We start from the raw sequence: 144,179 nt of genomic DNA, 5'->3' as shown, positions 1-144,179 counted from the left end.
TGGTTTGGTGAGGAAAATTCATAATAGTGGCATGCAAACGCTGTTGTGCCAAGCTTTCCAGGTTTGGCTGGGCAGGGCTGAGCAATACAGGAACATACAGATACAGGAACATACAGATACTTTCAATTCCAGGGTGGTCCTGTGAGTGTTGTCACAACTGGAGCGCCCCCTCCCAGTGGCCTCAGCAAAATGTCCAGGTCATTGCAAGTCCCTTCAAACCAGCAGGATCAATTGCATGCTTAAAATCTCATTTGATTGTAAAGTTTGTTTTACTCATTACTTCTTCCATTTCGATATTGCACTTTAGTGCACGATAAACTGGTATTGTGTCAACTTTTGTATGGAAATTTCTTTCTTAATCTATGATGGTATAATATAGTATTTATAATAATAAATTGTCCCCAAACGGAGTATTCTGTGTGTCAGTGATGCATCAAGGTTGTTTGAACAGTATTAAATAGATACTGGTTTCCCATATGAAATGTATTATATTCAAAGAAGAAAATAAAAAAACCCTAAGACATATATATAGCAAAAAGGTAATACACTTGAAGTACCAAATGACTAAGAAAAAGTTAATTTGAGCTAAGGTAATCTTGAAAAGAGCAATTCAAATGATATTTTACATTAATGTTAATGAATTTTGATGTCTAAGTGCATGGGAAGAGAAAATATGCTTCTATTACTGTAAATAATGATTAACATTTTATGCAAACCTCTATGTTAAATATTCAAAGACATCATTCTAAATATAAAATAATTGTTTGAGATATAGAATGCTATTTATATTTTAAACTTGCAAGTCGATATAAACATTATATAAAAGAGTTTTCCATAATTCCAATGCTTTGATTCTTTGTTTTCACTGCTTTAAATCATTGTGACAAAAGAGAAATCCAAGAACACTCCTGAGATAGTAACTATCTTTTACTTAGAAACACTACCCCTAACCCTTTCTCTAGGAGTAATAAAAATAACTTCAAATCAGGTAAGTCAATGCTCTGTTGGATTGTGGATTTCACAGAAGAAAATCGTTCACTATAGTTGAGTTTCAGTGGGAAATGAAATGTAAGCAGCTTCAGGGATTTAAAGCTTTTATTTGTGAATATTTACCTTAAACTATGATGAAATATTTCGTTTGGTTCCTTCTTCCCACTTTACATAAATTACTTAATCTTAGCATTAACAAAGAGACTTCTATAGTATAAACTTTTATTTAAAGAAACAAGTAGACCTGGAAGGAATGAATATAAAGGAACATGTGAATTTTAAATTAAGTGTCTTTGCCTCAAGAAAACACTCTGAGCTGCCATAAAGAATCTGCTAAGCTGATTTTAACCACTTGGATCAATCTATCCCTGAACAATATGCATAAAACTAACTTTTTTTTCCTCCTTATCCTTCATGTGTACATGAGCAAAATGAAGTTCAACTTTTTGTCCATTTCCTGGACTTCAAATTGACAATATTTTAGGAACCACAACTACAAGTTCAGTATCTACTCATTAGTGTGTCCCATTTTATGTTGGAATATGTCAAACAGTGTTTTCTAAGTATTTGTTTTTCCTTTTAGGAAATAAATTTCCATAATGCTCATGCCTCAGAAAGGCAGATTTATTATCTACACTTCTGGGCTAAATTTCACCAATGGGGAGAAAAAAAAAAGTGGCAATTTTACTTTTATTTTCTATTGTCAATTTTCCCTTGAAGCATCAAATAGGATATTGATATTTTTTGGCACTTAAGCTATTTACTTACTGTGACTTAACGAGCCGTTATAAGGTAAGCCATATCCCCCCTGTGCATTTCATACAACTATTACTAAAACTTCTCTTCAGAAGGATTTATCTACTAATCAATATCTTTCTTATTGTGCCATTTCCAGAAGTACTAAAGAGACTTCTCTTCTGAAACAAGGGTTGACTGCTATGGTTTAGCCCTTGCTGATAGTTGTACATCACACAGCAGTGAATCTAACAGGTGGAGGTTTCCTTCTTGTGTTGTGGCTGGGGTTGCTATGATCTGGGGGCATTTCCAGGAAAGGTAAAATCCCCGAATTTCATTATCAGGTAAAAAATAAAGTGTAAAATTTGAAATTATACTTGAAATCATTCTCTTCAATGGAAAAGAACATGTTAGGATGTCAGATATTGGATGTTTTTAATGACTGTTTTTCCCCCAAAGATTATTTATTTTATAAACTCACAGAGAAACAGGTAAATCATTATTGTCAATAATAAACACATCTGGTTTCTTTCTGTTCCGTATTTTTAAACTTGGGATTTTGATGTGGAATTGAAACAGTAGTCGTGAATTCTGCAGGGACCATACACAAAATGCGTTTTGAGCAACAGCACTCTCCACGTGATACAGACTTTCTCCATACGATTTACAGGTTACAAACGTGCTGTGACCTTTCTCTCTCAATTGCAAACAGATTAAGAAGAGCTCATTAACCGAGACTAAAAACACTGGGCTATTTTCCCTAAGGGGGGTTTTGACAAAGCTCTCCTCTCTGAACCCTCCCACTTTATTCGATTGCAAATCACTATGCCTAAAAAGGTCCTTGCTCCCCCAACCCCAAACCTGGAGCCCCGCAGCGCCATCAGCGGCGCTATCTTCCTATGTGAGGGACGTGTCTTATTAATCAGAAACGCTGAATGGAAACCAATCAGATAGAGTTCCTTTGCCTTCAGCTTCCTGCCTGTCTGAGTTAAAAGTGATGCTCGCAGAGGGAGGCACACTGAGATGCATGAAGATTCAGCAGTGAAGCTACTATAAAAAGAGAAGAGAAGGAACGAGTCGGAGCCACATCTTCAGTGCTGGGCAGGACTAAACTCCGTTCCTTGCTGAACAAGGTAAGTGTCATTTACTTTGCTTGACAATATGAACAATTTAATTTTGATCTCTTATAATGAAGCAATGCAAATACTGATTTTCTCCTAGTTGCAAAAATTTGCTTGCTCTCTCTCATTTCAAAGCAGGTAAGAATACATTTTGTAGTTTTTGCATGAGATATTAAAATGCTCAGTGGAAAAAAAAATTGCAATGTTGGCTTCTTATTTTACTTTTTATAAACAGACACTTATCCGGCCTCTGTAGAGTGCTCAAATTTACATAAAGAGCATTATTATTAAAAACAACAGCACTGTATTAGTTGATTTGGGTGTCTTTGAATTACTCATATATTAATGGGTTTATAGGATTCCTAGTTCTCTTATAACTTTCGTGTACAAAATTTGAATCAAAACTGTCAAAAGCAATGGCATTTTTTTATAATTTAGTAAGTGATTTCATTAATTGAATATTATATTAAATATTCTATAAATAAAGACATATCACACATATAGTGGACATAGGATGCAACAATTAGGGTGATTGCTTTACCTGGTGAAGGAGATTTCTTCACATTTTTTGTGGCTCTCATGCAAGTCAGTATTCTGAATGTGTAGATCTGTGGGCTATAATTACTCCATTATCATAAGCAAATGTATCTTAATGAAATAGAGTGGATAAAAACCAGAGGGAGGAGAGTTTCAAAGGCAAATGGGTGTTTTATTTGAAGTGATATGAAAAATTCAATTAATTTGATGTAAATTGTTTTTTCTTTGCATACTCAGTATAAACATTCACATCCATTAAATTTTTGGAAAGAATCTCTAAAAAGGCAATATGAATTTTAACTATAAGGTTACCAATATTCTAATAGTTACATTTTGATACGTTAACAGAGTGTGTGTTCAGAATCTGTTTTGAATAATAAAGATACGCTAAAAGAAAAGTGATAAGCTGTAGTAGATAGTTCACATTTGTATCATCAACTTTTGATAAGACTGCAAAGGATTAAATATTTGAGGAGAAATTGAAGGTACTTCTGGAGATTTATTGTCATTTAATATTTTATAATATAGATATATGAGATTTCTAATAAATACTTTTTCACAAGGTTTTTGAAATGTATATAACATGGAAAATGATTGTTTAGTATAGTACACAGTGATAACTTTTGCGTGGCAGGAAATCTTCCCTTGGCTCTCTATTTTATATTTAGAATTAGAAAATTATATATTTTCAGTCACAGCTAACTAATAATGAATATGATCATGATCATTCAGTGTTCTTAACTTGGAAAAAACTGTAACTTATTAACCAATACTTTCAATAAAGAATAAATCCTATTTTCAGATTCAGTCACAGTTTCATTGCCTAGACACTACTATGTCAAGTATAGAATACTATGTCCAGCTATAAAACTGGTTAATCCAGATTTGAACAAAAGATATTTTGGAAAGAAAAAGAAATAACACTCTATTCTAACATATAGCAGTAAAGAACTTGGACTTAACATGAATAGCATGCATTTGTGGTAATGTCACCAAACATTACAGATGTAACTAAAGTTTTCTTAAAGGGAGACTGAAATATTCAGTGAACTTAATAAATGTGTTGAGATATTGAAATACTGTCATCTAGATATTTGCTTTTAAAAATGAGAAAAATATCAGATAAATGTATAGCATAAGTAAGTACCAATCATGAATAGAAACTGCTTTATAGCGACCAGATAATATCAATTTAAAAGTAATTTACCAACTGTAAGTCAGATAGATTTGGTAGTACTAATAAAGCAAGTCATATAATAGCTTACTTTCTAGTTGGAAAATGTTTTATTTCCCCCCTTGGTTATACAGTTTGACAGTTTTAAATAATTTTGACATGGTTTGAATAGTTATGACACCATTATTGTATTCACTGTATAACTGAAATAAAAATGTCTTGTTTTACTGCATATGTGAAATAAGATAACAATATCAAAATTGAGTTTAAATTACCTTTTTAAATGTTGTGTTGTTCAACTTGATAAATTGTATGTTGTATCAAAAACTCTTCTGAATGTCACCTTGCATGGAAAGATTTCATCTGATATTTTCCTTTAAACCCTATATATGCAGCTGAGTTAATGCAGTGTCCCTTCTATTGTACAGTCACCAAAACAGGATTAAAATTTAATTGGATATTTTTCTACCAATTTACCCATAAGCATCAGTAGTGACTTAAGCCACATATACATTTTCCCAGAATATTTTCAAAATGCATTTGTGCATTACATTTGCACAATGTTTATATGCAAATCACGGTGCTTTGGAAGACACTTATAATTATGTAACATAAAATATGTGAGTAAATAACAATGTGTTTCATGTAAGATGTATAAATGAAGGTAAAAGTTAATTTAAGGTGAATTTATGTATGCCTTGAATAAATATAGTTGTAAGTTCTTTGTAACGGTGAGCAGCCTAGATGACTAATTGCTTAGTGTTTATACAGATGCTTAAAGACAGTGGCTTGGCATTTTTTTATATTTTTAAAACTAATTTTGTTCACCCAAGTGGAAATTTTAAAATTAAGTATAAATTAGTCTAGCATGTGAAAAAATACAGACTTATACTTTAAGAAAAGACCAATGTGATGTTTTAAATATTTATACTTCTGACTTCAAGGATACATGTATGTGTAGATATGCACATATACACATACATGTATACATATACACATCTGTAAGCATATACATACATATTCTATGTATTATTATATATAACGCCAAATTAATAATGATACTAGCTGTAGAATAAGTTTGATTTATGGTAAGGTGTTATACTGTAAAAACTCTAGTTAGGGTCTGAATATTTTACTTCTTAAAAAAATCTACATAAGTCAAGTTTTCTTAAGAAAGAAAAAGCATACAAAATAGAAACAGAAGGATGCAGGTTTTTATTAGCTTTGTTTATTTTCATTTGATACTAATATATAAATACGGAGCTTTTCATTATGGAATATAAAACATGTTTACTAACATAAATCCTTTATTTTCCTGGCATGCATATGCATGTGTGTGAATATCTATCATCTATCTATCTATCTATCTATCTATCTATCTATCTATCTATATATGACATATTTTCTTTTTGTAACTTACATAAAATTCTAGAACTTTAGAAAATGGATTTTAACCATCTCCAACTCTGATATATAAGCTATCTGATGATTAGAACAATCAGGTACATATGCAATACTGTTAAATCATATATGAAAAAACTGGTACCATTTTGTGAAAATATATGGTGCTGAATCATGAGAAATCATATGAGGAATACACACACACAGTCATTCATTGAGTCTTTTGAAAATTCCTGGAAAAGTTTTTTTTCTCTTATGAGTTACTTCTTATTCCTCTGCCTGGAACCACCATTATCATCATCATTAAAATATGATAAGGAGTGCACAGTGAAGAGTGTCTTTATAGCACTTTTATACACTTTCATAGCAGTTCTAATATGTTAATGCACTTATCCCTAAGTTTAGCACTAGTGAGAGATTGTCTTATAGCCACATTAAGAATGCAAAGTGCCTGAATAAAAGCTTGATCTCTGGAGCCTAACCAAGATATTTTATATTATTAGCACTACCAAGAAACACCTCCCGAAACATAAAAGTCATGATAATGGATCTTCTGCCTATGAAGGGAAAATGGAAACTTATGAAGTATTGTTGCTATTGCTGTGGTATGTGTGGGGGGGTCTGGGATGTGAGCGTGTATGTGTGTGTGAGAGATTATCTGTCATCTCATCTATCTATTATCTATCTATCTATCTATCTATCTATCTATCTATCTATCTATCTACATATATATCATCTATCTTCCAAGAGAAAAGGTGGAGAAAATGAGAAGGCTTATTTTCTTAAAGGATTTTCTTTTCTTTCGTTTATCAATTGCAGAAGGAATGAGTGCTCCTTATTCTTTATTTATCCTTATGAACAAGATAATTCTTAGACTTTCTAATTAATCGATGAAACACAAAAGTGCATGATAGTTTCATAAGTATGAATTTAAAAACCTTCATTTCCTGGCACTTTTAAGATTTGCTCTACAGTTCTGAAAAGTATGGATGATTTCATTGCATTTTTTTTTTAACTCCAAACACTGATTAAACATTTGTTATTTGATTTTTGAGCTTAAAGATGAATATTTTCTTAAATGTATTATAAGATATAGATATACCTGACAGAATTTCTATTGGAATATGCTAAGCTTGCTACACTTATGTATTATTAATAGAGTGTCCAAATGCATAATGGGCTTTTTCCTCACATTTATGAAACAGGATCTTAAGCAAATCATTAAAACAAGAAACAATATTTACAGGAAACCAATATAGTTGAGGAGACAACAATACCTTTATAAAGTACAGTTTAAGTAAATAAATGCCAATAATAAGTCATTGCCTAGGACAAAAATACATCATGTAAAATATGCTGCAATTAAAAAACTGGGACTTTAGTCTTAAATGTTTTCAAAGTGATTTTTCCTCTAGAAAAATAATTTCTCTATCATTCATATTTTTCTACACAGCAGGTTACTGTAATAATTTAATGTGATTGCCAGAAATGTTTATTATAAACATACATATATTTGTGTTATAAAAGCTTTCCAATGCAAAGAATATATCTGAATTTCAGGAGATTTGAAGATATTGTTCACTGTAATGGTGATTAAATTACAGATAAGAAAACTAAGAAAACTTACAGGTCAAATTAGAAATTAATATATATATATATATGTCTATCTCTTCATATCTTTGCCTAGATATTTGCATCTATACCTCTGTCTCCACTTACATTTCCGTGTACACTTTTGTGTATTTACGTTTCTGTGTACATTTCTGTGTATTTGTAGTAAAATTGTGTGTGCACCTGTGTCTGTATACTCGAGATATATATGGCAAATTGAAAGGAATAACACAGTTACTATGTCAATGACTAAATTAGTTATAACATATTAATTGTTACAATGGTGTAACATTAAAGTCTAAAAAGCTCTTTTGTCAGGAAATTGTAGATATTATATCATGAACAACTGATAAAATAACAATTGGAACTTCTTTTGATTTTGGAAAAAGTTAAACTCAATTTCAGTCCATGTGTTATGGTTAATTTAGATAATTTTTGAATAGAATGTATTACACTTCCACTATATAGAGAGGGTATATTATATAATATATATATATAGTATATAGATTTTGAAACTATACTTGGAAATAATTATTCTCCACTGTATGTTTTATGGTAGATGGAGAAATATTATATAAGGTAGAAATAATAATACTATCTTATAGAAAACTGGCTAAAAGTATAGTATTATTGTTTGAAAATTAAATAATCATCTTTCATTTGTAATATATAATACAAAGCAAGCCAATTTCATGGTAGAATTTTAAATTATTTGGTCATTTTTCATAGATGAAGGTTAGATCATTAGGCATATAATATTTGTTGTATTCCTGGGAAAATTTACTATATATATTTGCTGAACTGCAAGTTTGCTTTATATTAAAATATGAAACTAAGATTAAATCACATTACCTTCTACCTAATAAAATATACTGTATAATTAATAAAATGACCAAGAGTACTTTTATTACTGATACTTCTCTCAGATTATTATTATAATCTACTAGTACATTACAAATCAACTATGCATTTACAGGGCAGGGATTGCGATAGGTTTAACTACTGGAGGAATATATTATCTTTTCGAAATCTTGTCCAGTTTAGATAGGTGATGTGACATATGGTTTCAATTCAGTTTTATTTTTTTATACAAGAGCACTGAATAAGATTCAAATTTATAGTTATTCTAATACATATTATTTCAAGGACAAGACAATTAATACAGAATCCTAATAATGTATGATGATGTATGCAAATGTTTTTGTCTGTCTTTTATATTTGACTTAGACTTGAAATCCCTGATATAATAATTAGTAATGAAGAATGTTACTATCATACCTTTAAAAAAATTATTTTTATTCATAATTAAAATTAACTTTGATCAGTTTAAAATGGAGCATTCTATTAAAATACATTTATTGAATGTCAATAATATTACAGGGTTATTAAAATGAAGTTTTTATTAGTACTGTCTATCTCTTATCTATATAGATAGATATATAGATATGTGTGTCTCAAGCTATTTTGAAATTATATTAAATCAAATTTCATTTCCAATAAATAATATGAAAGGTTATTTTATTTAAATAGATGTAGGGCCTGCCTGGTGGCTTAGGCAGTTGAGTGCCGCACTGTGAAACTGTCCACAGCCTATGCAGCGCGGGTCCCATCCCCCCCGGCCTGTGAGAATCCCACATGGTGCAGCAGACCTCTCCTGTCTCCACTGCTGCTCCCTTCAGCAGTGTATTTTGTCAGTCTGCCTGTTCTGTTCCCCACTCTGTCTCTGGTGGATCCTCTCACCCTCCCGCACATCTGGCCTGTACCCTGGTTCTTGTATTAAAAAAAAACTAAATCTTTAAAAACAAACAAATAAATAGATGTAAATCTCCAAATTTGAATTTTTTTGTCATTTTAGAAAATTAAGAAAATTGATCTGATAGAATTATTAAAAATAAGTATATATCATGAAACTACTTGAGTTTCAAACCATTGTACCCAAAGATGAATATCCAAACTTGTAGAAACCAAATAATAGAATGGAGACCAGAAAGTGATGGGATTCCATCCCAGACAGAGTAACAGAGTCATCCAACAATTTGAATTTCATTATGATGTCATCATTGATGATATCATAGATCTAACCAGATCTATGAGGCATGTAGGTTTGCTGCTCGACAAATGAAGCATTACCTTTGGGATCACTACAGCCCTTTATTTAAATATGGTATGGGTATTCTTCTCCATATCACACCCAAAATTAAACTCTTTACTAAGCCATTCATTATCATGGATCTTTAAACATATGTAGAGAGTAACAAAATGTCATTTTTGAATAAAAAATCACTATATTTATATCTTATATTGTATTAATAAATGCAGTATTCTAAAGTTAAAGGGAAAATGTAGGTAAAGCATCTATCTGGAAAGAGACTGAAGAGATCCTACCTTAGAATGTAAATTGTATCTAAACGTGTATTTGAAAAAAATTAATCCCTAACTATAAAAATATTTTATTCCATAATATATGGTTTTAAAAGCATATTTTGTCAAATGGGTAACAATTTGATCATTATAAGATTCTGTACATATTCATATAATATAGTGATTTTCTAAAAATAAGAGGTATTTATAATATATCATTGATATGTATATATATATTTACATTTAAGGATTTATTTATTTATGCATACAAGAACTGTGGTGTAGGCAGAGGTGCAGGGGTAAGAGGATTCACCAGAGACAGAGTGGGGAGTAGAACAGTTGGATCCACCGAAATACACTGCTGAGGGGAGCAGTGGGTGGGCTAGACAGGAGAAGTCTGCTATGCCAGGTGGGTTAGCTCTCTGGTCAGGGATTGAACTCATGCTGCAGTGGCTGGCAATAGTTTGATAGCACTTAACCCCTGCACCACCAGGGAGGCCTGGGAAACTGTTTTGATATTTGCTGGTGAACCATCAATCCAAAATTGATGGATCCAAACTTTTCACTGTAAAGCTAACCTTGTTACTGTCTTCCATGTGGTGAAAATGCTTCTCCCTCTTGCAGTGTGTAGGTATAGTTGAAGCAATGCTTCTCCTAATATCACTGACATAATCAATATCCTACATGTATACAACTTAAGAATTCTATTCAGAATCCTCATGCTTCCTTTCATATTATTTTCTTTTAAATTAATAATCCAGAAAGAGACCTTCAGATTATTTGTGATGATTCATTAATCCATCCAGTGGCTCTTTATTTCAATATCTTACTTTTGAAGTTGCAATTGAAGTTTACCCAGGGACCCCAAACTGTTATGGAGAATGCATGCTCTAAAATGGGCCTGCCCATCCACCTCACATGATCAAAGAAAGCAGAATCAGTATGATTTTTAGTAGAATTAATGAGCATAGAGAGGATAAGAGAAGATCTAGGATATCAGTTCCCAAATAAAACCTCCCAAAATGGCAAATCCCTTGTGGTAAATGCAAGCTAAACAGGCTTGGCCTGAAGTGGGGCTGCTGATCTCTGAAAATGTGCCACAATTCTGAGTTACCTTCTGGAGGAGAACCACAAGAAAATAGTAAGGAAAGCCCCAGAGTGCTGGGATAGAGGAGAGAGGGAAAATACAACAAGATAACAGCAGACATTTTCTCGGCCAGGTTTAGGAGTGGGCTCCCCATGTTTTTCACCCACATGTCCATTACCATATTGCTCTCCTTCACGGATTTCCTTCAAGTCCCCCCTCAGTAGTAACAGGATGCAAGTTGGGCCACAGATGCAAGAGTCAGTCCTATCTGCTCTTTATATAGGGCACATTCAGCTTTATCCTTAGTTTCCAAAAGCACCCTGATCAGGAAGTCCAGTTCATGACATATTGGGGTGTGTAATTCAAGGGGTTGCATGGATGTGGGGGTAGGGAAAATGGCGCCCACCCATTCAATTCTCTGCAATGTTCCTCCCCATTGCATGGAGATTCCTCTGTAACTCAGATACCCTCAGTGTTAGAAATTGACTTCTTTCCTTGTGACAAAATATATCTGTTTTTAAGTTCTTTTTCATTTTGTGTTAGTTTTGTTCATACAACTTGAAACTAATCTTTAGCCTGTTTTTACTTAGTAACACTGAACTCAAAGCAAACTTTATTCAACCTGTTTCTCTTCACTTTAAATATCTTCATTAATTCAATTAAAAAATGAGTAACATTGTTTACACCACCTTATTACAATTCCTCTTTTTTCTTTTTTCTTTTTTTTGAAAATAATATTCTGGGAAATGTCCATAAGACCTAGAATAAACAAGTTTATTTATATGAAGTATTGAATTTAAAATTGATTGTGTCATATAGCTTCTGGCAATTTTTCAGTTAGAATTATTTAATATGAGATGTAGTTTTAAAGCAATGTTGGAATTTAGACATTAGCATGAGCTGCAAATCTAAGTTGTGGAGTACCTCTCCTTTGATACACACACAGAGCCCACTCATTATCACATCACCCTATTGTTTTTAGCTTGTATCATTTAAAATAAATATTGACTGAATAAATGGGTAGATGTATTGATTTTTTCTTTTTAACTCTGTTAGTGTGTTTTTAAAAAAATATTTCCTGAAAGAATTTATCCAAGGTATTTTTATTCTCAAAGAAAGACAGATGCCAGATTTCTAGGATTTGTTACTGGTGTGGCTTTATCTGACCCTGTACTTTGTTCCTCTATATTCTATGTATAAGTTACATCATCCAATATTTGTATTTCTCCTGAATTGTACAACTGAGGATATGAGAAGGGGAAGAAGAAGAGAGAGAATGAAGTGTGGAATGAGCACAATGGACGATGGTAGAGGATTTTGGGTGTCTTGAATGTGGTAACAACACCTGAAAGGTGTGTTCCCATACTTCTAAATCTTATACAATGTTGCAAATGGATGTTACCTTGATGAAATACATATGTTTATATAATAAGGTCTATATAATAAATATAAAAAGTAAAAATGAATTCATTATTTCACTATAAATTACATCACTCCTTTCCTTATGCCTGGATAGTATTCCATCATGTGGATATAAAACATCTTGATCCAGTCCTCTATTAATTATCCCTGAGCTTGTCTCTATGTCTAAACTATTATAAATAATGCAACAATATAAAAAATAATAAAGCAAATGATATTTCGAGTAGCTGGTTTCATGTTCTTCAATAGATTCATAAGAGTGGGGTCATTGGGTCCTACAATATTTTCATTTTCAGATTTTTTTTTTAAGATTTTTTTTTTTTTAGAAGAACTGGAGTGTAGGCTTGAGGTGCAGGGGTTGAGAAGACTCATCAGAGACAGAACTGGGAGAAGAAAAGGCAGTTTTACTGAAATACACTTCTAAAGGGAGCAGCAGGAAAGACAGGAGAGGTCTGCTGAGCCATATGTGGGTTAGCTCCTTATCCAGGGATTGAACCCAGGCTGTACTGGTGATAGCGATGAGACATAACCACTAGGCCACCAGGGAAGCCCCCATTTTTAGATTTTTAAGGTCAATCCATATTGCTTTACAAAATGGCTACAGCAGTTTACTTTCCCACCAACAGTGTAATAGGGATTCTCTTTCTCCACATCCTCTCCAGCACTTGTGGGGTATTACTAAATTGTAAATCCCTTTTAAAAACTATTTTTCAAATACTCCAAGATGGTGTTTTTTATTTTTCCTCACTGCTTCCAAAAGACATACATAGAAGAAAATGCCTTTATAATTTGTAGTTGTCTCTTGTAAGATGTCACAATATCTGAAAGATTTGAACTTCCTAACATCTTGGTTCGATTTCTCTCTGTCTAGTCCTTGGACCACTCAACTTATAAGACCCTTAATATTTCTTTGCTGTATTTTTATAATAAAATTTTAATTATTCAGTGCCTCCCTGGTGGTGCAGCGGGTTGAGCACAGTGCTGTGAAGCTGTCCAAAGCCTCTGCGGTGCCGGTTCGATTCCTGGCCGGCCAAGGAGATACCCACATGGCGCGGCAGACCTCTCCTGTCTTGCCTGCTGCTCCCCTCAGCAGTGTTTTCAGTCCATCTGCCTGTTCTGCTCCCCGCTCTGTCTCTGGTGAATCCTCTCACCCTCCCACACCTCTGGCCTGTACCCCAGTTATTGTATAAATAAAAAATAATTCTTTAAAAAATTTAATTATTCAACTAACAAGTAATTTTAATGATACATACTACAAATTTTAATTTGTATATTAAGTATAAGTCCCAGTAATCCTCTCTTCCTTTACCTCTAGCAAATTTCTAAGAAATAGCAATACTCTTCAGCCAGAACTCAAGTCTTCAACAGTTGGTTTTACCTTGTAATTTATTTTCTTCTGCTAATCTCTGAGGTTAATAATAGGCTTTTTATGCATGTCTGTATCCAATTACCAGAAATATATTTGAACCATGGAATTTTGTGAAGTATTTGTGGAATCATACTTTCAAAAATCACTTTATACATTTGTCAAATCAAACATCATACTTTATGGAAAACACTTAACTTTTCTTTTCTCCAATTCCCTTCCCCCTCCTTTTTTTGGTATTAGTTCCTATTATACAAAGTCATTATCCACTGCCGCTAATGAAAACAGTAACTAATATTAAGGAGTGTGTAAGACTTTATAAAATTTAAGCTAAATTCCAGAATCAGGGGCTGGGAATCTTTATTTTTAGTAAGGAAGACTAAATATTTCGGCAGAAAATTTCTGAAGATCACTGCCTTAAAGAGTACAAAGTGTACATTTCAAATCATCAAAAATTATCTTGAAATATTTACAAAACTATTGATTTATGATTTAATGTGTTTCCTGGAAGAAAATTCAAAGCTTTTATGATATTTAAGGAGCTTTCATATCACCCCCAAAAAGGTATAGATGAATTTATAGTCAATAAATTAAAATATTTATCCTTAACAATTTGATTTAACTAAAATAGCAGTAAGAATGCAATAGGCTCTTGGTATCTATAGACCCATTTTTTCTTCCCACTCCATATACTTATTTGATTTTTCTTTTTTTTTTTTTTGGTGGTGGTTATCTTCATTTCTAAGTGTAAATGTCTCATATATAAAATGCAATAAGCAAGAAGTTTATATAGGTAATATTTAATGTGGTAAAGGCAAGCAAAGGCCTTGGGTCAGACATCTCTAGTAAGAAAACTAGTTTTACCATAAATATCATTTATAAGTTTGAGAAGATCTTTTAGTGCCTTGAATTAATGCTCCCTGTGTAAAACATCAATATTATCTATGTTATAGTGTACAATGCAGAGACACAATTGACTGTTTTCATAATAACTACTGATTTTTTTCATTACTACTGCATTTAAAATTGTTATTGCTGGGCCTCCCCAGTGGTACAGCAGTTGAGCGCTGGGTTGTGAAGCTGCCCGCAGCCTCTGCAGTGCCGGTTCGATCCCCGGCCACTGGGGAGGGTCCCACATGGCACGCAGACCTCTCCTGCCATGCCCACTGCTCCCCTCAGCAGTGTATTTCATCAGTCTGCCTGCTCTGCTCTCCCCTCTGGCTCTAGTGAATTCTCTCACCCTCCCACACTTCTGACTGTACCCAGTGCTTGTATAAAATAAATAAATCTTAAAAAAAAAAATTGCTCAGTTTCATTATATCTCAGTAAAGGGTATTGGGGCTCTGCAGTGGACAAGTTTGAGAGAGAACTAGCTTAATTTGATGACTAATTTCATTGTACAATTAGCTAAAATAAGTCTGGAAGTGAGTTACAACATAGGAATATAAATATTTATATATGTTATGTAGCTCATTAAGTTGGCATAACATACAATGAAATATTTTCTGTGTTGAATAATATCATGTTGTGAATTTACTCCATTTTGAAATTAATATATAGTATTTACTATCATTGACAGATACTATAAAGTTTATTGCTTTAAATTAGAATAAGTATATTGCACTTGGATCTTGGATGTATGAGTGAGTTATGAAATTCTTTTAAATCAATGAATAAAATTTCATAGCATCTCTTATCATTATTTTAATGACAGATATTTAACTCTCCTTTTCTATCATTTTTATGATTTTCTCCCTTTTAGTCTTTCAATTTTATTAATGACTATAAATTGAATGACATTCTTGATCCTAACATGAATATAGTTCCTAAAAAAGTTTGCTCATATAAGAATTTTACTGTAGTTTGGACAATATATTTCAAAAAATGGCAATAATGATTGCATGCCTGACTAAAATTAATTTGGAAGTTTTTACATGATGACTGTCAACAATTAAACAGTTTATCCCTAAAGCTTTATATGACAATTACTATATGAGTGTGTGAAACTTTGTCAAGGTGATGAGGGAGGTTTTCTCAGAAGATGATATTTCAATTGAGTCTAAATGAGAGGAATATATTATTAGATAAATCATTTTAGGTAGATGATAGAGGCAGACTCAAAGGCCATGGTACGTTAACAAAATTTGCCTTTTTATAATACAGGGTTAATGATTATAAACTATACATGTTTATATTATGCTTGTATAGATACTTAAACTTAATAACAAGAATATGAACTGGGCATTTTCATTTTTTTAGAAATATGTTGATAACAACTTTCATTCTTGCATTTGCTTCTTTAAAGAAGTGGTTCCAATTATTATAATATCCATCATTTTATATATACAAAGTTAGACTTTTATTAAATATTACCATTTATACTGTGGTGGGGATTTTAAACTGCTGCTATAGAATATTTAAATATTAAATATGATTGTCCTATCATTTTAGTTCTTCAATATCTCCTGGTTATAAGTGGAAGACTCATCAAGTCAAAGCAGGAAACAGGACCTTAATGTAGGTAGCACATATATATCTGCACATATCTCTGTGTATTTCTATAGTGATAAAATATAGTTATAAGATTATAATACTCAAGAAAAAGTTTTCCATCATAGGATTACTCTTCCTTTATCCTGAATATTGAGAGAAGTTCTATTCTTAAGGGAACTTGGAACAGCAAGTATTTTAGAATTTTCTCCAATGTCTCCAAATGTTGAATCCTTCCTTGCTACATGATTTTGCCTTGGACATGATTTTCATACATCTAATATAATTTTCCAAAGATGGAATGTAATTGTATGATTGCAATTCTTGACTTCCCTGCTGATCTACGAAATTCCATTGTCTTAATTTTGTGCATGATATCATGCCTACCTTTATCTTCAGGCACTTTTATGGCTCTCTTTCTATTTTCCCTTATCCTTTCAATGATCTCAGATCAAATTTTCTTAGATAACTGTATTAGTCTAACTATATTATTATTTTTTTCTTTTTGTACCATACCCTAGACAGTCTTTTAGTTGGTATCCAATATTCTCTTAACTGTATCAGAATAAATAACCTGAGTAATTTTTTTCTATTGGATTCCCAACATACAATGTGTTTGTTGAAAACCCGACCTTTGAGGTCTTCACAAGGACTAGTTGAACACCCTCCCTAAGGGGACCTGTTAGCACACTACTCAGTGTATGTCTTTATACCATGTGTGTGAAGTAAATCATTACAATGATAAAAATCTCACTCAAATTATACTAAGATAAAATGCTAAAATAAAACAACATGCTTATCACCTATGCAATGGTGGTCATTTTGCCTGAAATGTATTTGTTATAAAATGCATTTGTTATAAAACAAAAATAAAAATACAGGGCATCCTTGGTAGCACAAGTGTTTAAGTGTCAGCAGCATGAAGCTATTGGCAGCCAGACACTGTAGCAGGAGTTCAATCCCAGGCCAGGGAGCTAACTCACATGGCACAGCGATCATTGTCTGTTTTGCTTGCTGCTCCTCTCAGCCTGCTGCTCCTCTCAGCAGTGTATTTCAGTCAACCTGCCTGTTCTGTTCCCTACACTCTCTCTGGTGAATCCTCTCATTTCCCCCTCCCCTGCAACTCTGGCCTACACCTCAATTCTTGTACGCATAAATAAATAAAATAAATCCCTAAAAATAATTTAAATAAAAATCTCTAAAAAATAAATAAAAATAAAACCCAGTTGGAGTCTAAAGATTATATCATAAGGATGCAGTCAGTGTTTTCAGTAAGAAAACACAATAGTATAATGTTTTGGGTGAATCATGTCTCCCTAAATTATTCTTTTTGTCAGTTCTATACTGCTTAGTTATTGAACTGATTCATACACATTGGAAGCTATGTTATTTATAACTTTGGATCTGATGCTAGCCTTTATCTCATAATTCTCTGTTCCTTCCCTTCCCCATCTAAATATGCGTACCCACTTTTTGAGCTACAATGTGGGGAAAATCATGTTTACATCAATCTTAACAATCATGGTCAAAACCTGAGATTGTTGATTCTGAAACATCAACTCCAATTGATTGTGGCCTCAAGAAATTTAATTCATTTTCTTAAATTTTAGCTTTTTCATGTGAAAATGTGGAGAATTATAATTTTTAGATTTTTTTGCCAAGAATGATTATGGGAATGCATATATTAAAGTTCTTATCAGAGTACATAATATATTATTTTTCTTACTATTATTATATTCACAATGTATTCAGAATTCACATTTTATATACTGATTGTAGAGAGTGTTACCGTAGTATTTGAAGGAGATATTTATAATATTCTATACATTTCAGGATTTTTTCTTGTCTACACTTTTAAAAGATGGTAGGAAATGGAAAACAGTTATACACCTAAGTAATGGATTGAATAAATTCATTTAACATTTGCTAGGTTGATTTGGCAATTTTCTCTAAAGAAACACACACTGGTTTTTAAAAGTATTATAATCAATATGAATGAAAAGAATGGAAATAACAAAAACATATTAGAAAAATTGAAAAATATCTTCTAAAAAAAGTGTTAAGTCGTTAAATTTTTAAAAGGCAAACAGCACTCAAATATTAGAATTTGAAAAATACCTCAAAATGTGTGGTGATATATCTTAGAAAAACATTTGTTCAGTTTTATTTATTAGTGAAAATATGGCCATGTCATAAATGATTCTATCACATGCTACTTTTAAAGGAAAAACACTTATCCTATATTTTGAGATCTCTCTTTTGTGAGATTTTAAGCTAAGTAAACAATGATTTTATACAATCAGAAATTTTTTCAGCAAGATGTAACTATGTGGCATTTCTTTTAATTGATTGATTTTATAGATAGGAACAAATAACCCAGGAAATTTGCTGAAAGTGATACTAGGGAAGAAAAAAATCAAGAGAAGACTCTAGCTCTCTAGGAATAGATTATATATGTAATTATGAATATATTTTCATATAAATAATTGCATATTTATAAATATGTTTGACTCATAACCCTTTCTATGTAAAATATGGCTTCATAGTAAGCATGTATAGCAAAAGGTCAAAACTTATTGCCATTTTATTCTTCTGTAGTTGAGCCTGGCTTTCTCCACAAACCTTATTGAATGAATAGGATAAACCTGGGTTTAGAGAAGAAAATCATAGACTTACATCAAGTGTCTGGGTAGTCTGCAAGTGAAGTTGACATTTTTTTCTGAAGTTTACATGGTGGAATTACACTCTGCTATATTTACAGAACAATGAATATGAGTTATAAGGCCAAACATAGGCATTTTATATGCATTTACTACTGTGGGATTTAATTTTACTTTAAAAAAGATGGAAAGCAGTGCCTATGACATACATCTGAAGAGGTGAGAACCTGGGCTCTTGAATCACAACACAGTGTTTTAAACCAATGTTACCTCAATAAAATACTAAATAAATAAAAGTGATGAAGAGTTGTTCAAATAGATCTAAAGCCTCTTTCAGTTCCAATGTTAACTGGGTTATCTTGCTTGAAAGTAGTAATGCTAAGCTTTTTTAATTGTTTTTCAAACAAGCTTCCATTTTGTTGGGAAAAAGTAAAACAATTGAAATATTATACTTGGAAGTATTCAAAGTTTTGCTTATCATGTCCTCACACTTGCTCCTCTTAAAGCAAGTGCGAGATGTCGCTTCTCACACTTGAGATGTGGATTCCAGCATGTTGGTGCCCATTTTGTCACCATATCTAATGCATCTGCTCAATGACCTCAGTATTGCCTAAAATTGATGCCAGAATTTACATGTATATAAAGAATATCAGTTAGAATTTTATTAGTCACTACAAATCAATTTTTTATCATGTCTATACCATCACTCTATTTCAAATTTTCTGACAAATACTCACAATTATTATTATATACAATTCAAATATCAAACACCTAAAAGCAAGGCAAATTTCAGTCATTTATTTTAAATGCTTTTGTTTTCAGATAATTTGAGTAATCTCATTTAATATATATGCACATATGCATGTATATTTGTAACTATAAAATTATGTCATCCTTACATTTTATATATGTATTTTTTTCTTTGTTGTGACAAATATTGCATAATATAGAACAATTAATTAATGTAACTGTTTAATTCCTGGAAAAAATAAAGTATGTGAGTTTGATGATTTTACTTATATTTTTTAGTTTTTAAATATTTATTTATGCATACAAGAGGTGGGCTATGGGCAAGAGATGGGGGGGGTGAAAGGATTCACCAGAGACCAAGTGGGGGACAGAACAGGCAGACTGACTGAAATACACTGCTGAGGGGAGCAGCAGGCGAGACAGGAGAGGTCTCTGCGCCATGTGGATTGCTCCCTGGCTGGCTGGGGATCGAACTCTTGCTGCAGAGGCTGGGGATTGCTTTAAAGTGCAGTGCTTAACCCCTTGATCCAGCAGGGTGGCCCCCTGAGTTTGATGATTTTAACAGTAAAGATTGGATATTTGAAAAATAAAAGATCTAATGTCAAGTGAATATATATAATACACTCAATTTGTAAAAGTCTAGATTTTTTTAATAAAGTGAGCTATTTATTTAAAAGGTTATGTATACACTCTTTCCACAATTTTGTCCTTGGATATGATTTTATAGATTAATGTGGAAAAATAATATTCATTAGGCATATCAGTTGTCCGACGCCCATTTAAATTCAGAATAAATTACTATCCTTAACCATGTTTTATCTATAGTGTTATGAGAAAAACAAGAGAAACATGACTTTGTAAGATAAGTTCTCCCAAATCACAAAAGAGAAACATCCTCTGTTTCAATGTAATGTCTTGAGGAAACAATAATACAAGTATCTGATAGTCAATTAAACATTTGCTTTCACAATCTATTTACATGAAAATTAATTATTTATAGGTAAGTTATCTCCTCTTTTGATTTCCGACTGGAGTTACAGATTATTTTTTTCTCTGATGTTTTGAAGGAAATTAATATATTCACTAATTAAATTAATCCCATTGTAAAATACAATTTTGTAATAAAGAACTATAGATTTTATTTTTCTTTGGCAATTAACTTTTATTTATACAGGTACTTTCTCCTATCCAATGAGGGAAATAAATGGATAGCAGTTGAGTTGGATAAACCAGATAATTAGCATGTAGAATTTCTTTGCCAATGATATTGCAAGTTATATAAAATATTATATATTAATTGTGTTTCATAGGTGCATTATATATTGCATTAATTTTAAGAGTGTTTCTTTACATGGAAATACCTTCAATATTATTAGTTTTATTTATGTAAGTATAGCAAAAAATCATGTGATTCAAGTTCCCTGAGGCTTATTTATTCCTTGACTTCCTTAAGGCTAAATATTAAGTAATTTCATTTTATGTTTTTTCCATCTTTTGTAATTTATTTTACAACTTTAAGACGACTGAAATATTTCTTCTGACGGGTTAAGGCCATAAGTTAAGCATAACCCATTAATGTGTCAATATTAATAAGTCAATATCAGTCATGATAAAATTTACATCTAAACAGAGTGCAATTCACGTGTGAAACTGATCAAAAAGTTCATATTCATAAAACAAAGTTACTTAGCACAATACTTTAGCTCCCTCTTTTGGATGGCACAGATTACAATACAAAACATGAAAAAATGCCCTGATATGTTCTAATTTCTACTAGTATTTTAAAAGATTCAAGAAGATATATATTTGATTACTTAAATGTATAAATTAATAACTTTAAGGTTTCCAAGAAATAAGGTAAACCTACTTCTGGAAATTTTTGTACTAATTATTGAACAATTAATTTTGAAATGAAAGATGTATTTTTGCACCAGGTTTTAATACTTTCATTTAAAACAATTTAAAAAATCAATCATCCCATAAACTATATACTAGTTATTCTTAGTACAATAAAAAATAAATTAGAATTTTTAAAATAATGAATACCAGTTATTATAAATTTGGTGAATTCTTATTTTAGAGGTTCTTAACTATTTTCCTTAGTTAGTAGTGACATGAAAATAATACATTCAGCTGTATCAAACAATTTGTTCAATCTTTTGGGTATATATTTAAATATGTGTTTATATATTTACTTATATATAATTTTAAGTCTGTAATAATATTTAGAATAGTTAAGTTATCACTGTATCTGTATTTCTATATCTGTCTGTATCTTATCCTGTAATATTATCAGTTAAAGTAGTTTAATGCCTATAGTAAATTTATCCACATTACTAACTGTCTTACTTGTGAATAATCTTTCATATATTCCTTGCAGTCATTATATTATACGCATTAAAATATTTAATATTTAGTAACTGTAAACATTATGTGATTATACTGTAATTTAAAGAACTATTCTTATCCAGAAAAACAAGAGGCTAAGCTATATTCTTTAGAGTATCTGAAAGTATAAATGAAAGTATAAATGAAAGTTCATTTTTATTTTTTGTAATTAAGTCATTTTGAAAGAATATTCTTAAACAAATTGTTTTATACACACTAATTGATACCATACACAAAATAACAATTAGCACAAATTCCATATTAAAATAATTAAACCTATATTTTATACACTATCGCTATTATCTCATTCTAGAAAGTAAAATATTTTGGATACATCATTTCAGGGCAGTCAAAAAGAATATAATATTTTATCACTTATTCCAGTTACATTCACTTCCTAATTTCACTTGCCAACAAATATATACGGCCCAAAACTATACCTGATGTTATCTCAGTGTTCTGGAAAATCCAGGATAAAGTTTATTAATAGGGAGAACTCACATATCGGTACTGTCTGTTACAGGTATATTAAGATGCTCTAGTATCCATTTTAAGGATGGTTGAGATTAAGGAAAAATAGACTTCAAAATTAGTAAATGTGTAAAAATATGAAATGGTAGATTGTGTCACCAATAAGAATTATGTAAAATGTCAGTACATATTGCCTCTGTATCTGTCTCTATACTGTTTTTATTCTGATGATGAGGAGGAGGAAATGGAGGAGAACTCATTAGGATGATAAATTCATGAACTAAAAATGATTTTGTACTAAGTTATTATCAAGAGAAAATTACATACAGAATGTTCTGAATTGTACTGTTGACACCAGTAATCCTCATGTGCTTGATAAACAATCCTATTTGAAAAGACAGCTGTGCCAAGTGTTTCGTAGTATATATAATTATTATACTAAGCAACAGAACATATATGACTCTGGGAGTCAGTTTTAATGTTCAAGTCACCAAAGCATATATTTTAAAATGTATTTTTAATAATAGGCACCTTTGTAAGAGGCAAACATTGGAGAAATTTTTTTACATTAATGAATTATTTTATTTAATATTTCATATCCTTGATGTTATGTAAATAGTAAATACTGGTGTCTTTGGTAAATATATAGAAAAATAAAAAATAAAGTAGTCTTATCAAAGGACACACTTGAGTTTCTTTTACAAAAGGATTCTTGGCAAGAGGTGTCACCTCATATATGTTAGCATGGTTATTACAGAAATGTACTCGTGATGACAAATGCTGGTGAGGATATGGAGAGCAGGGGACTCTGGTGCAATGTTGGTAGGAATGTAAATTGGTGCAGCCAGTAGAGAAAACGATATGGAGTGTTCTAAATAAATATATATAAGACACAAAACAAGCTCATGGGTATAAGGAACAGATTGGTGGTTGCCAGAGGTAAGGGTGTGGAAGTGTAGAAGATGAATGAAATAGGTTGAAAGGGACTTGGGGTGGTCAAAAGTTAACATTTATAGACATAAAAGAGTTAAGACACGGGATGGTAATGTATAAGGTGACAGGAGTTAATAATGATTTTAATACATATTTGCAAGGTGCTAAGAGAGAAAGTCTTAAAAGTTCTAGTCACAAGAAAAAAATTGTAGCTATTTATGGTGATGGATGTTAACTAGACTTGTGATTATTTCACAATCTATAGAAATATTGAATCATTATGCTGCAGACCTGAAGTTAATATAATTTTCTTCATTTATTAGAACTCAATAAAAAGGAAAATTATAAAGAGTTTCAACAAGACCTAATTTTAGGGTATTAACTCTGGTTCATTTTTACTTTGCAGTATTACTCTTATTAAAAAGAAAAGATGCCCTAATGAATATCAATAGTGAGAGTATGATTATTTAAATGAAAATAATAAATACTTTTTCTTTAGAATTTAGTGGGTCAATAGAGATATTTTAGACCTTTATTAACCTATTTGGTTGTGCAGTGTTTCTAATTAAATTTTAAAGAGTTTTAATGTTGTGGAGCTTTAAAAATTAGATCCAATTATGTGCAATATGTGTAACATGAAAGATAACATGTTCAAATTGTTGAAATGTCCACTGTATTTATGTGGTCCATTATGTCCTATCTTATGAAGCACAGGCTGACTCATTAGAAACACCTAGAATCACTTGAACTTTTGGATTCTTAGCCCCCCAAATCACACCATAATTCAATGCCAACCTCTGGGGATATGATAAGGGTAATTAATTTTATTGTAAAAACACTTTTGATTCAGAGTTTCTTATTTATTGAAAAATTCTTAAGAAAACGAAAGGAACAGAGAGTGGTAGGTGAGTATAAAAATAAATCACTGAAACAAAAGAAGGTCCTTGTATGAGCCAACAATAATTATGGCCCATGAGCTGTGATTATAAGTGATTCAACCCTTTGCACATGAGGTTGGAGGAGTAGGATGGGAACTATTCTTTAATAGTTTTTCTTTATAAATTCACATATATGTGAGTAGCAATAAATTAGCACCATTGTTCTTTGATATATTGTTTTAATCATTGTTCCTTGGTACATTGTTTTAATCAAATTTTAATCAAATTCCTTGATTGGTTCTATAGTAAAATCAGTCTGTCCTAGTACCACTTTGAGAGAGAAATCACCTTAGTCCATGGAGGAAATACTAAAAGAAAGATGATAGATAGATAGATAGATAGATAGATAGATAGATAGATAGATAGATGGATAATAGCTGCTGATATAGATATAGATGATATAGATGCATGAGAAAGCAAGCACATATGCTCATCTACCTTATAAATTCTCAAAATTCATACTATTTTATTTGGATGACAGCATAGTGGTTCAATCGTTCACATTTCCTAAATATAAATCTCTATTACCACTAGGAAATCCCGATGCCCAAAATATACCCAGGAACACAATAATAATAGTCACAGGGAATGAGGTGTGCTAACTTCCAGCAACAAGACATACTGGCCATCCTGGAGAAAGCTGAGGTCAATTTTGGGTCAGGGGAAAGGATAGGCTTATTATAAAATGCGGGGATTTATGGGACCAGTGGGAAGTACTTGTAAAAGCTGAGACAAGCACTTGGTTGATACTAGGGAATCTGAGCAATTCTGTGCATGTATATTTTCTATACAGAGAGACATCTGGGAAAAGTCTGAAGTTTTCTTTGTAAAAGAAGCAGTAATCAACAGAGGAAGATACTTTTTGGTCATGGACAGGGGAAGATACATGCTTTTTCACTGGCAGCTATTGAACTCATTTGATGATGACATTCTGTTAAATTGTTTATGCTCTGCAGGACAGTAGCCTCCCCATTTGTTACCAGACCAGGGTCCAGTTTTCAGTTCTCAAAGCTGCTTCAATTGTATTTTCTTTCTTACCACTTTAGGAATTTACGTTGGGGAATATATAGCAGGTCCTCCAAGATCACTGTTTCATTCAGTATAGTTTAAAAAGAACCTGAAAAAATCCAGGCCAATATTAACAAAATGATGTTATTTCAGGACTTTCTGTTATTGATTTGGTTTCTCTTAGGACCTGTTTCTGAGGACCTGTCTATGTCTATGATGCTCTGCAAGGATTTAACTGTTTTAAACACTGAAACTTTATTTATTTATTTATTTATTTTTTAGTCGTGTATAAAATGAGGGAAATAACACCGTCATCAAGTGGATTTTGACACTGTTACGTGATTTAAGATATATGCATCGGGCCTCCCTGGTGGCGCAAGGCGTTAAGACTCAACCTAGGAGGCTGTCTGCAGCCACTGCAGCATGAGTTCGATCCCTGGCCAGGGAGCTACCCATATGCGCAGCAGACCTCTTCTGTCTTGCCCACTGCTCCCCTTAGCAGTGTATTTCAGTCAATCTGCCTGTTCTGTTCCCCTCTCTGTCTCTGGTGACTCCTCTCACCACCCACATCTCTGGCCTGTACTCCAGGCCCAAGTTCTTGTATGCATAAATACATACATCTTTAAAAGGAAGAAAAAAAAAAACATATATATGCATCAGTCATAAAGAACTAGGGTGTGCGAGGAATTTAAATAAAAAAAGTTTCTTGGTGGAAGACAGACAAAGACAGGCAGGCAGATAGATGATAGATGATAGACATGCAGAGATACAGAGATATCTCTATCTATAGATACATAAACATTATAAGTCAGTAAACTGAATGTGAGGGAGCTTGTTTGGTGAGGTTACTTTCAGATGGATATTCCAGATGAAATAGACACTTGATTTTTAATATCAGAGTCTGAAAATAAGATGTGGAGGGAATATTTTTTTGGTAACTGTTTTGTGCTCGAATTGGTGATTATGAAAGGTAAACATTTGAATGTATTTCTCACTAAAATATATATTTTTTAAATTTAATTAGAGAGTGTTTGAAATTTGAAACCCAGAGGTCATTCATGGTTGTGGCTTGTTTCATGTTTTTGCTGTGTTTAGATTTTATTTGACTGGTGAAATTAAATAATCTGTAGATCCATTATGAAGTTGCCAAATGATACACTAAGTTTATGTTGTGCTGTGACTTGTGTAGCAGTAATTGAATACATTACCATGGTGATTGCTATAGTAACATTTCAATTGGCATCAGTGCCAAGAAATCATTACTATCGATCTGATAGAGGTTATTTCACAGTAGGTTTCAAGAATATAAATAGAATGTGTTCTTAATTCAGATATACTCAGGAAAAAGTATAAACATACACGTATATTGTAAAGTAGTAATCAATTTTAAGAAAAAATGCTTAAATGAAAATGTTTATAATTTATAAATAATTTGTTAATGATATTAGAAAATCTTGTAGTTCCTTTCATATTATATTAGTGAATGTAATATTGAATTCTTAAAAAAATAAGATCTATTGTATGTTATTCACTATACTTAATATTAAGTAATTTGAGGTTTTTTTTTAAGATTTATTTATTTATTTATACAAGCACTGGGTACAGTCAGAAGCACAGGAGAGTGAAAGAATTCACCAGAGCCAGAGCAGGGAGCAGAACAGGCAGACTGATGAAATATACTGCTGAGGGGAACAGCGGGCAGCAGGAGAGGTCCATGCGCCATGTGAGACCCTTGCTGACTGGCCGGGGATTGAACTAGAGATGCAGAGGCTGCAGGCATCTTTGCAGTCCGGTGCTCAACTGCTGCACCACCGGGGAGGCCCAATTTGAGTTTCTTGAGATAGTTAGCCCCTCAAATATATTTCTGTCTTTCTGTGCTGGATGATTTAATATGGATCAAAAAAAAAAAAAAAAAAACTCTTTTTTTGTTATTGAATCATAGCCTGACATTGAGTGAGTCATATATAATTGTAGATAACTAACCTTAATTGAGCATTTTTCTAACCCTTTCTAAAGAATTCACAGCAACTTCATAAGTATTATTATAACTTTGTTTTATAAATTGAGACAAAGAAGTCAATGTCTTGACAACAACTATATAACTAGGAAGCTATAAAGCAATCTGAACCAATTCCACATTTGTGATCTAAAAGCTCTTTGTGTTACTGTTAACTTTCTGTCCTTAATATTATGTTTTTCTTATTTTTTAAGATTTATTTATTTATTTATACAAGAACTGGGGTACATGCCTGATGTGTGGGAGGGTGAGAGGATCCACCAGAGAGAGTGGGGAACAGAACAGGCAGAATGACTGAAATACACTGCTGAGGGGAGCAGTGGGCAAGACAGGAGAGGTCTGCTGTGCCATGTGGGACCCTTGCCCAGTGGCCGGGGATCGAACCCGCACTGCAGAGGCTGCGGAGAGCTTCACAGTGCGGCGCTCACCCGCCTGCGCCACAAGGGGAGGCCCCATCCTTAATATTATGGACTCAGTGATGCTATAAGCATAGAAATAGAACCTTAGTTTGATTAAGGTTCTCTCTCTCCCTCTTTACAATCTTCTGGACTTAGTTGTGGGTTTCTATTGACTTGGGTTCCTGGTAACCAGGTTTAACACCACTCCCAGGAAAACTGAAGTCATCATTTCCCTTGAACAAGAGCAAATTTTTGCTTCAAAAATCACATAAAAGATTTTAACAGTTGATTATGAGTTGTTTTGATGTTTTAGAACCTATTGTGACTGGTGTATAACTACTATTTGTGATATGTCATTCAAACAGCAACAACAAAGAAAACAAAATCTGTAACATGACTTCAGCCTTAGCCATCCAGCAATAAAGAAAACCTAACCAGAGTCTCAAAAGATGGAAATTAATTTCACACAAAAGTATACTATTTGGTGAAACTATCACTGTGCTAACATGGAAGGCAGATCCTGGACCCGATGAATGTGTGTCCACAGGAAAAATGTGGGGAAAAAGAGCAATAGTAGGGTGCATTTGTCATTAAGTGTCTATCATTCAAATAGATAAGAAAGATAAATTTTGAAAGCCATTGCTGGAAGGAATGTGGGAAATGAAGATGAACTGATAGGTTGATGAACGGGTAGGTTGAGGAGAAGGGGCAAGTTTTGCTAAAGTGCTTTGATAAAAGATAAAAATAACAGGTTTATATGAAAATAGTTGACAGAAATTCTTGTAGCAAAAACTAAAGGAAGGCAATGACAATTGCATCTTTTTTTTTTTTTAATTTTGATGGATTATATCAGCAAAATTAAAGACCTTAAGTGTTTGGTTCCCACTAAATCTTTTTACTTGCACAAATTGTTATATGTTAAAGATTCCAAAGTTGTGTTTCACCAAATGAAGTCCAATAATACCAAAAAAAAAAAGAAAAGAAAAGAAAAGATAAACAAGTAGGCATAGCAAGACCTGTGGAGAAATGATAAGAAAATACACATAGACAATCTAAGAAATTCAGTATGTTTGAGTAGAAAATATTTTATGGAGGTCTTGACATGAAACTTATTGGATTCAAATAGATAAGGAGACATTTTACTTTTAGGAGAGCTTTCCTGCCAAAGGGGGTGGGGAGTCTTGATTAAAAAAAAAAAAAAGAAAGAAAGAAAGTGTTAGAGTCCCATTGAGGCAACAGTGATCCTGGAGCTATAGATTTCTGCACACCACCTGAGCTGGATAAGATATTTGTTCTCTTTTCCAGACATAAGACTGTTCATGTCCTTCTTAAATGATGGCCGATGAAGTCAAAGAAAATGAAAGAAGGGTAATGTCATGCAAACATTAGACAGGAAAACCCATCTCCTGTAGCTGAATTGAACAATCAAGTGTGATTATGGCCTAATTCTCCACTGAAGAGGCAGGAGGACATGCAGTAGCATTTCCAAATTGCCAGGGCTGCTGTGTTTTTCCCAGTCTTCTTTCAGAAGAAAAACATTTACTGTGCCTATACTGTGCTTGTATCACCACTCTTTATTGCATATATGAGATCAAACACATTATCATTTAGTTCATAGATCTCTGTTGAGGAGAACCCTCAGGAACTGAATATCAATCAGGACAATTGCAAGTTAATTCCTGTCCACACCACCTCAAAATTGAACTTGAGGAAAAGCCTGTATAGGATCATTGAGTTGTATTTCTTATATCTTGATTTGCAAGGTTTGAGCTGTCTTGGTGATCCATGGTATTTCTCAGTGTTTGGTAGACTTTGGTAGGTACTTTATCAATGCCTTTGAAGTTAGACAAGGCATCCTCATTTGTTCGATGAAAGGTGAGTGGAATTTATATGTGTCGATACTGTATGGAGGTATTTAAGAGACTAAATTTCAATTGCAAAGTTTGTTGTTTTCCCTGTCTTAGCTATGGAGGAAAGAGAGATTGAGGCAAGTTAATTTTTGAGTCTGAAATTCTGATAAATGTGGAAGGAAACAACTATCCTTATCTGACATATGACAAACGTCCTGTGTATGGGAGAAATATATATTATTGGTTTAGTACACTGTAATCATTGCATTAACTGGCCCATTCAAACTAATATATCAAGGTACTGTTGTATCCAGTTTATATATATACACTAATTAAACTCAAAACACCATAAAAACAATAAGCATTTCAGGGAAAGTGGTGGACTGGTGGTTAAGTCACATGTTCAAGTTAACATACCCAGTACTAGTGGAGCTGGAATTTGAAACAAGGCACCACGTAACTCTAGAGATCACAGTCTCTAACAGTGAGCTGAAACATTCTGAGTCTTAGAATTTGAAAGTTTCTAGGCCAACTTCACAGGAAAGTGAAATCAAGAGAGCTATAAGGACAGTTGCAAATGCATTTTCACTTATATTGAATCATGTTGTAGGAATTAAAAGTTAGATAATTTGTCCATTTGAGTAGTAACAAAATATTTTAATAGTCAAGATAAAAGATTATTTGCATTTCATTTAAGAAACACTTCATTATATTAATTACAGAGTGAAGGTTATAGTTTGAACCAAGGACAATTATTAATCTTCATATTTTTGATCACTCAATTTACTTTCTCTACATCTACGCCCTCCTCTGGCCTACAACAGCCTCCCACTCTCTGAGTTACTCTGTTCTCTTCTGTATTCTCTCCCTCACTTATTTCTTTCAGACACATTTGAAACAGCCAGGACTCTACTGCAGTATGATTCTTGTCCTTTAATTGAAAACATTTCCTCCATTTGTCTGCTTGGATAACTCCCCCTTCTTCAAATATTTACTCAATATCTTTAAATGAGTCCAGTCTAGAATTTCAATTTCCTTCCCTTAACCATCCTCTAGATTCACTCTATTTGTTCTCTATTTTTTTCAATAACACATAATGGCTTCTATCTAATATATGCTTTCCATATTTATTATGTTCATTGGATATTGTTTGTCCTTTCCTGCTTGAATGTAAATTGCACAGGGACAGAAGTCTTTGCATGTTTTCTTTGTATCCCAAGTACCTGAAGTGTGCTATTTTGCTGTGTGACTGTCAATGGTAGACATCAGATAAAATATTGTATATATGTGTGTGTATATAAAATCTTAATTGATTCCCTAGAATGAGTCAAATACTTAGATTTGAATGAGGATGATTCACTGAAAATACGCTCCCAGAAGAAAATCATAAGGGAGGGAATGAAGTAGGAGAGAAAAGGAGAAAGAACACCACCCCAACATGGTCTCAAGTTGAGTGTATTCTTGATTCACAGAAGGCTTTAAGCATAAAATGAAATGGAGAGTTGACTCACCTTGAGGCGAGGCAAGGAGTCTGGCTGGTTGTGTCTCAGTGTCATTGAATATAATGGTGAGTGAAGTAATCTTCCTAGCTTATTGGATCTCATCAATTCAGACAATTTCTAAAAAGGAAGGATAGCAATAAGCAATTAACAGTTAAATCTCACAGAATCTGACTACTAAGTAGACTGGTTTGGTAAATGGGATTTAGATGGAGTTCATATTGTCTACTGTAGAATCCAGATGAACAATTATAATAAACCATCAATGTCCTTATGTCTCTAAAATGGCTAGTATAATAGTTTACAATAACGCTCTCGCATCACATTTATAGTTTCCTAGGCAAAGGCATATTTTTATTGCACATTAATAGAATATATTTATATAATGACTTAATCAATAGTTTTAGTATAAAGGAAAGGAAGACTATAATTATATATTATGATCTACTATATTTCACATTATTTTTATGCATGATTTTATTTAATCATTTTATCTCCTTATAAGGTATGCTTATGATTCCCATTCCAGATATAATGAAAATAAAACCTAGATAATAAAGTCGCCTAAGCTCCTTAAGAGTGTGACAAATTCAGAATGCTAATCCATATCTCCTCCCTCAGGGTTTACTGTTCATCCTACTCTTCTGCCTACATCTAGAATGTCACTGTAAAATTACATGTTTTTCAAGATTTAAGTCTTTTTTATTTTGAAGCTAGTTCTAATGAATTTTAATAAGGATCCTATACATTTAAACAGAAAAATGTCACATCAAATTTTATATTAATCTCCAATTAAAATTCAGCATATCCCTCAATTATATTTATGAGTAATAATCCTCAGCACTACTAGAGCTATCTGTGATTCTATCATCAGAGTAATTAGATATCATATGAGATACCTCGCTTGTTCATTACTTCTTTGAAATCATGGTAGTGATCAGTTCTTCTGTGGGGTCTTATTATTTATTGCATTAATTAATATGTTTATATATTATTATGCCACAGCCACTTTAAAAACATTTTGGTAGTTGTATTTTAATAAGATTGATTTCATTTTAATACTATAAATCTTAAATCTTAATCCATGCTTTAAAAACCTAATTCAGTCAGTAGGCTGAAAAAGTTCATTATATTAAAAAAAAAGTTGACATTTCTGATTAAAATACATATTGCCCTCTTAAATATTTGATTAAAATATTACTTATCATCTGGACATCTCTTGTGGAAATTATTATGATTGTATAGTTGCTTTATAAAGTTCCCTTCCATAGCTATTCAATTTCCCTTCTTCTTTTCAATACTGCCATAAACACACATTCTACCACCCATACCCCTAGTTCCACGCTTCCTTTCCACAATCTAAGATATAGCTGATCAACAGTTTTGTCTGAAATGTTGCTTTTTATAACTAACTTAAGAAAGAAATTTTGTCCAATCAAATAGACTTTTGAATGTGGGCAATTTTTAGGCTATGCATCCTTTCTTAAATAAAAATTAATTTGTGTAGACTGATGCATGAGAGACATACATTAACCTGCACTTTACTGACTCTGATGTTCCTTTCTGACACTGGAAGTTGACTTCAAGCCACAGGAATACAGTTCATTTGTACCTTCCTCCACTGATTAAACATTTGAGCTATAACTTTATCTTTCATTTTTCCGGTAGATTAAACATTACACAATAAGTGATTTCCATTGTCAGTAATTTATTTAGGGATGTGTCATAAATAAATTCTCTTTTGTTATTTATGTAGATTATATTCCTGGAATATAAACTAGTCAAAGATTCTACTGTTCATCAAAAATAAATGTGCAGGGTCTCCCCTGGTGGCGCAGTGGTTGAGCACTGGGCTGTGAAGCTGCCCACGGCCTCTGCAGCGCCAGTTTGATCCCCTCACAGGCGAGAGTCCCACATGGCGCTCAGACCTCTCCTGCAGGCCTCTGCTCCCTTCAGCAGTGTGCTTCGTCAGTCTGCCTGTTCTCTTCCCCGCTCTGGCTCTGGTGAATTCTCTCACCCTCCTGTGCTTCTGACTGTACCCAGTGCTTGTATAAATAAAATAAATAAATCTTTTAAAAAAATGTGCAAAGAAAAAGAATAGGTATTTCTTTTTTTTTTTTTTGTTTTTTTTTTTTGTTTGTTTTTTTTTTTTTTTGTATAGAGGCATGCTTTATTTATTTGTTTGCTGGTCTGTTTTGTTTTGTTTTGTTTTATACATGCACTGGGTACAGTCAGAAGCGCGGGAGGGTGAGAGAATTCACCAGAGCCAGAGCGGGGAGCAGAGCAGGCAGAAGGACCGAAGTACACTGCTGAGGGGAGCAGCGGGCGGCAGGAGAGGTCTGCGCGCCATGTGGGACCCTCCTCTGGTGGCCGGGGAGCAGCCAGGGATCGAACCGGCGCCGCAGAGGCCGCGGGCAGCTTCGCAACCCAGCGCTCAACCGCTGCGCCACCGGGGAGGCCCATAGGTATTTCTTATATAATTGGTGAAAGAATAAACACATGGAATTTTTGGTGGCCATGATATGACACTATGGTACATGCAAGTTGCCTGATTTATTTGCCTTCAAGATTTAGTCTTAGGTATTTAATTCATTTTCATATTTTCATGAATGTTTCTGTTGAAATTAGTTATTTGCAGTAAACAAATGATATACTTAACAATTGCAAGGGCTTTAATAGAAGGTGTGAGCAGGGTAAATGGAACTAACTAGGGATGGTCTTATACTAGGAATTTAAAACAATATGAACCCATTACTCCTTCTGGGCATAAGGGCCAAGGATTTGAGTAGATACTACTCCAGAGACTGTCCTATTTCTCGAACAGAGTAATTTGTCAAAGGAGCTGCAGCTAATTATAGAGAAAAGCATCCAACTCTTAGGATTGCTTCATAATGAAAGTGAATCCTCCCTTTTTCCAGGATTTCCTGTCTGTGCCCACACTGGCTAAATTCAACCAAGAACCAGTGAGTTCACCCACACAGTTCTTAGGAATTTAATTTCCTGAGTGAAGTAGAGATACGAGAGTGGCTCTGAAGGCAGAAGCCTGATATTTCCAGTATATATAATAACATACAATGTTTGGATAAACATGCTTATTCCCAAATCTCTCATTTAAATGCCTACTTTCTTAAGAAACTTTTCCAGAACTTGAATTACTAAGTCAAGAACTGTTAATTTTAAAAATTTGATGCTTTTGGACAAATTACTTTGTGCAAATTTTATGTGGTTCAGACGCAACGCTGGTAATATTCTTAGAATTATTTTGGTTTCATTTTTTGTAGCAATCACTATGTCCATTCTACAACCCAGCATCATTGAATGCTGTCTTCCTTTTTTAGTATTTTAGCTTTCATTGTCAAATTGTCTTGTAAATTCAAAGCTTAATTATAAAGCTTTCATTTTCTTACCTCCCATTGAGAATGAAATTGTTTTATTATTTTTATGTCATATAAGCTATCCTTTCTCCATTGAATTGCCTTTGCCCTATTGACACCAATCAGTTCATTGTATTTGTGTAGATCTAATTCTGAACTCCATTTAATTCAATTGGTATGTGTCTATTCTTTTGCCAAAACCCAAAATGTCTTGACTATTGTGAATGTATTGTAAGTTTTGAAATCATTTGTTTTATTTTTATTTATACTTATTGCCATCCACTACTTTATTTGTCCTCTGCCATCATCACTATATGAAAAAAAAAAAAACAACTTTGTTTAAAGCATTGTTTTATCACCAGTGTCCTTGCATATACAGTGTTTTTGCATAAGGTATGATTTTTATCAATTTAGTTGAGACAGTACATATGTGCATCATCCATAATTCTTTTGTACTTTTTAAAAACTTAAAGATAGCACTGCTATTTTGTTACTAGTTTTTAAGAACATGCTTTCTATATCAATGCCATTAACTCATTCTCCATAATATGTGTTATTGTATTTTTTCTCTTTTTTCCATGAAACTGAGAAGTATATCCAGATTGTGAACTTTGAGAACATTTCTATTTTATAAACTAGTTTAATTGTTCCTTTTCATGTAAGCCACTCTTCACCTGATTTCCTATATTTTTATGATTGCTGCTGTTTTTTTAATCTTCAGATGAAATGTTATTGCATATACTTATGCTGATGGTGTACATTTTATTGGATTTATTATAGTCTAATTTCATGCTGTATATTATGCCTTTTTGTCACAGTAACTTGTAAATCTTTTTGTCTAGTTTCCAGTGTTTAGAATGTGTTGATTAAAAATGTCACTATTTATTTGTGATAAATATCAAATTCTATTTGCCCTGAAATATCTTGTTAGCCAATATGATTAAACAAATCATGGGAAGAGACAGACTTCTCCTAACAGTTTTTTAATCTCTGACAGGGAATAAAATGACTTACTTATCAGGCCTATCTCCACATCAAAAAATATGCAAAATAATACCCTCTAAATTATCTCCTTTTTTTGTTGTCCTGTTATATTGTGGGGAGTATATTAACTGAATACATGTAGTAGTATCTTGTCTGTCTCAGCAGGGTGGATCTTTGTTGCAAAGACTCATAAATTTTGAACCCCTTGTTTCCAATAAAGAGCATCAATCTTGGACAAAATAATTTGCCTATCACATTTTAATTTTAAGTTCAGGTATTTTTCATACATCATTAAGTCATCAATGATGGTTTATTATATTAACCTACATCTACTATCCATATAGATATTTTTCTCAGATTCTGACAAAAGCTGTTTATGTATCTTTGTATTCTAAAGCTGTATATATTCTTTATATATCTTCATATCCTTTATGAATAATGGCACTATTGCTATTATGATGGGATTTAGTAGTTTATCTTTTTTATATATCTGTATGTATCACTAATTTTCTAGGGAAGACCTAAAGTTAAATTCTAAATATGGGAGTATAATGTGTCATCTATAAAGGATCGCTTATACATGATGATAACTCATATTTATCACAACAATTTATGAAATTCTTGGAATCATTTTTAATATTTACCTGATAAACTATAATCTCAAATTATAATATGAGAATAATCTGACATGGACGTCTTGAAAAAATCAATAATTTTACAAATATATGAAATAAATATAGTAAACTACTGGTCAAATACATGTACATTAGTATATGTGTACTTAGTCCTATAATAAATGTGTGAATTATAAACTACTATGAAAATACCTACGTTAAAATATAGATCCTTACACAGATCCTTGATTATGTAAGACTCTTTTTATATCTTTTGCTATTAATATAATCTGTTCTTCATATATATGTAATTTATTTAATTGAGCAGTCAGACATGTCTCTCTAACTGTTATAAAAAAAGTTGGAACGATCACTGGCAAAGGAATCAAACAACATAATTTGACTTTTGCCAAAACCACAAAATAGCTAGATAATTAGAAATGCTTTTGTTAATCTTTGCAACCTCATGTATCTCATCCGGAAAGAATTAGCATTAAATGACCATAGCTTACAGTTTTTTAAAGATAAATAGGTTAATGTATGTGGACATATTTTAATGATTATGAATTGTTTAATGATAAGACAGTAAAATGGATCACATAATTTACTGTAATATGTATATATTATCTGAGAAACTTGGACTGGAAAACAAATTTGGAATCATTAAAATGCTTTATCTGAGTATAAGCTTCAAGGATAAGAAATAATGATGTAATTTAATTTGGGATGTGAATTTGATGTGCTGAACATCCTACTTAATTAAATAATGCACATTTTTCTTGATTCATAAATAGCCAACAGCCATTTTTTTCTCAAATGTAATTGAAATATAATTAAGGGAACAAGGGAATAATAATAAAACAATTTTCAGTTTTTAAAGTGAACAAGATTCAAGTGAATTCCCTGATTACAAAATCAAAGTTTACCAAATTTAAAATATTGTACTTTATAATGCATCTGATGGTATTTATTTAGCAACAAAATATGTGATTAAAATGCAGAGCATTTAGGCTGATAGAGATAATTGAGCATAGAAAATTTAGCAATCAGCTTGTTGCTATTCAATGAATAAAGGATATGAAGAATATTTAATAACTCCCATGAGATAAGAGCTTGCTAACTTTAAAACTAAATACAATAAAAACCTTTATATAATGTGCATTTTGACTAAGAGTTGAATCACATCCAGATGTTAAATTCGCCACAGGCAGGGTGCACTGTTGTCTAAGTGTGAAAGAATTGTACAAAGAATTATGAGGAATATAAAAAGAAAATTTTATAAAAGAACTTCAAAGTTCAAACATATAAATTGTGAAATTCACATTTAATCCATTTTATGCAGCTTTTTATGACTCTTACTTTTATTTCACTGTAGAGTATATTCTGTTAGTTAGAATAGGACCAGGGCATATTTCCTCTCTACTCAACTGTTTCCATATCTCTATTAGCATGCTTATGCAATGGAATATACATCACATCAATTTTATATGGAATCCCAAACTCAAGGTAGATTATCCATTTTGTTATAAATTAATGAGGTAATTAATTTCACAAATACATATTAAACAACTACTGCATGTCAATGACTGTTTTTTTGAAGTATACAGTGACTTAAAATATCTTACTATGGTATAAAATATGTTAAAATTACAGGAAATAGCCCATAAACATATAATCCACTAAGTAAAAGAGATAAATCATGGTAAATAATAGGGAAAAATATATGGATGATATGAAAGAAAGCAATAGAGTTTAAAGTAGGCTAAGTTATTTTTGACAAAGTTTCTATGATGACTTCTTAAGGAAACATAATATGACAGAGAAATTGAAAACACTAAGAAGCTGGCTGTGGATGTGCTAGGTAAGATAGTTCCAGGTCAGTATGAGTAAAGGCAATTACTTTGAATTGTGCAAGCACTAAAAACATGAAGGAGGTACCCTAGTGGGCTACTTAGAGGAGCCCACCATAAGAATTTATTTTTGACTTTCATTTTGAATTTTATGTTTTTAATTTCTTTATTTTTTATTTTCAATGTTTGCTTTCTTTTCTCAGGTGTAGTCCTCATAGAATTTCCACCACCAAATCACCCATGCACCATCACCATAGTCCCTTGTTCTTTTCCCGCCCTTATTTCGATCCCTTTCCCTCCTTCTCCCCTGTAGAATGTCTCTAATTTATAGTTGTCTGTTTATTTTTGTTTTGTTGTGTTGTTTTATTTTTGGTTGTTGTTTTTATCATTTTTTCTTGATCCCCTATATTCCTCCTATAAGTGAAACCATCCAGCATTTTCCTCTTTCCTTCTGACTTATTTCACTGAGCATAATCCCTTCAAGTTCCACCCATGTTGCTGCGAAAGGCATTAATTTATCATTTTGATGGCTGCATAGTATTCCATTGTGTGTGTGTGTGTGTGTGTGTGTGTGTGTGTGTGTATATATATAGATATATATATCACATCTTCTTGATCCAGTCATTTAATTTTGGGCATTTGGGTTCTTACCTATTATAAATAGTGATGTAATACACACAGGGGTGTGCATATTCTTTTGAATTAATGTTTTTGTGTCCTTTGGGTAGATCTCTAGGAGTGAAATTCCTGGGTCATATGGTAGTTCCATTTTTAGTAGACTGAGAAACCTCCATATAGCTTTCCATAATGGTTGCACCAGTTTGCATTCCCAATCAGCAGTGTAGGAGAGTTCCTTTTTTACCACATCCTCACCAACATTTGCAGTTCCTAGTTTTTTTTTTTTCTTTTTTTTTTTAATATGTGCCTTTCTCACTCCACCATAAGAATATTACATGCATCCTGTGATATTAGCAAGTTACTGCAACAAGAAAAACCTCACTTTACCTTTTCTTTCAATGTGGTCACACTTTTCCAGTAGTAAGACTGCAAGGAGACTTAAAGTCTAGTGTTTGAAAAAAGACTTAGTATTGTACCTAAAACTCAGAGAAAAAGCATAAATGTCACTTGATAGCATCGCAGATGTTAGTAGGCTATTTGTGGAGCAGTGGAGCTAAAGTACAAGGGAGTGATAAGATTGATTCTCAATTCTCCTGTCTCCACTTGTATAAAAACTTGAGCAGTCATTTAACCTCATTGTGTCTCAGTTTCCCCATAAGAGACAACACGAGGGATTATAGAAAAAATCTTCTTTAAAGGGTTTTAATAAGGGATTAGGGTCAAAATAAAGGGTGTGGGAATTGCATGGGGATTATAACCCAAATGAAAATGCATACATTGTGCAAAAATGAAAAACAATGTAAGAATTATATAAAATATATTAAAAATAAAGGGTTTTAATAACTATACTAGCTAAATTATGCAAAATCAGGAGTGAATTACTTATCTTCTTATGCCAAATATTGTTAGTAACAATACTTTAAAAAATAATTCTTTATTTTGACAGATTAAAAAAATAATCAGTTGATTATTTTCCGAATTGATCATTTTCCCTGCTATAATTTTACTCAATAAATGCCTCAATCACCTACTGGTTCACAAACTATAATCTACGAGTTATATTTATTGCATTCTTCACACTTCACAAAAAATACACGAGGAAGTAGTATCTACTTCTCTGATTATATGAATATGTCTATTTTATTAATGTATTGCATTTGGTTCTCCCTGCAGGGACCCTGAGGTAGGGACTTGTATGTTAATGCTTGGTCAATGCAAACATTTACTTCTAGTAGAAAATGGAGGGAGGCAGTGGGAAAACAGACAGGAAGAAAAATCCAAACAAGGGTGTGACATCACTGCATGTTCCAGCCTCAGTGTGATTCTGTAGATCTTGGGAATGTGAATAATGAGTGAGTCTTCATACTTCTGCACCTGCTACATATTCACTCAGGGCTTTCACAGGAGACCACTGTAAATTGGCAGGCATATTAAGACTCCTTGCTGGTGTGGGTGATATGACTGCTATAGCCATGAGAAGTCTTCCAGAGAGAGTTACAGGTGCCGACCATTAAAAGCAAAAGAATACAAAAGTTGGCATGTATGCAAGTTGTGTTTGTGAGTGTGTGTGTGTTGTGGCTGTAGTAAAGAATCAAAGGAAATCTAAGCAAAACCAGTGTCCACTTTAAGCTAATTCTCTAGAAGCTATCATCATCTGTTTCTGGACTGAAGCAACCAAAACTAATTAATCTCACTCTTTACCATATCCCTTTCCTATTCTAGCCTAGTTTCTAATCTTCAGTAACTCATCTACAATATTCTAGACATGTCATGTTAAAATCTCCCAACTGCTTTATATTGTACTGAAATGAATGTATATTTCCCTATGTGATCTGGTTTCTGCTTCAATATCTGTCTAAGGCAATTTTTTTTTTTTTTTTTTTTTTTGTGTTCCACCTGAAGTGGCATTATAGTTAAAACAGATCACAGGAAATGAAGAATATTCTCTAATTTCTCTTGTAAGGGAAATCAGCAATGGCAAAGACCCAAAGAAATCTCTAAACCAGGGTAATGCAGTGTAATCAACCAAGGAATTTGTTTATTTTATCAAAGTGAGATATCATCTGTTCTTAATACTCTCTGACTGCACATTTTCCATGCATCATCACTGATGAAATATGGATGTGTTCTGAGTTAGTGTCCACTAGATGGTATATTCATTTTTTACTATTTTCTAAGTAGCATTTGCCTTCATAGTTTTCTGGTACCTCAGAGTTTCACACTGATTGTGGCTAAATTTATCAATTTTCCATAGTCTATAGGATTATGAATAGCTGTATAAATCCTGATGAAGGATAATTACCATCACCCAAGATTTCAGAGTCAAAGAGTGACTCTGGCCTCTCATTTTGAAATGGGTGGATTTGTGGTCATATATGTGTATTTTGTTAAGTACTAAATAAAATGATTTTTTTTAAATACGAGGCATAGAAATTAGGGTACACATGTTCTGGACAGAGCCAGTAGCTCTGAACCATAGAATTCTCCACTCTATGATCTGCCAATCACCATCCTCTACTCTGTGTTCAATATGTGCCTGTATATGTACATGATTAAAGTGGTAGTAACAATGATGAATGATGAAGATGGAAACACTAACATGTTGAGAATGTGTGTGCTAGCACTATGCTAACTTCTTTACAAGTATTATACACAAATTACAGTTTAAAATGGTGGGACAGGTGGCGTCCCTGGTGGCCTAGGGAGTTAAGTCTCAGTGCTATCACCACTATAGTCAGAGTTCGATCCCTGGTTAGGCAGTTAACCCACATGGCACAGCAGACCTCTCTGGTCTCTCCCGCTCCTCCCCTCAGCAGTGTATTTCGGTAGGTTGGCCTGTTCTGCTCCCCACTCTGTCTCTGGTGAATCCTCTGTCCCCCGCCCCCACAATGCCAGCACCTCTGGCCTGTACCCCAGTTCTTTCATGCAAAAATAAATGAATAAAATACTTAAAATTTTTGTTTCAAATTTCTTGTTTAACTGATTGTTGGAAAAAAATAGTTATTGACTATAAAGGATCATCATGTTGCACAACACATTCCAAAGTATAATATTTAGTTTAATTTGAAATGACATCTTAATATATTATAGAAGAAGGATGAGAGAACAATTTGGTAGACTATGGGCAAAAAATAGTATTTTCTTTAAAATGTATAGTTTTATACATTTGCAATATTTACATATATTCTACTTTCATTAGTCTTAAGGACTATGGGACCATGTAGTGTGATTCTTGATGTATTTTATAGCTTAGTTTTATTTTAATTGTAATTAAAAAAGTTATATTCACATTTATATGACTGTTGATTGTATCAAAGTTGATTATTAATATCTTGTCTGGGTTATTTGAGCTAAATATATCTTCCTATTTATCTATCTGATATATGAGTTTTTAATCTTAGCTCACGGATCTAATAGAAATAATATATTTAAATGTAATATATTACCTATACAATTTAAATAGCACTTATTTAAATGTTCAAGTAAAAGTTGTAGAGTTGATAGGAAATGTGAAAGTGAATCTTAACCTAACAAACTATTTTCTCCCCCACTCCTCAGGAGAAACAGAGGATACATTGAATCTGATATTTTACTGAAGCCATAGATAATGAGGACTTACCACTGGCTACCATTATTCATCTGGACCTGTATGTTCTATACATTTGATGCTATCCCATTACAAGAAAAAGCTAATGGTTATTTACCAGGTAAAAGGATAGTGAGCTTGACAAAAGATGATGATAAAATACTACATCGCACAAAGCGTGGCTGGATGTGGAATCAGTTCTTCTTGCTGGAAGAGTACACGGGTTCAGACACACAGTATGTAGGCAAGGTAAGAGTTTTTATATGATTCATTTAGAAGCTAAACGTGAAGAAATTTATGTTTACAACTTTCTATGCCATTAGTGCTTATTTATATATTTTTTTATCAATTATAATGAGCAGAATGGGTGATACTGCAAGTCAGAATTTGGGTGGGAAATAAGGTTTATTCAGAGAGCTAATTGGAGGGCAGCATCCATAGTAAATCTTAAAATAATATAAGTCATATGTGAAATTTTTCCATTATTAACCAGCTATATATGATTTGACTTGAGGTGAATATATTAAAAAGAAAAAAAAATCCTTCTTTGAAATTTAATTTAGTTATGGGAAAAGCATCTTTGTTGTATGAAACAAAACATAATGTAATTGTAATACATCAAAAATATTAACAGACTTACATGTATTGGTGTCTACCAGTGAATAAGTAATCTTAATTAAGACAGTATGCTCTATGTGGAAAAAAAATTCCAAATAATTCTAGATGCTTCTGTTTCTGACAATCAGCTAAACAATTTTGTACCTGTAATCCAGATGAAATGTTTCAAAGCAGAAAGAGGAAGTAAAGGGAAAAGAAGGAAGACTTAGCAGCAACATCAACAGTGGCTCATTAGTAGTTACGAAAAAATGACAAGTTTTTGTCATTTGTGTATACAATTTTGAGGAAATAGTTCATTCTCTGTTTTTCTTCTGTGTCTCAAAAATAGGTGGCATAATATTTTCAGCCGCAATCATTTCTACTTATTTATCTTCCTCTTTTAATTTTTTTAAAAGATTTATTATTTTTTTACTTATACAATAGCTGGAGTACAGGCCGGAGGCGCGGGAGGGTGGGAGGATTCACCAGAGACAGAGTAGGGAGCAGAACAGGCAGACAGACCGAAAGCACTGCTGAGGGGAGCAGCGGGCGAGACAGGAGAGGTCTGCTGCGCCATGTGGGAATCTCCCTGTCTGGCTGGGAATCAAACCCGCGCAGCAGAGGCTGCAAACAGCTTCACAGCGCTGTGCTCAACCTGCTGCACCACCGGAGGCCCCTTATTTATCTTCCTCTTATAAGTCCCATTCTTATAATCTACACACAGGACAATTCCTTTTTTCACTATGGATTATCCACATTTATACCCAATGTTGGGTTATTTTCAAATTCTTAGAATGACACAAAAATTATAAATATTAACATGAACATTGACTATGCATTTATTTTTCTAGATTCTTAGCACATGATATGAGAAATAAACTGTCATAATCTAAGTATTGTTTGGCTCACTGGCAACATCAGGAAAATAAGATGGACTAGGTCAAAATGAAAACATAAAAAGTACTTGATATCAAAGAAGTCATGCCTATTTTTTTCAAACCAGATATTCATTTGTCTGTGAAACTGACAAACACTTGCTGTAATACTTTATTCCGTGTGTGTGTTACAGCATATTTTTTTTCAAATTCAGCTTCCTTTATTGGAAGTCTATTATTTCCTTTTTTGATCTCTCTCTCTCCTCTGGCGCCATAGGTCATACTCATTTTGCACTATACAGTTCACTTGCTGATTCTTTTTCCCTCTTATTTCTCCTCAGGTTAGTCATATGGCGTCCACCTGCATCCCTCATTTTACATCACTTTCCACACTACAGTTAATAACTAACATCAGGAAATTTCAAGTTCAACTGACAAATGCTTGTGTCTAAGGACTTCAAATTGCCTTATGATTCTTTTTCTAAGGCAGTGTATAAAGAATGAATTCAGTTCACAAGGACTTATATAAAGGGCTTCCTTCTTGGAGATTTGCAGATACAAAAGAACGGTCACAGATAAAAAGAATACTCATAATCAACCTAATCTAGGTTTTTACCACAAGCATTTACTTATAACTATAAACAAAAGTACTTCCTTTTTAAAAATTGAGCATGCATTGATTAATAGGCCACCATTGCTATAGTGACACTTTAAACTATGTATTATGCTTTATTTTTGCACTCTGTTGCTTATTTGTTAATTAGTTTTGTAATTTGTCAAAAATAGTTACTAAAAGTATGTGGATAATTTAATTAGTTTTCATAAAACATTTTATCACTGTCTCTGGAAAGTGTTTACCATTTTTTCACCCAATTTTTGTGCCTATTTATCCTTGACAACCAGAGTATGACCAAAAATGGAAAAACATTACATAATCAGAATTTTAAACAAATGAGAATAATCAAACCCAAACTATTCATCTGCTGTTTTTATATTATCCATTGAGGTTGATATATATGAAAGAGACTCTTCAATATTATAGAACACCCACACTGATTTCTTTTTCCTTATAAAATCTCTTTCTTTTTTTGTGATAAAGCCTTTCTTAAATGTTACATATCGTATATCTTGACCACTATAAAAATGAACATCTACTTAACATTTATTAAGTCATCAAAGGTCTATAAACTATTTCTTAACTTGCTCTCCTGGATTTGAATCATTATTAATTTGCATATGCAGAGAATAAGGTGACCCTTTTCTCTGAATTTGGTTAAATCTGTGAGATCTGATAAACATTAGTATTATATATCTTGTTGACCACATCAATCTGATTTCCTGGGTAAATTCAACCTAGTCTTCTAGGATCCACTGAAATAATGGCCAGCACTATTTACCTTATGCCATGACTGGGAAAGTAAGAAAAGGTAGCTTTCAATGAAAAGAGATTTTCATAGTTTTACAACAGCAAGGATCACAGAAAATGATCAGAGATATTAAAACTATATAAAGTTAAAAGTACATGCAGTTCTTGGATATAAAATTCTAGTTTTTGTTTCTGAATTCAGAGTAACTAGTTTTAGAATAGAGTAGCAGCAACAAAATTTAATAAAACATATGTGCATACATGCAAACATGCAGCTTACAAGTTTCAGTCTTGATTGTCATTAAATAATTGTACAGAATTTACCAGTCAATTAAACTTTCTAAACCTCAAATTTCTTGATAGGTTAAATTAAATTGTCACTAAGTTTTCTTTAAATTTCTGACATTTTCTAGGACTGCTGAGAAGACTGTATCTGTGAGCAGAAAAACTACTAAAATTTAATAAAAAAATAACATATGGGCAGATCCAGAAAAGTGGGGTTGCATATAACACCATAAAATAAACATGCACACATGTGTATATATACTCAGGTATATGTCTAAATGGGATAAAGGCAGATTGCTACTATGAAAGACCCATGTTTTCAAGTTGAAATGTTTTTACATATAGCAAGTATATGAGATTCTGCTGAAAACTCTTGAATATACTATTTATGGGTGGAGCACAAATTTAGGATGGGTGGTTATTTTCATACTCAAGAGAAATGAAGGAGCAAGAACATGAATTAGAATGAATTTTTTGTGAAAAGATCAGTAGAATATTACCATTTATCATCTTGGTCATCTGCAATACAGGAAAGGGTAGTCAGAGGAAAGAGGATAGGTGAAATTAAGAGCAAGATTTTATTTTTTACAACAATGCAACCTGAAGTTTGGCTGCTCACTTTTGACTGAAAATATCACAGGTTTATTAACTCTGCTTTTTGTAAAAAAGGAAACCTTTTGTTCTTATTCAGGAGGATTACAAAGCCATAACAATTGCTCTGTAGCTTCTCTGTAATTTGAATAGACACATGTGACTGAATCAGAATAGTAATATCACTCTAGTGAGGAAGTAAAATAAATTTAACGAGAAGTATAGTAAAATCTCCTAATATTCTGTTAGAGAATCTTCATAAAAAATTGATTTTTTTAATGCATTAGATCTAGTATCTGAAAAAAATCTTAACGATCATGATTTAATAATTATTTACTGATGTGGCTATTATTATTGAGAAGTGAGCAGAATTTACACATTTGGTCTTTCTTGCTTGTTAAAATAAATTTATTGCACAAAGAAGTACTAATCTTATATAACCTATATTCTTTATGAAGGAAAACAAATATCATAAATGATTTTGAAATATCAACTTAACCATGAAATCATCAAAGTAGAAAGGGATTGTAACATTTATCAAGTTCTTGTGTACTATTAGTTACAATTAGTTTCCAGACATTAGGAAACATGAGTAACGACTGTAAAACATGACTGGTTCAAATTAGATTGAGTTATCAAACTGTGGGATGACCCCTTTGTATACTTACATATATTGACTTACACATTAAACATTGATCTTTTCCCAAAGCATATATGAATAGGGTACTTGAGTAGAAATTTTCTCTTAGCCTTTTGGGGTATGGCATTGTGAGAAATGTGTGTGTGAGTGTGTGAATGTGTGTGTAATACACAAAGAATAAGTTAGACACAGAAATAAAGTCTTAAATTTCCTGAAGAAAAGTTTGAAAAAAGTTTATAGTATACTATAGTATTTCAGAATCTAAACAAATTATATTTATGCAAAGTTAGAGAATGGCATTAGTTATGATGCAGTGCACATAGCAGTTGCTTCCAATTTATGGAATGTTACATTCCCACATTCTCCTGATAGGTCGATTGTTTAAAAGTAAAAACACATGAAAACAATACTAAACATAGTAATATCTGATTGATTTGAAACATATTAAAGAGAGTTTATAAAGACTTATTTCACATCGACATCTATAAATCTATTATAAATATATATTTATAAGAGTATTATCATTTCATAATCTTGATGCCACTACTTGCTTTAAGTCCTATCTCAAAGGCTTCCTCTTACATAAAATTCATCTCCTTTGGGATAAACTCTGAGATTGTCTATATCTAAGTCCTATGCCACAATTTAAAATATTAGTATGTTTCTCTATATATCATAAAACAGAGAGACGGTCAGATCCACTTGGAGCTGGCTCAGACTGGCTACAGATGGCTACAACCAACTCATTTGATGTTGAACCAGTTCCAAATGGTCTGAACTGGCCCCAGCTGCATCTAACTAACTCCAAATACAACCAACTGCAGCAACTGGTTCCAACCAATTCAAACCAGATCTGAATGGCCCAAATCACTCAAAATGTCTCTCACCCTATAACAGGCTCCAAACTTTTCCAAGTGGCCAAATTGGTTCAAGCCAGCTCCAGCTGGCACTAACTAGCACCAACTAACTATAACCGATTCCAATGTTTCCATCCAGCTCGACCTGATCAAACTGACCTTAATGGGCTCAATCCAACTCCAACCAGATCCATCAGACTCCAACTGTCTTGAACTGATTCAAACTGTCTCCAACTGGCTCAACCAAATCCAACTGGTTCCAACCAAATGAAACCAGGTCTAATCCACTCCTTTTGGCTTATTCTGGCTAGAATGGGCTCCATTTGGCTCCAACCAGTACAATCCAGCTATAATAGGCTCCAACCAGCTCCAGCCAGCTACAATTAAATCCAGCCAGTTTTAACTATTCATGAGACTCAAACTGAATCAAACCAGCTCTGTCCTTCCCAAACAGGGTCAAACTGGCTATGACCAGTTTGGTTTGATAGAACTGGATCAAGCCAGATCAGACATGATCCAACCAAATCAATCCAGCTTGAACCAGCACCAATTCACTCCAACTGGCTCCAACAGAATTATTAAACCAACTCCAACCATCCCCAAGAGGCTTGAACCAGCTCCAGCTGGCTCCAAACAGCACAAACAGGATCCATAGTTCGCCAGTTTGTACCAGGTCCAACAGGATCCATCTGGCTTGTACCAGCTTCAACTGTCCTGAACTGGCTCCAACTCTCCCTAGACACCTACAAGCTTCATAAATCAGGCTCAAGCCAGACCCAAATGACTACAGCCGGCCTCAGTCAATTCCAATCAGCTCCTTCCAGTTTGAACCACCTTTAAAAAGTATCCATCTGGCTCTCTCTTGACCCCACTGTTTTGAACTAGCTGCAACAGTCTCCAGCTATATTCAACAGGAGCAATCCAGCCAGAATTGGCTACAAGCTGGATAAAAGAGGCTCTAAATGGCTCCAATGAAATCCAGTTGGCTCTACCAGTTCAAACAAGCTCCAACTGGATTCAACTCACTCAAACCTGTTACAGCCAACTGTAAACAGATTCAACCAACTCCATCTGGTGCCAACAGGCTCTAGCCTAGCCAGCCAGCTCAAACCAGATAGAAACAGCTTGGTTGGTTTGAACCAGTTTGCAATGGATGCAATATGCTCTAACTGTTACCAGCAGGCTTGAGCCTGCTCCATTCGGCTTGAACTGACTCCACCTGGATCCAGTCAGCTCCACCTACCTCCAACAAAAGACTGTTGGAGCTAATCAGATCTATGTGAAGATGGCTGGAGCTGGCTCCAGCCAGCTTGAGCTAGTTGAATCCATTTCTATCTGGTTCAGGTCTACTGGAGACAGTTTGATCAATTTGTATCACATTGGAACTGTTTGGAGCCAGTTGGATCTTACTGGCTACAGTCTGAGCTGGTTTGAACCAAATGAAGCAGGTTGGTGCCTGCTGGATATGTTTGGAACTGGTTTGAGTCAATTGGAGTTTATTAGATCTGGTTGGATCTGGTTAGAGGTGTTTGAAGCCAATTGGAGCCATTTGAATTTGGTTCAATCCAGTTGGAGCTTGCCGGAACCTCTTGGAGCCAGTTTCATGCAATTTATGCCACATAAAGCTGGTTTTATTGGTTGAATTAGATGGAATTTTTTTTTTTTAATTGATCTGAGTCAGTTCAAGACAGTCTGAGCTGGTTATATGTGGTTCCATTCAGTTGTAATCAATTCTTTCCTTTTGCAGCTGGATGGATCCAGTTTGAGCCAGTTCAAGTTGGTTGAAGCCTGCTGGATCCAGTTGGATGTGTTTGGAGTCAGTTGGATCCTGTTAAAGCCAGTTTGATATGGTTTGAGCTGGATGGATTTGGTTGGAACTGGTTGGATTTGGTCGGAACTGGTTGGAGTGGTTGGAGCTAGTTCAAGTTAGTTCAAGCAGTTGGATTGTTTCAAGCTGCTTTGATATGATTCAAGCTGGCTGGAATCAGTTGGAGCTGGTTTGAGCTGGTTGGGTGCAGTCAGAACTGTTTCTAGCTGCTTTTATCTGAGCCAGCTGAAGTCAGCTGGGGCCAGCTGGATCCGGTTAGAGCTGATTGTCTTAGTTATCGCTTCAAAGGAACATCTGATTACTCCTTCATAAATTTAAAATGCTCTCACAACATCCTTTGACTTTGGTGGAATTCCATCAGTAAATATTCTATTTCTCTGCCACAGTTTCCTAGGAATGTGATTACAATAAATCATCATACTTAAAACTATATATTGAAAAACAGAGACACAAAAACATGTTCAAAATTAAAGAATAAGTAATTTGCATTTGACAATTTATGAATGCTTTGGATTCCTCAGATAATATTCTAGAGCAATTTTTTTTGAAAAATCTAAAATCATAGTCTCAAACAGGTTATAATTCTATTGGTCTTACTCTATTAAAATAAATAACATGTATTGATACCATATGTTAATAGCTTTAGAAAAATGACAATCGTTAAAGTTATTTTGGTTGACATGTCTTACATATTTTAAAAGAATATATATTATGTAGTTATTGGGTATAGTGTTCTGCAATTTTAGCTAAAGTTGAGGTTTGAATTGTTCAATTGTCAATACAGTTTTTGTGTGTTCTTGTTCCAAATGTTGCTGGGTGAAAAATATTAAGAAGCTCCATTTATTAATTCTCTTTTTACTTCTGCCAATATTTTTATTTATAGGTGCATAGCCACTTATATTTTCTTTCTTTTTTAAAGATTTTATTTATTTATGCATATAAGAACTGAGGTACAGCCCAGAGGTGAGGGGTGAGAGGATTCAACAGAGACAGAGTGAGGACCAGAACAGGCAGGTCTATTGAAATACACTGCTAAAGGGAGCAGCAGGCAAGACAGGAGAACTGTTACCACGTGGATTAACTCCCTGTGAGTTAGCTCCCAAGCTGGGGAAAGAACTCTTACAGCAGTGGCTTGATAGTACTGACTTTAACCCTTGAGCTCCCAGGGAGGCCTCTTATTATATTTCTGATTAATTGATGGTTTATGATCATGAAATAGCATCCTTTTTCTTTAAAATAATACTTTCTTAAAATTTACTGGGATAGAAAGTTATCCATGCCAATTCACTAGTGACTATGCTTTTTGTGATTTATCTTTTCCCATTCTTTTGCTTTCAGTCTTTCTATGTATCTATATTTAAAAATAAAATCCTATAAACATGCTCAGTGTTAATTTATGCTTTTTTATATAGTCTGAATTTTTTTCAATTTTAAATGGAGTGTTGAGAGTATTGACAAGTTTTGCCCTTTCTTATATTTGTGCATGTCTACCATTTTCTTATTTTCATTTGGCTATTTGTTCTTTATACCTGTGTTTTTTGCTTTCTTACCATATTTATAATCAGTAATCAATATTTATACTTATTTTAATGAGTTTTATTCTTTATAAATAATGTTTTACTTTATCATTATATAAGTCATTGAATACTATATATTTTAGTCTGTAGTGCAATAATCTTACAACAAGGGGACTCCTTGGTGGTGCAGGCGTTAAGTGTCAGGGCTATCACCAGGACAGCCTGAGTTCCATCTCTAGCCAGGGAGCTAGCCTACATATGCCACAGCAGACCTCTGTAGCCTCGCCTGCTGCTCGAGTTAGCAGTTCAGTAGATCCGCCTGTTCTACTCACCACTCTGACTATGATGAATCCTCTCACATCCCTTCCCTCCCCTGCCCCCCCAAACCTCTGGACCATACCTCAGTTCTATGCATAAATAAATACATCTTTAAAAAATAATAATCATACATTATAATCTCATTTACCTATAGGACTTTAGTCTATTTTTATCACATATTCTTTTAATGTATATATTATAAATTGACTCATCCTTTGCTATTGTTATTAAAGCATTTCATCATTTATTTTGGAAATTTAAAAATAAAAGATATATTATCATTCTAGTCAGATCTGATTTTCTAATATTTCCCTAAAACCTGAAAACTTCCTTTAGCATTACTTGTAATATGATTTTCTGAAAACATTTTCTTAGCTCCTTGTTATCTAAAAATACAATTTTATTTTTGAAAAATAATTTAATTACACAGAAATATAACTTGACCTGATACTTTTTTCCCACATTTTAAAATTTTTGCTATATTGTATGGTGAATTTTATTTTTAATAAGAAATTAGTCATTATACTTATTATTGCTGTCTTATATATAATGGACATATTTCTAGTTCCTTTGTACAAAATTTTAACAATTTATCCAGTCTTTTTTTTTGCTTATTTGTATTACTATCATTATTATTATCATTACTATTACTATTATTAATTGTGATTTTGATAAGAGCATTTGAGTTCTAAGAAATAGTTTCTTTAACCCGAAAAATTGTTGGTTCTACACAAACTATATTACACACTGGACCAGAATTTAAATATATTTTTATTTATTAATACTTAAGTTTCTTTTTGTCAGCAAATATTTGATCATTAAATGAAATAAATTCCTATAAGATAAAGTGAGTGACAATTAGAAGGAGCAATGGAGGAAGGGAAATTAATGTAACCATTTATACCACTGCAGATAAAAAATAATATCAAAGACATTCATTAAAATTGCATCATATTCTAAAAACCAGATTTCTTATGTTGAAAATGTTTTTACTTTATTTCTTCAGATCTTTGGCAAAGGGCTCTAGCAATACCACATAACAAGTTTTATGTCTTTGATTTAAATGTTTATATTCTGACTTTTAATTGAAGTTATATACTCAATATGTTAGGAAAGATGATTGAAGGAAGTAAACTGTTTAAGAAAGCATGTTGTCATTAGCATAATGTTTCTAACACTAAATGGGAGTGATGAAAATGAATAGGCAGAAATACATCTTTGGATTTAATTGTTGTTTATATCTACCAGGGTTCCTGGAACTGTTGTTTCTGCCTCTGTCAATCATTGTTGAAATCTAGCAAGATTTTTAATGAGTAAAAGAATAATTCACTTTTAGGGGAAAAAAATCACCAACAGCTCTATCATTTTCAACTAATAACCAATATTTTCTGGTAATGATGTTGATATAAATTTTGAAAGTGCACATTTTAAAGCTCTTGCTTGCTTACAAATTTGCTCTTCCTAGTTACAATGATATATATTATGTTAATATCAGTCAACAAGAAATGCCATAAAATAGATCTTTAAAGCAGGAAACTGCTAGGTTTCTTAAAGATACAGGTTTTTATTTAAAAATATTTGAGAATTTTTAATTTTTATTGACTTTTATATGCTTATGTCAATAAAATATGTCTTAAACTATCTTATAACATCCTTAATTTCAAGTACTAGAAGGCACTTTTTCTGTGAACATGTAAAAAAAAATATGAGTCAAGTAACAGACTAAAAAAGCCTTTGTTTACATATATTATGAAATAATTTTTACTAACATGTGACAAGTGCAAAATAAACTATATTCCATTTTTCCTCAAATTTGTTATGGAATATATTGATTGTGACAAAACAAATTTAAAGATCTAGTTTACAAAGAACAAAATTAAGCAAATATATTTTTCACTTAAATCACTACATGCATTATACTTCAAAGTGAATGTAGACAAAGGAATATTGACTTTATAATAATATAAATATTAGGGAAATAGTCAAAAGGAATAAAATGAAAGATCAAAAAGGTTAAAGACAAGTTATTAATCCCATAACCCATTATCAGGTTGCTCTGAATTAAGATAGGATTCTTCAGTTTAAAGCAGAAGGATTCTACTTGTTTACAACTTATATAGACCAGAACAAGTGGAACATTTTCACTGTTCTTTTTCCTAGTTCCGTTAAGCCATTATTAACAAAGAAAATTGGTTTGCTGGTGACAAATTAAAAAACTTTTTCTCATGGAGAAGAAAGATAAGGTTGTAGGTTAGAAGGGCAGACAGGGAGAAAATGCCTAGCCTTTGCCTCTACACTGTATCATGTCTGCCCTGTGCTTAAGGAAAGAAACCTCAGAAAGTGTTCAACAAAAAAGAACTGAAATTGTGTGACATTAAGTATCCTTAAGTTCAAAACAACAGTGCCAGAATTAATGTTTTTGAGGTTATTTTTGAACATTTGTTGGGTGCTTTAGGGAGACTGAAGAAATTCTGGTGAAGTGTAAACATCGATTCCAGGAAATTGGTGTTACATATCTCTTCCACAACCTTTCTCTTTGCTTGAATCAATGGGCCATTATCATGATTCCTTTGCTATTAATACTCTTTAAGATCTAAGTCAAAAGCAGTAATGTAAAATGTGAAGATTTGGGGAAAATAATACAATTATATTTTTGAATAATTCTGTGACTTTAAATGCCAGAGAAATTATTTAATTATGTGAACTGATAACATGTTAGAATTAATTTTTTTGATGCCATTCTTGAGCATTTATTGGGTGCTTTATGGACATTTCTATGAAATAAACATCCACATCACCATCTTGTTTTTACTGAATTTTTAAAAATACCTCCACTACATCTGTTCAGGTTGGTTTATTCTTTGAAAATACAGCTCTTCCTTGAATTTGATATCTGACACATATTATTTTAAAACTCAACAGCTTATTGTTCTTAATGCAAGGCTGATTTTAATTTAATAGAAATAATCCATTTTAAAGCTTCATCTTATCATTTGTTATCAATTTAATGTTGTGCAACAATATAAATTTACCAAAACATATTGCATTTAGCATTCCTAAATTTTTTTTAAGATTTATCTATTTATGCATACAAGAACTGGGGTGTAGGCCAGAGAGGTATGGGGGTGAGAGGATTCACCAGAGATGGAGTGGAGAGCAGAACAGGCAGATCGACTGAAAAAACACTGCTGAGGGGAGCAGTGGGTAAGACAGGAGAGGTCTGCTGCACCATGTTGGTAGCTCCCTGGCAGGGGATTGAACTCCTGCAGTGGCCACAAATAACCTCCATAGGCTGCATCTTAACCCCTTGCACCACCAGGGAGGCCCATTCCTAAATGCTTGTTGTTAAGTCTCCTCCTCAGTAGCTAAAGTACATAACAAGAAAACATTTTAAATATTTGTTCAAATTCTGTAAGTTCTGATAAGAATTATTTTACAATTCTCCCTGCTGATGTAAGGGGTTTAGTCTCAGCACTGTCAAGCTATCTTGCAGCCACTACAGCACAGCACGAGTTCCATACCTGGCTGGCCAGGGAGCTGACCCACATGGCGAGACCTCTCCTGTCTCACCTGCTGGTCCCCTCAGCAGTGTATTTCAGTGAGTCGGCCTGTTCTGTTCCCCACTCTGTCTCTGTTGAAAGCTCTCACCCACTAGCCCCCCACACTTCTGGCTTATACACCAGTTCTTGTATGCATAAATAAATAAATCTTTTTTAAAAAAGAATTATTTTACAATTTTGCCACACAGCCACCAAAAGTATCCAACAGGGAAATATATAAAATAAATTGAAGAAAGACAAAGGCATTGAGTTATTATTGATGTTCACTTTTTTATTTATCTTCTATGATTGACCTGGTTCTATTGATATACCTTTCAAACTCATAAGTATGGTGATATATCTATTGCTGTTGTAAATATTTAGTCTCTCCATGTATCTAATTTGTTTTCTCATATTAAGTCTCTAAATGATCTTACACCCTTGATTTTTATTTCCTCTTTCAATTTCTATATTCTACAGAGTTTATTTTTTAAATTATGTATAGCAATATCATCTACAAACTCTTAATGGTCATGCTTAGGGAAAATTCTCAAATATGTTAGGATTACTATTATTTTAAAATTCGTCAATGGGACATTGACCATTATCCACAGAATAATTACACTGTAATTAATTTACTATTTAATCCCTCTACCTCCACAGCTTGTTGATATCTTTCACTTTATTATCTGTATGTTAAGCCCTCTTTAAATTTAAACATTTTATGTTTGATATCAGCCATTGCCATTTTTTCCATCTGCCAGTCAGCAATTGCTACTTTCTGTACCACTGTGATATCTTTTACCATGTTTTCATATATTTGTATCACATAGTTGGTGCATGTATGTGTGTGTATTGTGAGTACATGAAAAGAAAAAAATATTAAATCTCTTTCCATTCTAATGTCATTAGTGCTGTATAGGCATATGAATACACACAGAGACATAAAAACTTGTTAGGAAAATAGGAATAGGTTTGATTTTATAAAGAGATTATAAATGCTATAATCAAATATCCTAAGACATATACAGCCCTGTAATTCATTTTAGAAACATATACAAATAGGTTGCATGATAACAATTCACTGTAAGTCCCTTAATTTTGACTTGCAGGTCTGATATTAAATGAAATTTGTGCATTGAGAGCACAATGGATAATATTATTTGAAGTTGTTCCTATTGAACAGGTATTTCTCTGAAGTGGGAATGAAATTGCAAGAGCGATAATACATGGCTGTAGTTAACACTCCCTAGAGTAGAAAAATTGCCTCTTGAAAATGATGTGTTCAAGGCTATAACCTTCATTTGTATTCCATGAGATATAATATGACCGATGAGTGAGTCCTAATTTTCTTTCATGTCATTTCACTGCTGGTAATATGTGCTTCATCTTGACCATTTTCATGGTGAATAATGGTGAAATCATAGAGTACGCATTCTCTTTTCTGACTTTCTGGTCAAGGCTAGAAATAAAGGCTCCAATTTTAGCTTTGCATAAAGCTGAAAAGAAGCAGAGTTTGCATTTATGTCAAAAGTAACTTCATAGAATAAAAGGTAGCTGAAATGTGTGAATTGTGATAAGAATGGCCTCTTCTTATGTCGGAAGCATTTCTGAGGTTTTTACTGCTTACATTCTTTTCCTCACTATGGATCAGAAAATTTAGAGGAAATGAAAATCTATGTACACATTCTCTTTGAATTATATGTGAAGAACTCAGGACCATTCTTATTGTATTCATACTGAACATTTGAATAGCTGTAGGACTTGCAACATTTATGAGAAAAATCATTTTATTTATTGTGTACAGGAATACAGGGCAAGGTCAAATTTTCAAAATGAATTATTTCTCAAATATGTAAGACCTAGTCTATGTAAATATATGGAAAGAAATTCAGTGAAGGTAAAGGAATAAAAGGTCCTGATTACTAATTCAAAAATTTTAGAGTATACCCAATTTTTCTATCATACTTCTTTGAATTTGTTGTAATCACTTAGCTATTTTCTATGTTTATGTCAGGCTAACAAGCCCAGTAAATATGATGTAATTTAAATGATAAAAGATGCTCATGGCAACACAATATTGGGAAAACTATTTATAAATCTATTAGGTAGATTCTTTTGAACTTATAATTGCCCTTTAATAGTGAAATGGACTCTATGTTCCTCTTGACTAGATTAAGCATATGGTTTAGAATTTGTTTCAAGTAACTGATGCACTGAATTAAGTTTTCTAATCTCAGTTAATTTTAAGTCACCAGTTTTCTTCAAGCATATCATGAACATATTTGTCTGTTCATGTCTATTACTGCTGTTATAGCCAATTTCCCTCAATTTAGATGTGGACTTCAGCATTGTGTCTATGAAGGATCCCTATAGAAGGATATTTTTTAATATTTTATTTTATATAATTCTTACATCAATTTTCATTTTTGCACAATCCAAATGCCCAAAAATAGATGACTGGATCAAGAAGATGTGGTACATATACACCATGGAATATTACTCAGCAATCAAAAAAGATACACACATGCAGTTTGCAGCAACATGGATCGAGCTAGGAGGGATCATGCTCAGCGAAATAAGTCAGAAAGAAAAAGAAAAATACCGGATGGTCTCACTCATAGCAGGAATTTAGAAGGATAGATTTTTATCTCAGGAGGAATCAGGCAGGTAAACATAAGGAGATTCTTTCACTAAATAAGCAAAAGAGACTAGTGCTAAAACTTGTTGAATTTCTTGGAGAGCGTTTCTCTTTATTCAATCTGGAGGTTAGAGAATACGGGTGATGAGAACCAACAAATCATTCTGTGTTAACTCCCTTCATGTTCATCTGTCTTCTCATGTACACTTTCTCTTCACCTCAGAAGAAAAAGGACTTAAAATATGACTCTTCATTGCTCACTAGAATACTTTCTGCTGTGAGTCTATGAGATTTTTGATTCTTGTCTTAAAATCAAGTGTTTCCACCAGTTTACCTGACCCCAAGAATTGCCAAGAACTAATGAATGCCTGCATTTTTGCTCTCAAACATTATGAATCCATTGACTTTAGTAGTTGTTTTTTTTCATGGTTCAATTTTGTGAGAAAGAACAGGAAGATAAATTTGTTTCCTTTACATATCATGTTAAATCAGAAGTCTCAAGTTAATTTGAAATTATCTTTATTATTTTTAGATGAAGATATCTTTAAATAGAATACATAAATGAAATAATGGTAGGTATTTTAAAATATCAGTAGTGCCAGATCACATTAATTAATTTAAAATAGAAAAAAACATAAATTTGTATAGTGTTGAGCTATGCAATACCTATAGTAGTGTGGATAACCCAAAAGAAAAAAAAAAAGGTAAGTAATTCCAACTAGTCATGGAATAAAATTTTCACAAAAAACTTCACTAAAAAGATTTTAATATTCTTAGCTTATGCTTCTAAAAACATTCCTCATATGTAAATTTTTTTCATTAGTATATAAAACATTCTCAACAGCACTCATAGCAAATGTGATTGCAAAATTCAGTAATAAGAAGTTTTTATTTTTAGCATTTTGATGGATATCATGTATCTGATATTAAAATTAGAGATATTTTTGATGAAGTGGTTAAGGAAATGAAAAAAATAAATTGGATGCACAGATATTATCCAGTTAATTCCTCTATAATATTTTAGGGAAAATTAAAAGCTGAGTACTAAGGATAGAAAGGGAACTGACTGTCCTCACATATAAATTAAAAATGAAAAAAAAACACATGGAAAGACAACTTTATGGGATTATGCTAATAACATATTTATCGAATGCTAACCATGACATAGTCACTATTCTAAATGCTTCAGATATTTTAAAACATGTAATAGTCAATTCTAAGGTGGCTGCTATTATTATGGTGATCTTATGGAGATAATGCAGAGTCTACACAAAAAGGATAAATCACACACTGAAGTCAGAGTATTAATTTGCACATCTAAGATTTGACTGCAGTCTATTTCCCTTTAAAAAAAACAAAACAAAACATTTTTTTCACCACTAACTATACTGGTGTTTAGTATACCCTAGTGTATGGTCCATCTGCTAAGTATATAAAGACTAGTGTAAAAATTTTAGTGAAGGTATATGATCGGCAGAATGTTGGTCCCAAGTTGCCTATGCCTTGATATCCAGAATCATGACTTTAATACATTGCATGGCAAAAGGTAGCTGAGGGTGCTGATCAATTGATCTTCAGATAGAAAGAGAAAGGAAAGGAGGGAGAAAGGGGAAGAGAGAGAGAGAGAGAGAGAAACAGAGCAAAACCTTTAGAGACACCATATTAAATCACTTTACATTCTATTGCTTTTTTTTAAGATTTACTTACTTATGCATACAAGAACTGGGGAGCAGGCCAACTTGAGCTTTGAAGAACAATCAAAAATGAGTACTTCAAAGAAATGGAGAGAAGATATTCCAGACAATGGGAACAAATGTTTGAAAAGAGAGATGGACTCATTAGCTAAAACAAGGACAGAATACTTGAGGAAACTGGTGAAATAGTAATACCTGCTTATAGTTCACAGCATTGTTTAAAGCATGTACAGAAATATTCTAACAGTACTTACTTATTTAAATTGAATTCCATGATGACATACAGGACAATGTCAACATTTAATTTTGTGACTTCATAATCGTTTATCTTCACCAGAGGAGGGAAGTTCTTAAAGTCCAGAGTGGTGAATTGTTTTTTCAAGAATGGGTTATTACAGAATATAATATAAAGCCATTTGAGAATATTACATTAAATATTGTGTTAATGTAGAAAAAGCACTACCTTTCTCGAACTGGAGAGAAAGAATAAATTTTCAAAATTGATAATCACAAATGAAGGAAAATCTGGAAAGTGTTATTATCAATTGAAATTTATATATTTGTAGAAATAAAATGATGGTTCAAATACCACCTGCAGGTAAAATTCTAACATAACCTTGGGCATGGTAAATCAATCTGTGGATCTAAATTGAATAATTTCCACTCAATTCTATTGAGATCTATGGTGAAGAAAGAAAACCAATAATGACAATAATGAGTGATTGAGGAGGAAAATAAAGACTAGATAAATTTGGAGACAGCAAAGAAGCAAAGTAATTAGGTTCTTGCAAGTCTTGGTAATTTCTTGCTGGTGGTGTGCGTGCGTGCGTGCGCGTGTGTGTGGGTGTGTGTGTATGTAGTGTTTCATTCATATAAACACTATTTTGCAAAAGATCAATCTTGTCATTGTATGGAACACTGAATCTTAAGCACAAAGATTCAGGGAGACTGATTGGGAGACCACTGAGTTAATTCAGGTGGTCAAAACTGGTGAATGGAAATAAGATGTTAACAGAAGAGTAGAGATGACAGAACATACAGATTAATTGGATGAAAGGGTTAAGAAGAAGAAATAATTTTGATGCGATCAGGCATTCAAAGGGTAGCGCAATAGGGTGTATTTAAAAATCTGTACGTAGGTAGCTGTGGATGAGTAGTGGATGGTTCAGAGAAGTAGGCCTTATACAATTTTAAGGGAGTTATCTGATGCACTATGTATGAAAGGCAGACATTTAAATATTAGATTTGAAAAGTCAATGGAAAAATTAGAGATGGAGATATCATTGTGGGTGTCATTACAAGTAATTGGTACGTAAGGTCATTTGACTAGGTAAACTGCTTAGAAAGTATAAATAGAAGACAAGGAGAAGGATCATTATTGTAGACTCATTAAGGTTGTATCCATAGCAATATCTAGGAGCAGGTGCATTATGAGACACTTGCAGTATACTAGTGGGTAAGTTTTACTTTTAAAAATATTTTGAACTATAGCAGAGAAAAATTAATATAATAAATAGACAGATTTTAAATTTCACTCTGTAGTAATTGAATCAAATTTATATAATATCTGTGTCAAATTGATGTTTCATTAGGCTTTCTAAGGAGAATGCTTGATATATTACTAAATGAACTTGAAATTTTCCATTTAAAATAAGAAACTGTGTTACAGAATTATAAAAGCTTCTATAAACACTAAGCTACATTGCTTTTGATGTGAAGAATCCACAGCAGGCAGCATGTTTTATACCGATACTGAATAGAATATTAATTATATTACATGCTTCCTAATTATATATTTTAATTTCCTGTACTGTTTTGAAATCTGCCTTACTATTCAACATTGTTCTCTCCTTAAAACAATGTCCTTTAAGAAACACAGGCATTTTGGTTTCAGTGAAAATTAGTCTTACAATAGCAAAATTCCTAGGGAGAATTTTTTTGTTTTTATGGAATCTATGTGTGGAATATGAAAGTATGTTTGGCACATTTGAAACTAAGAGATATCTGTGAAAACAACATTAAAATATCTCTGATTAAACAATGATAAAAATAATTTTTTCTGAAATAAAACAAATGATTGGAAATAGTCATTTCCGACTCTAATAGATCAGTTGATATCACCCAATAGCAACTTTTAGTAATAATTGAAAGAACACAAAGAATTTGTTGTAAACAGGGAAGCAAGGGGAAGTGTAGGACATTCAGAGCTGCTGTACAGATCCCCATAGAATGAACCCTCAGTCCATGTATAAAGTATAGACCCGTAAATGAGATGAATAGTTACCAGCATTAGAAAACACGGTGCATTTAAGCTATGAAACAGCTCTGTTTTATACTTGCATAGCTTATATGCCATTGTCAGAGAACATGTTTTATTAATAACAGATTCTTGTTTTAAATACCAAAGCAACAATAAACCAGGGACAGTTAACTGAATCAGATGAAGATAAGCATTCTCTTCCTACCAAAGACCATTAGTTCGTTTATAAGACATCTATTTTTAGCAAGTTCACAACAAAATTAGGTAGTGTTCATATTCTTTCTTTCATCCTAAGGAGTACCCCTCTAATAATGCAAAGGGACCATATCATGGGTGAACTGTTCAGCTTCCTAGTCTATGCTCTATCCTCAGGTAATATCTCCATATTATATATTTCTAAGATACATTTTAAACCTATGTCTCAGAGTTTGTGCTATATTTCCTACAAGGATTAATCTCGCTAGCACCATGACAACAAATTGGATTTGACTCATGCAGTTTTTAATAGGAATTTCCTTTGAAAGCTTGTTAAACAAGATGATATCTCTTTTGAGATGTTTTAATATTCTTTTGTCAGTGCAATTACTCTTATTCCTCCAGCATCCACAGTGGTTTGAAGTTTTTATATGTGTTGATGTAAGCATTTATTGAATGTGTAATTTTTATAAGGCCAACTTTACTTCATCCCCAAGAATTATCATTTACAAATGTCTAGTTTTAATTTAATTCTATAAGTCAATGTGCAAACTGTTTGTCATAAAATTTTGTCAGAGGGATTAATGCAGTAGCTTCCAGTTGTAACATACATACTGAGATGGTGCTCAAAGAACATGACTCTGTGAATTATGGGCTACATTAGTTTTGTTGGCATAATGCTATCCCAGTTATTAAATGAAGAGGTTTAGCACACTGGCTTTCATGCGTCCCTGGTACATCTACACCCATTTTCTCCATTCTCTCTGTTCAGACACCTAAGTTGTACCACAGTGAAGACTCCTTTTTATTTGTGATGTTCAGACTATTAGAAAACAATAATATAAGTCATACTTCATTATGGCAACCCGATATTACTTAAGTTTAATATAACAGTCATACAACTGAATTTTCTTTGTGCGTCTCTGTAAGTCACATAGTCACTAATCTGTAAAGTCAACAGGGATTATGCTATCTGAGAGCCTTTCCTATAATGAATAAGCCCTTTGTAAAGTTATTAATAAATTAATCCACCAATTAGATCTTTGTTTCCATTCAATTTCTAACCATTATTGATCTCCTGGAAAAACGGCTTTTTTTGGTATCAGAATCTGCATTAGCAAGAAGTTTTCATCATTCTGACAACCTTCAAAGAATGTTATTTCAGTCCTACTTATAATTTCCAAACAAGCTCCAAACATATCCACTAAATGATTAAAGCGATAAGACCAGTTCTGAATCACCACATATGTCCATATGTTGTTGCCATGGTATAATAGATAGGATTTCAATATTGCTTCTGTGGAATAACAAGTCCTGAGGTTTCTCACACAACTTGTCAATGGTCATCATTATACCTGAAAGGTATAATTAAGAGTATTTCCCCCAAATTAAGTGATAGTGAACATGTTTCTCATGTGCCTCTAGTCCAACTGTATGTCTTTTTTGAATGTGCTTATTTAGCTTCTCTGTCCATATTTTCATTGGGTTATTTGTTTACTCTTTGTTGACTTGTACGAATTCTTTGTAGATCTTGATCTTAGGCCCCTGTCATATGTGTGGAGTGCAAATATTTTCTCTCATTCAGTAGGCTGTGTTTTTGTTTTCGTGATGGTTTCACTTGCTATGTAGAGCTTTTTTTAGTTGATGTAGTCCTGTAGTTTATATTCTTTTTTTATTTAGAGACAAATCCACAAAGATATTGTTTAATCTTATGTCATGGGATGTTTTGTCTGTTTTCTTCCATGTATATTATGGTTTTGGGTTTTACATCTGTCTTTTGTTCTATTTTATTTTATTTTTTGCAGGTGACTGCTTAGTTTTCTGAATGCCATTTATTGAAAAGGTATTGAAACTTTTCTTAAATTTGTGTTTTGGTGCATTTTCATGAATTAACTCCCCATATAGGTGTGGGTTTATTACTGGGATCTCAATTCTACGTCAAATGTCTATATGTCTGGTTTTGTTCTAGTATCACACTGTTTAGATTGTTATAGTTTTGTAGTGTAGGTTGAAATATGGGGAGTGTGATGATGCCTTTCTTCCTCTTTTTTGTTAGGATTGTTTTGGCTATTTGGGGATTTTTGTGGTTCCATATGACCTCAGTAATGTTTGTTTATATCTTTGAAGAACAACATTGAATCTTTGATAGGAATTGTAATGGATCTGTATATTTTTTTGGGTAAGAATACCATTTCGGGGCCTCCCCAGTGGCATGGTGGGTTGAGCACAAGAGTTGAGCACACCATTGTGAAGCTGTTCACAGCCTCTGCAGCACGGGTTCGATTCCCAGCTGCCCTGGGAGATATCCACATGGCGTGACAGACCTCTCCTGCCTTGCCCGCTGCTCCCCTCAGCAGTGTTTTCTGCCCCCCACTCTGTCTGGTGAATTTTCTCACCCTTCCATGCCTCTGGCCTGTACCCCAGTTCTTGTATAGATAAATACATCTTTTAAAAAAAAAGGACTGGGCCTCCCCGGTAGCGCAGCGGTTGAGCGCTGGGTTGCGAAGCTGCCCGCGGCCTCTGCGGCGCGGGTTCGATCCCCGGCTGCTCCCCAGCCACCGGAGGAGGGTCCCACATGGTGCACAGACCTCTTCTGCCGCCCGCTGCTCCCCTCAGCAGTGTACTCCGGTCCTTCTGCCTGCTCTGCTCCCCACTCTGGCTCTGGTGGATTCTCTCACCCTCCCGCGCTTCTGGCTGTACCCAGTACATGTATGAACAAAACAAACAAACAAGTAAATAAATAAATAAAACATGCCCCTATTAAAAAAAAAAAAAAAAAAAAAAGAAGGACCTCCCCAGTGGCACAGTGGGTTGAGCGCAGCGCTGTGAACCTGTCCACAGCTTCAGCAGTGGGAGTTTGATTCCGGGTGGGCCAGGGAGATACCCACATGGAGTGGCAGACCTCTCCTGTCTCACCCGCTGCTCCCCTCAGCAGTGTTTTCTGTCAGTCTGCCTGTTCTGCTCCCCACTCTGTCTCTGGTGAATTCTCTCACCCGCCCACGCCTTTGGCCTATATCCCAGTTCTTGTATAAATAAATAAAATCCTTTTTAAAAAAAGAATACCATTTTGACAATGTTAAACCAAAATTCCCTTTGAAATATGTACTGGTATATTCAATGACATCTAAATTTAGGTCTTAGGCACTCTTTAGGTATACAAAACTTTTACATGTGTTTTTCTCACTAGATAATAAAGGAAAGGAAGACACATTTTCTTAGATATAATTATAGATTCAACAAACAATTCCAGTGAAAGTCTCACTTTACTTCCTCTTTTATTCACATTTTATGTGACTAGGTGAGACAGAATCTGTAGTGCAGTCTTCAGAATTATCTGATACACTTCCATTATGACAGTGTTTTAACCAGTGTTAGCTATTGCCTTTCAAATAAACTAGTTTCCTTAAGCAACTTTTGTTTCAGGGGTCAAAAAAACTAAGATATCTCTGTTATGGCCCAATTTATAGTCTGTGTATGTTTTGGTCACAGATAATGTCATTCAGCATTTGGATCACAAGGACTTTTGGGGTCTCCTTGTGTCACCTCCCTTGGTAAATATTTCAATGGTTATCTGATCAAGGATCACTTAAATTCATATTTCATTCTGTGAATAGAAATTGTGCTTACTGATCATGAAAGACTGGCTAAAAGGGAGTTTGTATAAAAGAAAACTTTCGCCTCATTATTTCCTTAGGCTGGATAGTGATCTATTGCTTAACTCCCAGAAAATCCATATTGCTTAATGTTTCCAAAAATGAGAACTCAGACAAATCCAATGTTCCCATTAAACCTAGTTGAATGGCAAACACAGTCAAAGTCCTTGTCCAAATGGTAAAGGCAGTGTGTCTCTTCATATATAACATCCTTTACAATTATGCATCTGAGAAAGGTTACATAACCACTGAAAAGTTCCCTTTAGTCTTACTTTCCAATTCAAAAATTCACACCCAACATGTCTCAGCCATTGTTAATTTTAAGATGCCCTGATGGTGATTGGCTCATTCCTGCTGTTATTGTGCTGCAGCTTTCTAAATCCTTAGCCAAATACCCTCAGTGCATTACCTATAGCTACCTATTTAATTTTTCAGACTATCAATTCCCCATTTTTGTTTTGTGAGTAAATAGGATGTCTTTCCAAGTAGTAACAGAATCAAAATTAGGCCTGCTACCAATTCCTTCTCTTTGAGAAACCAGACTTCAATTAGGGCTGCTAATAATTGCCAGAAAATAGAATAATCATTACCTTCTTCTGGTTTTTACATCATTCAAACTAAATAGCCTGTTCACCCAGCTTTAACTCTATTAGCTTTAAATTCCATTGGTGAGATTCATCCCATTACTACTTTAAAGCTATTGTCATTTGATAACAAAAATCAGTTACTTGACAACAAATAACCTGACATTCTAGCATCAAGTTGTCATCAAACTTATTTTCTTCTAAGTATTCTAACCATTAAGTCCCCTGAATTTGAATAGAATCTTGACATAGAACCAATCTAAGCTAGTAGAAAATATTCATAAATCAAACTTAATTGGTTAGAGGGATTACACAGTATCAAGCTTTACTAATAATTTCAAACACACAATAAAGAAGCACAGGTAAATAATGGAGATGTCTGGGATACTCAATGCATAGTACCAGATCTTTCTTCCTGGACTGCATAGTCTCTCTATCCTTGTTCTAATTGAGATGTGTGACTGTTTTTCTTGCATAGCTAAAAGTTTTGAAGTCATCAAAATATTTTAGTTTTTTATTCAGATATATACTTTGACAATTTACAGAAATCCATGTCCCATAAGGCATCGTGTCTAGTAGATTTTACAATAGGAATCCCAACCACAGATCTCTTGTAAAAGCATTCCATAGTTCAAAATTCTCTTCACAGCAAATGCTCAGTTGATTAAGCAGTCCATTTATAAGGAGATTATATACAAGTCATCTATATTCATTCTTTCCCAAGAGAATTATTCCAATAATGGAAAGGAATAGATAGAAAGACTGCAATACCTGTTCTTATCATAAATCACAAAACTTCGCACTTTGATTTGATTTTCCTGTCAAATTTTCACTGGTAACATTGACCATTTTCAATTAGGATTTTTTTTTAAAATCTCCTCCCCAACACAAGTTTTCTTAAAAAAAAAAAAAACAATATGTTATTACGCAATGCATTATGGCTATATCCATTTTTACCCATGGTGAATTTGAAAGCTCATTTATTAGATGATTTAGATTGATTATTAGATTTAATTATTATTATTGTTTTTGGACAGGTATAAACTCTAATAGGAATAAAAGTGTCTTAAACATGCAATAATTATTGTAACACAGAGATATGAACCTCAATATTGCCTATCAGAGATAAGGACTGTCCATTTGCAATAATTATTGCAATTTCTTAAAGAAAATAAGCATGCAAACATTTTAATTAGAAATAATAAATCTAAAGCTTTAGCAATTAATTTTATTGCTTATTACTGCATCACTTTTTTAATATTGAGAATTATAATTAAAAGGAAGAAGTAGATTGACATAAGTTTCTTCTAAGTATTGGGAATGGAGCTGATGTGCATATCCCTTGAAATATAAATTGAAAAATATAAAAAAAATCAAAATAAAGCAATTAGGATTAAAAAATACTGGAATACACAAACATGCAAGTATATTTCAATTCTCAAAGGTGCAGAATGATACATAAGTCATCATATTCAGATTGAAGAAGTTTTAAAAAGTCATTTGATTATCTTCAAAAAAGAGTAGCCTCTATAAAAGATGCAAGGTCACAAAATGGAAATAGAAAATGAAAATAAAGATGTGATATGCAAAATCAGTTAACTGAAATTCAAATTCTGATTGACTCAGAGGAAGTAAAGAGTAGCAGTTATAGGTAAAAAATAACTACCTATTAATAGTGAATAAGGTGTTCACAATGTAGCCTAATATGACTTAAAACAATTAGGAGAAAATCAGAAATAAGAGGAAATTTGGTGGATACCATGCATGTGGAATAAAGTAAAAGGATTGTGAATTAGAAGAATTAAATGACTTGTAATAGTTAAATAATCAGATTTCTAATGCAAAAGTATCAAAAGAACACTCGATGCCATTCTAGTTTATTCAATGCAATTAATGTGTTAGGAACTCAGCGAAGACTTTTTAAACATTGCATCTTTTAAACTTTATATAACACTGTGAGGTATTTATAACCCAATTGTCACTTGAATGGATTTAATTGTCTCTTGGAGACAAATGTTACATAGAGCTCACTTCACAGTGATCTGTCATCTTCCTGATCATCACACTCCCTGCTCCCAACTTTCAGTTGAGTTCCAAAAATATGTGAACTTATTTTCATGTATTAAAAACATTATTTTACTGTGGTAACAACACTTAACACGCAATGTGCCCTCTTAACACATTTTTAAGTGTGCAATATATTATTGTTGACTACAGGTATGCTGTTATACAGCACATCTCTATACTTTATTCATATTGCTTAATAGAAATTTATGTACATTGATTAGCAATCCCCTGTTTTCCCCATTTCCCAGTCCCTGGCAACTGCTATGGTAGTCTCTGTTTAAGTTTGACTGTTTTAGATTAGTCACATAAGTGAAATTAGAAGTATTTGTCTTTCTGTGACTAACTTATTTCACTTAGCATAATGTCTTGATCAAAGGTCAGTTCCAGACTTTGTTGCAACCCAGTGGTCAGCACTCCAGCTCTATTATAACAGGATCACACACAGATGTAGAAGAGTAAAATCATTCCTGGAATGTATAATTATTTTGAACAATTTTCCATTTCTCCATTATCCACTGACCACTAACTAAATACATAAAACAGTGTGCTCTTATGCTTTTAAAGAACCAACTGGTTTGACATACACTATTGGTTTCGGTTGCAAAGGATGTCCACTACCTTAGATATTGGGATAGACACCCAGGATAATGAACCATCCGAAGGCACCAGGGAAGCGAGAGGAGAGGAAGACAATATGCTGTCTTCCATCCTTAACTCAATAGGCAACAGTCTGGTTAATATTCTCTGTGTTGCAATGACAAGGAACAGCTGAATAGAGAAATATGCATGGGATGGCAAGGTCACTGAGACAAGATTACCAAGATGTATTTGTCCCAAAGACGCACTGGCAAGCAGCAGAAATATTTTCAGAGTTTGAAAGAATCTAATAGTTACTTTAGATGAAACACTCTGTGTAAAGGGTCTTGGTAAAACAAGAAAGGTATGCCAATATAGAAAGATCAATGCCAATATGCATTCACCTCATAGAGGTCAACATGTTTGCAGATTAAGTGTGGAGATTATTCATTAGTGTATATATCTAGCAAGATTATCCCCTTTGACAATGTGAAGATGACATATTAATCCTATTTTAAAGCTCAGTTATCCTAAATTGCTTGAAATATCTCTGAAAGTGACTACTCTAAGAAACGACATATATGTGTGTTGGTCATTGAATGGAGACACATTTCTCTTTCAATTCAGAAATTAACCATTAAGCATCCAGTCTTTGCTACACATGATTTGATGGGCTCTGTGAAAATTATGTCTGTTCAATCTGTCTCCACTAGGGTAGGTTCAGTTCATTGTAAATTGTATGCTGTCAGAGGTAGGAAATAGCATCTCTCACTCCTGTTCCTGAATCAACTTTAGAAAGAACAAGTGCTCTCAGTTACTTAATACAGATTAATTTTCTCCAGTAATGTTTCCATGTTAATTGCTCTTGCAAGTATAATTGAGCCTAGTTTTTCAAAATCAATTCTGCAGCTTGATATTATTTGACTTATTACATCTCTCTCTTGATTTAATCAATCCATGGGTGATAGCTCTGCTCCATGCCATTGTATGAAAAGGAAATACATTTTCATCACTAAAAATGACAATCATTAGTGGATATCTAGTGTGATGCTATAGGATATTTCCTCAATGAAAGATAGTTGTGGGTGGGTCAGATTTTGTAAAACGTACAAAATGTTACTACTTTTATAACACTTCGGTAGCATATTCTAATGACAGCTGTAATAACTATTAGACATCTGGCCCTGCATTTTCTGCAAATGTCTAGTATTTTATAATCCAAACTCTTAATTAATTTCCCATCATTTTAAATAGTTAACTATTTTAACCACTAGGGTAAACTCCTGGGAATCACTTTGTAGAAGAAGAAACAAGATAAAAGAATCTGAAATATCTAATTCTTGCTAGTGTCTTTCTTCTCCTTTTAGGAAAAATTGTAATATTTTAAGTTACTATATGTTATTTCAGGTAATGTTGGAAACATATTTGTGGAGTATGCCCACATACCTGCACACACATATACAAACACCACCTGCAAATCTATTCTTGAATTTTTGAATATAAATATTCAATCACCTTATGTTCTAGGAACTATGCCATGTAGTCTATATATACTCATATTTTTATTTTACTCATTAATTTGTCACAAAATTCCATTACACATTCTCATTTATAAAATCATATTCAATTTTATTTTCTCTATTGAATGACAGAGAAAAACCAAACAATACAGTAAACTGATATTTGATAAAGGGGCAAATGAATGCAATGGATAAAATATAATCTTTTCAATAAATGATGCTGGAACTGGACAGTCACATTTTTAAAAATGTATCTAGACAAAGACCTTACATTTTCACTCTTATCAACTCAAAAATGTTCATAGGCCTAAAAATAAAATACAAACTGTTAAAGCCATAGAAAATAACATAGTAAGAATATTGAAATGATCTTGAGATTTGTATGACATTTGTATACAACACCAAAAGCATAATCCATTAAAAATAATGAATAAGATGGACATCATTAAAATAAGAATTTCTATTTTGTTTAAGAGACTGTCAAGTGAGTGAAATAATAGTAAATAAGGCTAGAAGATATTTACAAAAGTCATATCTGATAAAGAACTAACATTCAAAACATGTTTAAGAAACCCTTAAAAAAAAAAAAACCTTAAACTCAATAAAAAGGCAGGCTGATTGAAAAATGGACTTAAGATTTGAAGAGATGACTCATCAAAGAAGATAGATGGTAAATACACATATAAATGATGTGCAACATCATTTTCATCAGGAAATTTCAATTTTAAACATCAAGGAGATACCACACACACACTGTTAAAATGCCTAAAGTCCAAAGCACTGACACTGATAGTACCAAAGTTTGAAAAGGGTGTGAACAACAGAATTCTCATTCATTACTGGTGGAGTGCAAAAATGGTGCAGCTGCTTTGAAGGGCAGCTTGGCAACTTGATAATACAGCAATAACCCTCTAGTATTTTCATAAGGGAAGTGAATTACTATGCACACAGACACACACTCACACACATACACACACATCCCTACACCTGGATATTTTATAAAATCATTATGTTTTATTATTTCATTTGTTTGATTCTCTGCATGCCACATAGGACTGAAATCATTTAGTGTTTGTCTTTCTCTATCTGACTTATTTATGTTTCTATAAACATTTTAATTTCTCTTTGGACATCACCTTTCATCCACACAGCGTGTTTTTGGTTGAATTTTCTTTGAAAATTTTTATTTGAATATAAAACCATTAAGAGAAAAGTATAATGATTATCATTATTACCATGTTTAAATGTTTTTCTACATGTGTATTTACTTTTCATTGTAGTAACATTGTTTTTTCTACATCACAGCTTCCATATGGACACTTTTTTGGAGTAAAGCAAGAGGAAGGACAGGCGACAATTGGAAGATAGTTGTAGTGGTCTGAATAAGATATGATAGATGGCAAAACCAGAGTGAGAACCATATATATGGAGACAAATACATGGGTGGAGAAGATATTTTAAAGAAGAAAAAGTTGCACATTGTTATTCTGGCATTAGTCTCAAAAGTAAAGGGGTAAAAATATGGATTTCAGGATTGTAGTTTGGGTACCATAATAAACAGATTGAACTAGTGGGATAATTCAAAGATCGAATGAGTCACCTAAGAAATAGATGGAGTCAGGATATGATGAAAATAGTAAAGTATATGATGGAAAACAAAAACAATAGGCTAGTTATTATTCAAGTTTCAGGAAAATGTTATGTTTGCCAAAAAAATTACATTTTCCAGTTCTAATTTCTCTGAATACATGTTCTATTTATTTGAAATACTCAATGAACAGATGTCTCCATTAAGGAGTTTATGTTTAAGATGGATATATATCAGGAGAAGATAATTTTCTTGTGAAATTATTCATAAGGCCAGTGGAAAAGTGCTGTGTTATTACTTGAAATTTCAAATAAGTCTGTAAAATATGTCAACTCCCCCCCCCAAAATGAGAACATTGTGGTTGAAAGAGAACTCCGCTACTCATACAGAGAAAAACCTGAGATTAAAAATCTTTATCTTATTAGCATCATGAATAACAGATCATATATTCTAAAAATAATAATTGAAGGGGGCAAGTTCAATTATTAAAGTATACATCTTAATCTTATGATAAAATTAAAGTATACATCTTAATCTTATGATAATAAGTTCAGAAATTCTTCACAACATAATGTTAGGTTAGTAATTTTAGACATAATCAAGATGTAGGTGTGTGGATTTTTTCTTTTTTAATATATTCGAAATTTAAATCCAGGTTGCTTTCTATTAAAAACTATCTTTGAATCACTTTGTTTTGAAAAACATATATCAACTTTCATTTTCTTTGAAATCTAGCCCAACGATATTTATGAATATAATTGTTTAAAATTTTGGATAATGACATAAACTGAAATGTTTAGTTTCCCCATCTCCCCCCCAGTGGAAATTAAGATAACCATTGTTATCATTTTTGCAGTGATGCTATGTGGAGATATTGATATGTTGCAAAATTATTTGTCTGATAACAATGCACATATTTATAAAATTCTTCTTTTCTACCTCTTTGAAGCTTCACACTGACCAAGATACAGGCGATGGAAATTTGAAATACATTTTAACAGGAGATGGGGCTGGCAGTCTGTTTGTTATAGATGAAAATACAGGAGACATCCATGCTGCAAAGAAGCTAGACAGAGAAGAAAAATCCCTGTACATTCTTCGCGCCAAGGCTATAGACAGAAAGACTGGGCGGCAGGTGGAGCCAGAATCTGAATTTATCATTAAAATCCATGATATCAATGACAATGAACCAAAATTCACGAAAGAGTTATATACTGCCAGTGTTCCTGAAATGTCTGGAGTTGGTAGGTACATGCTAATCCACATTTTTTTTTGTACTTTGTTTTCTAAGGTAGTTTTTCTGCACAGTTATGAAATATAGCCTCTTCAAGCTAAGAAGTGTAACTGGGGCCTCCCCTGGTGGCGCAGTGATTAAGCGCTGGGCTGCGAAGCTACCTGCAGCCTCTGCAGTGCCGGTTCTATCCCCGGCCACTGGCGAGGGTCCCACATGTCGCACAGACCTCTCCTGCCGTGCCTGCTGCTCCCCTCAGCAGTGTATTTCGTCAGTCTGCCTGTTCTGCTCCCAGCTCTGGCTCTGGCGAATTCTTTCACCCTCCCGTGCTTCTGACTGTACCCAATGCTTATATAAATAAATACATCTTTAAAAAAAAAAGTGTAACTGGGAGCTACTATTTAATGTTAAATCGTTTCTAATTATTTTCAATTGTATACATCTTAATGTCCCATGCCCTGGTGTAACATTTCTAAAATGATTGCTGATAACAGTGATTCTACTGCATTTCAACCAGTATCTTTTCTACTCAAAAGTCAAAGAGAGGGCCTCCCCGGTGGCGCAGCGGTTGAGCGCTGGGTTGCGAAGCTGCCCTCGGCCTCTGCAGCACCGGTTCGATCCCCGGCTGCTCCCCAGCCACCGGAGGAGGGTCCCACAGGGCGCGCAGACCCCTCCTGCCGCCCGCTGCTCCCCTCAGCAGTGTACTTCGGTCCTTCTGCCTGCTCTGCTCCCAGCTCTGGCTCTGGTGAATTCCCTCACCCTCCCGCCCTTCTGACTGTACCCAGTGCTTGTATAAATAAATAAATAAATAAAAATCTAAAAAAAAAAAAAAAGTCAAAGAGAAGTCAACTGGAATACATTTTTTCCTGAAATGAAAGGAATATCAAAATGTTTCAGCACTTTCTTCGCTTGCATTATTTTGAATAGTAACAAATAATGCTGGAATTTGACAAATTTCTTTTGAAAGTCCCATTTGATCATTTAACCAATTTCATGTGGAAATTCCACTTCTATGGAAATTACTGGATAGTTCCATGTAAATCAAATAGCGAACTAATGTAGGTATAAATCTTCATCTGTTTATGTACTTTTATTTGAGATAAAGATACACCTAAAATAATATTCTTTAACTTCCTGTTGATGAGCATTCTGAAGTAGTTTGTTTTTCAGTTTAAGATAAGCTTTTAACCTTTGTAAAACATTATTAATGTTCTTGTATGTATGCTATTTTGTCAAATATCTTGACAGATATTAATATATGATTGTGATTAAAAACTATAAGTGAGTTGTGATACTATTTTTAGAGGATAATTATTTTTCTCAATTACTTATACTGACATCAGTACAACAATTGCTTTTTCCTTGACCTATGCATAGTCATTATATGTCTATTTTAAATGCTAAATGTAAATACATTTATATATGTATAGCATGTATATTTAGAAGATACTAGGTTTAATCAACTCTTTTAATAACTAAGAAAAATAAGCTCAAAGAGGTTAACTAACTTCTCCTCCAAAACACAGACATAGTTTATCACTATAATAGTTTTCTTAAAAAAATAATAAATGTAAAGATAACTGGATAACTTAATGCCTTACTGATTCCTCCACTACATGGTAGTTATACTCACTATGCACCATTTAGTTTCAAGCACTTTTGACATTACTGTAAACTTAGTAACTCCTCAAATATAATATTTTATTTTTTTAATTCAAATGTCCCTTTTGGTAAAATTAAATCTGATGAATAAGAGTTTGGGTAGGAGGGAGAGATTGCACTTTATAATAAGACCTTATATCCATTGAATTCATAATATCTAAATAAACATCATATATATATTAATATGATAAAAGTACATCTTTCTTTTGTTGTAAGTCTCCTTCAATTTTAAGAATTTTAAAGGTGAATTCATTGTAATTTTGCAAATGTCATTTCTTTGCTTTTACCTATACAAATAAATCAAAATACAGAGGAAAATGAAAGGGTGATACCTGGGAAATTCATCAGATCAAGTTTAACCTACTGAGATATTCTGAGATCACATGCCACGATAAAGAACAAATAAGTAAAACCAAATTCAACAATAACAATCTAGGGACCTAGGAATTGATTCTTAGCACTACCCTGTTACTCCCTCAGTTGGGTTCCCTGCCAGAGAGCTAACCCACGTGGTGCAGCAGCCCTCTCTTTCTGCGCCTGCTGCTCCCCTCAGGAGTGTGGTTCAGTAGATCTGGTGTTCTGCTCCCCACTCTGTCTCTGGTGAATCCTCTCAACACCCCCACCTCTGTTTTATACCCCAATTCTTCAGTGCAACAATAAATACTTAAGAATCAACAATAAAAAAATAACAATCTATGAAAGTGTTAATAAAGATACAGAGATTTTTTTACCCCTACCCATCATGAAATAATACAGTAAAGGAATAATGAAACTAGTTACAATAGAAATGTCATAGAATTGATGAATTAACTATGTGCATTTAGCATATTGGTTTTGCTTAATAATTTATATTTCAATAATCCTCAAGTATGAAAACAATTCTTATTCTAATACGTTCACAGAGAGTTATTTAAAATATATTAAATGTAAAACAAAACGCCACTTTAGTTGAACGTAATTTTGCATGGGGAAGTCACTTTAGCATTTTTGTTTTGATTTGGCTAAAATAAGAGTGGATTTCTTTTTAATGATAAAGGAGTATACCCGGGACAGACTGAATGTCTTGTAGTGTGTTCTTGTTAGGACATAACTCCAATGTAGCTGAGTAAACAGGCATCAAGAAAGAGTTCAAATTCTCAAGTTATATTAATAAATTTTGAAAAAAATATTAAAAAAACTTATCAAAATTATGTATTAGTATGCAAATATATTGATGTAGCTATATTAATATATTGTTAGTTTAATCAAAATGTACAATATCTAATATTTGGAATCCATATATATACATATATATACACTCACAACACAAATTTTGAGAAACTATCATAAAACTCAGATAAGTTTGTGACAAGGTCAATATGGAAATACCTCTCCTATATAATTTTAAAATATATGCAAGAATCAGTGTCAACCTTTTTCAAAAAATCATATATTGTGTACTGGACAATGTCACACTGGCTTCATGGCTGGCTTCAGTTAAAAGCAGGTTTGTTTTTTTTTTATTTTTTAAGAGGCATGTGTTTTTATTTATTTATTCGTTTTGTTTTTTTGTTTTGTGTATACATGCACTGGGTACAGTCAGAAGCGCGGGAGGGTGAGAGAATTCACCAGAGCCAGAGTGGGGAGCAGAGCAGGTAGAAGGACCGAAGTACACTGCTGAGGGGAGCAGCGGGCGGCAGGAGAGGTCTGCGCACCATGTGGGACCCTCATCCGGTGGCCGGGAGCAGCCGGGGATTGAACCGGCGCCTCAGAGGCTGCAGGCAGCTTCGCAACCCAGCGCTCAACCGCTGCACCACCGGGGAGGCCCCCAGTTAAAAGCAGTTTTAAAGTCATGTTTTGATTCCTTATAGAGACCAAATAAAATACAGGTAAAGACCATTGATGTATTACATTCTGTTTCACTTCTAACACCTACCTCCTTTTCTACCTTTTAAGTATAATGATTTGTGATAGTTAAAAGAAAACAATTTAAACTTTTTAAGTTAAAATTAATTTTAATGTTAAAAATTACAAAATTGTATGTGACACAAAATTGTACCTTTCTTAAACTTTGAAGGGGGTATTTACTAATTTCCTTCCACATGCAGCACATAATTAACAATATGTAGCATAGCAACAGGTATAACCACAGATGACTATGTTAACTACATTTCAAAGGGAAGCATGGATACTGAATAATCACATGTATTTTGCAGACAAAAAAGCTTTGCAGGGCATTATGCCATTTTTGTTTGTTTCTTCATAAAAATAGTACTTTTCTACTTTTCATTTTATTTGCAATACATAATTAATTTACCTGAGTGAAAAGAAAAAAAGCAGTAGGAGCATTATTGATGTAGGGTTTTACATCTGAACACACATTTCCAGGGAGCAATAAATGTATTCATTGTAAACTGTATGTACATTGATTTAGTGAAAAATTGTCCCTTAGTAGTTTCAGTCAATTAAAATGGAATACATTTGTCTCATATTCATCTATGTGATAAAATGTTTTTTATTTTTTAGATAGCTCAAAATTATAAAATCCAGGGATGATGATTAAAAAAAAAATGAATGAGAAAAGAGGCAGCATTGTAAAAACAAGTTTCTTAAACTACATACTGTGATTGAATACCCCATACTGTCAGATAATTTTTTCCATAGTTTAATTTAAAAGTACTGATATGTCTGTGTTTGGTTGGCTATTCATGTAGGTACATCTGTTATACAAGTGACTGCAACAGATGCAGATGATGCCAACTATGGAAATAGCGCCAAAGTGGTCTACAGCATACTGCAAGGACAGCCATATTTTTCAGTGGACCCAGAATCAGGTAACATCATTAAAATTCTGGCCTGTTTTAAATTAGATAACACATCTAGATGCACAATTAACTTATAGATTTTTTTTCTATTTTTTAAAAGCTGGCTATTCAGTGTCTTTTCTCTCTTTATGCATCAGTTATTGCATGTGATCCAAAACAAGTTTTCTTTATTTACATAGTTTACTTGAATGATTAGCTCTTTGAACTACAATTTGTTGATTTTAAATGGATGATATTAATATTACAGTGACTCAGCACATTATAGATAGTAGGAAATACCAAATACCTAAAATAAGACAACCTGCAAAATTAAGTTTCTTTGTCTAAAGATTTTAGACTGAAGGTAATTTTTTAATCAAAAGGATAATTATGTTGATTTAACAAAAAAAATTCCTAAGTAATAGCCCTGAGGTTGAATTCTTTCTATTCTGTAAATTACATTAAAAAGGTTATGGATTGAAAGATTGCTTTAGGTATGTGATCTGTTTGTATAATTAACTTCAATGGATCTTTAACTGGTTAAATTGCAACATATGTTTCTTCTTTATCCAAAGGCATAATAAAAACTGCACTGCCAGATATGAGTAGAGAAAATAGAGAGCAGTACCAAGTGGTTATACAAGCCAAAGACATGGGAGGCCAAATGGGAGGCCTTTCTGGAACCACCATGGTGAACATCACCCTAACAGATGTCAACAACAATCCACCTCGATTTCCCCAGAGTAAGAAAATTTTCAGTGATCTAATGTCCGAAAGCTTCTCCCACACAATGTGAGCAGAAGCTAATCACATAGAACAGTGGTTTTACCTCTAATTTATGCATAAAGGCAAATTTACAATCCCTCTGATATATAGGATAAGCTGAAAATAATGTATTTCATTATCATGAATGAATTTCATTCAATTTCATACAATGCAGCCAAAACAACATAAATTGATAAACGTTCATATTTGCAACTCCATGAATCTCACCTTGTCTTAACAAAATGTTTGAAAATATAATATTAAAATATTAAAACTAGCCTCTGGAATAAGTGTATTAAAGAGACAACTTTATGTAATCTTTACAATAAGCCTGTAAGTAAATCACTATCATAATTATTATTTTACAGATGAGGAAACCAAAAGTTTGAATTTAACTAACTTGCTCAATGATGTGATTTTAAATCCAGTAGTTACTATTTAGAAAACCCCCTTCTTAACCATTAAGCAAACTGGAAAGAGAATGACTTTGAAAATTGACTCAGTTTTGCATTCTGCTTTTCCCCAGTTTACAGTATAATTTCTTTGAGCTTCATCCCTAAGGATACATATATCTTATTTCTTTGGTGACTAATGTTAGAGTTAATTAAATTAACATAGAGGTTGTAGAGCAATGTCACCTCAAAAAAAAAAAAAATAGAATGCCTTCTGTCTTTGCATAGAGTTTAGGACATGACAAATATTTAGAAATATTTCCTTCTTTAGCATTTTTGTAATTTTTTTCTATTGACATTTAGTCACAAATGAAAAGCTTTCAGGGACTATGTTATGCAATACAATGATTGTGTGGAACTGCAGAAAACAGAGAAATTCTTCCCCTACCAAAATCATTCATATATTAACAAAGCAAGATATTGGTGTGTACAGATATATTTTTCTGTCCGGACTTAGAATTTAAGAATAAGTGTGTGTTATTTTAAATAATTGAAGATATGAAGATATATATATATATATATATATATAAATATAAATACATAATGGCGATTTTGAAGTCCCAAATAAGCAGTCAATATTTAGTTTTCCTGTCCTTTAAATTAAAAAATTTCTGGATTCTAATATCAGGGCTATCACTTTCAGACATTCACTTAATCTTTCTAGAATTTATATTTCTCATTTGCAAAATGGGTATTCTGTCTTTATAAATGATTTTCCAACTTAATAAATCTATAATTTTTGATGGCTTATAATTCAATATGATGAAAAACTACACAAATTTAAAGGTAATTTATTTAAGTGAAAAAAGGGAGAAGAAATGAAAGCTTTTTGTTATTTCAAGATGAAATGTCAAAACAACTCTGATTTAATTTTCAGGTACGTATCAATTTAATTCCCCTGAGTCCGTACCCCTTGGAACCCATCTCGGAAGGATAAAAGCCAATGACCCCGACGTGGGGGAAAATGCTGAGATGGAGTACAGCATTGCAGAAGGAGAAGGGGCAGACATGTTCGATGTCATCACTGACAAGGAGACACAGGAAGGGATTATAACTGTCAAACAGGTTTCTTTTCACTGTCTACATTTTTCATTCAGTGCTTTACTTTTGGTTTTCAGCTAAGGGATGGAAATTCTAGCATTTATTATTTCCCATCTTGTACATGCTGTTTATCTTTTGTATACATTGCAAAAGTTGTGATTTCATACAAAGTGAAGAATCTTCCTCAATGACCAAAAAAAAAAAAGTCATCAGAAATCTCAACTACTTGTGCTTCTAAGGAGACAGAACCAAGCTAGGAATAGGGAGCCTTAAAAGTACTTGCCTGACATTTCTCCACAGGAGAAAAAGTACGCGTGAGGGCATGATTAATTTCATGTATTTTTCAAAATATTTAAGTTGTTAAGTGTAATAGTCTATCCGAATAGAGGAAGCCTGAAGTTGCTGTTTTTATGTTGTATTTCTTTATTTTTCATGCAATGTGAGAGAACATCATAAAACTTTAATAGAGAATAATCCAGCTAAATATAGATTACTTAATATTGTCCTGGCTTTCAGTGTTTATTTACATCTTGCTTTCCAGAAGTGATCCATTTAGTGAAATAATTATTTTGTTTCTAAAATACAAGTGTTAGAAATGTATGAAGCAAGCAACTTATAGGAATGGCATGAAATACCTGTATCTTATCGTTTCCTCCAATTTTTACAGCATATAAACTTAATAATGATAACATCTCTAGATCCCCCAGGAAATATTTTATTTACTTGAAAGCACCAAACTGAAATATATTACTAAATGGGACTCCAGCTTAGTGTGCATTCAATTATATTCAGTTAGTCTCTCAAAATGTAGGACAAAACAAATATTTACTAGATTGATTTTATGCAACTATAAGGCAATAATTGGGAAAGTTATTTAAACAGAATTACTCATACCACTTAGAGTTGATTATTAAATATGAAATTGTCCTCTATTGTTTTGCCTGCTATATTATTTTTTAAGATTTATTTTTATTTCTTTATGCATACAAGAACTGGGGTGTAGGCGAGAGATAAGGGGGGGTGAGAGGATTCACCAGAGACAGAGTAGGGATTGACTGAAATGCACTGCTGAGGGGAGCAGCGGGCAAAAATCAGAAGAGGTATGCTGCAGCCTGTGGGTAGCTCCCTGTCCAGGAATCAAACTCGGGCCACAGCTGCTCCCAATAACTTGATAGCACTGAGACTGTAACCCTTGTGCCACCAGGGAGGCCAACTGTCTGCTATATTATACTAATTTTTCTTATTTTATTTAATTTCAGAATTTAGATTTTGAAAACAAAATGTTGTACACTTTAAGAGTGGATGCAAGTAACACTCACCCTGATACACGATTCCTACACTTGGGACCTTTCAAAGACACAGCCGTGGTCAAAATATCTGTGGAAGATATTGATGAGCCTCCTGTGTTCAGTAAAATTTCTTACTTAATAGAAGTAGATGAGGATGTAAAAGAGGGTAGCATCATTGGACAGGTTACAGCGTATGACCCGGATGCCATGAACAATTTAATAAAGTAAGTATTTTAACAAAATTTGTTTGCAGAAAAATAACAGTTCACTATTTAAAGCTATGTGACAAACAGTATTGTACAATATATAATTAATTGGTACACATTAAAATACCAAAGATTTCCATGACACTCTTAACTGAGCTTAGCTAAGCACTGTCTTCTAAGTGTTCTGCATATATTATTTCATTTGATGCATCCCTTTTCAAAGTGAATCCCATTATTTTACCTTACTGCAGGTACTAAGACTAAGGCACTGTGATTTTAATTAATGTGCTAAATAGTGACAATGTTGGGTTTTAAAATAAGGCTCTCTGGCTCCAAAGTCTGGGATTATAATCCCTTAACTATTGTGCTACTTATCTCATTGTTCCTCTTGGGTAAATCACAGTTAATAATAAGTGATTTAAAAAATTTAAAAATATATATCTTCTTAAAATGGTATTAAGAGATAAATTCAAAATATTGTAATATCTTCTTTTTAAAATAGTCTCTAAGCATGTTGTGTATCAAAATTTTGGAGAAAATATACTAATTATACTCAAATAAAAAAACAAAAAAAAGTGAAGAGAGTAATGGTATTTGAAGGTGGTAAAAGTATAAAAAGGAGTATAATGTGCAGTATAATATGGTGTAGTATTGTCTCAACATTGACTATTATACTAATAATTTAAAGTTTTCAAATATTTCAGAATATTAAATGATTCTTATACATGGTATTTAACAAGAATGTAAATATATTTGTGATACACATAGATGAACAGGATGTGTGCTTGAGGATGGAGGTTATGCAGATAAAGATAGAGGATGGATATTATGTGGATAAAGATGAAAAAAGAAAGATAATATATTATCTTTAATTCATGGCTACTAAAATGCTTAAAATTCAGCTTGTTTAAAATTTAATTTGCCCATTAAGAAAATAAATGATTGAATTATTATTGAGGGTGCTCAAATTTACTAGAATTCATGTCATATCTGAAAGTAAAGTAATAAGTACAATATTAAATGGCCATTAAGTATTACTTAAGATAATGACTGATCAACAACATATTAATCAATAATGTATTAATCAATAATGTATTATTAATTATCATTAACATATGATAAATATATCATTAAAATAAATTGCCTGCAATATTCTAATCTGAAGTTAATACGCAATTATATCTGCTGTAAATATTTGGTTAATTTTTTGCTAATTAGAATAAAAGTTTCCTCCTTTAAATAAGTGTTTGAGTACACATCACACATTTGGTATATTTTCATTATTCTTGTTTTAAAAACATGAATCATAAAATGCCAAAACACTAATCATTTTAACTCAAACAATTTTTATCAACAGGAATAAAATATATTAATCTAAAACAACTATATTGTATGAAACAAAGCCCCTCAATGAAATTATAGGTATTCTAGTTTTGCAGTGGTCCATATATGTGTACTAGAATGCTTATATACAAAATAATATATATTTGCATCTTTTTAAGATTTGTTTATTTATTTATACAAGCACTGGGTACAGTCAGAAGCGCGGGAGGTTGAAAGAATTCACCAGCGCCTGAGCAGGGAACAGAACAGGCAGACTAATGAAGTACACTGCTGAGGGGAGCAGCGGGCGGCAGGAGAGGTCTGTGCACCATGTGGGACCCTCGCCTGCCACCAGGGATTGAACTGGTGCTGCAGAACCTGTGGGCACTTTCGCAGCCCAGCACTCAACTGCTGCACCACCAGGGAAGGCCCTATATTTGCATTTGATTAAAATCACATGTGATTGATTGGTTTTGGCATCTTTTAATATTTACTTTGTTTTCAGTGTAAACAAATGACATTTAAATTATTTTCATCTTGCAATACTGAAATGGAACTTGATCATCATTTATATTAAAATGATTAAGGGAATGCTCAAACTGTTAGCTACAAGGGCTCTATAGGTATGTGTTCTTGACAGTTTTTGTCAGATTAAAAATAATATATATGGGCCTCCCCGGTGGTGCAGCAGGTGAGTGCTGGGCTGCGAAGCTGCCCACAACCTCTTCAGCACTGGTTCTATCCCCAGCCACCCATGAGGGTCCCACATGGTGCATAGACCTCACCTGCCCCGCCCACTGCTCCCCTCAGCAGTGTATTTGGTCACTCTGTCTGCTCTGTTCCCTGCTCTAGCTCTGGTGAATTCTCTCACCCTCCCGAGCTTCTGACTGTACCCAGTGCTCGTATGTATGTATGTATGTATGTATGTATGTACAAATAAATAAATAAATATATAAATGAATGAATAAATAAATATTGTATATGTATGTGTGTGTATATATATATATAGATAGATAAATATATATATATCTCCAATAGATAGTCAATATTGGTTTATCTTCATTTCTCCTTAGTAACGGTGGCACTAAATGCTTATGGTTTAAAATACAGGACCCACGTTCCTGTATTTTAAAAAATTCATTGATTCATATCTTTCATCAATGAAATCACCCATTTTTATAAAGCTGTACATAAGTGGCACTATATTATTAACTTCTTCATGTGTGGGGCAATTAATTTTCAATAGTAGATCATTCTTTGGTATTAATGAGGCCAAATCACAAGAATCTCCATTCACTCTGAGTATCTTCATATTAGGAAAAAAAAAATAATGGTTGACTGGAGAAAGGCTCTCTCTTTTCCATGTTGCCAAGGGTAATTATATATTCAGATAACTTCATGTCTCCTCAAACTATTTGCTCTTTAACATTACTTTCTATGTGAATGTTTCTGTCTTATCATTAATTCAAGTAATAAACAATAAAACACATGTTCTATTACTCTATCTGTGACATCAAACTCATAAATCCACTAGAATGGCTAAAATAAAATGGTTGACTATACCAAGGATTGATGAGGATATTGAGAAATTGGGACCATCACACATACTCATAGAAATGTAAAAGTAGTTTCTTAAAAGTTAAACTTGTATCTGCTGACCGATCTAGTCTCTTCTAAGTACTACTCAAGAAAAGTTAAAGCATATAGCTATTGAAATACTGATAAACACATGTTTGTATGTAAACTCATGTCCAAATATGTATAAGCATATTGTAATATCCAAATATTTTAAGACAACTCAAAATATCAACCAATAGTGAACAGAGAGGCTAACTGTAACATTTTCATAGAGTGGAATATTATTCAACAATTAGAAGGATGGTCAATTTTAATGAACATATAATACTATCTCAATTTCCCTTCATTCTAACAATGTTGAAGACCATTTTATATGTTTATGTGCCCATTTGTTTTATCTTCAAGTTCACTGATTTTTTTCATACAATTCCTAACCTGCTTTAATGCCATCTAGTGTATTTTTATATATCATACATTATAGTTTATTTTATTTAAAAATGTTATTAAGATATTTCCTTTCTTGTTTTTATGTCTATATTTTTCATTGCATGACAAATATTGTATAAGTGTGTTTAATGCTGAATAATTTCTCATTTTTTTAACATTGTCAAATGTATGATTAAGTAACTTGAATTGTTTAACCCTTTTGAAACTTGCCTTTGTTCCTTTTGAGAAATCCTTTTCCTAGGATTAGTTTTGCCTTATTCATCAGGTCTGATCTCTTCAAGTGATCTGACAAAGCCCCAAGATTTATGAGGTTTTTCCTGCTTTGGCTAGTGAGAACAAGAGCCATTGCCAGACACATGCCAGTCCAGAGCATTGCTCCCTTCATCCCTGTGACTGGTCACTTGCATGGATATTTCTTTCACCCTCTCTCATGCGTGTTCTGATCAGCACACACCTGAAAAACTGAGTGGGATTCTCCTCAGGATTCTGGAGTTGTCTCCTCTGAAGTCTCCTGGTCTATAAATGTTAGTCAGCTTCGTTTACTTGAACTGTCAATAGCTGAATTCAGGGGCTTGACACAATCCATGCAGGCTCCACAGCAAACTAGGGAAGTTTAATGAATCACATTGTTTTGCTTTTCTCAGAGATAACTGTCTTTGTTTCTTGGTATCAAATGCATCAAAAATAATTATTTCATATATTTTATCCATTGTCTAGTTTTCTTACAGAATTGTAATTTCAGTGACCATATATATTTGCTAGAACAGTCAACATGCAATATGTCAAAATGCTTTCATTTATATAATTGCAGTCATTCATTTTAGAAAACGTGGTTGCTTGAGAAATTTTGTAGAAAATCACACTCCTATAACTGTCCACTCAGTAGATATTACAGTGATTTTTAATTTTACTTCTGTCCAGTATTTGAACTTTCAATAGTTCCATAACTATTTTTATTAACTGTAATTCACTATACTATACATGTAGGGTTATGTATTTTTTCATTTTTTATTTAATATATTTTACATCATTTTTCATTTTTGCACAATGTATACATTTTCATATTGGATATAGTCCCCGTACAATTCCCACCCTCCTTGTTTTTATCCTACTATACACCCCTGTAGTGTGTCTCTAGTTTATAGTTGCATGTTGATTTTGATTTTTACTTTAAACTTATGCAATTTGCAGCAACATGGATGAAGCTGGAAGGGATCATGCTCAGCGAAATAAGCCAGAAAGAAAAAGAAAAATACCAGATGGTCTCACTCATACCAGGAATTTATGATTATGTATTTTTATTAATTGTGAATATTTAATATTACATTTGATTTTATAATAAACATTTCTTGTATAAGTATAAGTAACACTACCTTACAGAGGCTACATCCCATTAAGAAAGTTTAGATTTATTGGTAATTGCTTTTATGTGCATATACACTCACTTGTATATATTCTTCCTTATGTGTGGTAATTTTCTTCAGTACACAGCATTAGGTGTAAAATTTCTGGATCAAAGACTAATACCAAGAGTTGCAACTTTGCTTCCAAATATGTAAAATTGGCTGATAATATTTTAAGTTTATAGCTCTCCCTGAAGAATTTATTTTTTTATATGGTACTCAAATTTTGAAAAAAACCCAAACAGTAAACAGAAATTTTACTTGTAAAATCTCAAGAATTATGACAAGGGAAATAAAATATCAAAAGAACAAATTAATTTCAAATTATGTTCCTAAAATCATACTGCCAAGTCTGCAATATACTGTGAAAGCCCAAAAATATTGAACATTGGTTGATTCTTGTTAACATTAAAAGAAAAAATGTCTTCCAAGAAAATCTTTAGATTCCCAAGTATACTGTGAAAACCCAGCAATCATTCAACAAGGAGAATTCAACAAGGAGACAACATTGTAAAATGTGACTCTTGCTTGCTCAAATACAATTTAAAAGAATGACTGCTCCTGAGAGCAGAAATAGGCTATGATAAATATCATGGAAAACATTTTCCAGGGAAAGGTTGGGAGCTAATTCTCACCCACCAGTAAATCTGTTCATCAAACATATTTTCTAAAATACATCTGCTACTTGCAACATGAGATTATGATTACAATTAGCAGCTGTTGTCAGCTCTGCTTCACCTCATTAGTAATCATGGATTTCCCAAGTTATAGGGTTGATTATAGCTTTACAGGTTCTGAAAGAACATGTTGTCTCATTTCACACCTATTTTATGCTTAACATAAAATTCAACAAATTTTAGAAGAAATTCTTGTTACTGAAGTGAAATCAAGAAGTAAGTACAAAACAAACTTGCTGGCAAGAAATTTTGTTGTGTCTCAGTAAAATATACCTGATTTCATCAGGCCAGAACAGGGAAATTATAGACTGGGAGAAGTGGAGAAAATTCATCTATATCACTGCTTTCTTAATATTTGCATGATTTTATTACAAAGAGTAAAATAATAACAATGTAAAAATTATGTGACTAATATAAGCAAAGAAAAAGTTGAACTATTCAAACTTTGTATAGTCACTGCTTTTTGAAAGGTAATGAAGGTCCATAGCTAGAAATGTATTTTTAAAGAGCAGTGGTTGGAAAGGAAAAAGCAAAGCCATACACAAATTATACTGATTTAGTAGGATATGTACCTAGAATTCATAAAAGGAAGGGATGCTATTTTTGACACATCTCTGCATATTAATAAAATGTTCTGATGTCTGTAATTTAATATGCAGGTTTGCCTGTAGTAGAGGGAAATATATCTGCTACATGTCTAATAGTTAAAAATAAAACATCAAAACGAAAAGCCAACAAACTAAAACCAGAGTTCAGCTCCTGCAGGCCCAGTTATCTTGTGTTTTTTCCCTTGTTATTTGCTGTCTGTATGATCGGATCCTATCTCTTCAGAAGGTATCTCTCAAAATTTTTGCCAATGTTCTTCTTTTTTTTCAATTTATTGTCATAATTCAATATAGGGGTATCGATAAATTATTTTTGTTTTAACAGGCCACCTGCCGGGACACTGAGATAGCTTTGTCCAGTGTTAATTGTTTACCAGGCTCTTTCTGGTCATTTATTGTAATCTGATGTATTTATTATTAACAGGTGAACCAGAATGTTCTATTTCTGTGTTGAATATAGAATATTGGCTTCTAAATAAAAGAAAATTATCTCTAGGCTTTGGCAAATTGTGAGATATCCTTTGCACTGGAGCAAAATTCTGAATAAGGTCCTGGAAGCTTGCTGTGTTAATGTTAAAATGAGCTATATTTAAATTGTCAAAGGGATTCTCCTTCATGAATTCTTAACGTGAGAAATAGTGCTTCTCCATCTAGTAGGGGAGAGGGAGCGAGAGGGGTCATATAGGGTAGGGAAGAGAAAAGGAACTGTGATGATGGATCACGGGTGTTATGGTGGTGAGAAAACTATAGGTCCCATGTAAGAGGGAAGAAATCAAATACCATCCAAAAATTAATAAAGATGAAAGAAAATAAATAAAACATTAAATCTAAAAGAACAAAAAAGTGACTCTCAAGGTTGAATCTAAGAGTTGGAAAGCCATAAATTCCTATTTTGATCCACATAATCTTCAATAACTCATGGATGGATGTGTATAATGTTAGAATTGTTAACTATCTTTCAATCATAGAAACTCCCATGCTAATCTCCAGGTCAAGCAGCACAGAACACAAAGAGTTTTTATTTTCCTCTTTGATCTGGAATGAGAACAGCAGGAAGAAATCCAACATTTATTCAGCCATAGCAGATAATGGCTGACTATTGACCTTTCCAACAATGGAGAAAAATGTATATGGCTGAATAATGTGAACTGAGTTACATTCAGCCCTTATATATCGTTATGTTATGTTCTTTTCCCTTGCTTCCTTTGTGTTATTTTAGGTGTATTTTTATTCATAAGCAGAATCTAGTGTATTGGGGGCTATTACAATGTTCCAGTGACTTAAAATAACTCCAAAGTACACATAAATGTGTAGAATAATAATAATGGAAACAGTCAAGAATATTAAATTGTCTAACTGACAATTATTTGAAATAAAAATTAAAAAGTTAGCATCATCTTACCGGTGACATCTTTATCAGAACACTGTGAATTGCCTGTTAACATTAATGAACTATAATAATTTAAAGACAATGCCTAGACTTATGAGTGTTTTTTCCTTGCAGATACTCTGTTGACAGACATACAGATATGGACCGGATTTTCAGTATTTATTCAGAAAATGGCTCTATTTTTACGTTGAAGCCCCTTGACCGAGAATCATCTCCATGGCACAATATCACGATTACAGCCACAGAAATAAGTAAGTTTGCAATATATCCATCCAAACACATTATTTTTCAACAAAGTGGGAAAATATGGGCATAAAGTCAACCCTTTGTCTTGAGTAGAATGCTTTTATCATTAGCAAGATCTGGAAAATGATATTGATGTGTGTTGGGTTTTTAAATTATTTTAATTATCATCAAATGTACATTTTATCCTTCATTTTGTTTTACATTTTACTGTAAGATAGAATTATAATATTACCTCAGAAGATAATTAATCTAAGAAAATAATTTATTTTCAGTCATCTTTTATTATTGTGCTTTCCATCTGGACCATGTAAACAAGCTGAGGTATCCATCAGCAATCCAAAGAAGATATTGAATATCACGGAAATGATCTGTTGTTACAAAAGGGGCGAACGGTATCACAGCTTCTGTATAAGTGAGACTGAAATCTTGCACATGTTCTCATTGCAGATAATTCAAAACAAAGTAGCCACATCCCTGTTTTCATCAGAATTCTAGATATAAATGATCATGCTCCAGAATTTGCCATGTACTATGAAACTTTTGTCTGTGAAAATGCAAAACCTGGGCAGGTAAATGAAATTATTCTAAACTTAAATAATATTTCCTGATCACAAAGGTAGATGCATTGCATTTATTTATTTGCAATTTTTTTTCCCATGAAAACTATTAATCCTCTTTTTCAGCTGTTTATCTCCCCTTACCAAAAAATTCACATTAATCTTAAAATGATGATTTTATTTTTAATATTTTCCTTCTCTTTTTATGTTCGTTATGTTAAAAATCTAAGTTTGGAAAAGGAAATAACTGACTACAAATACTTTACATTTAGTAAAACTCGTTCCAATTTTCATTTGGGTACCTATATCACATAATTTTAATATTACAATAATGTAATATGAGGGTGTGCGCTTGCCCTAATAATTATACTTAGGATATATGCAATATTATATCTTATATTTTATACAATATTTGATCATATGCTATTTTCCATTTTTACGATGATTTTTAAAGTAGCTTTAAATTATGAAATCCATTAATAAGAAACATATTTTAATTGATATACCAGTTTTTTAACAAATATAAGAGTTCCTGGATTCACAATTATATTATTTTCAATATAATTGAGATATTAATATTGAGTTATTTTCATGAATAGATCATAAAATTGTTATTAAAGAAATATTAAGTATAAAATCAATCTGTTCTATGTTAATATAAAAATAATTACAGTAATTGTTTTGTGGGTGCCTTTACCACTTTTAATCCCTTAGCACAGTTATTTTGGCATGTAATATTTTGCTTATGATTTTTCTTTTTTTTTTTTTAATTTTTTTTTTTTTTTATAGAGGCATGCTTTATTTATTTGTTTGCTGGTTTGTTTGTTTGTTTTGTTTATACATGCACTGGGCACAGTCAGAAGTGCAGGAGGGTGAGAGAATTCACCAGAGCCAGAGCGGGGAGCAGAGCAGGCAGAAGGACCGAAGTACACTGCTGAGGGGAGCAGCGGGCGGCAGGAGAGGTCTGCGCGCCATGTGGGACCCTCCTCCGGTGGCCGGGGAGCAGCCGGGGATCGAACCGGCCACGGGCAGCTTCGCAACCCAGCGCTCAACCGCTGCGCCACCGGGGAGGCCCTGCTTATGATTTTTCAACTTTATTATTATTGAGACAAAATCTTGTTTGTGCAGAATTACAAAGTCCCCTTATGAAGTAATATTTAGAGGCATCTCTTAGTTAAAGCTAATGAAGAATATGTTGATTTCTGACAAAATTTAATATTGTGCAATGACAGTAACAGAATATATTATTTAAACCAGTTATTTGCTATTTCCTTAAGGAAAAAAAATAGAAGAAAAGAATCATGTAAGATTCCATCATGTCCTTTTAGATATAGGAAATAGACATACAGCCTTTTTTTCCTTTCCAGTAGGGATTGTAATGGACTGAAAATTTCTGTCCTCTCAAATTCTTATATGAAGATCTAACTTCCAGCGGACCTGTATTAAGAGATAGGGGACTCCGTGGAAAGAATTAAGGTTGAAGTCCTAAGGGTTAGGCTCTGATTCGATGGGAATAGTGCGCTCCTTAGCGACCTCTCACGCTTCTGCTCTCTCAGTTTTCTCCCTCCTCATGCAAATGCACCAAGAAAAGGTCATATGAGGACAGAGCACAAACATATAAAAGCCAAGAAGAGAGCTCCTCTCATGCTGGCACCTTGATTTTGCATTCCAACTGCCAGAAATGTGAGAAAAGAAATTTCTGTTGTTTAAATTACCGGTCTCTGATACTTGTTATGGCAGCCTGACCAGATTAAGACAGAGAGATATGTGCCACATGCCACTTTCATTACAAAAATACATATGAGTATTTTATTTTCCTTTTACCAATAAGGAATCATTACATAATTTTCAGATTAAAAAATATATATTTTTTTACTTTGTCACAAGTATGGGGAGCAGTCTCTGTTCTGTAAATATTTTGAATATGATTCTTAATTTTCATACATTAATTAGCTTTTTCAACTATCTCCTAATGGAGGTTTGGCTTGCCAACAAAATGTTACTTCAGCAGACAGCACTATAATGAGCATTTATATTCATAACCTACATGGTATTATTTCCTCTGATATAATTCTCAATGGAATAATCAAATTTTATCTATGAATACTTATAGATACTACTAAATAGCTCTCCAAGTACATCATATACCAGTGATAAAACCACCAAATGTGGGCAATTGGATATTTATTAGTAACATTAAATTTAAATGCCTACCAATATTCATAGATCTTTAAGTAATGTTCATGTGAACTCCTACAACATCTTGGCAGTTGAATATCTCTTCATACATGTGTATCTGCTTTTTAAAGTTTCACGTGTTAGTTCCTTTTGGAACTAACTACCTAGATTAAAACAACAGAAACAACAACAGTTTGCTCTAACACACTTCTAATTGCCAGAAGCCTAAAATCTATGTCTCAATGGGGCTACACTCTCTTTAATGACTCTAGCTGAGGACCCTGCCTTGCATTCCTTATCTCTTGGCTTTCCCAGCCCATGAAGCCAAATAACTTCAATCTCTGTTTCCATTGTGGAATGAATGACATTCCTTTTGTAACTTTCTTTATGTCTAAGTTTCCTTTTTTCTTATAAGAACGCCAGTCATTTGTAGATGAGCATCCACCCTAGCCCCATAGGTTTTCATTTTAATTTAATTACATCTGCAAAGGTCTATTCTCAATAAATCCACATTCACAGGATTATTTGCCTATTAGTACGATGTTCTTTTATTGATTTATGTTATTGTTACAACACAAATTAATTATGTGTAATGATAAATTATAATTGATACTAATTATTTATATACATTAATATTAATATTTTATGTCAATGTTCAAATACTAGTTCTAAAACGATATTCTTATTAAAATTAGCAAAATTAAAATATATTTTAAGGTGTTGAGAAGTATTTTTCTCTTAAAATATGCTGAAAATGGCCCATTAAAACATTTCTAGAACTCAGAGTCATATAATCAAAGGGCAAATATTTATCATTTATGATATGACTTAAAGTTAGGTCAGTGCCATTGTAAACCAGGAGGTTAAGCAAGAAGATTAGAACTTGTATATATTTTTTTCTTTTTTTAAAAAAAGATTTATTTATTTATTTATTTATACAAGAACCGGGGTACAGGCGAGATGAGTGGGAGGGTGAGAGGACTCACCAGAGACAGAGTGGGGAACAGAGTAGGCAGAATGACAGAATACACTGCTGAGGGGAGCAGCGGGCGAGACAGGAGAAGTCTGCCCTGCCATTGGGGACCCTCGCCGGCCGGGATCAAACCAGCACTGCAGAGGCTGTGGACAGCTTCACAGTGCAGCACTCAACCACCTGCACCACCAGGGGAGGCCCTATATATTTTTTTCTTTTTCAAGCTTTAATGTTCCAAGGAGGAAAACATATATTTACTAATTTTATATTAATAACTGTGCACTTTCAGAAGCATTGTATAGCCTCTCAGTAAACATGCCACTCAACAAAATAAGTGGAATTATAGTCAATATCATATTAAAGAGGAAGAACTAACTAGTGAGTAAGCAGGTTGGTATGGCAATAGGAGTTACATAGTAACCAAAATAATTGGTACATTAAATTAATGTAAAATTCCAATAATTGCTCATCACAGGATGGTGAATTTTTATACCTGGAAGTGTTGCAACTGTTTGTTTTGGTAGAAGAGAAATTTGAAGGAAAAAATAATTAAATGACTGTGATTTCAAGTCACACAGATGGCATACCCGCTACTAGAAAAACAGGCACCCTGATGTGTGGCTTAGTGCTTCTTGCACTAAAAAAAAAAAAAAAAAAAAAAAAAAAAACATTCAAAAGAAGTTTTTGCCCACTTGTCATTTGCTGTCCTATCCTCTCACCATGGCACAGCTCTGACTTAAAGTGAGCACAGCTAAGGGAATAATTTCTCAACTTCAACTTTGATTTTACAAAGCTTTAGAAACATTAATTGCTAAATCTTTCTAAAATCCCCAAATGCTATTAAAGGGAAAGCAAACAATTTCTATAATATATACAATATGACTATAGATATGATGCCCTGTATTTTGAAAAATATTTTGCTTTCTGGTCTTATATCACACATTGCTCATTTTTCTAAAATTATATTAAGTGCTCTTAGTCTCTAGGACTGGCTGTGCCAAGTACTTTTTTTTTTTTTAAATGCATCTGTTATGTTCTCTGCCTTTGAAGACAGTTGTTAACCTGTTGGAGGCCAACAGATTGGTAGCGACATGATAATAAAATAGGCTAGTGCTTTCTAACAATGTGAAGAGAAGATAGATGTCAGAGTGACAAAGTTTTCCTTTAATATTGTATATTGCAATGATCAGGAATCAAATAACGATACGTAGAGATACCCCGTAAACTAAAACTTGATGGACTTTTTTAAAATTCTTCCTTTAAAAAGTTACATTAGACAAAACCATAAAAACTTTGGCATACGTTTCTGATAATAGCAGTTATTTTTTTTTTCTTTAATGTCAGTGACATTTACAGAATAAACCCTGACTTAAAATATTTTGTGATAACAACACTTGCTTTGTTAATTTATTTAATTAGTGCATTTATTTGGTTTCAGTTGATTCAGACTGTCAGTGTCCTGGACAAAGATGACCCTCCCCGAGGCCACAAGTTCTTCTTCGAACCAGTGCCAGAATTTCCTCTTAATCCCAACTTCACCATTGTAGATAATAAAGGTAGAGACGACTTCTTTTTAACAACATAGAATGAGACCTGAAGATGTACAATTAAACACTGACCTGAAGCTTTTTAGTTTGCTCACCACTTTTTTTTTTCTTTTTAATTCTAGATAATACAGCGGGAATCATGACTCGCAAAGATGGATATAGCCGCCACAAAATGAGCACCTATTTTCTGCCCATCCTAATCTTTGACAACGACTACCCAATTCAGAGCAGCACGGGCACGCTCACCATCCGGGTGTGCGCCTGCGACAGCCAGGGGAACATGCAGTCGTGCAGCGCCGAGGCACTGGTGTTGTCTGCAGGCCTCAGCACCGGGGCGCTGGTTGCCATCCTCCTGTGCGTCCTCATACTACTTGGTAGGTGGTGCCCCAAGGCTGGGGAAACTTGCAGGATTCCCTCCCTCATTGCCCAGTGACCTTGCACAAGAAGCACCCCCCTTTATAGCTGCAGATTGATGTTGAACTTTTTTTTAAAGATTTATTTATTTATGCATACAAGAACTGGGGTACAGGCCAGAGGTGTGGGGGGTGAGAGGAGTCACCAGAGACACAGCGGGGAGCAGAACAAGCGGATCTACTGAAATATACTGCTGAGGGGAGCAACGGCTGAGACAGGAGAGGTCTGCTGCACCATGTGTGTAGCTCCCTGGCAGGGTGATCAAACTCGTGCTACAGAGGTTTCGGATAGCTTCATAGTGTGGGGCTTAACCCACTGTGCCACCAGGGAGGCCTGAACATTTTTTTTTAATTGTTATTTCAACTAGGAATAAAATTGAGTTTTTAACAGAAGGAATAAGCCAAGCTTATTCCTGAAACCAAAAACACAAATCTAATAGTGATTGCCATATATATTATATATAAGATGCACTTAATACAATATGCCAATTATAATATTTATTTATATGTGCAATTATATATTATAATAAAATATATATTTAAAATAATATAAATATATTTATATGTATTGTGTTCAGTGCTAACTAACCATGGTCAAATATCTATGGACATTTAATTCATCAGGTGTTCTAATTTTTATATCAACTCTCCAAGGTAAATACTTTAATGGTTGTACAGAAAGTCTATATAATTTACAGAAAGTCATTTATTTACAACATGTAACTAACATTCAAAACCAGATTGTTGTATTTTGGAATTCTCCTTTTTAACCATTAGTCTCAAAACTAAAGACTGTCTTTACATGTAGAGGAAGGTAGATTGGGGAGCATAGAATCTGGGGCTCAGTGGACTATGGTAAAGAATTATGGACACTTGGGTGGGTGTGGGAACATAAATATGAAGAGATGTGAACCTACATTCCTACATCATCCACATTGTTGTAAATCAATATTAATGCAATAAATAGTGACATATTTTTTTAAAAAAAGAACTAAAGATTACAACTAAAATTAATAGCAAATACTAAATTAGGTTTATCAGCTGTCCATCTAGCAAGGGCATTTAAGTTGACACAATATAACCCTTTTTTACGCAAAATGTGTTACATGTAGGTACAGGCCTCTAAATTCAAAGATTAAGTTCACTTTTTAGCATTGTGGCTTTACCTACTCCTGAGATATTTTCAAAATGATGTCACACTTCCAATAGCAAATGTTTTAGTTGAGCATGCCCTAACAGGACAACAATTTAATTCAATTAAACAGTTGTTTCACCATAAAACACCCCCCCCAATTGTTTCCATCAAATATTCATCCAAAATGCTTATGCTTAGGACAGGAGAGTTAGCCAAATTTATGTTTCAATACTCATATGTGCTGGCTCCCTTCACTGCAAATTCTTTCAAGCTATCTGGATGAAATCCCTTTGGCCAGATATCCTTGTAGGACTTCAGTGGGAGATTGACAAAAATGAGGGGAAAGCATTTGTCTCAGTTAAGATGATCCAAGTTTTTAGAAAAACATTTTCTTAGGGTGGTTTGGAACATGCACACCATGGCCATCGAGTCTGCATCTCCACCTGCTGCTACAAAGTTCAACTACTTTGTAAAATATTTTTGTATCCCCATGGAGATTAAATTTTGGCTAACCTTTTAGCTAAGTGCGACTGATTTCATATTTTATTTGCTCAGTTAGTTTCATTTTTATAATTTACCACACAGCATGAAAATGTGTATAATTCAAATTTGATTTTTATTTCAATAAAATACACATACGTATATAAAGACATGCATGCAAATGTGAGGAAGCAAAATGTCCCCAGATAAGTTTAGATATTATAATTCTATCAAGCTAAATCATACCATATTTTTTCAGGAATTCTAGAAAGCTTTTGATTCTGAAGTCTGTCATCTTTCTATCCTGAGCACATATTTGTCATTTTACACTCTCACAATTAATTGCCTAAAAGTATAGTGGTTTTCTATTACTTTAGTTAAAATTGACTCTAATTCAGAAGGCTTTTATTATCAAAGTTCCTAAAACAAATTTGCTGTTATTTCAAGCCTTTATCCTAATGGTTAGACACAGTTACTACATTTCTATAGGTAAGGGAGTTCTCTCTTTGCAAGATAGTGACATAGGATAGACAATAATATTTAAGACCTACTCTGTTACAGTTTGAAGAAATATGTTTCTTAGTTTATATCCATGTGCTAGGGGGTTAAAACTTAGGACAGGGCCTCCCTGGTGGCCAAGGGGTTAAGTCTCAGCACTATCACCAATAGGGCCTGATTTATCCCCAGCCAGGGAGCTGACCCACAAGGTGCTGCAGACCTCTCCTGCTCCCCTTAGCTGTGTACTTCTGTCAGTCTGTCTGTGATGCTCCCCACTTTGTCTCTGGTCAATCATTTCACCACTTGCACCTCTGGCCTGAACCCCAGGGGTGTTTTTCTTATATGCAAAAAAAAATCAAAAATATAAATAAATAAAATAAAACTTAGGGTGTTTCTTTTTAACCTTTCTCTTTCCAAGGCACCTTTGGCTGTCACATGAAGAACCTATTCAGAATATTAATTCAATGCATAAGAATACATATGTAAAACAAGGAAAAATGTGAATTAAATAATGAAAAGCAAAGTGTGCTTGATATTTCCATTTTTCTAGTGCAAATCTAATGATATTTTGAGAGATGTCATAATTATAATGCAATATACAATATCCATGACCTCTATTGGTATGAGTCTCACATATTATTACAACCACCATAATTTATGCTGATATTCATAGTAGGTATTTATGCTAAATTTGAGTTACAGATTAGTGAAAATAAAGATGTATGTGTTTTCCATTTTTTTTTTTCCCTTAGCACCTCTAAATTCTATCACATATTCCAAAACTAAGAACCTAGAGTCTGGAGAAAAGTTGCATATGTTTAACCTGGCAAAAGAGAAAAAAAACTAGGAACAGATCCCAAGGTTCATTTGTGGGAATTAGTAAATATTTTATTTGCTAAGAAACCATTAAAATGATTTGAATACATAGTTGTTCTTTCATTTCTAAAAAGTAGAGATTATAAATTATTCATTAAACATTAAATTTACAAAGAACCATGGTTTTTACTGCATGGTTCATTAGTTTGGTGAATTTCAGATTTATATGGGACTTAATTAACTTCAGTTCATTCTTGAGTAAATGAAAGTACCAATATGCCTCATTCTTACTGAATAGTTTTTTTTAAAAAAAGTGTCCAAGTTTTAAAAAAAAGTCTCCAAGCTCAGCAGACAGAACCGGTTCTGTGGAAGGTAAGTAAAGATACTTTTAATCAAATTTTTAAAATTCTTTCTGCCAATTAGACGATGTGGAGGGAATTGTGTTGGTCAATATGACAGTAGCATTACATGAAACTTTTGTGTAGGCAAAGGGCCGCAAGCCATGCCAAAGTGCAATTTCAGTGTGACTAGCTCCCCTGCATCTTGATACAGATTGAGAAAAAGAACTATACTGTGTTGTGTCACATTTTCTTGTTTTTCTGTGAGATATACATATTTTTGACAAAATATTTAACTGCCCTAAAGTAGGACCTAGTTTTTATTTCTCCCCCACAATGTGTAAATTGTGTTTTGGGGAACTTTTCTCAATGGAATTATTATATATATATAAAATTATGGATTGGTCTGTTTTCAGTGAAAACTTGTATTAAAAAAAAAGTGACCTTTCTTACTTTTTTAAATGTATGTTTCAATTGTGATGTGTATTCGTCTTGCAAATGTTCACTGTCAAGTACTTTCATAACAATTTAAACTCCTGTATTAAGACAAGAAATAGGAAAGTATATCATATGTATGGAAGTTCACAGTTAACCCGATAACCTAGGTGTGTAAAGAATGTAAACACTACAACAAATAGAAGGAGTAAAATAAACATTTTTGCCTAAAATCTTGAATGCAACTCTGGAAGTCAAGGAAGTTGTCAGTAACAAGGTAATATCTGAGCTGTCAGGTAGAGTGAGCACATGTTAAAGATGAGTTGGAGTTTGCATTTTACCTTGGAGAGTTACACTGCAGATTTTAAACAACTTTTCAAAACTGGATCAGAAACAAAATCTAACTAAAAAAAATATGAGCTATGGTAAGGGATGAAATCAATAGCACATACATAGCTGTGTGCATGTGTGTGTGTGCATAGCATATATATGTATATGTACATTTCTATACATATGCACACCATATAATGTGTGTACACATAATGCATGGCATATGTACTAGCAATATATGATGGGCATACATACATGCATATATACATATATATAGGAAAATATTTAGCATTTATTCCCTTGATTTATTAAGAAAATATGAAACTATGAGTGGTTTCCAGGGGTTTGGGTGTCAATGTGGACACAGAGCGTAACTGCTTAATAGTTACAGGAGTTCTTTTGGGAGGGAGAAAAATACTTCTGAACTGGATAGAGATGATAGTACAACACAGTGAATTCACTAAAAGCTGTTGAATTGTGCACTTTTACATGGTGGACCTTAAGTGAATTTCATCTCCATTAAAAAAAAAATCTTTAAAAAATATATGAAAATATGAAACTACTAGAGGGTCGCAGGAAGGATGGAAACAAAGCAGGAAGGGTGCCCCACGGACTCTGGTAGAAGTATCTGGGTGCTGTCTGTTAACATGCATCTGAAGAGGCCTGTGCCTACACCTCTGAACCACACAGTGTTCAAAAACAATGTTATCCCAATAGAAAAAAAAAATAATTTAAAAAGAAAAGGTGTGTTTAGTGTTCAATGATTGAAATTTTATAGTTTTTGGAAGCATTGTTGAGGAGGAATGAGGTATCACATAATTGCAGTTGACTAAATGCAACCGCCATATGTGAATAAAGCCTTTTCAATGTGCCCAACATCAGATGGAGGATTGGAAGTAATAAACTACCCTACAATATCGGCTTCTTTATTAATACATTGCATTTACTCATTGCACTCTGTCTCTGCCCCCCTCCCTTTTTCACCCTCTCTCCCTCCCCCCATAGTTTTAGTTGTGCTATTTGCTGCACTGAAGAGACAAAGAAAAAAGGAACCTCTGATCATTTCAAAAGATGATGTTCGAGACAACATCGTGACTTACAACGACGAAGGTGGTGGTGAGGAAGATACTCAAGCTTTTGACATTGGCACTTTAAGGAATCCAGAAGCACGAGAAGACAGTAAACTTAGAAGGGATGTGATGCCTGAAACTATTTTTCAGATAAGGAGGACTGTTCCCCTGTGGGAAAACATCGATGTACAAGATTTCATCCATAGACGATTGAAAGAAAATGACTCAGATCCCAGTGCACCGCCCTATGATTCCCTGGCGACATATGCCTACGAAGGGAATGATTCTATTGCAGATTCGCTTAGCTCTTTAGAATCACTCACAGCAGATTGTAACCAAGACTACGATTACCTCAGCGACTGGGGGCCTCGTTTTAAAAAACTCGCTGATATGTATGGGGGTGATGACAGTGACCGAGAGTAAGAGTATCGTATGACTAATCGATGTTAGTGGATTTACTCTTTGTTACTAGATCGAGTGGCCTGCATTCTCTTCCTTGAAGGAAATTTTTTTTAAAAAATGAAATTATAAACAATACGTAGGTGTTGTCTTAGTAAGGGTTTGCTTAATCAGTAAGTTTCTGTGAATGAATACGAATGACATAGATTTAAAAAGTAATAATAACCAGTTCACCCTCTGCCTAACAATCTCCGAAGAAATTATATCACATCAATAATCAGTAAGAAATAACTAAAAGGCTTTTTGTGCCTTTTCTTAGCTATAAGAACTTTATAAATGTTTTCTTAACTGACTGACAGTCAACTTTACTATTAAAGCATTGTGCAATGAATTTGTAAATTAATATGGAAAAAATATATCCCTAAAGAAATAGGAATGACTATTACTGCCATATTTATTTAGTTGAAAAAATGTCTGTGTTAATTCACTCATATTTTTATAAATGTATATTTATATTTTTGTATTTTTATGAAATAAACTAGCATTTATAAATAAATTTCATTTTATTTAATTCCTAGAGGTAGTTCTGATTTCATTTACACAGATTTTTCTTTACATATTTAAAAGTAAAACATGATTTACCCAGGGAGAAGCAGTTAATCTACCATATGTGATCTGAACTAGAATGGAATGGGACTCCAAAAGTGCTTTCATATAAATCTTGATTAACCACATCAACCACTTAAATATGATCAAGTGTTTATCAAGCCACCGATGCTACTAAGTAGGATATGACAAACATTTGAAATATAAAACATTATATTTGTGTGTAATAAACTTTAAGGATTTTCTGCAGAAATCTTTGCTATGAGGTCAACAAGTGATTTTATTTGAGAGTAAATGAAGTGTATGCTATCGTGTACAGAGAACACATTTAAATAATCTTCCTCCATCAATAGTACAGTTTTCAGAACTATGTATGTGAAAGTATCTCAGTTTTTTTTTCTTCATAATCAGATAATTCATGGAATAGGGTCTCAAATCTGAGTAACGTTTACAATGTGAATTGACAAACTGAATTTGATGGGATATGATGACGTACTAATGATTGGGGTAGTCCAGAAAACAGGAGACAGACCCCCCAAGAGATGGGAAAGGGATTTATGAGAATCGTGCTTAATAGTCATCAGCAAATCTTTGGATGACTGCAGACAAAATGTTTGCTCGGATTTTGGCTTGTAGAATAAAACTTAAGTCAAAAAATAGAAAATATACAGGGAGATTACCTATTATCCATTTTCTCTGCCAACAATTATAATTTTCTCTTTCTTTTATTACTCATTCTTAAAGAAGCAAATGTCACTCTGAGGATGATTTTCCAATGAAAAATTTATATAGGAAAAAAGGAACAGTATCTGGTCTGCTATCAAGCAGTTTCAAATACCAAATACTTAACGAGAGTATCAACAGGCATTGTGTGTTCCATTACGTTACTATGTTGTAAAATTTTGGAAGAAGACTAAGACCATTTCAATAACTTTATCATCAATAGCTTACATATATATTTAATTTAATGCTATGAAAAATTATTGGCCACAAGACTTGAAATTATTCTAATTGTTGGAATTGCCCAGAAAACAAAAAGGGTTTAGCTGACAAAATTTTAGTTTTTTAAAAATACATCAGAAATAGATCCAGGTCCTAGATTTTTTTTCTCTTCTCTTTTTAAATGCTGGTGCTTGATGATATTGCCCATTATTATGCTTATTTATATACAAACATATGGACATACATGAAAATATAGATTGAAATTTATGATCAACTCTTTTCAATAATGCAAACATACACCCAAATAACTATTCTAAATTTCCACTTGCCTAGCAACTTAGTGGAATGCATTCAAGTATTAACTTCCAATTTTCATACCTAAATCTGTCCTACCATCAACTTGTCCAAAGTCAGGTGATGACAGCTCTATCCCCAAAAAACCTCACAGTCATCCTTTATTCCACTTATTCTGATATCTTCCATATCCAATGTTTTAGAAAATCCTACTGAGTCTATCTTCAAAATATATCTGATAATCAATGATTGCTCATCATTTGTCCTGCCACCATCCTGTTACAAAATCCTGGATTAGCATGACATCTACATTCTCTGCCTACTAGTCTCAGTCCCATCTATTGACAACACAGAATAAAGAGGGAGCTGTCATTCTTTTTCTTTCTTCTTTGTTTATTTTCAAGTGAGATAAGCCTTAGCATGTTATTGCTTTATTCAAAACTCATAAATTGTTCTTCATAGAGATAGTCAGTCATCCCAATTGACTCTTAAGCATTTATTAGATCAGGTTCTCATCTTTTTGATCTTATTCTCTTCTATTTCCTTAAGTAATTCAATTACAAGCATTTTGATGCCTCTCGCCTTTGCACTAACATATATCCACTCATCTCCCCAACGTGATATTATATTTGTCAAAATGCAAATATTTTCCAGTAGTGGAAAACTCCATGGATTGCCAGGGATAAAACCAGAGTAATATTGTGATAAACAGCACTTCATATATTGATTGCCAACCATTGTTTGCACCTAGATAAGGATCTATTTTCAAGGTATAGAGGATTAGTCATATGTTATCTGAGTGTATTTACACAGATTGTAATCTTATAGGAAAAAATCATACTTTGAATTACAACTCAATGGAAAAGAATTATAGGTTAAGCATAGAGTGTTCTAAATATTCCCCGGGTTTTCCTGGTGAATGGTAGCCTCTTGTATTGAAGGCAATGCTAACAAATGGCCTCACATTAAAAAAGCAGCTAACAAATTCACACTTGTTTTGGTCTGAGAACTGTTGATATATCTGATTAATGAAATAAGGCATCTTATCAAGAAATAATCATGTAATACCATCTCGCTCTTACTTGGGTATTATTTATTGAATTATATTAACCTAATGAACTGATGGAAATGTCGAGCTAGTGCTACTAAATAAGAAAATAGACATGCTCTGAATAGGAGAGTTGATTATACTGATCTAAGCATTGGTTAATAAAATATTGGGGGAGTTATTTCCATTTCATGGTCTGTAAAATTAATTCCTTAACCTTCCAGCTATAATGAAAGATCATATTCTACATTTTTCATTATTAATCTGTCCTCATGCTTATTATCATGAAATTATATTAAATATTCTCAACCTTTATTCATTAAAACTTTAATGCAATAACCATCAGTTTTGCTCACTGAATAACAAATAATTTAGAAACAATGTTGAAAGATATTTAAATGCAAATCTATGTTAAATGGGAGAGTGATCTGAATTCCTTAAAAATTCTATTTAAAAATCCACTCTAATTTGGTTGAAACTAATAGAGCTAAACTGCTTACTGTTAGTTCATATATGACAAACTAATTACCATGATTTGTTTTTATTTTTCATAGTTTAACAAAATATATGTTCTATTTATCTCTAAATAGTATGTTATGTTTCTTTTAAGAATACATATGCATGCCACCAAGAAAAAGAATCCTATAAATAAAATAATATTTCAGAGGAAAAACAAATGTGTACTTAACAATTTTAGGCATCTATTTTTGATACATGTCTGAAAATGTAGCAAAAACACCTTTGTGAATTGGGATCAAGGATGTGAACTTAAGATAAAGAGGAAATTCTGCTCATCTTTAAGGGAAAAGCTCTTTTTTCAGATTTCTATGAAGGTCCAAGAGGAAAAGCAATAAATGTAAGTGATCAAAAAGAAAAGCCCCAAGCTAAAAAATACGTTACAAATCTCAAAGGATAATTATATTTCAAGATTTTTTTTAAGTAGAATTATTTTATGAGGAAAGGAGGAGAAAGTTCATCCTTATTTTTCTTCAGTGTATGAGGAAAAGGAAATTACCTCATTAAAATTTAATTTAAAATTAAATCCCAAGTAGTATAAAGTCAACCACAGAAATGAGTTAAGTTTGAATCCACTGAGAACCAAGATGATAATGATTTAAGGAATAAATGCTCAAATGAAAGTTTGCATGTGATTTTACTGCATTCATCATCTTTCTAGACAAAGGTAGCTTATGAAGACAAAGCCTCACAGATGCATATTGATAGGAGAAAAGGTGCTCAGGGAGGCAGCAACAAGAAGAAATATCACATCTTTTTTTATGGTGCCTATCTTATGTAAATCATACATAAATCATATAAATGTATATTATGCATACATTATACTGACATAGTATACATATGCATCATATGTGTACATATATTTTACATACATTTTTATATATGATTTTTTATTTTTGTAGTTATAGAGTAATCATCCTTAGCTTGTGCAGCAACATACATAGCCAAAGGAGAAGTCTTCAACCATGAATCTGTCTATAATGCATAGGAACACACATACGCAGAGTATGTGATTTTGTTAAATGCATGGGAGCAAAACGAATCCTGGAATCAAAATCCTGGTGAAATGTCTTTGAAGCAAGTATAAAATTTCCATTGGGAAAGGAATCAAATACACAGATACACACACAAAGTAGTATTTTCATAGTAAAAAATGTATTTAAATATGCAACCATTATAACAATTATTGGTAAGGTCATTACAGTCATTACAGTCATAACAATTATTGGTAAAGTCATTACATTAGTATCTGTACCATACTAAGCTGTAACCTTTCATATGGACATAATGTTTAATATCTTTATCTTCTATATGTATTTCAGATTCTAGTATAATCGAGGTTCTGTGCTAGAAATTAGTTGAGCAAAGGTGACAATAAGGTTCCTTCCTAGCTCAAAGTTTGCCATGAAAGTATACACTCATAATTCAGTGATGACTATTTTGTGCATTTTAACACAATTTTATTTTAAATATTAATTTTTTCTAGCATACTTCAAAGAATTAAAAGACTTGAGATAACACAAAGAGAGCAAAAAAAAAAAATAGTGTTGAATTCTAACTGTGCCTCCAAAAATATTCTCTTTGCTTTAGGCACAGAGTCACTTTTTGTGTAGAACCACTTACTAATATGATCAACCATCTTCATACTCACAAATCAAAGTTTCCTCATTTTTCAGGGATCATTAGTCTTTTTACTCCAGGCAAACTTTCTGTGCTTTCTGTGCTCTTTCATAGAGAATTTCTGAAGTTCCAAGAGATTCTTTTTTGACCTCTAAGGGTCACAGAGAATGTGAGGAAAGGCACAAGATTGAAAATTTGGTAATGCCTCCAACTTTTCCACTGACACACTATTAGTCCATATGTTGTTATTTTCACACTTCCATGAGCTGCTTCAGTATCTTAGTTTTAAGCTTCTAAACATTGATGGAAAGAGTTTTGAGAACTTTGCCACCACTCAGAATTAGGAGACATATGTTAGATTTTCCTGAAAGGTCATTCTGTTCTGTTTATTCTGTTTTGATGACAACAATTGAGCAAGTCACCTAGCTAGTAGATTGATAAGCTACTAATTAAAAAAAAAAAAAGAAAGCCAGATTGCATTTCTATTTTTCTAAATATCAGAGATATGTTCTTGTGAATAATGTTTAATCTTCTTGCAGCATTACTATGTCTGTGAAAGTAGGACTATGTTAGACCAAAAAAGAATTGTATGTAGATGCTCTACAATTCATCTTTTCAAAAACTGCAATCTATTTCCCAAGCCTTAAGTCTGGACAGTCATTTCAAATTGCTTTAAGAATATATGTCAGAAATGCGGGCCTCCCTGGTGGCACAAGAGGTTAAGCACCACACTATGAGGCGGTCCACAGTCTCTGCAGCACAAGTTCAATCCCCGGCCGGCCAGAGAGAAACACACATGGTGAGGCAGACCTCTCCTGACTCGCCTGCTGCTCCCCTCAGGAGTGTGTTTCAGTCGGTCTGCCTGCTCCATTCACTGCTCTGTCTCTGGTGAGTCTTTTCACCCTCCAACCCCCCTCCCAATCTCTGGCCTGTAGCCCAGCTCTTGTGTACATAAATAAATAAATCTTAAAAAAAGAAGAAAAAAAGAATGTATGTCAGAAATGATTTGTGCAAATTCTAAGTCTATATAACTCAAGGGCTTTGCATTTCTATTGTCTACCCTTTTCAGAAGAAACAGTCCTTCCCCCAAGTATACAAGACTAGTTAGCTTCCAGGAGAGTAAGGGACACATTCACATGAAGAGAACATCTGGCTATCCCAACTAATGCCCCAGAAGTGTGATGCCCATTCTCATAATGTGAGAAGGATCACTCAGCTGGGTCTAAGGTAAACTGCCAACACAAACAATGGTGACTAATGAAATATTTTTGCTGTAACCCACTAAGTTTTGGCGTAGCTTGTTCTATAGCAATAGATAACAGAAGCACTGAGGAAGAATCATCCCCTCCTCTGCAAGTTGAAGAAGGGGTGTGGAGTCAGAAGGGGTGTGGGGTCAAAATGCCTGTTTTCTGTCAACAAGATATTCTGTGACTTCTGACAATTCACTGCAATCTCTCTGCTTCCCTGCAATTTTAAATATATAAAATTATATGAAGAGCAGGTCCTTGAAGAGCAGAGAGATTTCAGGAGTCTTTAAGTAAGCCACAAAGAAGTATTTGATGATTCATTTTTTAACTTCATCTTATATTTAACTCACCAAAAAGTAACATATCCCTACTCAGCATTTTCATAGTATTTAACTGAAGAAAGGGATCATATATGCAAGAGTAAGTGAGTTAAAGGAGCTAGAAAGACAGTGAAGAACCCAATGGCAATTATAATGAAAAACCTAGGGCCTCCCTGGTGGCGCAAGGGGTTAAGATGTAACCTATGAATCTGTCCGCAGCTACTGCAGCATGAGTTCTATCCCTGGCAGGCCAGGGAGCTACCCACATGGTGCAGCAGATTTCTGACTCACATGCTGCTCCCCTCAGCAGTGTATTTCAGTCAATCTGTCTGTTCTGTTCCCCACTCTCTCTGGTGAACCCCACCCCCAATCCTCATACCTCTGGCCTGTATCCCATTTATTGTATGCATAAATCATTAAAAAAATAATGAGAAACCAGTCCACTTATAGTTCAAAAATAATGATCAAACAAGCAATGTGAAAGAAACACTTTGGAACAGGGTCCTTAATCAAGATCTGTGGTCAGCGACATCTGTCTAATACCAAACCATCGTCAAGCAGAGGGTCATATACTCTCTCTTCTTGTCCTCTTATTTACTTCATGAATTTGCCATTGGCTAAAGCCTATGGAAAGCTAAAAGACAAGTAAGTCTATGATATTGTCCTTAGATTTTAGCTTCCTGCAGCTCAGAGCAGATTCAGAACAGAACCAATGAGAGAAGATGGAAAAATTTATCTGGAGGTGACAAAAGAAAAAAACAAAAGAAAATTAAGCAGGACTGTGAATCAAGACCATAGTGTAAATCCCACTCATCATCCATATTCTATTCATGTAAGTCTAGTGTTTATTGAGTGAAATTATGTGTCAGGCATCATGGTAACTATGTTATGTCTATGAATCATGCTCACATTGATTCCCCTTGAAAACACTATGTGGTTTCATCATCATCATCATTATTATTATTATTATTATTATCATTATTATTATTATTATCCCTATTCCATAGCTAAGAAAATCAAAGAACAGAGTTAAGCTATTTTTTCCAAGGTTGCAAAACCAAAGTGAAGAAAATTTGCAATTCAAAGGAAAGAACTCCCTGGCTTCAGAAAATATGATTTTATTTATTTCTCCACATTGCTTTAAAAAAAAATCTACAGTAACATTGCTAGTGAAATAATAAATTGATAGGTCTGGAAACTTAGTTTTAAGAAGCACTAATGAATTAATGGATAGAAGTTAAACAGCATTTTCAGAAGGAACCTGAATCTGTAAAGGTATGTTCGGTACCTCCAACATTGAGCAGTCATTGTAGAGTCACCTTTACTCACATGCTGGGTCAGATTAGAAAGAGGCAGGGAGGCTCCTAAGCCTGGAGAAGCAAAGTGTGACATAGTGCTTTGTACTAAAACATGTTTAGTGCATTTTTAGTAGTAGTTCAATTCAGTTAGTAGATCATTCAACTAGTCTAAGAATGCCCCTGTGAATATCTTTAGGGGTCTCTAACAAGTTGAATAAATGAATTTGTTAACTGTTTCCAAAGATCCCAACCCTGACAAGCATCCTCATAACTCAAGGCAGATAGATGAACTACCTAAACAGAATATTTCACAACTGTAATTTGCTTCAGAGACTTTCAAAGCAATTTCATACAAATTATAAAAAAAGATAATTTCAAGACAAATAATGCCCAATTATTTTTGAAGATATTTCCAAAATAATCAAGTTCTATCAATGTTTGTGATTTCAGTTTTAATAAGAGATTTGGAGATGTAATTCATTCTCAATTCTAAATGTCTGGTATAAAATCACAAATCTCTATATTATTGTTAACAACATTCTGATTAATCATAAAAATATAATGTATAACATAATGGTGACTGGATAGATGGTGGGGGATGAAGTGTGACATACACAGTTGCTGAGGTTAGAAAATATAGACCTAGGGCCTATCATGTGTTGTTAACTAATGTTACCTTCATGAAAAGAAATTTTTTAAAAATACATTAAAAGACAATTAGCCTAAATGTATAGAAGCCTATTATTAGGAAAAATCCTGAGTGTAAAAAGCTTCTGAATGTCAAACTATTATGCAATTATCCCATATTGCAAAAAAATTATACTATGCCTAAAATGAAAAGGTCATTTTGGTAATGATGGATCTTAATGTATAGGGCAATAATTTCTTACTGATAATAAACCCACAGAAATGTAAAGATTATTGGATTCTTAAAGTCTAGAGTTAATACATTTTAATGAAATATGATCTTTTTGAAGATTGAGTGGAGTTTTATGCTTTATTCATCTTGTTACTGTTTCAGTAAAAAATATGAGAGAGAAGAAGCTTATATATCTAAAATAAATGTTTCCTGTATTGTGGTAATAAACTATCTTTTAAAATATAGTGACTTTTAGTAAAATAATGCACATTCATGAAGTTAAAAAGACAATCCCATTAATATCCTGGGTTATATGTATAAATTTCTTTTATTCTTCAGGATTTAATAAATTAGATCACCCTAATACATGTTTTAAATGCACTAATTACATATCTTGCTTTTATTCATTCTCAGTCACCTCCCTCACTGGTATGGTAGCTCTAGGCCAACAGACATCAAGTCCTACTTATTCACTAAGCCCTAACACACAACACATACCAACACTTAGGAATTAGCTAACAATATATTTGATGGTCACATGAACCAAAATATTGGGATGAATATTCATTTTCTTCAAAGCATAGGGCAAAAAACAAACAAACAAAAAAAACACTTTACCTCATAAAAGTCAGAAAGAGTTGAAAATGAGAGAAAATTAAATGAAAGTCAGCAATCTTTCCAAACCAATTGTTTCCACTGAAATGAGCTATTGAATCACAATAATAAAATCAAACCTCACTAGCTTGTCTTTTGTCAGCAAAAGAATTAACAAAAGGAAAGTAAATGAAAAAGAATCTGCAAAGAACTTTGTTAGCAACTGTTTACAGGATCAGTGACCTGATGTCAGAGAGAAATAATACTATTCTGGGACATGATGGCAGAAATAATCCATTCAAATAAAAATGATATTTGAGAAATACCGATTTTCTAAGAGGCTGAGTGGCAGCTCTGTTAAGTAATCTTTTTTTTTTTTTTTTTTTTTTTTCTGGAAGAAAGGCATGAGTAATTGATCACAGAGAAAAGGGCTTAGCTGATTTTACATCTAAAGAACTCTATATCTCTAAATCACTAGGATGAATCACCAATTGGCATTCATTGCAGTCATATACCAGCGAGAGCAGATGGAATATAAAATGGTATGAAACACGTCTACTGAGGAAACAAACATTTTAAAAGTTAATGAAAGACAAAACAACAAGGATATAAAGTAGGCCTCGTAAATGTTAATATAATTGCAGCCTAAGTAGAACTTTTGCACTTTTATAATTACCCAAATTGTAAGTAACTATATTACCACTAATAGTACAAAATATATACCTATCATTTTTGAAGCTTTATCTTAATGTTAATTGTAAAATTTTAATTGTTGTTATTGAAGAAAAATTGTATTATAACATTATATATCAGGTGTGTATCATTCTCAGATGACATGATTCTACAAATAATGTTTGACAGATGTGCTTTTATTTTATAGGATAAATAAGACTCAAGTTAAAAAAAAAAAAAAAAAAACTAGGGAGGACAGATCCATCTCTCCAATTAGATATTTTTATCCTAAAAGGTTAGTTTACCAACTGCATATCAATTATATTAAACCATACTATTATATATTTTTATTTATTTAAATATTTATTTAAGCATATAAGAACCAGGGTATAGGCCAGAAGTATGGGGGTGGGTGTAAGAGAATTCACCAGAGACAGGCTGGGGAGCAAAAGAGGTGGATCTACTGAAATACACTGCTGAGAGGTGCAGCCAGCAAGACAGGAGAGGTCTGCTGTGCCATGTATGTTATCTTCCTAGCTGGGGATGGAACTCATGCTGCAGTGGCTGCCTATAGCTTCATAGTGCTGAGACTTAACCCCTTGTACCATCTGGGAGGCCCTAAACCATACTTTAATAGTGGGTTTTTAATTAATTAAATGTTACAAGAGAACTTTGCAGAATGCCATGAAATGTAGTAACCCAGTAATCTTCTCAGGGTCTATTATACACCATAAATGTTAGACAATAGATAGGACAGAAAAAAAAAGGGGGTATCTACTTGGTGGCTTAAGAGTTAAGTCTCAGTGCTATCACCACTGCAGTCTGAGTTCCATCCCTGGCCAGAGAGCTAACACATATCTCACAACAGACCTCTCCTGTCTCCCTGCTGCTCCCCTTAGCAGTTAGCAGTGTATTTCAGCAGATCTGCCTGTTCTGCTCCCCATTCTGTGTCTGATGAATCATCTCACCAGAGGAACTGTGGCCTACACACCAGTTCTTCCAAACAAAAATAAATAAATCAATCTTTAACGAAAGACAGTAAACAAGAAAACAACAACTTAACTTACCACAAGGCATTTATTATTCGAGCGAAAATATTTATAAATTTACTGAGCATTTACTATGTTTGTTGGTCTTCAAAGCTCTTTAAATCTAGCACTTTATTTAATCTATCCTAGAGTAGTTTTATTATTACATGCATTTTTAAGATGAATAAACAAGCACAAAAAATGAAATAAATTGTTTGAATTCTCACATTTAATGAATAACAAAACTGGAAACTATCTCCCATTCTGTCTCTAGATTCTAAAGATATAAAATAATAATAATAATAATATATCAACCATATGATAATCCAATATATAATAATTCAGTAATATTTTCATTAGAAGACAATCATAGCTTCTAAATGCTTATGTTAGCCAATGGAAAAATCTACTTCTTTATGGATGGATTAAATAATGGTGTATCAAGATAGAGAGTGTTTCTGAATAAGTTAAATATATTAGTTTATAATCAGAAGATTAACTGGTCTCAAATATCAGTCAGAATTCATGGAATTGGAGATCACAGGGAAGAGAGCCATCCCTCATTGGAGCAGAGATTCAGCTGACTGTATTACTGACCTTGATTTAGTACATGAGAGAGAAAGACATTTCCATCCTTCCTAAATAATGAAATTGGTACTGAATCACTCTCTTACAGCCTAAGTGTTACCATGACCAAAAAAGAAAAGACGATTATTAAATAATTTAATTCATTTTGTTATTATAAAAGGGTATAATTAACAGAACTAAAGAAATCATGGATTTAGAAGAAGAAATTGAATCTAGCTTATTATTAGCTATCCTCCAAATATAGAATAGGAACAACTTTAGATTTGTGAACATTTTCCAAATTTTATTTTAGGGGAACAAGCAAACTAATGTCATTTAGATGGAAATCCAGCCAAGTATTTAGTTTCCTACACATCCTCATATTTTCATCCTGCATTACATATTTAAATAACAAAATAGGGACAAGTGTCTGTACTGAATTTATTTTAGAATACTTTTTTTTCTCTTGTAATAAATATGGTGACATTCACTCCATTGTGACTTTGATCTAGATTAAAATCATTCACTCCAGGAAACAGTCTAAGGTGAATTGTTCAGATGCTTACTACGGTCAGATAGTGGTCATGCATATTTTCAATACCAGAGGTATCTTTAACCTTAAGTAATTCATGAACTATATGTATGGTTTCAACATTACATAAAATGTGACACAGTATATGAAAAGTGAGAATTTTGTGATCAGTTTGCCTCTGTTTTTGAATGTTGACACCAGAGATAGAAATAGAGGCAGAGATAGAAAAGAATGCACCCTGATTCTAAGTCATCAAAAAACATACAGTGCATGGCCAAATAACACCTTTACATTTGTTTTTAGGCAGAAGAGAGACAGAAAGAGAAGAATAAGTCACTTCTGGGGAAGACTTGGAAGAACTGTATCTAAATTCCTTCCACATTACAGTGGCTAGCATGACATAACCACATGTAAAGGAAATTGGAAATTATAACATACAGTCCCGGGTAGTGATTGGTGGTTGGTGATTTAGTGACCAGAATAATAGCAGTTTTCTGAACAAATGCCAGATGACCATGTCCTGGAAACTTCAAAAGTCCTCTCAGACTCTTCCACTGGTCTGATAAATGGAGTCTTTCTTCTAGAACTGCAATATAGAAACCATGTTTTCTATTCTTTTTCTCCCGTAAAAATGGTCTTTGATAGAGCATACTAAATATGTCTTAGAAACAATCCATACTAATAAGTCTCATTTTTTTTGCTACTTTATTACTTGATGTTTTTCTTGGTATCTCTCTCTGAGGGATTCTTTATTCATGGTACTAGTTCTAGCCAAAATTTTGACAATGCATAGTAGGGACTTATCTTGCAGCATCAATAATGTATCATGATACATCTGGTAGAACTTCAATTTTGATATCAGAGAAGTAAATAATATCCTTAGAAAAGAGTGAAAAAGGAAGAGATCAAAAACCTAGGAAATAATAGAAAAAGGAGAAAATTCTGAGAGGTCAGCATTAGTACAACTCAGAACATAATTGGAATGTTTCTTTACATGGGACAAGAATGAAACAAATTGATACAAATTCAAGTAATCATACTGAGTTTCCTATAGGAACTTAAGTGGACTTCTACTTACTTACTTTTGTTGTTTAACATTAGATGAGAACTGTTAAAAGTGGGAAACTTGCCAAAAATCGAGTTTTTAAAGTTAACTAGAATTTTTCAAAGTATATTTTATAGCATATCTATCTTTCATGATATAATACAAATGATATTCTGTGTTCAAGTATAGAAAATATTATATGCATAATCATTAAAAATTCACACACACAAGGTTCAGTGTATTAGGACTATTAGTGTCTGAGTTTTGTTGTTGATAATGAAAATCTCACCCAATGTTTAATTCAGTGATTCATTAAAAAAAAAACAAACTTAAAACTCTAACTTTCTTTGATTGTATCTCATTATATATCTATGAAACTAGTGAATCTAACAATTCATAGACACTGCATGAGAAATCTCCTTAATACATCTTTCAAGTACTAGAAATTATTATGACAGTCTCAAAATAATTGTCAATCTAATTTTTCTCTCTCCAGACATATAACCATCAAACACAACAACGATCTCAAGCCTCAAAACATCCCATATGAACGAATATGTGAATGACTGTGCATACACTTTCAGTTCTGCTGTGAGTGCTCACTGACTAGAAGAAAAATGTACATAAAGGTCATAGTAAGGACAAGATTGTTTTCCAACACCTATGAAATATAATGCTTATTTCTGAACACTAAAAGCTGTAGCTATATTTTTCCTAGATCTGATAGGAAAACATTCATTCTTTTCCCATGTGGTGAGTTTATCAGAGACTTAGGGTGAAAAGATTGGCTCACTTCAGAGTGAAAGAATGGGGGCCAAAGGTGGAACCCCTTAAGATTCACATGATTATGTGACTATTGAAGTAAAAGTTCCTGATGTAATCATTTAAGAAGACAGAGAAATTCAACTCTAGTTGAAAGAAAAAATTTCTCCAAAGATACAGAAGTTAATGAATAGATCAAGTTAATATAATTTCCAATCTCATGTAAATTCAGCCTTTTTGCATAAACCCTGCAACTATTTTACATAATTTTATTAATGCCAGTTTTCCCCTAAGAAATTTTGGAAATCTATATTATTTCTCTTGATATTATAATCTGAAATTATTATTTTCTTCTACTGAATTTTTAACTGTGTGACATAGAAACTAATATTGTTCAACTCATTGTGTTCCAAACACTGGATTGATCTTTAAAAAAATGCACATTTGCAAAATGCCAGTACGAACATTCACCACATAAAATTATTATTGTGAAACAATGTATTTTATGGAACTAACAAGAAAAATACCTATCAAACTAATCAACAATTTCAGGGCCTAAAAAATGCTCCAAACAAAACTAATTTGCTATTCCTATGACAACTATCTGATAAAAGGGGAAAAGATAATATTCAAGGTGATTTGCTCATCTTTCAACAATTTCATTGAAAAGTCAACCAAAACACGTAGTATGATTTGTCTAATATAATAATGTTGTACACAGAACTTAACTTATGGTTAAAATTATTTTTAATTTTACTGTTATTGTATTTAATATATATTCTGCATAAGTTAAACACAGTTATCATAGCAACATGCTGAAAGCATAGTCATTTAATTTTATTTGAAGCTAGTCACTATGTAGTTTGTAAGATTTCTATCTGGGGAAGGGATTTTAGAAATATTTTTCTTTAGGGGGCCTTCCCGGTGGCGTAGCAGTTGAGCACTGTGCTGCGAAGCTGCCCGCAACCTCTGCAGCGCTGGTTCGATCCCCAGCAGCCGAGTGAGGTCCCACATGGGGCGCAGACCTCTCCTGCTGCCCGCTGCTCCCCTCAGCAGTGTATTTTGTCGGTCTGCCTGTTCTGCTCCTGGCTCTGGCTCTGGTGAATTCTCTCATCTTCCCGCACTTCTGACTGTACCCAGTGCTTGTATAGATAGATAGATAGATAGATAGATAGATAGATAGATAGATAAATAAATAAATCTTGATTAAAAATATTTTACTTTATTCTAACCTATCTTCATTCAAATTGAGTATCAGAGTATCCTCTGATACTCTATTGACTTTTACCTCTTTCTGCATACTTTGAAAGGGTATCTAATAGCTCTCTGAAATGATGTAGTCTATAAACATTATTAATTTCATTAAACCTACATTGTACTCACAGATAAAAGTTATAAGCTCTCTTTAATTTTTGTTCTATTTTTCACACTTCTTTTTTTGAAATTGGGCAAAACCAAGGGTACCTAGGGAACCCAAACTGTTAAGTGGAAAAACCCATTTTGCATGTTCTATCAGTGCACACAAAGGCAAAGAAAGCAGGCTCTTAGGGAGCTTAAAGATAACTTGAATTGGTGCGAAAGTTCAATGGCTATAGCAAGAGTAAAGAATAAAATATTTCAAACACTGATAGAAAGATGACCAAACATTGAAAATTTTCCATCCCTTCATGGGTGAATGATCGGCCAAGCACGCTTGACCCAAAGCAGGGCAGCTGAGGGCCAAAAGCTTGCTGCAAGTCTAAGGCAACTTCCAGGGAACCACAAGAAAGCAGTTAGAAAGGAACAGAAAGCTGGGAGAGAAGAAAGGACCAAATTCAAAATGTACCATTCAAGCCACAACAAAATCAAGATAATGTCTGCCATAGTGCCTGCCAAAATGCCAAAGCTGCTAGGACCAAAGGCCAGGAGCAACCTCACCTCACGTCTTTTACCCATGCTTCTCTACTCCAATGTCTCTTTTCTCCTCCTGTCCACCATACACACACACACACACACACACACACACACATATGAAGGTGGCCCCAGTGGTCTCTTTTCAGGAAGTCTGAATCATGGCTTGCTGGGAGTTGTCCAAGGCATGCTAGTGGGGGCAGGGAAAAATGGCACCCATTCCTGGTGCAGCTGCACTGTGATGCTTCTCCCCAATTGGTAGGAACCCATTCTATAATATTTTAATCTTTATATTCTGCTTCTCTCCTGTATTGTATATCTTTTCCCATGTCACTTTTTGCAATAATAATAATAATACAAAATAGATATCACATTATGTAGTGTTATGCAGTGTTATCCATTCAAAACTTTACTTTTAGAAGATACTTTGCCCCTTTTATACAGGTGGACTATTTTATACTTTTCTTAGCAATCCACTAGTTATAGTTGGATTAAAAATTTAATTCTGGTAAAATACCAAAAGGATGAGCATAGCTTTAAGAAACAATATTACTCACCTATCAATGAAGTCCTTGCTTATCTCACTCTAAAGTGCCCCAATTATACTTAGCAAGATCAAAGAAGCCATTATAGTCAAGGAAAGTAAGAAATGGAATAAGAGCATTTTCACTTTTATGGCCCACTACGTGAAGATTTAAGTGGGACAGAATAATCTTAAATCTGCATTGGCAGATGTCTCTACCCATCAGCATTCAGTAGTGTTCTTCCAGTTTTTAGATAAATGTGATCATAAACATTAAACAAAAGGCTCTTGTACTGAATGCATGGTAATAAAATAAAATATGTAGGTCTGTCCTTATAAAAATGTGATTAAAGTATTTTGCGATCTGTGCCACTTGAAGAAATAGGGCAATAGTGGCAGTTTAAAACTTCTTGGAGGTCTTTTTAGGCATCAAAAATTTAATAATTTGTTTAACTTATGGTCTTGCCTTGTTGGTGCTTTAACTAAATATTTAGTTTTTTTATTGTTAAATTTGCAAAACCTATAATAAATACCATGTGGAATATGCCTGTCAAGTCCACTTTAAAATTATGAGATAGTAAAAATGATCATAGAACTTGATTTTGTTTACAGAAACCCTTTGATGGTAGTTCTCCCTGGTCAATGGTATCTAGTCTCCTTTTTATATGCCATTTACTCAATATAAAGGTAATGTAATAGACACTCAAAATTATTCATTTAGATCAGGTTTTGCAAAACTAGCGGAAGTTTATTCACATTGTCCCTTTCATTTATTCATTAATTTTTCTCAGTCGGTCAGTAGTCTGTTTTGAAAATAGTATTTTGAAAATATGATGCATCTTTCTGCATCATAACTACAGCTGTAAGACAATATTGTGACACAAAAGCAATCATCCTGCATTGCTCTGAGTTCTCTGCTGGCTGGATAAGTAATCAAAATAGCGTCAGAAGGGTTAACAAAGAAATACATTGAATAACATACATATGAAGAGGTCACATGGTGTAAATTATAAAGAATAATGGAGTGGACCAGAAATATTTACCCTGTATTTTAGGACCTGGACATTAAAAAGAAGGCAGATGTCACATGACATAGTGACACTAAGGTAAAACAGTAATACTCCATAACTCTCTGTAGAATATATACTAATTCCCCAAAGATGCGGCCATTATAGTCTTATCAGAAGTGCTCTGATTTTAAACTAAGGAAAGTATGTTGTTTTCCAGAGTGCTAGAGTCAATTCTGAAACCGAGTTCTTGGGGTTAGACAAACTAAAAGGATTCTGAATACATATTTTTGTTTGTTATACATATTTTTGTTATGTCAATTGCACATATAAGAAAATTCATACTACATAAAATGAACTCAAATAGTAAGATATGTTTAGGAAGATGATATATTTACCTACAGAAGAAACATCTTTACTTTCCTTGATTATTCATAAATCATTACACAAATTCTTCATTTCCTTGATCTAATTTAAACTGAATTCTTCTTACAATTGACAAGATGAGTCCTTGTATGTAATTATTCTGCTTTGTTTTATAAGGAATAAAATAAATAGTGTTATATTAATGACCCCCTTTTAATATATTAAGATTTAGTTACTAGAATTTTTAAAGGAACTGTCAGATTTCTAATAAATATAAATTTTTAATAACCCTGGAAAGAATTCATAAAGGAAGTATTGCCTAGAATCAAGTCTTTGAAAAAATACATGAAAGTTGTGTAAAAATCTATTTCATTGCTAATTTATACATATATATTTATTACAGTTCAAATAAAATAGCCCCTGACAAGGAAGAAGGAGAACTGTGCTTCCCTGGAGGTCCTCCAGGTCACTGCTATTTGCCCATGAGCAATGTGCATTGGCCTCTTGGATCATCTCTCAAGTGAATGTGCTACTCTTGATTATTTCTAAGGGAATATTCAAAGCCCTGATTCTGCGGTTTGATTTTCTAATTCAGATAGAATACAGTATTAATGCAGTCATAGATTTTTTTCCCTGGAGTTTCTTTAATGGGAAATTTAAAATAGCTTAAAGGAAATCACAAAAGTACAAGTAAAAAGCGTAAGTAGTCCTGGGGATTATTTCCCAATTTGGACGATTTTGTTGCTGAGAGATTGTTTCCATGGTACACATTCTGTCAAAATCTCTCAGAAAAGATGTCTACATTACCATTATTTGCTCTGACAATATCGGCTGTTAACAGTCTTATACTTCCTTTTCAAAACAGATATTGAAGCAAGGACAAAGGATGGAATGGTGTAAATTCATTACTGTGCCAAAATTTAATTCAAACTCATTATCATTTAAAAACTATAATTGTGTACTCTCTCAAGATGAGATACTCAGGGATACTGCATCATTATCTTTCCTTAGAGACCATTAGAAAAAATGCTCCGCAGGGAAGGCCAAAAAAAAAATCTCCATCTCATATGCTTAAAAGCAGAACATGTTACATCGTTCTACATATTGGATTTATATAGAAGTTAATTTTACTATGCATTTCAGAAATAATTATATATATATATATATATATATATAAATAATCTACAGGTGTATGATGGGTGCAGGCACGGGGCGAGGGCAGGGGTGTGAGAAGATTCACCAGAGACAGAGCTGGAAACAAAACAAGCAAATCTACTGACATACACTGCTGAAGGGTGCAGTGGGTGAGACAGGAGAGGTCTGCTGCGCTGTGTGGGTAGCTCCCTGGCCAGGGATCGAACTCATGCTGTGGTGGCTGAGGATAGCTTCATAGTGCTGTGACTTAATCCCTGGCACCCTCAGAGAGGCCCCTATTTTCTTTTTTTTTTTTTTTTTATATCTCAACAATTCAATATTTGTACAATCTTTTGTCTCTTGTAATATTTTTTTTTTTCTTGAAAATGGTCTAGATTAAGCTTCCTTTGATTCACTATGGTGTTCACAGCTTTACTTGACCCTAATTTTTCCATTCTCCTAAAGTTGCAGGTGGGAATCATGCTGTTAAGGTTTTAGAATAAGAAAGACACTCATTGAGTAGCAAAAGGCCAGATTTTACAAGAAGGCAATTCATGTGACAAATTTCCAAGGTTCTTGTTTATACAATCACCAATTGATTGCAAAGAATGAAGAACTGGTTGTTCTCCATTATCAAACTCTGCATTTAGTACAAAAACTCAGACTCAAATACATTATGAGTGGTGCTTTAACTCAAAATTAAATTAGCATAACTGTATTTCTAGAAAGTTAAAATTAGTCCATTCTGATACTTTCAACCACCAGAGACTAGGGTAGGATTGCAAATTTTTCAATAATGTTTCTCCATAAATAAATCCATTCAAATATCCAGGAATTTTGCCTTATGATTAAATGAGAGTAGATCAATTTTTTCTTATATCAATTTTAACAAGGAGGTTTAAATTCCTGTGATGAGAAACAATTCTTTTTTTAGAGTAGTACAAGTGTACTAGTCCTTAACAAATAGTTATTCGCTTCAGAGCAGAATAGTTTTTATAGGCCCCTCGGGAAAAGGCACTGATTTAAGTTTCTTACTTTTAAAATTTCACAATTAAGTATTTGTCCACAATTTGAAAGCATAAATAGAAAGAACTGCAAATATTTTCAACTTCAGGTGCAAATTTAAAATGTCTAATTGTTTTCTATTTTTTAAAAAAGATTTATTTATTTTTATACAAAAACTGCGGTACAGGCTAGAGGTGTGGGAGGGTAAGAGGATTCACCAGAGGCAGAGTGGGGAACAGAACAGGCAGACTGATGGAAAATTCTGCTGAAGGGAGCAGCAGGCAAGACAGGAGAGGTCTGCCATACCAGGGTATCTCCCTGGCCAGCTGGGAATCAAACTACTGCTGCAGAGGCTGTGGACAGGTTCAACACACTGAGCTCAACACGCTGTGCTACTGGGGAGACCTTATTTTTTTTTAAGATATATTGATTTATACAAGAACTGGGGCACAGGCCAGAGTCATGGAAAGGTGAGAGAATTCACCAGAGACAGAGTGGGGAACAGAAAACATTGCTGAGAGGAGCAGTGGGTGAGACAGGAGAGGTCTGCCATGCCATGTGGGTATTTCCCTGGCCAACTGGGAATCGAACCCTCACTGCAGAGGCTGTGAACAGCTTCACAGAGCTGCGCTCAACCTGCTGTGCCACCGGGGAGGCCTTAAAATGCCTATTTCTAATTGAGCTACACTTTTTAGTTGATAAAATCATAGTGAATTAAAAGATCATGAAAGTTTCTATTTCCTACAACAGGAGTGAGAAAAGTGGTTATGGGACTTCAGTAAACATATATACTGAATGGATACACATTTATAAATATACTTGACAGGCTGCTAGAAATATATTATTTATATTTTTAATTTAAATATACTTGAAAATGCATAAGTGCCATTGTAAATAACTTTGATTATTAAGTATATGTGACTAATGTTATAATCATTTTCCTATAAATTGTCTTTACAACATATTTGAGCTGTTATGACATTGCATTTAATACTCCTTCAACTTGTTGAAACACTTCAGTATGGAAATCTTGTTGAATAAACTAACATGAATATATAAAGCCAGGAATACTCATTAGTAATTGGTCAATTAAGCACTTACTATTTTTTTAAATAGAAAATGTGCCGTACTGAATAGTAGCATTGATTTGCACTAGTTACAATTTGATTTGTATCTAGATTTGAGACTCACCCTGGTTTTCTGTGAGTGCCAGCAGCGAAGTCAGATTTATTTAAAACAATGTTTCTTCATTGACCTTTCCCCTGTTGCCGTACTATAGACAAATGAAAGCTGTTGGCAAATTATTGACATTTCCAAAAACCATTGTTATCTGCTAACACCTTGGGCTTGAATTCATTTCTGTTATTAAGGATACTATGTCTGACAGAATGCCACTGAGACAGAGATGACACACATGAAAGCAATTATGTGATCCCTGGGAAAGATAGATACTGGGTTATGAGTCAGTGGTGACTGACCTTGAGATTGGACACTAGGCAAGCTGCATCATCTTTATTTATTTATGCAAGAACTGGGGTACAGTTCGGGAGGGTGAGAGGATTCACCAGAGACAGAGTGGGGAACAGAATAGGCAGATGGACTGAAATACACTGCTGAGGGGAGCAGCGGGCAAGACAGGAGAGGTCTGCTTCACCATGTGGTTTCTCTCTGGCTGGCCGGGGATCGAACTCATGCTGCAGAGACTGTGGACTGCTTCATAGTGCGGTGGTGCTTAATCCCTGTGCCACCAGGGAGACCCTGCTTCATCTTTTAAATTCTCAGTGACCCTGCTTCATCTTTTAAAACCTCCCTGGTGGCGCAGCAGGTTAAGTGCTGCGTTGTGAAGCTGTCCGCAGCCTCTGCAGTGCGGGTTCAATTCCCAGCTGGCCAGGGAGAAATCCACATGGTGCAGTAGACCTCTTCTGCCTCGCCCGCTGCTCCTCTCAGCAGTGTCTTTGGTCTGCCTGCCTGTTCTGCACCCTGCTCTCTCTGGTGAATTATCTCACTCTCCTGTGCCTCTGAACTGTACCCCAGTTCTTGTATAAATAAATAAATCTTTAAACAATATATATGTATAAAAATTTCTCAGTGTCTTTTTTTTTTTGCAAAGAAGAGTTAATACCTTTATTCATATAGAGTACAGAATGGAAGGTACCCCAGGACCCCCAAACTTGTGCATTCTAAATGGCTTCTAACATCTGCAGCGTCAAGACAGAGAACATACTTAAAATGAAAGAATAGTGTGATAGAGAAAGAAAAGGAAAAGGACATTTTTTCCAATAAAACACCCAAAGTTACCTGTCCCCTCATGGATAAACACTCGGCCAAACAATTTGCCCAAAGTAAGGCCACTGAAGCCTAAAAGCTTGCCACAAACATAAAGTGACTCTAGCAGGGACCATAAGAAAGGGGCAGAAGGAATCAGACAAGCCTAGGACGAAAGGAAAAAAATCGAAGTACAAATCAAGTTAAACTGTCATTGTCAGCCTTCCCAGGGGTCTGTCAAGCACATTTTTCCCAAGTGTTTCTACATGCGTCAGCTCCATGTGCCTTTTTCCATGTTCCCCAAGTCCCTGGTGCAAGTCAAGGCCAAGAAGCAAGCACAGCTTCTTCTTCACATGTCTCATCATCTGAGTCCTCTTCCAATTCTCCTAGCTCCCCTTCACAGCCCAGCTTCACCTTTCATTAGGTGGGGTAAGGAATCTCCCCTTTTTGTGGAGATTACACTCTAACAATACTGCATTTATAGCTTTGAGATCATTTCTTTCCAAAATAGTGTATTATTAACTTGCCCTTATCCTGACCTCCACATGTGAGATAATTAACCAGGAGAAATTCAAAAGTCATAATTATACTTGCAAAATGAAAAGAAAGGAATATTAAGAAATTTAACTAGTTCTGGTTCACAGTACATAGATAGAGGCCCATAAGAACAAATGTGTTTCATATTAAGAAATTTCAGATTTCAAAAATCTAATTTGTTGCATAGTCTATGTATTGATTATTATTCCTATTAACCAAATATAACATTTATACAATGAAAATGAGTATTAAAATAAGACAAATTAAGACTACACATACTTCATGATCCCTCAGGTGTCAGACTTTTGTATCAGAAAAAAAAAAAAAAAACATCCGTTTCAGAGTTTCTACTTCACAATTGAAATTAAGTAAGAATTTTGTTTCAGTTGTCAACATGAACATAACACAGGATAAAATATTAACTTTACCTTAAATTTAAAAAAAAACTAGCCAAGGATTTTTCAGGAAATTTTTTACTTTTAGCAAAAGACTTTGAATATCAGGGAATTCCTGTTTACTCTGTCATTCAGATATTATTTTAATCAATGAATTTATCTTTTCATAGAAGATCTGGGGTACAGGCCCGAGGTGCAGGGGCTGAGAGGATTTACCAGAGATAGAATGGAGTGCAGAACAGGCAGACTTACTGAAATACACTGCTGAGGGGAACAGTGGGTGAGGCAGGAGAGGTCTGCTGTGCCATGTGGGTAGCTCCCTGGCTGGGGATTGATCTCAGGCCATAGAGTAGGGAGTGCTGAAATTAACCCATAGGCCACTGGGGAGACCCCTCAATGAATTTAAGAAGCTATGTCTCAGTGTTCAGTATAAAGACCAAATTATGTAGTACACTGGGAAGAAGACTAAGAACTAACTGTAGTTTATGTACATAACTAAATAATGGTATGAATCAATTACGGTATGAATCAGTATGATGCAGAACGGTATGGTAGAAGGGAAGAACTGAAAGTTCAGAATGAGAATTTATCTAATTGATGTGAGGAAGGAGAGGAATTGAATATTCCTCCTCCAAAGGAAAGGATATAAAGATACCAGAAAGCAACATTCCATCCCACCCAACACACCCACTCCCAAGTCCATCCATTGACCTGAATTACAATTATTGTTAAGGTTTTAGTACTTCTGGTGAAACTGCTATTGCTTCTTATACTTGTTTTAAAAGTATAATCTCTACCCAAGGTTATAATATGAAATACATCAATTTATGATATACATATATAAAATAAGTAATTCAACTATTCTTATAGAAAATGTGTGACTTAAATGAGTCATTAACAAATTAAAAACATTTTAAAGTTTAACATTTTGATTGTTACGTAAGAAATTATTTGTAATAATTTACAAACCTAAATGGAAATATCCCAAAGGATTTATGGAAATGAATATTTTATACTTTGCTTTTAATTTTATTTCAGTAATTAAATATTTTGGAAAAAAATCAAGATCTTCATTATTAAGGGACTATCTTTCTATTTATCAATGTACATACAAATATATGTATGCACATATATATATATTCTGCTATCTAAAGCAAGGTATTTGAAGAAAAACAAAAAAAATATTTAGAATAATTATGGAAATTCAAAGGTATTTAGAGATATTTTTCCAAGTGTAAGATATGATTTGATAATCTAATAGATAAAGCATTTACTTAATCTCTAAATATTAGTGATATTAAAGGCACATTCTCTTGGTTTATGAAGTGAAATTTGACCCTATCATATATAACTCATACATCACGTCCTCAGGGGTATGGGAAATTAACTGCAAGTATTTGTCATTACTCAATGTGAATAAAAGGTAAAAACACTGTCATTTGTAAAGTATAGAAGGATTTCTGTCCACCATTTAATGTTACCCATTTTTTGTAATCTCAGGCAAGAAAATCAACATCCTTTTGTTATCACTCCTTTTGTGTTCCTTTTTTCTTATGCTTTTACAATTTGCTTACATTGTTTTCTTTAACACAAAAGTCATTTTGTTGGTTAATAGCCTCATGCTAATTAACCACTTGAAACTTTTAATTGGTTTCCAATATTTAAAACAACAAACTTTCTATGTATAGCTATATATGAACCCAAGACAACTGAAACGTGTGTTAAAAAAGAAGAGCATTTTGTTTTTATCACCATAAAACTTCCAAGGGGTCTATTTCTAGAAACAGGATATTCAAGTATGATATTATCTTTTTCACTGTTTCATTTTCTTTCATTAAAAAAAGTTAACAGATCATCTAAATATTCCTTACTTTATATTGACAGATGTGCTTTGATAAAAGACAATTTTATATCCTTACAAGTTTTTAAAGCTGATTTCCAGTTTTGAGTGCCAGCAGAAATCTCAAATGAGCCTTAGTGAGGGAATGTCTGGAACTTGGCGCTGACTGGTGTTTCTGTGTCCTCTGTAGTCAAGGCCATGGCAAACTCCTTGCTTACTCAGACATCAACTATTCCCCATTGAGTCTTACTCGAGCAGTGCCTTGCCTATCCATGCCTCTGCAGACAGAAAAGCCCAGTTTCTGACATGAACTTTTCTAATAGCTAGAGGTTGAGAGTAGGCTAGATTCTGGCTGATCGATTACAAGTGAAATAATTGGGGAACTTCTGAAAAGTCTAATAAACTGAAAGGGGAAAGAAGTGTAGAGACCAGTTCTACCCTTTCTGCTGTGTGATGTTATTTTGAAGGTGCTACAGGCTAAAAGCTACTCTTCTCATTAAAAGGCAGGGCAGAAATTCATTGATTATATGTAATCCTAACATACTAAGTGATTAAAATAACCCTGGAATCCCCTACTGTTAGATTTGTTGGTATATAAATGAATGGAATGAATCATAAATACTTTTCAAAAATGTTTAATAAAGTATATTATCTTTCTTTTCTTAAAGATTTATTTATGCATCAAGAACTGGGGTACAGGCCAAAAGTGCAGAGGGTGAGAGGATTCACCAGAGACAGACTGGGGAATAGAACAGGCAGACTGACTGAAATACACTGCTAAGGGGAACAGCAGGCGAGGCAGGAGAGGTCTCGAACTTGTGCTGCAGAGGCTGAGGATAGCTTCACAGTGCAGTGGTGAATCCCTGGCGCCACCAGGGAAGGCCCCACGAAAGTATATTATCTTTCATGCAAAACTACCCTAACAGGTAAAAGGCCTTGAAATTCTGTTATTATCATGATTAGAGGTTGTAAATTTATGTTTCCCCTTTGTAATTAAAACATGAGACAATGTACACAATTTTTCAATTATGTAGGAATGAGTTTTACATAAATGCTGAGCACAACTAATACATTACATGTAAAAATATAACATGTACAATTAGTAAAACTGTTTAAAACAATATTTACAACCCAGTTTTTTCTAATATCTATGGTCTACATGTTGTAAATCTATGACTGTGATCAGAGAGTCTGTATACACAGATATTTTAGTACATTTATTTACCACTAAAAAGAAAGCTAACACCTTCTCTTAGCATTTCTGTGAAACCAAAGATAATTGTCCTATTCATCCTAAAGTGAATGTATTTTCTATTAAGTTTTTAAGCAACCTTCCAAGATTTTTTAAGCAACCTTCCAAGATTTGCTAAAGAATGTTATTCATTACATCATAGATTCATTACACTCTAAGCTTGAGTTTAGTTTTCCTTATCTTAATCTTTTTAGAGAATCCTGCTACATCTAGGATAAATTGTAAGAATCAAATGACTCACTAAAGTATGAGTAACAATCTCATCAAAATTTTTATTAAAATGAGGGTAAAATTCCTTCTCTGGACATGAAATTTTTAGGGCTCTAATACTTCATAGTACAACAGTTGTCAAAACATTATTTCTCTATATTAGTATCAAAAGACTTCTCAGGAATTAGAGGGAATTTATCTTCCAGATGGTTTAGAATTATCAGTTTGACACTGCCAAAAATACTTCAGTCTTATATAATGAATACCTTTGGGAATATGCTGGAGAATGGAATCCTAAGTTATATGACCATTTTGTATAGTCTAGAGGGATTCCAGCCAACTTTCAAGTACCACAAATCATTTTATACTTTGAAATGGACTAAGCAGAAGATTCAAGTTTCATTGAGAAAGTTATGTTCTTAATAGAATGAAGGATTAAAGAAGATCTCTGACTGGTGACTTATTACATCATTAGATATTATTCAAATACATACATACATAATGTATGTATGTATTTAAGGTTGTATGTATTTAAGGTTGAATATATTTGCCTAATATCATTATTATAGCATGCAGCTAACTCTAAAAGAGATTTTGTTGAACTGTTAAGATATATGGAAAGTAGTCTTTAATTGTAGATTCTTAAGCTAGAAATGGTTGAAAATTTGATCATTTTTTTCAAACTTTTAATTTGGGAATTTCTTAGGTGACAGAACTGGAATGTTTATGTATTGACTAAAGGAAGCTTATAGGAAGGTATTAGGGAAAATTTCTTAAAAACATGGAGAATATTTGTCAAAAGTGTTTGGTGTCTCTGTAGCACCTTAGTAATTCTGCAGCAGTGTTTAACTGTCAGTACTGCTTGTTGTTCAGTAATTGACTAGTACTTGGAGCTGGATGACCTTTGAAAATGCCAACTTCTGATCTAGACCTGATGTAAAAGGCTCTAGGAGACTACAGATCTCTGTACAGGATGTCACTGCTCATGTAGCTATCATTCTTTTACTCTTAATGCCAAATTAGTATCAACTTTAGGTTGACACATAGGGGTGATAACTACTGGTTCTCATTAAATAAACATTCTGAGTTAAAAATAATAGGACTATTTACATATAAAAATAATGAAATAAATGAGTTTGAAGGACAATTTAAAGCATATTTTCTGTGTACTTTTTATGCTGCTATTCACTGAAGAAATTAAAATTATATGTTGGGAAATATGTCACAAGGTTTTAATAGACTTTGTATGCCATCACTTAGAATATAAAGGTGTTCAGGAAAATTTTTTGTTGTTCCATGAAAGGATTAGATTATTGTATGAGTACAAACAGCATTACTGTGGAACTCAAAGTTATAATTATAATGGTAAAATAATTCTGAAGTTATTTTAAGGACTCTGGAAAATAAATTGAAGCATAAAGTGTCATACAAAATAAAGCTCCATATATCTAATAGCAAAAATTAAAAAACACAGTCAAGTAATAGAACAGACAGCATCTGTTTTATTGGAGTATTGGAGTACAAAAAATGTGACTTTTAGGATAGGATTTAATTGTAGCATCTTACTATGTCATTGGTTTCTCTAGAAGTTTTTAAAAAATTATTATTTTTAATTTTATATATTTTAACATCATTTTTCATTTTTGCACAATGTATACATTTTCATCTTGGTTATAGTCCCCATACAATTTCCACCCCCCTCTTTGTTTTGATCCTACTCCCTCTTCCCCACACCCCCCTGTAGTGTAAATCTGGTTTATAGTTGCTTGTTGATTTTGATTTTTACTTTATTATAATTAGTCTTTTTCCTCATCCCTTATTTAGGTTTACTAAATTCCTGCTATGAGTGAGACCATCTGGTATTTTTCTTTTTCTTTCTGGCTCATTACACTGAGCATGATCCCTTCCAGATCCATCCATGTTGCTGCAAATTGCATGAGTTTATCTTTTTTGATTGCTATGTAATATTCCATTATGTATATGTACCGCATCTTCTTCATCCAGTCATCTATTTAGGGGCGTTTGGAAAACAACCCAAATCTCTAGCATTTTTTTTTAAATAATATGATTATAGGAATGTGACTTCTAGCTCTCCAATGCCCTGAAAAGATGTTTCTCTATGTTTATTTTTATCTTTTGAAAATTGTCATTATTATAACTGATTCTGATTTTTCATTTTTGTCTGGCAGAATCTTATAGCTCACTTTGTAGAACAAGTCTACAAACTATATGTGATCTAGTAGCATACATTTCCATGCCCTAGTATTTCTTCATATATTATTTCAATTTCTATTTTTATTTCTCATATTTTCATGTATATTATATAAAAATATAATTCACAATTAGTGTTTAAAATGCTATTCAGAAATAAATAGGGTTACCTTTATTCTTTACCAATTTACATTATTACCCTTGATATTTAACTGTGCTTTATAATACCTTTTTTCAAAATGTTTTGCATATAGTATACAATAGAAAAATTCAGTGTTTCATATCAGACTTTAGAAATCACTGGTTCATAAAATATGAACTGCAAAGTCTATACTTTTCAGATTGAGTTCTTTCTTTTAAATATACAGTATACTTTCTATGGTTTGATGAATTAAACAAGAATTTATATGCCTCTCGACATAACAGCCTAGTCGTAATGAAATTAAGTCTTGTCAATGATGCTTAATGGAAAGACCAAAAAAGGAATTAATCATTTACTACTTTGATCTAGTATTCTTGTAAAACTTTCATCAAATCATTAGGACAATGCATAGACACAAGCAAGAAAAAATGATTGGACAGGAGGAGACAGACCCTCCAAAAACTTATTAATTTTATTTTTCATGATAGTATTTCCAAAATATGAGTCTATGCTGATGTTGTCACAGGACTTTTATTCATCTGAGGCACTTTTCTTAGGATTTAAATGTACATTGTTGTTTAACGTTTGTTGAGGGTATCCTGAGAATTATAAATCAGCTGAGGACTCACTATGGAACACTTTGTCCCCACTGTTACCCTATTTTTTCCCTGCCAATGCCAGTTTCATTTTGGTTCAGATGAGGAAATAGCAAGGGATATTCATACTCTTGGAAGTGTGACAAACAGACACATAGGTGAAACTATTTTTAACAGGACCAATGCTGCCATATTAGAAAATAACATTTAAAGTCTGTTTGGACAGGACCAAAAACATTTGTATTGGGCTAAAGAGAAACTGTTTCATGAACTATTGTTTAACATCTCAACAGGAGAATGGATATCCTGATGACATTGATTCATGATTATAGACTTGAAAAAACAATAAGTAACCAATTATGGATTGCTAAGGATAGCTGGAGCTTGCCAATACTAATTAACTCTCTTGTTTAGCCACTAACTTCATCTTCCTCTTTTTTCTATAAAAAATTCAACTTTTACCCCTTCTCAGGAAAACATTTTAGACTTATACCTGAAACTGTGTAACCTGAATTGTTTTTTATTTTTAATTTTTTTAAAGATTTATTTACTCATGCATACAAGAAACAGGGTACAGGAGGGTGAGAGGATTCACCAGAGACAGAGTGGGGAACAGACCAGGCAGACCGATGAAATACACTGCCGAGGGGAGCAGCGGGGGAGACAGGAGAGCTCTGCTGCGCCATGTGGGATTCTCACTGGCTGGCCGGGATGGAACCCGCGCTGCAGAGGCAGTGGAGAGCTTCACAGTGCTGTGCTCAACTGCCTGCGCCACCAGGGGAGGCCCATGAATTGAATTTTTCATATCGCAAATAAACCCTTGATTGCCTTTCATGAGCTCTTCATTTTTAAGAATAACAGTAGTTCTTATCTCTAAGAATTCTTAGATTCACTAAAATAAAATTAAATTTTGACATGATACTGAAGTTGCTTACATTTTTGCCAATAAATCTATGATACCAGAAATCAATAAGGATTGGGGTTTAAAAAAAAATAAAAATTAATTTGTTGCACTATATTATATAACTACTAACATCACAAAATGTATCAGTGAAACCAATTGAAATAATGTGATAAGTCAAAAATAATTTTGCTCGTAATTCCTTTTTTTAATTTACATTTGTATCACAAATCTTGTAAAGTTATCCAAATGCTTTTTTGGAAAAAACAGTCTTTTACTGTGAGATAATATTCTTTTTAGTGCTTCAAATTCTAAAATGATCTTAGGAAACATGGTCACAGCAATTAGTACTTTTGCTTGGGTTGCTGTTTGTTTATTTTGTTTTGTCATAACATTTGTTATGTCCAGATCATTAAAAAGGGAAGTTGTTTTATTAAATTTCCTGTTTAATAGAATCTTAAAGTATAGGAAATACTCTCTACAGCATTTTTCACATTTCATGGATATGGATTTTAAACTTAATGTTAACTTGGCAATAACATTATTTCCCATAGAAACACAAACAAACAAAATTGAACTAAATTTCAGGTGGTATTTAAAATCACTTTATAGTCTATATAAAAATTAGCACTAGCAAAGAGATTTTGCACGTGTCTGAGTTTTTTTTTTTTTTTTAATTTGACTTTTGGTTTCTGCTTGATTTCACTTTCCTCAAAATGCAAATTAAACAAATCATTCAATTTGTTCTGTGAGATCAGTTTTCCCAAAATGGTTCAGATAGACTTTTACCAAGATACCTTGAATAAGCATTTTCCAAGACATGACACATTGGTATGTGGAAACTAAGGCAAATAGAGGCCATATGAGCTTGAAGGTAACTCTGGTTTGCAACAGTCAATCATTCAGTGGTACAAATTGACATCTCTTCAGATACATATTTATCCTGCCACATCTACCACAAGGCACACATAATCTTCCACCATATTTAATTGGATTTCTCACCACCCTCCCTTCCTGGCAGCTTTAATTGTAAAGTAGATTTCCAGGGTTTGCTTTAGTTTAATTTGTTCTGTTCCTTTGTTTTATTTCTGTATGTTCCACATATGAGTGGCATCATTTGGTAAATTTGCTTTTGATCTTCTGACATATTTAGCTTAGTATAATTTCTTCCAGTCCCATCCATACTGTCACAAATGGCAAGATTTCATCTTATTTTTATAACTGACTAGTATTCCATTTTGTATATGCACCACATCTTTTTGATACACTCATCTGTCTTTGGGCACTTAAGTGTCTTCCATAACTTGATTATTGCAGGTTAGCACAACTCCTGATTTCAACAAAAAATACTACAAAACTGTTATATTCAAAACAGTATGTTATTGTGGCAAAAATGGACACATAAATGGAATAGACTTGAAACCTCAGAAGTAACAGTTAACCTATAACAAAGGAGTCAAGAATAATGATAGAAAAAGGAAAGTCTTTCAACAAATAGTGTTGGGAAAACTGACAGCCATATGCTAAAGAATAAAAGTGCACTACTATCTCATATGATACACAAAAATGGTTTTGGGCTAACATATTCAGTGAAGGCCATTTAAAGTTTAGATTTCAGGCAATTACTAATTACGTGACTTGAACTATATTAGGAGGGCAATGAAGGGATAAATACCAGGAAAAAGTCACATGGACCTGGCAAAAGGATCCACTGGAAAAAGGTAAAACCAAAAAGGAAAGGAAGCTATTATCAGAACTAAGGAAATGTACTTATTCATTTTTATGCAATACTCATTTTATAGGAAAAGGTACTCAAATCAATATTAGAAAACCTCTCATTTGAATGTATTTGCTATGCATACAAATGTGTCTAATGCTAAATGCATCTTCAGTATATTTCACAATCTGGATTGTAGTATAGGGTTTCTCAACATATTCTTGTTAATTTATTCATTTTGAAATGCATCTAAATGGTGTAAAATAACTGGAGTTGTAAGATCCATAAATACCAGTTTCAGTTTGAAATCAAGAATAAGCACATACAGAAAACAGTGATGTGTATTCAAAAGTATCCCAGTACAATTTTCTGCAGGTCTATTTCACATTATACCTGTTTTTCATAAGTAAATCCCTGTATTATTTAGACCTTTTTTTCTTTCTATTGTGTTACTAATCATTCTTAATGTTGCTTCCTCATGCTCATACCATTACTAATTTATTCAGTTTATTCCACTTTCTATTTGTTCTTCATTAGTAATTCTTGTTTTCAGACATGAATTGTCAACTTTCATAATTTCCATGGCATCCTTTTTTTCCCTTTCTCTCTATTCCAAGACATTACTTATATAGTGGAGTATATTGTCTTCACTCAAACTATTGCTTAACAGTTCTCCAATCAACACTAATACTTAAAATACCTTAGATTAATAAATGTCTTACCATTTGAAGCATGTTTATTTTGTGTGTGTTTATATGCAAAATGTAAAATAAATTTGCACAAAAAATGCTAAACTGAAATCACAGTTTGTCCAATAATTTAAATTGTTTTTGTTTTTTGTCTACTTATCACAATGCCATAATTCTTTCAACATTTACTATCACTTTAAGAAAGTTATGCAACTCTACTTATTAATTGTCAAAAGTAATATTGATAGTATCTACTTCATTCATTTGTAATGAGAATTAACTGAGTAAATATAAGCAAAATATTTTGTTCTCAGAGTCTAGGTTTGTTTTTGTTAGGTCTTGGTTGTATCTTTACATTCCACATATAAGGGAAATAACGTCTGATATTTATCTTTCTCTGACTTATTTTGCTTAGTATAATGACCTGAAGATCTATCTATGTTATAACTTTTATACTCATAATCCATAGCTCAATACTTACACATTTAAAAATACTATTAATTAATAGCAAATTTTAAATTTAAATACCTTTTAAAACTGCTTCTTTGGAAATATAAGCATAAAATTTATACAAATTTACATGTATCTAACAATTAACCCAAAGCGTTTACCTAAATAGAGTGTGTGTGTGTGTGTGTGTGTGTGCACTTGCATGTCTGTAGAGAAGACCTAGATACATTATGATATGTCTAGCAATTGCTTCAACAAGGAGCTCAAGAGATGGAACAAGTGTATTAAGATAAAAATTCCTACGCCTTTTGCCAAGCAAGAGTAGAGTTACATTATTTCAGAATTCCTCTCTAGTTTTAACATGTTTATTAATTCTATAGCTGGAAGAGAGCTATAACAGATACGTGAGCAGTATCATACACAGTGGCACGCTAAAACTGCAATATGGTATTGCAAAAAATATTTTTTAGCTTAATGTACCTTAATATAAGTAGCGACATAGAAAAAATTTGATTTCATTTGTTCCTAATTGAACAATTGTTTTTCTTTTCTATTTTTTGAGGGAACATGCCTTTCTGGTTTATTACAATGTATTATAGTGTACAACACTATTTTTCAGTTAAAATAATTTCTTTAGGTTTTGGTACTGTTTGCAAATATACATCAGTGACCACCATTACCCCTCATATCCTAAATCTTCAGTGTGTGATCCCATCTTAATCCAATCTTTGTTTTGCCTTCTGTTGTATCAGATAACATAAATGGATTCCAGAACCCTTTACATTTTATGATACCTTGTTTTCTAAGATTACTGTAATCAGAGAATGGAATGAAGAACAAATCAGTAAGAAAAAAATGCATCAATCTCTTTTTAAGTCAATGATGAATATTGACAGAGAGACCACAGAACAACCAGAATTCAGTCTTCTAACATCCATGCAGCAGCAGCAGCATCTTCTGGACAAAAAGAATAATGTGAAATGACAGCAAGAGACTGTAATTAGTGGAAATAAGCAACCACTACTAAAACTTGTTTACAATTTAGGCTATTATTAGAAACATAAGAATAGAAAACAGTTTATAAAATATAATAATTGCTTATAAATTCTTAGGTTAATCCTTCACTGAAATACAGTATTCTGAAAATGGTTTGATAGTCCATATCTTAAAGGAAAGGGATGATTTTAGATAATTATGAGAAATGATTACTTTGCTAAAAGTAATATGGACTTTGCCTTCAATATTTACATTATAACATTTACATTATGACTACACCATCATATTCAGGTGGCATTTTATCCTGCCAGCTTAAAGCAAATTTTGCAATTTAACCCTGTAATTATAGATCATATACAATAATCACATTTATGTGCACTTGTATTTTTCTATATGAGTTAGGATTTATTTTCTTGTCAATGACCATCTTTATAAGATAACAGTTACATTGAAATATGTAAAAGAATAATTTCTGTCATTTGGCTTTAGGGATTTGCAATAAAACTCTTCATTGTGTCATGAAAAGGTACTGGTAGAATCCTTTGTATAATAGGGTTGACAGAGGGGAAATAAATCATTATAAATTTAATGATACCCCTCAACCCCCAAACTGGAAAGTTTACAAGACTATATTTTAGAAAGTTTTTAAAAAGGGACACTTAGTTTGGATCTGTTCAGCCAGAAGTAGTATGGAATAATTACACCACATTTTTGTCAACATCAGAATTAGACCTTGTCTGGAGAGCTGATTTTATAAATAGCCATATAAGGAAAAAGTGAGCAGTTTTCTCCAGTTATGCATTTCCCCCCAATCCATTCCCTCTTTACATATACAAAATCTATTCCTGTATAGAATTCTGAGACTTTGCTAATTATATGGAATGACCAATACATGGTGACATTAGTGAAAAATGTGGAGTCACTTTATTATATGATTTTGAAGAACATTCAAATTCAACAAAATAGGTTTGAATCACATACTTTCAGAATATGATTTTAAAAGCCATTACCATAATTGAGTTCCTTAGATCATGAGTTATTAACTTCCCTAAGAGGTTTTAAGCAAGCCTCCAGAATTCATACTGAACATTTTGTTAACAGCTACAGCATGGAGATAAGCCCCAGACCAAGCATGGTGGCAGTGCAACAAAGAAGACTAGCGATGACAGTAGGAATCTAAACTGCTGACCAGCAAAACCTCAGCTTCTTCTTCCTTTTTTTTTTTTTTTTTAAGTAAGCAGAGAGAAGCAAACTTTATTTGAGAATGTGGGAAAATGTTTATTTAGAGAAAAAAACAACAAAAGCAAAGACTCCAAGGCAGTGTCGCCATGGAGGGCAAAAGACACCGTTATGGGCCCATGTGTAGGGGATATTTAAACTCTTTTTTCTCTCTTATATTGGAGTTTACCTCCCCTGTCCAAGGTCTTACTTTCTCAAGTTTTACTGTTCTTGTTCAATCCTCCTGGACCTCTTGTCCTCATCTCTGGAGTATGTTTTGGTTAGCACCTCATAGAATACACTGCCCTTATCTCAGAGGCCTCTTTAACTCTCCAAAAGTCACTGACTGCGCTGTCCCGGAATCTGCCTACTTAACCCTAACTTGCCCTGGGACTCACTAGGATTCCCTGTTTCCTTGTTTAATTCCCTGTTTCCTTGTTTAATTTCCTTGTTTAATTCCCTGTTTTCCTTGTTTAATTCCCTGTTTCCTTGTTTTATGGTCTACAGCCATACCACTCTGAACGAGCCCAATCTCATCTGATCTTGGAAGAACCTCAGCTTCTTCTCTAGGGAAACTTATAAGAAACACTGTACAGTGCCCCAAGAGTCCAGATGGTCTTTCTAGGACAAAAGCCCACCACTTCCTCCTAAGTACCAGTTTTCTGAATAAACCGATCTTTGTTACCCCCACCTGTTGTCTCTAGTTTGTCTATGAGTGGCAGTGGCTGAGCTTGGATACCTGGCAACAGTTACTATTTGGTGTATCATTGCTCAAAGTTACTTCTTTTTTTCTTTGGGCTAGTACATCAAAGAAAAAAATAATATTTCCTATATCCTTTCAGATTCTTGACTGTCCCCTTACATTAAAAGATGGATTAACAGGAGAAAATAAACAGACGTTTAATCACAAGTATAATCCAGTAACACTGGGAGACACCCAGGAAAATGGAGAACTGGGTCAAGCCATTATCTTAAACAGCATCTTCTGCTAAAAACAAAAGGAAGTTGAGGCAACAGAACTTAAGCAGGAAAAGCACCATAAATGGATGTAGGGGTAATATGCAGTTTGAAGTTCTTACTTTTTCCATTGATTTAGAATTTCTAGAGATTTAACATTTTCCTCTTCCTGGTGTAGAGAGGAAAGGCCTGAAAATGGAGATTTCTATGAATAAAAATTTCTCTTTTAAAAAAGTAATGGTTGGGGGCCTCCCTGGTGGTGCAAGGGGTTAAGACGCAACCTATGAAGCCATCCGCAGCCACTGCAGCACGAGTTCGATCCCCGGCCAGGGAGAAACCCAGATGGTGCAGCAGACCTCTCCTGACTCGCCCACTGCTCCCCTCAGCAGTGTGTTTCAATACATCTACCTGTTCTGCTCCCCACTCTTATCTCTGGTGAATACTCTCACCCCCCCACACCTCTGGCCTGTACCCCAGCTCTTGTATGCATAAATAAATAAATCTTAAAAAAAAAATAAAAGAGTAATGGTTAATTGTTTTTCAGGGTTTCTCCTGTTCTTTAAAAATAATCATTCTGTAACAGCCCTAATGCCAAAAAACAAAAACAAAAACAAAAACAAATTTTGCTGCTCTCCCTCACTAGCAATCAAATTGTAGAGTTTGAGATCCTTAAAATATTTCCTCACTAAAGGCCAGTAAATAGGTCAAGGAAATTCTGTACTAACTGCTTAGCTAATAAACTAGTCTCCACATGACTACATACATTCATTTCTAGCCTCTCTAAACACATGAGTATGTGTGCACGTGTACACACACACACTCACATACAGCTCACAACCATTTTCTATTTTCTGCTTCAAAGGACCTTTTCATTTATAGGGCCCAGAAATTAATTTTTTCGAAAACAGGTAATTTTCCAGGTGCTTACATATTAAATACTGCCAAACTCCATATGTGAGAGGATTAGATTATTCCAGGATCAAAGCCTGAAATGTATTAAAAATGATTTTAAATCATTTAAATAAATATGAAAATACAAATCTATGAATTTTCTTAGCACAGTTTATGTTATTTTATATGATGGAATTCTATATTTCAAATGTAATCAGTAGCTCCAGGCAGTCCAAATCAGTGACTAGAAATAAGATTAATTTTTTTTCCTATATGTATATCTGAGTTTATACTGTGCTAACCTTTGTGGGATTACAACTTATAAAAAAGTTCTGTGATGAGATGAATTTCTTGGCTCTTTCTTGTGTAACATAACAACTTTCCACTTTAGGCAAGATCACTTTCCAGATACAAAGTCCTAACAGGATAGAGATAGGATAGAGGAAAAATATTTTACCTGTTATTGGTTCCTAAGGCCTACAGTTGCATATTTACAAGTGTGATTTATTACAGGCTGATAGTGTTAATCTAAAAATCTGGAGACAATTAACATGCAAAATATGTTTATTTGGGATCAATGATTTGCAATGCAGATAGCACAACTTTGAGCAGAAACACATGCTATTATTTGACTCTGAGACTATTGAAATGCAATAAAGCAAATATTATTAAACTAAAAATTAATTTTTTTATTTAATGATACAGGCAAAACAACTAAATCTTTTTTTTTGTATAGAGGCTTTTTTTTTATTTGTTTGTTTGTTTGTACATGCACTGGGTACAGTCAGAAGCACAGGGGGGTGAGAGAATTCACCAGAGGCAGAGTGGGGAGCAGAGAAGACAGAAGGACCGAAGTACACTGCTGAGGGGAGCAGCAGGCGGCAGGAGAGGTCTGCGTGCCATGTGGGACCCTTCTCCAGTGGCCGGGGAGCAGCCGGGGATCGAACCAGCACCACAGAGGCCGCGGGCAGCTTCGCACCCCAGCGCTCAACCGCTGCACCACTGGGGAGGCACACAACTAAATCTTTTTTAAAAAATCATTTCAAGGTATTGGAACAAGAACAGACATACAGACCAATGGAATCGAATAGAAAATCCAGAAATAAACCCACAGATTTATGGTCAACTAATCTTTGACAAATGTGCAAAGACTATGCATTGGAGCAAAGATCAATAAAAGGTGCTGGGAAAACTGGGTCGCTACATGCAAAAGAATGAAGCTTGACCACTACCTCACACCATACACAAAAATCAACTCAAAATGGATTAAAGAACTAGACATAAGACCTGAAACCATAAAATACATAGAAGGAAATATAGGCGAAACACTATGTAATATTCACATCAAAGACATCTTTACAGACACATCACCCAAAGCAGTGATAGTGAAGGCAAAGATCAACAGCTGGAACTACATCAAATTAAAGAGCTTCTGCACAGCAAAAGAGACAATAACAAAAACAAAGAGAAACCCCACCGACTGGCAGAACATTTTTGCACCCAACACTAATGATAAAGGACTGATCACAAAAATCTGCAAAGAGCTGATGAGACTCAACAACAACAAAGAAAATAATCCAGTCAAAAAATGGGCAGAAGAGCTAAAAGGAAACTTCTCTGAAGAGGAAATGCAAATGGCCAACAGACATATGAAAAAATGTTCAACATCACTTGTCATCAGGGAAATGCAAATCAAAACTACCATGAGATACCATCTTACACCAGTGAGAATGGCACATATTAAAAAAACTAGCAACAACAAATGTTGGCGAGGGTGTGGAGAAAAAGGAACTCTCCTGCACTGTTGGTGGGAGTGCAAACTGGTCCAACCACTATGGAGAGCTGTGTGAAGATTTCTGGACCTACTAAACATAGAGCTTCCATATGATCCAGCAATTCCACTCCTAGGTATTAACCCAAAGGACACAGAAACATCAATTCCAAAGAACACCTGCACCCATATGTTTATAGCAGCACTGTTTACAATAGCTAAGCTTTGGAAACAGCCCAAATGCCCAAAAATAGATGACTGGATCAAGAAGATGTGGTACATATATACAATGGAACATTACTCAGCATTCAAAAAAGATAAACACATGCAATTTGCAGCAACATGGATGGCGCTGGAAGGGATCATGCTCAGCGAAATAAGACAGAAAGAAAAAGAAAATTACCAGATGGTCTCACTCATAGCAGGAATCTAGAAAACTTAAATAAGGGACCAGGAAAACGAATAACTCTAAGAAAGTGAAAATCAAAATCAACAAAAAAATATGAACCAGAGACACTTTTTGGCAGGTGGGGGGCGGGAGGGGAGGGATTGAGGTCAGAATGGGGGGGTAGCAATTGCATGGGGAATATAAAAATAAAATTTATTATTTAAAAAAAATCATTTCAAGGATCATCAAATATAATCTCATTATTTATATATTAAACTTGTAGTGTTTATGTCCAGTCAAGAAAATGCCATCTTGTCTCTAAGCTGCCATGTTAAGACTTCCTGGTGAAAAGGAATCAGCCTGACTCATCACTTTGACTTAACTTTCTCTCAGACTCTACAAAAGTACACCCACTAGCTCATTTCTCCTTTTTAGTGACTATGAAAGAACAGCAACACCCTGTTCTCTCCTTACAATAATTAGGAAAGAAACAGGAAGCCATTTGCTGAATGATGTTGTAGCCTCATTCTCTCCATTTTGCAACAATGACAGAAGAATTAGACTAAAAAGTTTAGGAATAAGAAGAATCCACTGTTAAATATTAAGCATTACCTCATTGACTTGGGCTTCCTGGTTCCCTCATGATTAACTTGTAACTGGCTGGGAACTTGGAAGGATGATTGTATCCCTCCCACCCTCAATAAAATTCTCTGCATCCCTCTGGAGTTGATAATTATGCTGGAAATCAACACCTGCTGTTGCTGAGAAAACACCCCACTGGAAAAGTCAAGCACCTTCATTCCTTTTGCCTATACTACCAGGGGCTCCTCAGACTCAGAAATGTAAAGCCCTACACTTCCCTTGCATTTCTGCTCCCATAAAGTCCTAGCCCCACCGCCAGCCATTCATGTGATTTGCTTTGGGGTGCCTATATTGGTACTTCCTTTGGTGGCCATCTTAAATAAAACCCCTCTGGGTAAGACAATTCTTGTACATTAAGAGTTTGACTTTCAGGAGAAACACCTGTTTTTGTCATTGACATTATGATAGACTTCACACTTGCAGTTTTCTGCCTGAAGACTCTTGTCAACCCATTCAAATGTTTCAAATAAATGTCTTAAGCCTCTGACTACCACTTGACTGATTTTTTAAAATTCCCCTGTGCTCTCACACTGATGCAACATATTGTGGGACTGTCCCTTAGTTGTGGACTTGAATTATAAATTTTACTATTGCATAAATATTTCCTTAATTATATCTCAGTCTGATTATTATCTCATGGACAACCTGCTACATAACGTCCATGAATATTGTATATTTAATCTATGTTTATAATATTTCACTTATGAGTGCTTGTTCATTGGTGAGACATCTTATTCCATTTTTGGATATAATTTACTTTTGGAAAGCATCTTGAATGATCCTAACATTCTACTACTTATCCCACATTTTGCTCCTGAAGTTACAATTTATATGAATATAGTTTTCTCATAAATCTCATCAAATATCAGAAGATAAGACCTTTACTCCTTGATTTCATCACAAATTCATGTCCATACTTAATGTTTAAACTTCTACATATAGGGCCTCCCTGGTGGCGCAGCGGTTGAGCGCCGTGCTGCAAAGCTGTCCGCAGCCTCTGCAGTGACATTTTGATTCCCCGCTGGCCAGGGAGAATCCCACATGGTGCGGCAGACCTCCCCTGCCTCGCCCACTGCTACCCTCAGGAGTGTATTTCTGTTGTCTGCCTGTTCTGTTCCTGCTCTGTCTCTGGTGAATCCTATCACCCTCCTGCACATCTGGCCTGTACCCTGGTTCTTGTATAAAATAAATAAATTTTTTAAAAAAGCAACATAAACTTCTATATATAGGCAGAGTACTGTATACAATGCACACAAGAAAAAAAGTAATACATCTGCATGATACCTTTAGTTAAGGAGAGAGTGTTCCTCAGAAGTCATTTTGCCCTACTTAATTAAATATTACCCCTTCATATATCTACATGCTCCTTTTTCTAATATAAGATTTATTTCTGGAGAGCCGATAACATCTTGCCTACTTCATTCATATGCAAAGTATACTCAATGCAATCTTTCCATAATGAGTCATATACAAGTGAACATTAACAATTGCACTAGGCTACATACTACAAATGTTTCCCCAATTCCCCACACTACTAGATTGCCAGTGGTCACACCTATGACTAACGTACTTTTCTCTAATTAACAGGTTTCTTATCCTAATTTGCTGCTTCATGTATTCTTAGGTCTGAAAATCTTAAGAAAGCTCATTAGATTGTGATAAAATAAAGCAATAACTACTCAATAATTATCTAACGATGCTAACAATGGAGAACTTTTCATATGCTTTTTTTAATCTGAGAGCTTTGTGATACTCTTTCTATAGTTCAGCATTCAGATAAATTTTTTATTTTCTTTTGGTTTTAGAACTATGATAAAACAGGATACAATACTTTCTAGATAAATGATTTGGGCATTTAAATCCCAGAAGAGTTCAGAGTCTACTTAGGAGAAATAAAAATGATAAAATCTACAACTCAGAAACATTTTGAAAATTAAATGTGGAAAAACATATCAAGTTTATTGCAAAATATAAAGAGTCTGCAAATACTCAGCAAATTCTATTTACTGTCTTTTGCTACCTCATATAAATCGCTCTATGTACATCTCTATCAAAGTCCACATTTATCTGTGTCTACATTTCCATCTGTATTTGTGCCTTGGTCCACCTATAACAACTTGCAGTTGTTTCTGTTTCATTTCATGTAATTATCTGAGCAACTCAAGGTAAGTGCTATCTCTGTTTTACTAATGATGCAACTGAGTTACAGGATTACACAATTAGCACATATCCAATCTATAATTTATACCTAAATTTGTCTAATATTGCTGCTTTCCTAATAAATTGTAGAAAGTGATAATCTCTCTTTTTCTTTCCATGTTATTAGAGATTGTTTAGTGTATCTTCATTTGGTATTTTCTCCATTATCTCCTGGAGAAATTAACTATTCTGCTTTTTATTTCCTGTTTTTTATTGTTTCCTGTTGTTTCTTTTATTTTTCATTTTACTTCAAAGATCTAAATTTTTTTATTCCTTTTAAATTTGACATTCTGTAAGGCATATTTTCTAACTGTATGTGCTATAAAGGGTTTATAGTTAAATGTTGTTCAGTGTGTAAGTATACTAGGATCACAAAAGAATCAAAACCAATTGGATAAATATATCCATATCTATGAAAAAGCTTATATAGGAAATGACTCAAGGTTATGAAGACTAATAAGTTCCATAGTCTGTCATCACTAAGCTACAAAAACAGAAAAGCCAGTGTTGTAATTCTGTTTGAGTCTGAAGGCCTGATATCCAGTACCAATGGTGTTCAGTTTTTTTGAGCCCAGTAGCTGGAGAAGTAGGAGCACTAATGACCTATGGCAGGAGAAAATGGATGCTCAGCACAAGCAGAGAGAGTGAATTCACTCCATTTCTACTTTTCATTCTACTTAGGATCTCAACAGATTGGACAGTGCCCACTAGCATTGGTGAAAGACATGCCAATCTGTATGCTGAATAAAATACTACTTTCTGGGACTCCCTGGTGGTACAAGAACTATCAAGCTATCCATAGCCACTGCAGCATGAGTTCTATCCCCAAGCAGGGAACTAACCCACACAATGCAGCAAATCTCTCCTGTCTCACCCCCGCTCCCCTCAGCAGTATATTTCAGTCCATCTGTCTGTTCTATTCCCCACTCTGTCTCTGGTGAGTCCTCTCATGCCCCACACCTCTGGCCTACACCCCAGTTCTTATTTGCATAAATAAAAATAAATCTATTAAAAAAATACTAGGGCCTCACTGGTGGTGCAGATGGTTGAGCGCAGCGCTGTGAAGTTGTCCACAGCCTCTGCAGTGCCGGTTCAATCCCCACCAGCCTCAGAGCAATCCACATGGCATGGTAGACCTCTCGTGTCTTGCCTGCTGCTCCCCTCAGCAGGGTATTTTGTCATCTGCCTGTTCTGTTCCCCACTCTGTCTCTGGTGAATCCTCTCACCCTCCCACACATCTGGCCTGTACCCCTGCTCTTGTATAAATTAAAAAAAAATAAATAAATAGATAAATAAAAATAAAAATAAATAAAAATAAAAAAAATACTAACTTCTAACAGAAATGCCACATCCAGAAATATTTTATTACCAGGCATCCTTTAGTCCTATTAAGGTGATACATGCAATACATATTCCCTCAGGTAAACTCTAAGCAGGTTTTGGCAAGAATTCTGTTTATTGTGTCATATATATAGTAAGTACTTAAATATGTGTTGAGTAAGTCAATAAATAGATTAAGTTTGACAACTTAATGATGCATATTTAATTCAGGAAAGTATTAAAAACAGCACATTTTCAGTGAGCAAAATTTTCAGTGGGCATGGATAGTTTGAAGAAAAGTTCCTTTCAGATTTACATAAGTTTACCACTGATAATATGTTCTATTCATAATATTTATTAATTTGTTGCTGATGATAAAAAGTAATAAATGTGTTTGGTAGAGAGAAAATACAATTTTATCATTGTCATTATTCATGTTCTTTTGTTATTATTGATATTTTACTATACAAGGTGTTCCTTTATTTTTCATCCATATATTCCCAATATTCTAGGAAGTTCAAATTTATCGAGTAATTGTTCTCTTCATCTATTATATTAACAAGCTAAAATAACCCAATGAATTTGATGGCTACTAAAATGAAGTTCTCATTGTAATTCTATGGAAAAAATGTAATTTAATGACATATTTAAAAGTAAGTTACTGTAATACATGGCATGATGCCTGTACAAATTACAGTTCAAAATACAGGGTAAGCAAAAAGTTCAGTCCTATTACAAGACTGAAGTTATGGCAATACCATGGAAACAAAGGTATACAGGAAAGAAAAATTGCTTACATATTGGGTTGAAATATTTATTTTAGGAGTAAGCAATAACTAAATGTTCCTGATTTACAGTTTCTTTATCTATAAATATTATTCTTTAAAAAGATTGTAATATTAATGTCAAAACATTCATGTACATACATATATGTAACTGTAACATTAACATCAACATGCTATGGGGACTACACCTGAGGGGGGAGAAAGTAAACATTGTTTAAAAATGAAAAATGATGTAAATATA

At 33.5% G+C, this 144,179-nt stretch overlaps 1 protein-coding gene across 1 annotated transcript; it reads left to right on the top strand.

Annotated features, from left to right (window-relative positions):
• Nucleotides 1-42,254: 42,254 nt before the first annotated feature.
• On the top strand, nt 42,255-99,729 carry CDH9 (cadherin 9; the record flags this gene model as incomplete). The annotated part of the gene is made up of 11 exons (XM_084233060.1): nt 42,255-42,482; nt 72,374-72,668; nt 77,011-77,130; nt 77,676-77,843; nt 79,195-79,382; nt 80,618-80,871; nt 88,391-88,527; nt 88,970-89,091; nt 93,669-93,786; nt 93,900-94,151; nt 99,228-99,729. The coding sequence occupies 11 exons, from the start codon at nt 42,255-42,257 to the stop codon at nt 99,713-99,715; spliced, it is 2,370 nt and encodes a 789-aa protein (XP_084089186.1). The 3' UTR covers nt 99,716-99,729.
• Nucleotides 99,730-144,179: the final 44,450 nt, after the last annotated feature.

Source organism: Talpa europaea, assembly GCF_964194135.1.
Source record: "Talpa europaea genome assembly, chromosome: 5".
NCBI classification, from domain to species: domain Eukaryota; kingdom Metazoa; phylum Chordata; class Mammalia; order Eulipotyphla; family Talpidae; genus Talpa; species Talpa europaea.
This window is presented reverse-complemented; position numbering and strand designations above follow the sequence as displayed.